Consider the following 144,179-nt stretch of genomic DNA (forward strand, 5'->3'; position numbering starts at 1 on the left):
CATAGAGTAGATTACACATTTATCATGTATCATCTCAATAAATTGTAAGATTTTTGTCCTTTAAGTAACTGAAAAGACTAAACCAAGCACTGCTGCCAGGCTGAGGGAGAAGGAGTGGATCTGTGACCTGCTGCCAGCAGTGACTGTGCAGGAGCTTGGTCAAGCCCAAGCTCGAAGGAGGACAGATCGCAGGCTGGCTGAGTTGTGCAGGTAGGTCAGATGAAATATTACAGATAAACACCCAGGGCAAATCTGGCCATTGTAATAATTCCTGCTGAGCATATTCTCAAAGCAGAAAGCAACTTGTAGAGCTGGTTTTAATTTCACTGTTCTTGGGAGGCAGCAGTTCTATCCTGCTTAGCTCCACAATATATCTTTAGGACCACAGACTGGGGAGATTGGTAATATCTGCTATTTACTCAGCAAGGACCCAGGCCTGCTAATTTTTAACCTTATGACTAGCTCTCATTTGTGTTGCTTATCAGTCATTTTCTCACCACTAAAAGTATTTATGTGAATATTCAGTGTTGTGTAAAGATTTCTGAGCAAAATCCTGGCCTGTGATGGGAGAAAAGGGTAAAATGCCAAGCATTGCCTACCGCAGATCCCACCTGCAATGTTTAAAGGTAAAACCTCTCTAAGAACTATGGTGTAGAACTCCAGAGGGAATGGCTTTAATATTTGACTATTTTGGCTTTTTTTTTTTATTCTGAAATATAAGCAACCTAAAAGACACCATTTTATCAAGCAGAGCTGGAAAGAGCTTTCTACTGTTCACCTAGTGAAGCTGTTCACAGTATAACTGATCAAAAGTGGCCATCAAATAACTGTCCATGATCTAACATTGTGTACAGAAGAAAGCATTGTCAACGTCTTTCATTTGAAATATAAAAGAAATGACTTTGCCTTCAAAATCTGATTTTAAAGTAGCATTGAGTAACTTAATGACAGTGAAATCATGTATGATGTGTTACAATATTCTGTCACTTCTAAATTTAAACCAAAAATTGTCTTAGAGCTGAGAACAATTTTGAATTCCAGAGTGATCATCTCTTCAGCACCACCCACATCCTGAGTGCCAACGTCACCTACTCCGTTTGGACTCCAGCTCTTCAAGTCAGTACTTTGGACGATAAAGCTGACCCCATTTAGTAAATACTTGAGAATATTTAGAAAACCTACTTACTAAGTTTCTACAATTTTAAATAATCAGAGACAGCTGTCCTGGTTCATAGTGAACGCATAAGCTTGCCAGACATGCTGATTCTCCTCCTACTCTTGCTGAATTGTTAGAATTTTTTTTGTCTTACTAACATTCATTTCTCATGCTGATAAGCCAAGGCTGTGAACAATGAGAAGAGGTTGAAACTTCTACCAAGTAACAAGCTGTGCAAAATCTGAGTTAATAAAATGTAGCAAAGTTTTAAAAGAGCTAAAAAAGTTCAGAACATAATCTCCCAATGGTTATCACTAGGCATAATGTTTCAAATTTAATGTGAAAGCTTCCTTGTATGGAAACAATTTGGGGCTTGGATTTTGGGGTGTTTTTTTTGTAACAATGTGAGATTTATATGCTAATTTGCTTAAATTTATTTTGAGGCATCAAAGGAAAACATCAAAACTCTTTTCATCCTACTAGAGAACAATTTGTATTGAAGACCCTCAAGAAGCAGCATGTATGAGCACAGTGCTCAGGCTGGGCCAAGCTAAATATACTCTTCCAGGATCTAGTGATGCATTTTGTATACCAGAATCTCTCAGCCTTTCAGTGGGGAGGCACCATTGCCACCCCTCGGTTCTTTTCCCTTCTCTATCCCCACCTTCCTCAAGTCTTATTTATTTATTTTTTGGGTGGTGCTGGGTTCTCCCCACTTCTATGGAGTCTGAATCAGGAAATTGTGCTCACTGCAACCTCTAAGAATTGTGGCAACATGCCTGAACTGTCATCCAGAAAAGCATCAGCTTGTGTCCACAATTTATCTGTACATCTGCAAAGAAGATGGAAGTTTCATCTAATGGCCAATTATAGGCAATTCAACTCCTTAGAGAAATTTCTTAGCTGTTAGTAGCTTTTCTTTATTTCTAGTGCCTAAACTAAATATGAAAGTTATCATTAATTTAAATATCTACTCCTATAAAAATTCATTAATTCTAATTTGTGCTAATGAATTCTACAGCTTTGGTTATGCATTTCTGAACTTTTGTATTACCTTTAAATTAATTTTTAATTGCTCATTGAATAGGTGTCATGTACTAAAAAATAAGCCATCTGTCTTGCATCCTGTTTTTCTTGGCCATGTTTATTCTTAATTGATATTCCATTAGAAAACTTAATTTGTAATATTAGATTTTTCTTGTGATGTCCACTGTTATCCCTTTGTCCTTTTGTTTACTTTGATTATTATTGCAAAATGAGTGGTGTTTTTACTGTTATCTCAGAGTGATACTGCAGATCCCTACCTACAAGTTTCATACTAATTAAATTAACAGCAGCAATGTCTAAGCCACTTGGATGACTTCTCAGACACAGATTTCATCTGTCAGCAGCTGCCCAGTCACAAACTCCCGAGTTTCTTCCAGCTTCTTTGTGGTTGCATTGCCCATGACCTATTTAAAGTTGATAAAGAAGTTTACAAGTGCAGCTGTAGCTGTCTGCAAGAGAGCCATGCTTGCATAGTGCCACCCTTTCATCCCACTGAGAGGTGACCCTTCCTTTCTGCATCTTGAGACTTACACTTCTCACTTGATGAAAATGCTGTTTCTAAAGATGTGCTGGCACACCTAGAGGCAAAGCACAGTCCATGTCAGGGGAAGGTGGGGACAGAGAAGGGAAAAGAAGGGATGGGTGGCAATGAGGCCTCCTCACTGTCAGACTGAGAGATTCTGGTGTACAAAATGCATCACTAGATCCTGGAAGAGTATATTTAGCCTGAGCACTGTTCTAATACATGCTACTTCTTGAGGGTCTTCAATACAAATTGTTCTCTAGTTGGATGAAAAGAGTTTTGATGTTTTCCTTTGATGCCTCAAAATAAATTTAAGCAAATTAACATCGTAGACTCTCCCCAGCTGTCTAGAAAAGTGGAAAATGAAAAATCTAAGGCTGGTCAAAAGGATACAGCCTTGATAGACAACTTTTCCAAATCTAAGATCATGCAAATTTTAGCTAAGTGTCTTAATGCAAGTATCTGAGTCCCAGTGTTGTCTGACCTGTCCAGTTCATAACTTGATATAGTATCCAAATGCTCCAATTTATTTTATGTATAAGAATTAAAGCTGCTGAATGTTTTCCATGGGATAACACAGAAGTCTCTATATATACACATAGACAGTAGAGTTTAATTCAAAGAGATGAAATTATATGAAATTTTAATTTAAGAGCTTAAATCTTGAATTCATCTTGGTAAATGCCAGCCTGTAGAGAAAATTGTATTTATCACTTTTATAATCTCTGGCATGTTTACTTTTCCTAAGTAGCTATTTCTTTTTGATTTTCAAGTGTGAACTGTAAAAATTTTTATATAATTGAGTGGAAAAAGTCAGAAACAAAAGGTGGAACAAATGTAGAGGTAGAGCATTGCATTTGGCTTGACTGACTTTTTTAACTGAGAGGACCAAGAGAAAATGAAACAAAAATCAATGTCTCTGTATGGTACCTTACACAGCAGCAGACAAATTGCCTCCTACATTTGCAAGATCATGCTCTTAATGGATTGTGTTTCAAGGCTCTGACAGAGTCATATTTGGCTTTATGCCTTTTGGGAATAATCTTAAAAAAACCAACAACTCCAGCAGTCTCATTCTTGGTACTCTGCTTTTGTGTATGAGCCAGACTGAAAGTGTTCTCTTAAAAAAAGCCTCAACAAATCTTCAACTAACCAACCAACTGCCTGGTCCCAAATTCAGAGGAAATGCCTCAGATTGGTGCTTTTGCAGCCTCTGAATTATACCATTATTTTCCTAGACTGAGAAAACAAGCCACTGGTTTACTATCTAAAGAAGATAAAAATGTGCCAAACCTTAGCATTCCTGTGTGTATAGCATGTCTTTCCTGGGTACATTCATGGAGTTGAAACCACCAGAGAAGATTCTTGTTGACTTTACTATTCGCTGTGTAAATGTCTCCTGAAAGCTTTTCTTGTGTAATTTTTTTTTTAAAACTCAAAATCCAAGTTTAAAAGAGTTTAACTGTAGTGAAGCTTCAGCAGGAACATCTCAGAAAACAGTTCAATTATCCTCTGCCCATGTTTGTCTTGGGTCATGGCAAAAGCAAGGTTAATGCAACTTAGCCTGCAAGGAAGAGGGCTCCAGTGACTCAGGTTATGCATGATTGCTAACTGAGCTGTGATAACCTGATTAGGAGTCCCAGTACCAAGCACTTGCCATGAAATTCACCTTTCCAGAGAGAAAGAGCTCACTTTCAAATAAAATCACTTGTAGAGAGAATTAAGTATGGACTCAAACCTGAATGTTTTAACTGCACTAATGTTTACCTTAACAAAACTGCTTCAGTTTGGGCCTATGTATTTTGGATTTTTAGATTTTATCTGAACTCTGTTGACTAGAGTTAGACTGAAAGGAAAAGTCCACAGGCATTTCCTAAGAAGCTTTACTTGGATTTGTTCTTCCTGCTGTGTGAGGTGATGTGAGCTCCAATAGTTTATATGGTGATGTCTGTAAGGAAAAGCACATAAAAATAGTCAAACGAAAGAAAGTAAATGTCAAAGAGTTGGTTTTGGAATGTTTTTGGATTTTTTTTACTTTTTTTTTTAACTTTTTAAAAATTTTATTCTGAAGATGAAAATTATTCCATATAGATTATTACTCACATATTCCCCCATTAGAAAGCAGATCCTTGTGGAGTGAAAATTGGCTTCAAAACCTGAAGTATGAAATTCAACTTTTTATACATATTTCAGATTTCAGTTTTTGCATATCTTGTAGCAGAAATAGTCAGTTGACTGAGTTTCTCATCAAAACTAGAGCTGTAGCAACTCAAACTCATCCATTGCAAATGACAACTTTCTGTAAAAAGCCTCACCAGTTTCAACAATTCTTATAAATAATTATTACTACCACTAGCCAGTTTTAATAATTTTCCTCACGCTGTTGTCTGCATTTTTATTTGTAAACTCCAGCATAAACATATGAAAGAATGAAGTGTGGAATCTGATTTGAGGATCAAAATATAAATAATGCTTCAAAAAGTATAGTTTCAGGGGCAATTTTCTTCCTGTAATTCTCAACCACCCACTGTGGAGTTCACAATGACTTGGGTCATCCAGACACAGGACTGAACAGTCTTGTACTGGGACCTACAAAACCCCAGGGAATTGAAACATGTGCATGTGGAGGTTCAGATTTACCCAGAACAAAATCCACATCATTTAAATTTTATTCCAAAGGTTTATTTTGCAATCACTGTGCATGGACATAGTTGATCACACAGACTTGTGGTACCCATACAAACCCCAGCTCACAGTACCTCACCCCAGTGTCAGACAGGAAGAGGGAATGTGGCACCACACAACACTTGCTGACAAACACACAGGCTACAGACAATTAGATACATTCAACAGGAAAAAAAAATAAACTATAAGTTGCTGATATTTTCTATGTTGTCCTCTCATTGCTGGAAAAATTATAGCAGCGTAACAATGGAAAAAACCTGTATGGAACAACTTCAAGAACAACACAAAACTCTCATTAGGGTCAGAGATGAGAAAAATAATGAAATACTGGCACATCTGAAACTTCCACAGCCCAAGGCAGAGGACACTTCCTTGGCCAGTGAACAAAGCACTATCTTGGCCTGGAATTGCTTTGAACATTGGATGGCAAGAAAAATCTGGTGAGATGTGGAACTCCCATCCCACACTGTACCACCTGTAGCAGCTCTTTGCAGTCACACAGAAAGTGTGTGCCCATCTCAGGCAGGACAAGACAGGGCAAGTGGGACTGCAGAAATGAAAACATGAGCCCTTATGTTAATGCTGTACAAGGCCCCCGAGCTGTGATAGGAAATTCCTTTAGACATCTCTACCTATGTATTCAGATCTGGGCTCCAAATGCAACTGTAGGCAAATGTAAGATGATTTTATTTTTGTTGCAGAAGTCCTGATTTCTGATACAACTGTTGTATCAGGTCAGCATGATATTTAATTGAAGTTATCCAATGGCAACATTTTCAACAGTGTCTATAATGTGCGTTGATAACAGCACTAAGTGTTAAATTCTGCTCATTCTAATAATATTGGTTTCCAATCTTGCCACCTTGGCTAAAAGCAGATCTCATCATACCATGTTAGCAGCCCTAATTACAAAGAAAAGTAATTCCCAGTCTGAAGGAGTTGGTCTGAATTTGCCAGTCTTGCCCTGCAGGCAAAAAAGGAGTAAATTTTTCATAAAATTTTCTGGAGGGCTGACATTCACACTCAGTGTTCAATAGCCATTCACTTAGCAAGCCTCATGTAACCCTTGGAATAGGGGGCTAAAGGCACTGAAAGGTAATATTTTCATTTATATATAATTTTACAAGTGGTTATTACAATAATATTTTTCTCTACATTATTTAATTACCTTCCATTTATGACTGTCAGTTGGAATAATCCTGCTTCACTCTCTTTCTTAATAGTAGCACCAAACACATGCATTTTTTATTTTTCTCATATATATTTCATTTTCTTGATGTACTTCTATTCCAGTGGAAAAAAACCCCATAAAGTCTGGCATAAAAGCACCCATCAATTTTTTGTTAATTATCTAGTAATGAAATTGCCCTATTAGGTCAGCTTACAATGTCTGTGGTAAATATGCCATATACAAATAAATCACAGCGTAAAAATATATACATAAATTAGTAGTAACAGCTGAACATTAAGATCTCTGATTTTAATTTATAGTGTAATTTACAGTGTAGAACAAGACAAAAAACAGCTTATCACTTGGAGAAATACAAACAACCTTCCCAGATACTGGAAAATAATTATCCATTGTGTGTGTGTATATATGAATATAAATCACAGAATCAGAGAAGAGCCTGGGTTGGAAGGCACCTTAAAGATCATCTTGTTCCAATCCCCCACCATGGGCAAGGACACCTTCCACTAGACCAAGCCCCATCCAAACTGAACTTGAACAATTCCGGGGATGGGGCAGCCACAGCTTCTCTGGGCAACCTCTTCCAGTGCCTCATCACCCTCACAGTAAAGAATTTCTTTCTAATATCCAATCTCTATCTACCCTCTTTCACATTAAAGCCACTAATACTAAGCCATTGAATATTAATATATAGTCTATATTTGGAATAGATGTATATTCATATATGCATAGATATATGAATATATATGCACATTTTCTCACAAAAATGCTCCAAATACATGAATTTCTAGATTAGTAAATATAAATTGGGGAAGCAGTTGACTCTACCTACATGCTGCACTTTCTTCTTGTGTCTTACTCCTAACTGAGAGCAGCTCAAAGGCTTACTGACTTTTCATATAAAACAGGTTTTTAATTCTAAAATTCTTGTTACCCATCAACATCCAGGTACCTTGAGGGATCAAGAAAAACTGTTATTGAAATTACAAACTGTAAAGATGATGTTCATTAAGAAGAAAAACCCTTTAATTGTTTGCTGAACCCCTGAGAACCTGCTCAATCTTTCTCTCATTAAATCAAGCAGTTTTACAAAGCTTTAGACAGCTTAGAAACTTGCATTAATATGAACTAGGCCTGGTTTCTTCAGAATCTAATGCCCAAATAAAAGTTAGTGTTTAAGAAAGTAATAGGCAACCAAATTCCTAAGCAGAGATCTGAGTGCTAAGAACTAAGTTATCAGGTCTCAGGGAAATTTGGGCTCCTAAGACTTGTTTTAAAAGGAATTTGAAAAGAAAAACAATAAATAAACAGAACAATTAAAAACCCCCAACCCTTGCAACACTTCATGTCTGAATTCTTGTTTCAATACTATGCCCTACACATACCATCAGAGTTCTATCACTTCCCCATGAAGTTTAGTTTTCCTTTCATATTAAACCTTTTAAGTTTAAAAATTAAAATTATGTAAATACATATATTCAGAGAAATGCAGTGCCAGCAAACCCAGAAACTAGAGACAACTCTATTAGTAGTGAATCAGGATTTGCAAGTGAGACAAGGAAACTCATCAGGACCCAGAGCTGCCCATTTGTGGGAAGGTGGGAGATGTTCAAACAATGCAACTGAAAGTCAAAATAGCTAGAAAAGGAATGGGAGCTCAGGGAAACGTCATTTCATTCTCATGGGCAGCTTGAATGACATCTTGGGAAGCATGGAGAAAAACATTCTGGTGCTATTTCAGGTTTGCTTCTCAGCAGACCCCCACTGGGATCTCTTCCCTCGTTCCTGCCTCCTCCTCCTCCTCTTGGAGGGAGCATGTACCCCTCCCTGTGAGCATACAGGGGTGCTCAGCCAGCTGCTGCTCAAAACCCTGGCTCCCCACTGCCACTTCACATCTCCAAGTCTATATTACCCATCCCACTCACTGCATCACTTGCTTCACAGGTGCCAAGGAAACTTCATCTCATTTATTTTATCAGTTGCCTCTCCTCCCACCCCTCATTGTCTCAACTGTTACCCCAGCTGCTAATGAGTTCACCCATACTCACTTAGAACATTTTCAAGGGAAAAGCAGTTCATGATGTTCATAAAATATACAGGTTGTGTGCTGCTATAAATGAAAAGAGCACGCTTTCCCCCATCGCCTGAAAGAACATCCTGGGCTTACACAATCCCTTTTATGGCTTCCCCATTGTCCACTGAAGATGTGAAGTTTGATTCTTGTTCTTCACTTGGTTTCCTCTCCCCTGGGTAGTGGTTCATCTCTTGCATTTCTAAAGTTGCTTTATTCCTTTTGGCAAATGCTTGGCTGATCTCATGAAATGTCTTATTTTTTGTTTCAGGCAGGACAAAAAACAGGTAGGCCGCTCCTGCAAAGCAGATGCCAGCAAACACTAGGAAGCAGTAGGTCTGTAAACCAGCCTGTGAAAACAGAGATGGTCATTACAAAAGAGAAAAAAATCAGACGAAAGGCAGGAATGGTTTGAAAGAAAAAATGGGGCGTATGGAGCAATTTTAACCAAGTACAGTACAAGCTGGCACCCAATGCTTGTTGCAGTGCTGAGAAGTTCATAAAAATGCATTAAATTTTGGTTCTTCCAACATTGCCTGTGGCCTGTCGACAGCAAAGCAGGTTCCTGGCACAGAAGCACAGAGCTGCAATTTGGGCAGTGCTGGGAGACACCAGCCTGAGCTGGGGAGAGCAGGGGAGAGCAGGGGAGAGCAGTGGCAGCAGGAATCCTGCACTGTGCTCATCCAAGCCTGGCGCTGCCCCGGGATTCTGGAAATGAGGCAGGTGTTCCACTGGGTGGTTCTGCATGCTCCTCCCAGGTCCTAGGTACTGCTTTAGCAGTGCTGTGCACCTCGACAAAACCCATGGAAAAACTGCCATAGCCAGGGGCATCTTCATCACAGCTTTGAGTTACAGGCTTTGAGATTTGCAAAATAAATGAGGAAAAACCACAAATAGCTCACATTTGTTATCACTCTTATGGTTCTGGGAGTTCACAGCAGGAAAGAAAAATCCATAAAATGCATTTCTTTTCATGCTAGAAAGTGTAAGAGTTAGTTAAGGGAATGCAAAGTACAGACTATATTTGAATGTTATGGATTTTCTTCACTGCAAAAACAGTCAATGTAAAGAAGTTAATTTATAAATTGATTATAAAGGCTCCAACCACCCAGTATGAGTTTTACTTCACTGAAACCTAACTATTTCTTGCCTGGTGATTATTAGATCATTTAGCAGCTACCAATTACCTTTCAGCAGTACAGTTGTGAAAATCATTTGATAAATAGCACGTTGCCATCTGAACTTTGTTGAACTTGAAACAGGTTTGCTATTATGGCTCCACAGAAGGAACATGCAACATTTGAGGAAACCTCCCTTCCTCCTCTATTGATTTACACTCTCAAAAACCCAATGTACCCATATTTTTCTAATTGCTTTTATTAATAAGGTTGAATTAAACCAGAAAGGGTATCTCCAACTCCAAAAATAAGGCAACATTTCTGCAGTGCCTCATTTGAGAACATGAACAGCAAACCCAAGGAGAGCCTCACACATCACCTCAGGTGCTGCAAGGCTGAGGTTACCCCAGGGAAAACCACTCAGGACAGAAGAAGCAGACCTGTCTTCCTCAACACACATATTTATAGATGTTGTTAAAGGTATGTAACTGAAACAAGTAAGATAGAGCCAGTAACCTTCCTTTTACACATTTTTTGTAATAGACTCTCATCACTGTTAGTCACACCAGTCCTACACTGCAGGCTGGTTTAACTCCCTGCTTTGGGTGCTCAAGGGGTGTGCAATCCTTAGCACTGTTTTTATGTTTCACTTGCTCATTATGCATCATGTGTGGTGTGCTAGAAGAACATTAATTCCTGCGTGGAACAAAAGAAGAAATGGATAAAACCCTTTCCTGCAGCTGCTTTTTAATACCATGGCTGATTTCCAGCCTGCCTAGTCACAGTGTTCTCTGTTTCTGTGGATAATTCATTACCTAGTTCAGTGCTTCAAATCCTGCCTGTAATAGGAAAAGCTAGCAAGTGCATTCTCTGATATTGCCTATGGACTCTAGAGATCATCAATGCTTTTTCATTAAATCCTAGAAGCATGAAGTCCTGAGCAAGCTGACAATCAGAAGCCAAACAGTGTGAGTAACACAGAGGAGAAATATTCCAGCAAATAACAAATAGAACTTAATAGAACAAATAGCTTATACATAGGCAGAGGAAAACGGATAGAGTAGACAGAAGAAAATAATTTTTCACTGCCTCATAAATCATCCTGACATGCTAAGAATTTAAATTTTACATCTGGATCTTCTGCATTTGTAATTGTTCTTCAGCTGAATGGCAGAATTTCAACCTAGAGTCATGTTTTTCACTTTTTAAAATTTCACTGAATTAAATATTTTCCATGATGAAAGTGAACTGTTAATATCTCATATAAATAAATATGGCAACTAAATAATAACAGGTAATAAGTAACTTGTATCTCTTGGTAGTGCAGCCACAACTTTGTCCCCCCTTTCTAATTCCTCTTTATTTCTTTGCTGTCCATGAGCTAAATAAATTAGTGCTTATTGTCTTTGATTCATATCTAAGTAAACCTCTTCTAATTGAACTAAACACTCATGACTGCATGTTTTATTTGCAATTATTTTATGTAATTTATTTATATTTATTTGTAATAATCATATTCTTCTTAATTTCTGCAATCCCTTAAGAAGTAGCCCTCAAGAACCTCCAACTGAATTTTCACAGAGAATAAGCTAAAAATTAAATTTTGTTATAAATCCTATAAGTGGGTTTTGTAGGGTTTATTGCATCTTGCAGGATTTGTCCAACAGGCCCATAATTCCCAGGCCGGAGGAACAATGCAGGTGACCACAAAAGGCCCTTTCATCACCAGCCATTCTTCAGTTATAATATTTTCTTAAAGCTGGTTATTATTTTACACTCACAGCAAAGAAAACCACTCATTCGTAAACCTTTTATGTCATCCAGAGTTCAATTTATTTCACCCAAACCTGCATTTGGCACAGAACATAACATACTAATTAAATTACTCATTATAAACATGAAACCTTCTATATGCACTGCATGCTGATAAAGGTTGTAAGACAGAAATACAGGGTAAAGGGGGAGGAAAATGTTAAATCACAAATCCCAACTCAGTAAAAACCTTTAGTGGGACATAGGTGGGATATAGCGCAGCCTAGATGTTGAATTAATTTTTATATGTTTCTGATGTATTTTGAATTACTTGGTGCTGGAGGAAAGATCTGAGGGGTGAAACAATAGGTGGCCTAAATATGTCTGATGTTCCCATCAGAGAACCTAGAAGGTGAGATAATGTGGTGAAAAAGCAGTAAATGCTGAGCTATTGAGCAATGGCTACTACAGGAAAGGATACTGAGAGAGAGATCTGCCAGGAAACAGGATCTTTGCTCCATGAGATTTGTGTAATTTATTGATTTCTTCACCCCACGTTGGGCCCCTCCCTGGGGGTTCCCTTGTTGCAGGGAAACCCTCCTGGAGTGGTTCTGTGTCAGGGAAAGGAGATGCACAGGACTTTTTTGGGCTTCAGCTTCTTGTTTATTGTTATCTTATCTAAAGTTTTGCACGCTGTCTATACCAGACTCTGCACTCTGCAAAAGCACTGCAGAAGACTGTTGGCCATTTTTGCAGTGCTTTTGCAGAGTGCAGAGTCTGGTATAAATGGCCAACAGTCTCTTGTTACAAGGTCTTTAAGACCAGACTATCCAATTAAGAAATGACACCTAGATTATTTTCTCTTTTAACCCAATAACTGATCCCTCAAATCCCACAATGTGGACTTTTCTGCCCAATTACAAGGTATCGCCCAAACCCATGAAGAAGGACGAAGGCCAAGAAGAACAACCTGCCTCTGCCCTAAAACCTCCATCTTGTTCCCATCTGCAACATACTAAAAATCTTAAAACCTAAATTTCTACCCAAGTGACATGCCATACTACTCTTTCACACTTTTGTGGACTCTTGTCTATCTAGAAATCTTGAAAACTTTCTTCATGAATGAGGGTCAAAGTCAGTGCTTCTCTGGGGGTCAGGTCCCCTCAGAGCAGACAGAGAAATATTCCCTGTGCCCTGGGTTCCCACAGACTTTCTTTTATTTATATTGGGTATTATTTATGTCCATGAAACCCACGTACATCACTGACTAATTGTAACCACCATAGTCTCCTAACTAACCCGTAGTTCCTCTCTTGTTTTACTCCTTCCAATGTGCTAGAGGTGAGCCTGCTGCTGCTACTGTAGAAGTTAAGCCACAGACTATTGCTTGTCCTGGGCTGGTGTGGGAGTAAAAATCTGAGGAAGAACTTCAGTTAAAGTCTTTTGTGACAAAGCATGGACTCTCTGCAGCTCTGGGTGTTTGAGCCTACAGACATAGATGGCCTCAAGATTCTCCACTGACATGTGCGTTTTCAATGATACAAGAAGAATGACAATATATAAGATGAAATTGAAAAGGCGAATCCTTTTTCTATGCTTTGTGACAGTATTTCATCTGCTATATGGAGTAGAAGCCCCAGTGTTCAAAAAATTGAGTAGTTGTATCCACCAGAAGAGTATCTTGACTCCTTAGCAAAACATACCACCTCTGAACAGCCAGAAGGGGCAGGTAAAAGAGGAAGGGAGCATCAGAGGAAGAAGTAAAAGCAAAATAATTCTGAATGGAAATTCTAAGCAAATAGAAAAAATTCAAGGAAAGAGTGTGGTTTCTGCAGCTCTGCATTTCCTCACGTAAGGACAGGTTACTGCCTCGCACTCTGCTCCAAGCAGCAGCAGCAGCAGCAGCAGCAGAACTGGGAACAACAGCAGCAGCAGCAGCAGCAGCAGCAGCAGCAGCAGCAGCAGCAGCAGCAGCAGCAGCCCTGGGCATGCAGGAAGCACCAAGGCAGCCCCGTCCATATCCCACACACCCACTCGTGCTGCTCTCTTGACACTGCCTGCACGTACTGCTCAGGTTCAGCACACGCTGCACCTTTTCAGAACAAAGCTGCTTCTCCTCCCCCACCAGCAGGCAGCCCTGCCAGAGCTAGGGGCATGTTTTCCCAGCAGTACCTGAAGCCAGGCTTCTACGCCCATGGTTAGAAACCCAAAGGTCAGAAGGAGATCAGAGCAAAGCTCTACAACAGCCTGTGCTTGGCAGCTGTTTTCCCTTAGCATTTCCCTAAGCCTAATCTGCAGGAACACCCAAGGTTCAAGGGTGAGCAGAGTTTCAGGTGTTTTCCCAAATAGCAGCAGTGCTGTCTCCTGCTAGATATCCATCCAGAGCCAAGGGCAGATGCACAGTGAGGATCCTTGAAGGGCCAGGCTTTCTGGGGTTACTCAGGGTCACCTGCCCTATCAGGTGTGCAGGGGAGAGCAAAGGAACAGCAGGCACACTTATTGATGCAATTTCCTGAGGGAAGCACCTACTAAGTCAGCAGACTAATAAAACCTCTTCAAAGCAGTATTTACATTGGATTTTTTGAGGCTGGCAAGGGCTATTGCTATACAGGATATTTAATAGTTAAACATAAACTTTTAAATGCATCACCTTCTATTTTAATACCAGCTTTCTAATGAAGTATTTTGAAAAACAGCATTTCTACAAATTCTGGATAGCTGAATCCCGAATTACTCATTTTTGTCTTTTCTTTTCTGCACATGATCAAGGCTTTGTATTTGTGAAAAAAAAAAAAAAAAAAAAAAAAAAAAAAAAAAAGGAAAGCCAAGAAATCATTTACCTAAGACACATGCAATTACTACAAAAAAGAATCAAAGTTGAGGTACTCAGGCAATTCCCCCAAATCAGATCCCAGGCATAACAAGCAATCAGGCCTGACTTTGAGGATGAGATACAGCTGCATAAGCAACATATATGAATAAGTAGGTGCAGCTTTGCCACGTTTTCTTAAGCAAAAAGGTGAACAAACCTTCCCCCAGCTTGTGATGGGCTGCTATACACATTAGAGAGAATGTATAGGCATTTCCCCCACCTCCCTTTAAATACAATACTAAAGAATACTTAATTTTTAGCATTATGAATTGACTTTAAGTGCCAAAAATGAATGAGCAAAAGAGCTAATTTTTTAAAAGCTAAAAAGGAAACTTAAACAAATAAAAACCCTAACATTGAAATGATCGGAATTCTGGTTTTAATTAAAAAACCTGCACAATATGCTACTTTTGAAGCAGTCTAGCTGAGAAAAGTCTTCCTGTTAATAGCTTGCATGCTGTGAACACCATACTCTGAAGGAATCTAAAAGCAGTTGAGAGGATCATTACGTGCTATTTAACAATGGTTGCTTACTGACTTAACACAGTCTGTAGCAAAAGTTAAATTCTAAGCAGGACTATGATACTGGAAACAGGAAAATATATATTCTAGGGCAGATACAGCAAAGTAAATAGCAAAAGAAAAAATTCTGAATTAATTTAACAAACGTAACACATTAATATTTTTAAAACAAAACTTTTGACTCTTCCCAGCAAATGCCAAATATGACTCTAAATTCTCAACTTCCAAAGTCACAGCCCCTGTCACTAGCAAAGGGTTCTTGCATTTGGAAGTTTCCATGAAGATTAGTGTCATGAGATGTGGGTCAAACTGGATTTTGAAGTGGGGAGGTCAAGTGATAATGGTTTGATGTCTTACAAAATTGATCAGCAGAAAAACTGTTATTCATTTAGACATTTGACTTCACTTTGCTTCAAATTGATATAATGCAGTGAAACAAATGGAAAAGGGCTAGTGTCCTTTACCCTTTGTCCTTCTTCTGTTCCAGACATAATTTAAGGTTCTGCTGAAAGTGCAGGACAATGAAGAAGGACAGAGCACTGAAGTATAATGCTCATGAAATGTAATTCCTAGGTAAAAAATAAAGACATTTTTAGACATGAACTACAGTTTCAACCATGACCTTCACACACTTCACTCTCTTCACAAAAATGTAACAGATCCTTATATTGTATCCCTGAAGTGGGTTGCTTCTAATTAAGATAAGCACATCTAACCCTCTGATAGCCCACATTTCATTTTCTCATCTTTGAGGGGAATTTTAACCATTTCCCTTAATACGGGACACTGTCACTACATGAAACATGCAATGTGTTTGAAGAAGTTTAAAACAGCTTAGCTGAGGGAAACTACCCATAACTCTCTGTGCATACCTGTTATTGAAATCCTTGTGCTGAGCAATAGAAAGAGTCAAGGGATACTATTACACAATAAGGAAATGATAACGACAAACAAAAGACAATCTTGCTGAGTAAATGAATCTTGAGGCATGAGAATGAAAATCTCTGGTGTAAAACTAAGGAAGAAATAAAGTAGGTGTAAAATAGAACCTCCAGAAACCAGTATATATGACTCAGAAGTACTTTTTCACAGGCACAAATAAATTAGTTTCTGAAAGGAGGAAAATAAACATACATACAGGTCTTGGCATTGTACTAACAGGCAATCTGAACTAAGGATTCAAGGCTTGAAGCACCTTTATCCCATGTGATACTGAGCTCCTTCTGGATCACAGATCCAAGCAGATTATTTTGGTCATACCCCAGATAAGAGTCAAATCCGTTTTCCATATAGCAGTTCCCTAATCATATATAGGATATTCCTCTGCATTCCTCAGCTATTGGAAACTTTTGTATTAGGAGGAAAGTCTGAAGATGAGCTGTTCTTGTAAATTAAAAATATAAAATATATAGAAATTTAAATATTTCTTGAATATGTCCTAAATATACAATGTGAGTTTGACGTCAAAAAAAGACTCTGCACAGTTTTCTAGAAAGAGAAACTATTATGACAGAAAACTTCTGGAGAAATCTGGTACATTTTCCTTCAGTATATTACTAATTTACTATGTAGTCTTTAAGTGCCTCATAACAATCTAATAGCACAACATGAAATGTGAAATAAAAATGCATCAGCATGTAATGGAAATAGCGTGTTGGGAAATTATTTGATAAATATTGATGTTTAGTAATCCTCTGTATTTATGCAATGCATTACAAAAAATGAACAGAAACTTTTTCTAGATAACATGTAATTTAAGGTCCTGCTACACCATTGGATTACTGAAGTCTATCCCTGCAAACTTATTGCTAATGAAGAGTATTTCTTTATCACAAGAAGCCTAATCTATGGCACCAGAAGTTTTTGGCCCTTTATAATTTTCTGCTGTTTTTTTTTGTTCCCTGTGCCTGCTTCAGCTTATTTCACTCATTTCCACATATATATACATTCTAATTTCTGATGTACTGGGTCCCTGTTCACATTGCAGCACCTCAAATAAGCAGTGATGAGACCTGGAAGAGAAGCCAACTTCAATTTTTTTTTTTTTATTTGTCAAAAAGTCATTTGTATAGTAGCTTTTAAATTCCATCCATATATTTTAATGTATTACTCAAGCCACTCTTTGATTATATTTATCTACAGATGGTTGAAGGGCAAAAATCGAGTCATTCAAATTAGTTAATTCGTGACATTTGGAAAACTATGGTTGATTTTTTTAGTAACCCTAAACTTAACAGATTTGTTTCCCAAATGTTTGGAATAATTTTGTAGAAGCACACCAAGGATCAAAAAAAGTAGCTGCTATTTCTCAAGCAATCAGGTTAGTATTTAAATACACAGACAGGATTATGCATTCATCCTGTGAAGATGCATTGAAGATTTTTTTTCCTGGTTAAGGTTTATAAAATGAGCTAGGAAGAAGATACTGCCTTTATGTGAAGAAAGTGGTGACTCATAAACTGAATTTTGAGAATAAGGTTGATTGAAATAGGAAAAAAGTTAAAGCCTGGGAAAGAGGAGATGTTCTAGTTTGATCTTGTGAAAAAGCTTTAAAAATCAAAGTCTGAGTAACACTGCTTTCATCTTTAGGTACAAACTCTAAGCTTTTTCCTCTTTTTATTGCTCTCTTCTTTAAAAGAAAAAAAATCCCCCAAAAAAACCTTCAAGCTGGAAATACAATTTATCTTCATTAAAACTAAACTGGATAATTTTCTAATCACACAACTGGATATTTTTATGACACATAATGATAAATTCCCCAAGGCTACAGCAAACTTCATATGGATGCATACTAAATCACTCAAAAAGCTTTAATATGCAGGTGGAAAATTATAGAACGCAGTTTGCCAGTTTGCCTTTAATTTGAATTTACTGAGGCTTTTTTGAACAGTTTTCACCAGGTGATATGTTAAGTAGCATTAGCAGAACAAGTAGGGATTGTTCTAAGTTGCATGAATGTAAATCTGACAGCTAAGCAGAGCTCAGGGTTATCCCCAGTTTTCTGCAGGAGGCAGAAATTACAATTTTGAGAAATGTGTCTGGATAATTTAAAGAAACAGAACAACAACAACAAAAAAAATAACCCCACCCAAAAAAAACCGAAACCAAAACCAAACCCTAACCCAAATAAAAGTATTCTGAGTAAATGCTCCTAGATTTGGGATCTTGCTCTGTGTCCCTGCCCAGCTGCCATGGATGCAGGTGGCAGAACCAGAAGTGTCTGACCAGCTGGGCTGGAAGGGAGGATTTAATGCTGACAAAAGCAGTCACTCCTCATTTTCTGAAAGTAAAACCTATTAAACCACACAGAAACATCCATTCACTGGATGAGTTGGGGCTGTCCTGTGGACTAGATCAGGTTTTCAAAACCTCAAGGGAATTGTCTACAGCAGTGATATCACAGCATATCGATTACCAAGGATGCTGAGTACCTGGATGAAAGGGAAGAGCAGTCCCACTGTGAAGTTGCAGAGCCAGTTGACTGTCCCAGCTATCATGAATGCAGCTGGCCTCTGTGACTGCTGGAAAAGCTCTCCAGTGAGGACAAAGGGAATGCCACCTGAAAGAAGGTCCAACAAGGAAGTGATTTTAGTGAAGTCCCCCACCCATCAGCACAGATGAACAAGCTTCGTGACGCACGCCTCCATGACCAGCACTGCTCTGCAGCTCTCTGCAGGGCCTTCTGAAACACATCTCTCAAAATCATATTTTAGAGAAGTGACACTCCTTTCTTTCATGCCATCACATCTCCTGCTTTACATTCTTTCCAGGAATGACAAGCAGGTAACAGAGCAGCAAATCCACACAACAGCTTCCAGAGCATTATGTGATGAACTGTTCATTCAAAATAAGAATGATTGTTTCTACTACAATGCTTGAAATTCTGAAAATTCAGAGATTTCCCAAAATACTTTTAGATCTTAACAGTTGGAAAGATGGCTCCAAAGAGACTAACTCCTATTTTTTTTATAATTATTACCCACTTTATTTTAGCAATAAAAAAGACAAAGCTTTTGCTTCACTATGAGTATACTTGTCACTGATGCTTATTTAATACATTCTCTTACCATATTCTGCTAGCACTTCTGGCGAGGTCTATTTCTCCCATCAGCCAAGGACTCTGACCTCCATAATAACAACTGAAGTTGAATACCACACTTGTGACATGTGTTTCCTTCCACTTAGGCAGTGGACTATTTTGTACAGCACTGGCATATTGCTGGCCTGACAGTAACCTCCAAGGAGTAGCTGTCTAGTAGCTGAAAGTCTCAATTTATGATCTTTGGCTTCCTTCATTACTATTGGCTATTTCCATAGAAATATTTCTATTTTTAGAGAATAAAACCTGGATTTTATTTGTTGATCAGCAACATAATTCAGTTATGTTACACATTAGACATATATCTACTTTCAGAATTATTTCATTACAGTTTGAAGACCTGTACAACTAGTACCATCAGTATTCTGCTCTTACCAGTTTCTGTCTCTAGGTCCTCAAGTGTGCTGGTATTACCTGTCTCACTATTCAGCTTTGTAGGCAAGACCCATATACACTGTGTAAGACAATGTAAGTTTTTCCTCAGTTTTAAGCCTTTTAATAAGATAGTGTAAACAACCAAAACTATATTTATAGACATATTTACTTTCAAAAATGTCTATAGCAATACTGACCTCCAAAAGATTTATAAATTAATAAGAAAACACCAATACAGACTTATTTATCCACTGGGTTTTCTCCTTGCACATATTTTCTTGGTCTATGTGTTAATCTTTTGCTCTACCTTTACCCTTAGACATTTGTGAATACATCTCTATGTGCATCATAGGGCTACATCCTTAGGTAGCCCTGTGTGCTCAATGGCCCTGAGCTTAAACATTTGCACCAGAAGCTCCTGTGAGCCGTGTGAGATGGGGGCTTGCAAACACATAACATGACAGGCAGATGACACGTGTTGTCAGACATTCTTCCAGATGCAGAAGCCATGAATATGTGCACAAAAGAAAGGCAATGTGATGCAGCAAAGAGCTACTCTCCATCATGAGTTAATGTGGCTTTTTGTGAGAGCATATCTGAAGTGGTACCAAAACCTTCAACTGAACTTTCTGTGCCAAAGAGTGCCAGTATAAATTACACCAAAAAAATAAAGAATAAATGCATTTATTTACTCCTACTTTATACGTAGGAAACTGAGATATGGAGAGTTTAAGTCATCCAAACTGCAGCTTTGTATCTTTCTACAAGACATATGTAGTACCGGAGTTCTGTGATTAAACAAAGTAACCTGTCCTAGCAGCAGTTTGAACATGTAGAATAACTATCTGAACACCCAAAACTTAACAAAATTCCAGCAACTTGGGGTCTACCAATGCTTGATGGCTTCCAGTGGCCATTCTATCATACCCTTAGGATTTGGGTTCAAATGGCAGCAATCACATCTGTTCTGTCAGCATCTGGTTTGGGTCTTAAATACCCTATGAGGCTGCAGTTTGCCAGGACACTTGCCCCTTGGAGAGAGGAAGATGTAAGATGAGTTATTTATGATCATTTATTCTGTCATGCCTTTGCTGTAGGACAATCTGCAGAGGTGTTGCTGTTCTTGTCAGTAAAATAAAAAAGGCCGTTGGAAGCAGCATTTGGAAAAATACATATTGTATAAGAGAAAAAAGCCAGAGGCAAAAAAAAAAAAAAAAGTACAAAAGGACAGAAACCTATCAGAAAACATAAGTGTAATGGAAATAAAAATGCATGGGCACTATCTTGGAAACAGGTTCCTTGAAATTCCAATTTAATTTCTAAGAACATATCAACTATCACCAACTTTCAAAAATTCTGTGGAGGAATGGGAAGGGTAGCACAGACAGACCTCTCATCTTTCTCATGGTCTAGAGAAGTATATTCACAGCATCACAAAACAGAAAGTCAGCTTCTGCAGAGGGATGACCTAAAAGAATTGTAAGGAGGAACCAGGGAGCCTGAAAAGGGAGCTGAACCAAGGAACCAAGGAGCTGAAGGAAAACTGTAAAATCTTAAAGACAGTCAGTGAAGGCACCTGAGATGAGCTGAACCTACAGCCCCAGGATCCCATCCTCAGTCATTTCAAGGGTATCAGAGCTGTGCTCTAGGGCTCCCTTTCTCCAGGAACTCAGTGTTCTTTGAGATACAAATCTGAGTGCCCGGGGCTGAAGGAAACTTTATTATGCTTTGGCTACATAAGCTGGGTCTGAGCAGAGATCACAATACTGTGGCACCTTACCAAGCACTTCTCAGAGTCAGCCTCTGCTAGGTACCCTACATAATCATTGGCCAGATGGGTCTGTGCTAGCCTGTGCTCAAACAGGGAAGCTTAGAAACTGCTGTCAAAAGCCATCCAACAAACCATGGAAATTTTGGAATAGTCTATAAACGCTTTGTCATGAGTTTTGCAATTTTAGCATGTATTTGAATGTGGGTGAAATAATTCACCAAAAAGCTACCTAATGATCTTTCTCATGGAGGATGAACCTGGCATTGTATTTTCCCCTGGAAGATTTTCCATACAGTTTTCAGTGAAGCAGCTTTATTTTAGCTCTGATCATAAAACAAAAAAATGTCTATTAGGATTTCCTGTAGGAGTTTTTCAGCAAGGTAGCTTCCAAACATGAATTTAAATAGATAATGCATTGACCACATAATTACAGTGATTAGTTTCTAATACTTTGTTCTTTTTAGCATTGCAGTGAACATAATAAAAAGATTCTTAACATACTGCAGTGCTTGTAAAGAAAGATTGTTATACTTGTTAGGATTCTACATCTATTGGAAACTACAACTGTCTTACTGCAGGACATGTATATCAATAAGCTGTTTAATAAAACAAGATTAAACCCACATGAAACAATTAGATATGCATAAATAATTCTGTTTCTGTGTTCTTTATTAATTTATCTTTGTAATTAGTCCAGGTACACATAGAATCAATGCCATGGTAAAAACCCAGACTCTCAATCCAGTACTCTTTTATGCATGAAATTGGAATGCTACAACAGAAAAAAAAAAAAGTCTTGGTATCCATGGTATAGATTTTCAAATATATATTTAAATTTACACAAGTATCAATGTGTTTTCTTATGAAAAATTAGGTGCAAATATTTACTGTTTTTTTCAGTGAGCAGTTATGAATATTGCTTAGCAGAAGTCACATGAGTCAGTGCAAAAACCTGAATACAGAAAATGTGAGAAAGGAAGGAAAATGCTGAACTTCTCATTCTGTTTTTATCCAGTACCTGACTGGGAATTTATGTTGTGGCTATCTATAGGATTTATGAAATGAGACTGTTACAAGAATAAATAGAATTATACAAATTGTAGAATACGGTACAACACAATTTGCCCAATACAAATCAGGGAGATTTATTACAGTGGTAAATCACCTCTAAAGCTGACAGAAATTTTGTGCCCTAAGAAACCCTAAAGAGAAAGGAACTCCCCCTGAGCTAGCAGCTCATCCTTCAATGCCCACCCAAGCCGAGCCCTGGTGTGTTCAGGCAGTGGCCCCAAGGCAACCCGAGGGTTTCCAGCCCCACCAGGACAACCCATGGCCACCCAGCCTGGTGACTTCCTGCAGGTCTCAGCTCTCCAAATTCTGCCCATACAAGGGGGAGTCTGGGAATCCCCAAAGGCTGGTTAGGGCAAGAGCCCCCAGACTTTCCAACTCCACGCTTTGAGACAAAGAGGTTTCGAAGTTTTGAGAAAACAGACAACTACCTCACAACAATATTGTGTTTTGGGGGGAAGAGATATCTGTGGAGCTCCAGACATGATCAAGCAAAATGACTTTTTCTGCAAGGCAAGGCATGTAGGGAAGACTGATCTATCATAATAGGGTTGGGAGACAAAGCAGTGTCCCAGTGAAAGGTTTTGCTATTTGCAAGTCGAGAACCCTCTAGAGAGCTCTGCAAGAGAAGCAGTGGAAGTGAGACAAAACTCCTGGAAGATAACTGCTGGAAAAACAACCCAGTGTTCTTCAGAGGGAGAGCAAAAGGCTGTTAGTTTCTACCCAGACTTTAGTTATTTAAAACCTACAAACAAACCTCAACTTAACCAATGAACAAAACCCCCCAAAATGTGCAACAAAACCCATGGGAAAATATCCTTCAGTAATACTGCTAGGGAGAGATGCAATGCAGGTACTGGGTTTCTTCCATTTGTGTAGGTCTACAGATAGAAAAGAATTTTGCAAAATAGATATCTCAATCTTTATAAAGGTGTTCTGTCACCTGTTAGATTATTTTAACTTGCACTTTGCATTTGATTGAATAATACCCCACCAAATATGACATTACAGATATGACAGCTGTACTCCCAGCTAATCCTGCTGAGAGAACTGGGAACAGAAGGTGTGACAAGGGTGTACTGAGTCACAGCTTCATGCTACAGACTTTTCTAGCTGTCTGCAGCTCTTCTCCATGGGATAATTAAGTAAAACAGGCACTTTGTTTGTAGAAAATGGTGTAGTTCATTAACCACATTAATTTGTACCATTTGAGTATTTTCTGCCTTAGATTAAAGGCCACTAGAGTAAAACACTCAAAAGATTTAAAGCAGTCAGTCTATGGCAAACAAAAAGTGCAAATGCTAAGACCAAACTAAAACACACAAATAATACAAAAGCTTGCAAACTCTGATATTATAATAAATAGTATTTATAATTATTAAGGACTAGATTTTAATGCAGTGTTGTGTGAAAGACTTTTTTGCATTGATTAACTGGTCTTTTGTTTAGCATCTGTATAAAACCTGCTATTCCAACAGCATTTAGAAAGCCATTTCTGGAGGTATTCTGAACTTTGTTGGTGCAAGGAAACCCATATAATTCAGGGCAAATAAAACAAACTAAGCAATGGTGCAGAACAAAAATATTGATTCACTCTGTTCTAACCTCAGTAGTAGAAATGCTATTTCTTGGTTCCAATCAGGTAATTTACATTAAAATGGTTGACATACAACAACAAAGCTATTACATAAAATATAATAAATCACAAAAAAATCTTTCAAGGTCCATTTAGGTAACTAGTTCTACAACAGATATTCTGTGCAAAAAACCACAATACCCTTATCTGAACCACCTGATAATTTCCTCTTCAGTGAATTCTCCCCCTCTTGAATATTAATTTGTGTATTTTCCTATAATTTTTACTTCCATAAGTCAGTGCACTCAAGCATAATTTTATGAGCAATGTTTTACTGACTGAATAATTCTTCTCTGAAAATTTTTTCAACAAAATAGTTATCATATGAATCAAAATATGCTCAGTACTTTAAAGATATTTTTCTTTAGATGAGTTCTAACAATTCCCTTTGAAATACAAATGTTGGCTGTAAATATGAGGAATATATTTAATCTTGAATTTATTTTAATTTATTAATTTAATGTAATATTTTTTTTTTGCCTCTTTTATTGTAGGAAAAACCAGCAGTATGTAGGCCATTCTGAAGAAAATTAATACATTGTTTTTTTTGTTTTTTTGGTAACAATTTCAATATATTGGGATATTTGGTAAGTTTTAATTTTTTTTTTTGTTATTAATGCTGTTTCATTTTTTTTTGGACTTGTCTTTTGTTTGTAGAAACTGATCATTGACATTAAATTTCTCCTCTGGTTCTTGGCAACATTTCTTTTTGTTTCACAATTATAATGCTGCATAGTTACTAAAGAATAAAATGCAATTAAAAAAATACACTCAACTTACATCTATATAAACAGTTAATAGTCTTAAACATTTCCGCCATATATTCAGATCCACCTTATAACATCACAAATCTAATTATAGCCCAACTTTCTGTTCTACTTGAATGTGAAGAACATCTTTTTACTGAGCTATGAGACTATATAATAGAATTAAATTCATAATTATTCTCAGTAACAATGATGATTAGGCACTTCTGTTCATATTAAATTGTTAAAATCAATTATCTCAATTATGAGAACAATGATGAAAGAGTTTTTACTATAATAAAAGCACAAAAGTGTCCCTTGTATATTCATCCACTATACAGATAGAGGTAGTGTGGGAATACCCAAATTAAAAACTCCTGTTCAGTCCTAGGTAAGAGAAATATTCATAGAGTCCCATCACTGTATGAGGACTGAAAAGAAGAAAAAAGCCAACCCCTATCTATTCTAGTCTTATTACTTCTATGATAATCTTCTGAAAGAAATATAAAACCATCAGACATGATTTCCTGTTAGGAATTCAAATTGAGAGACCATTAGCACAAAATGCTGCTGGTTGTGAACCTGCAAGCTAAAGAAATCTTGTGAAGTCAGTATATTTTAACAAACAAATTATTCATGCTAGCAGTGCACATTTATGTAATTGTATAGCTGCATTCATCCTGAAGGATGCCAACAGTAAAAATAGTGGGCTAAATTTTCAGAGAAGCTGGGACTGAATTGTTCTCCCTGTCCTTCTCATCTTTAAGATGGGTAATAGACAATGTCTGTTTATGATTTCAAGAAACTGTTGAAGTTTTTAGGATACATGGCCTCAAATGCCAGTAATTGAAGAAATTGGTTGCTGCTACAGAATGGTGGACAAGGTATGAGGAGCAGTAGTTGTAGAACTAATGAATGTAAGACAAATAACAAAAAAATATTTTCCTTACTGTGATCAATAACCAAAGCAAATATAGCAAATTGCAGCACTTCCTTGCTAACAAAGAGAAAGGAAAAGGAAGAGATTCAGAAGATGTACTTTGACTAGAAGTATCAGGTGAAGACAGTAACAATCCTGCTGTGATGAAGAGTACAAGCCTTCTTTCTGATGAAACTCAGAAAGAGGTCACATAAGCCATAATTCAGTACTTCCAAATTAGTGAATTTTCTGGAGGAGGGCAGATAACATCTGGAGATTTAAAGGAAACAACTGCTTTGACTGTTTGCTTGGTCAAACTGGCACTGACTACCCTTGTTCATGCAGTTCTCCTGACCTATTTTTTCCCTCTGAAAGTCTGATACTGGTGTTTATTAATCTTTCTGTGTAGTACGTTGGCTGCTAAGAAACACTGTCTGGACTCTAAAGCAGTGCTCATTGCAACATCAAACTAATAAACTTTTGCATTTAGATTTTAGCCATGGAGATTAGTCAGAAATAGATGAGATGAACACAAAACTTTGCTGTGCATTGTGCCTGGGAATATGGGAAATAAGAATATTTTAATTGCCTTACATTCATTAATTCAACATCTTCTGTTCTATGTATTTATTAGTTTGCACTTTTGCAAGTATAACTATTTTATACGAATTCACAGAAAAAAACAGTAATTTTTTTTTACTAGGCTTTCCATATCCAGTCCCTATTCATGTGGATAATGTACCTAGGTCACTTATGCAGCTTTTGAAGAAATGTTTTATTTCATAGTTACATGGACCTCTGAAACACATGGGTGCATTTTTGCACCAGTACATTTCTTCAGGGTTGGAGTTGTGAGCCATCAGCAACTAATTAATGATCATTCAGGAAAAGCTGCTAGTTCAGGTAGGAGGAGTGCTGTCAAGTGTCAAAGTATTCACATTTTGAAAGCTTCAATTAAGATAATTTTTAAAATCCATTGTTAGCGGGATAAAGTTCATAAGTTTTCCTGCTGCTGAGAACTCCAGGTGTCACCTTCAGAAATTCCTTTATTCAGCAGATACAATTACCTTTCAAATACTAGGGGTTCATTTTTCTTTAGAGCTGCCACTAATTATAAAGAATTTAAATCGCTTTTGCTGCAGAACCATTAAAAGCTACACATTTTCTCTATGCTGCTTTTTAAGAGAGAAGAATTCAAACAAAAACTAAAACAGGCATTAATGCCAAAATATATGTTGAATGACACTGTATTTAATATATTCAAGGGACATGTTATCCTCTCGCCCAATATAAATTTAATGAATACTGAAAGCAATTCTAGTTTTATTTCTTAACAGCCTAAAAATATCGGTTTGTTCACTCAAAGGCAATCACAAGATAAATTCTCAACTACTTGACTTGTTGGAAGTAGCTGACAGTACTCCTGCCCCCAGGGGTAGGCAGCACCTTTTCCAGGGAAGGCAAGGTAAGTGAGCCTCCTGCAGCTGTGCTGCACAGCCCACAGCTGGTACATGGCTTTGACCCAGCCTTTTCCTAAAATCCTGGGAAAACTAAAGGTATTTCTGCACAAATACCTTCCATATCCAATGCAGGAACTACTTGGTATTATCTGCTGGGAAGACTATAAATGCTTTTAGTTTATAGAATAATAATAAAAAAAATTGAAAAGTAACTGAACCTTTCAAATCTACAACTTTTTAACTAAATATAGAACAGTATGGGTTTATTTATCCTTTATCACAGCATACACTTTTTTGGTACAGAGAGTGGTATTCTTTTTGCACTCAAGCAAGCTCAAACTCTTTCTCAAAGTGGACTGGCATAATGCCTCTGTGGGAGGCCATGTGTGTTAGAAGTTCTTACATCCCACTGTAAGTGGAGAAGCTAAAATATCACACAATGCTTCTCTAAATGCCTATTTCAGGCAATAATACTGATGCTGCCTTTCATTGCAGTACTTTTATACCTACATGTGTGCTATCACACCTTTGGTTGTTTCAGATCCAAGAGCTGATTTCTGTCTTCTTCACTCATGACATTTCAGGCTGAACAAACCACATCACTTTCAAAGTGACCCTTTTATGACAACAGCTCTGCTTTCCATACAGCTGCACACTGGCATTCAGAGTGAGAGCATAGGCTGATTTAAACTTTAAATACCAAAGTATCTTTGCTATGCCTCAGGGCACAGTAATGATTGCCTCTGAGTTTTCTTTTGTTTACCTCGTAATGTCAATTTAAAATGGTATTCAATTGTATTCATTTTATTCAGCTGTGATAGGGAAGACTTCACTCACCTTCTATAAACCATGACAAATATCATAAAACTCTCAAAAAGAGACAAGCATAGGTGGAATATTTTTCTGGAACGGCCTGGTTTGTTGATATTTCTCAGCTGTGTTTAAAAATGCAATTACCATAAAAAGTAACAACTGAAAAATTAAGATCTTGCTACCATAAAATTACTATTTTTTTCAAATGCATCTGAGTTTCAATTTTACTGATTTCTCTTTCCTGTAATCACAGTGTGACTGGAAACACACCACTGATCTGGTTTTTTCATCCTTATGCATACTAAATGCATAAATGCATTTTAAAAGTAGGAATTTAAGTAAAATCATATAGACTCAAGTTTGAGCATAATAAATTCAGCCTTATCTGTTCTACACTGAACTCAGCAGGACTTCCATGGGGGAGTACTACTCATCCACAGAAATACTCACAGGATTCAAGACCAGAATAACAACTTCTAAGACATTGCATAAGACTATAAAGCCAAAATGCCTGAAGCCACTGTGTATGACTTAGCCAGAGACTCCTGCTTTCCTCTCTCTGGTGCCACTGATTTAAAAATAGCAGCTAATGACAGAAATAAAGTCAGGGGCTGCATTTTGTTGCAGTGACCAGCTAGAAAATCCCTCTGGCTACATGTACATCTTTGCAGATACCAAGGGCTTTAGACAGGTAGAAACAAGGTATGACTTTATACAGACGATGGAGCATTTCACTTAGAGATAAATAAAAAACCCAGGATTTGAAGATAGAGTCCAGGATCATATTAAATCATCTGGTTCAAATACAATCCTTTCAGGTACTATTTAATTCTCAACCTTTTCTGTGAGACACTATGAAGTTATTCTGCATCTTTTCATATATAAGTCTATTTTCTTCACCTTCATGGTTTCTTCAGCTTTGCAGCCCTTCTTTGCTAACTGATGCCTGAGCAGTTTTGTGCTCCAACATTCAGCTCTAAGTCATCTCAAAAACAATGGCATGATGCCTGACAGCACAATGAGCATTTTTCACATTACAATATAGTGAGACAAGGCATGACAATATGATGTATTAGGCCTTTAAGAAAGCATGTAAAAGAATGTGCATACAGAGTGTTCATATAAAACCATTTTGAAATTACTTAGATAAAATATAATCTTAGATAAAATATAATCTGCTATGTGGAAGTCTTCCATGTATACTTAGAGATATTATTCTTATATTTTTCCTTAGCTAACTGGCATTTTTTAGACATCCTTAAATCCCCACCCGAGGAGTCTGAGTGTCCAAGCCTTTTTCTCTCCAGGTCATACAGGCATAATTGTCCCATTCTTATAAATCAGCAAAATGCAAAAGATTTCAAGAAAATCACTAATTTCAAACTTGAAGTATCACCAAAATAACACAGATTTCTGGCACAAAGATTGCTTGAGTTATCATGATGAGGCAATTGATATAAAATCAACTTCTCCAATTTTTGGAACTTCCATGAGTGTTACTGTTTGTTGCAATAAAAGGTAATTTTTCTTTTCTTTCCAAAGTACTCCTAGGAGCTCTTTGGAAGAAGGAGCATTACCATGTGCCTTTCTGTGCACATATATGTCTGATCTTCCTCCCAGACAGAGTGGTCAAAGGTTGGGTAACACACTTGTGCTATATGAACAGCTTTTACAGATCTTGCTGCCACAATTAAGGTCTGGGGTTATTTCTACGTTATTTCCAGTGGCAAAATAAGTCCAGTGCTTCAGTGCACCATGTTTCCAGAGCCAGAAAATTTGCAGAGATTTGAAAGCAACAATACTTGCTCAGTTTCTGAAGGAAGGTGTTAAAATAAGGTGTTTTAAAGCTGGGTATTTTATCAAAACAATGTACCTCCTCCCACCTCCTCCCATCCTTGCATTTAGTTAAAGACAGGCATCATGCCTAACCCCAGGCAGCATGGTTTCCTCTCCCTTCTCTGCAGCAGAGCCTTCCCCACTTATCAAAATTGGATGGAAAGGTGTTACACTTAAACAGAATACACTTCTCAGGAAGAAATACCAATAAATCACTTCCTACAAAGATAATGCATGGAAATGCTTTAGGCCAGGTTTCCAAGTTCTCAAGGTCTTGACTGTCTTTTTGTTACACTTATTTTCACTAGGAAGGTTATCTGGAAGTTCATGCCAATGTTTCTGCAATCCCCAGTTAATCAGTTGATCAGGTTTTTTCTTGACATGTTCCACTATCTGACACATCTTGACAGGTGGCAGAAATGCTATTCTCTGGTTCAGAGGATGAACACATAATTATTTTATGTGAGTGGGAAAAACTTCAACAACAAAACCTGCAAGTCCCTCATCAAAAATGCATGACAGACTCACTGACAAATGGGGTCAACATCCCTGCAGACAAATCAGGAAACTGAATGGAATATATTCTGTGTCAGTTTTTGGGTGTTCAGTTCTTTTTAAAAATATTTGGCTGGTGGGAAAAGGGAACAATCTGCAGCAGGTTTTCTAAAACTACAATGCACATTTTTCAATTTTCCCAGAAAAAGCAGAAATCACTTGCTGGCACAGCAACTGTTGTAAAGGTACAATGGGTGAATGAGGAGTTAAAGAAAATAGCTAAAAAAAAGCAGAACCTTCTCTTTTTTCTGTTTAAGTCAGATTTTAGACCATCTTTCCTTAAATAGATTCTGCAGGCACAGTAGAACATGAGGTTTCAGTCCATGAAAAGGTTTCCACACAGGTTTAACTGAAAAAGTGGGAATAAATCTTAGTTTTCCTTTTCCTTAAATATTAACTAAAGCAAAGTTAAAGAAGGAAGACATTTCACATGCACTTAAATCTGTCTATCCAAATTTCCAAAAATCTGCACATTATTTACCCATTCTGTAAAGGAATTACAAATCAATACACTTGCTCATGATGCATAACCTGAGCAGCACAAATGCTCTCTGCAGATCCTGAAAATGTTCTTTTACTTTTTTTCTTTGATTTGTTTTTCTCAGCTTCAATTCCCTCAGTTTTTTCCATTTACTTTTTGCTTGATGACAATTCTTTGTGTGTATCCTATTCTTTGAAACAATTCTTTGAAATGTATCCTATACTTATTTCAGGTCCAGCAAATAACTTGTGTAAACTTAACCAAATAGGCACAATGAAGCAACTGTCTGGGGCAGCATGGCTCCCTAATCTATAGAAAAATAAACTATTTTCTTTCAGATCACACATAGATTGTATTGAGCATAAGGGCCCCTTTAATTTTTAGAAAGTATAAGCTTTTTGCTATTTGTCTTTTGACAGAAATGAAGTTCCAAACCACACACATGCCTGAACATACCTGTTGCTAGCATTACAGTCCTCAAAAATATCTGCAAACTGAAAAGCCGAGTTCAGAAAAATGAAACAAATGAACACCCTCCACAGTTTACAGTAACAGCTGATCCTCACTGTAAAGGAGCAGATGGGACTCATGCATATGCTATCAGAAAATGGTTTACACAACATCTAAGCTATCAAGAAGGTATTAGATGTTCTAATAAGAGAGAAAATATTGTACATGTAAAGGCAATTTTATTCTCTAGAAAGATAATGCAGTATTTTTTATAAAATCAATTCCCTATGTTATTTGTTGTCTTTAGATGGGATAATTTTTCCAAGTACCAATAGCTCAATGAACATAAGCTTAATTGATCCTAGCTTAAGATTTGTGCCTATGGAATCTTTACAAATTGTTTTTGTAGTGTAATTACAGGAGGAATTAAGATACTGAGGATTAATTTATAATTGTCCCTGTTTAACCAATAAATGAATGGCAAAAGCTCTACAGAAGGCTAGAAGTATGAAAAATATGTAGCTTTATAATAAAGAATAGATATTAATTTTCTTGGGGGAAACCCTTTTTACTACCAGAAAGGTGGGAAAGTTATTCTTGAACTTCAGTCTTGTCTCATTAAACCATCAGAGAGCTACAAAAGAATACCAAAGTGTGACATTTTCCTGCTAAGGGAGTGTCATAAAATATCACAGAGAAGGTGACAATGAGAAATAGTTGTTTATTCCAGAAAAGTTTGTATTGATTAGGTAAAAGTTTACAAGATCACAATAAAGTTGAAAAGGAGGAAGAGGATCACTTGCTCTGTTTCTGCAAGAGCTAGAGGGTAGCACACAAAGACTAACAAAGGATATAGGCATGAAAGGTGGTACACATGTAGTTTTCTTTGCCAAAGAATGCTAAAATTCTGCTCTTTCAGACAGAGATTTAACAAGTCCATGGGAGACTATGAAAGTGTTAGAAGCTATGCCTCAGAAAGACCCTAAGCTGGAAAAAAAAGTGTACTGGTTCTCTAAAAATGTCTCACCTGCATGCCCTGTTTGTATTTTGCTCTGGACACTTCCCTACAACCACTGCAATGGAGAAAAAGAGAAGTACAAGCTATTCAGTTTTGATCTTTGTGTAGTAATTAAGGACTCAGTATCCTTGGTAACCTGCTCAACTGCCTAGAATCAAAAAGCTTTTCCTTACAGTCTCTCTGCATCTTTCTTGTTTTCACACTTGCATTCTGCCTCTCAAGCACCTCACCAACAGGAGACTGGCTCTGCCATTGCAACACCATTCTCATAGGCAGTGGCACTGCTTTTAGGTCCCCAAAGCTGTCTCTTCTCAGGCTGGACAAATCCAGTTCACCCAGTCCCTTCTCACAGGTCTCCTGACACTGACATGGTGACTCTCCAGTGGATTTGTCACAGGCTATTGATGTCTTTCTTGTACAAGGAAAGGAGGACAAAACTTGACACAGTAATTGCACTCTATTTTTGAGTTGTGCTTTGTGATACAAAAAGCAAAGGATGTAATGTGGACTTCCTGGTAATAATTTCTTTGTTCAGAAAAAATACATATCCTCACTTCTTATTCAATCATCTTAAAACATTGCTAATAATGGAAGTTGCCCAGCTAAAAGGCAGTAAAGTAGTTCAGATTTCATAAGCTCCTTTCAAGAGAACAGAGAAGCTTCATTGAAGATGAATTGGTTTCCATCAAAGTCAGCTAAAATATTGCTATTGATTTGCCGAGATATCAGAATATAATTGTTCATAGCTTCTTCTCAACAGCTGAAGAGTCAATTACAGAGATGTTCATTAAAAGCAATTCAGTGTTAAGTACTACCCAGATATTCCCGCTATTATCAGATATGACAAATATTTGAACACACAGAGGAAAGGTGGAGAGCCCAGCTAAGCATATTCTTTGGCTTTAACAGCACTGAGCACAGTGAAAAACACAACAGAAGTTTTAATTCTAATGAATTTCCGTAGAAGCAAGCAAGAAATCCTGTAAAAAAGCAAGAAATAGAAAACAAAGTAAGGAAGCAATTTATAAGAATAGTTGTTTGTCCTGGATGTATCTGCACACACTTAGTTGCAAAGAAATTGTGAATTGCACACAAATCATGAGTAACATCAGTAAACAGAATGAATCTAAATGAAGAATTCTAGAACCCATTTTGAAGAATGGTGAGGTGAAGAAGAAAAGCTGAGGATTTATCTTCATATGCTGGAAATATAACACATAAGAACACATTGATTTGCAACTTCTAAAAATTTGTTGAACATATCTTTAATATAGAAAAAACTTCAGTTTGTTTCAACTGAGATTTTAAAAATCCCAATGGTAGATACTGCAAGTAGATGCACTTAAACCCTCTGAGCTACATAAAACACCAGAAGGGACATTTTAAAGAGGTTTCAAGTCAACATTTGATATTCCCAAGGTATTTAAAATTCAAGAAAAGTTCTAATCCACAGAATTCATTAACACCCATCCCCCAGATCTAAGTCTAAGAAACATATGTCAGCAGTACAGTGGACTTAGCTGAACCTGAGATTTGTCCTTACAGAAGGACAAAGAGATTGCTAATTTTTTTCAGTATTTTCACAGTATTTTGCACAGAAATTAGTGACAAACCTTTTTCCCAGAAACAAGGGTAAAATAAATATCTTGGTCTTCTCATTTTTCTCTAAAGCAGTATATTTTTTCTCATCTTTTCAAAAGAAGATCGATGGAATTACAGCAGTATTTCATTAGAGTCACATCAAACATCAGCAACTCTTCCCCAAATAAACCACAATCAATCAATTAGACCACTTCAGTGGTGAAGATGTATAAACAGCTGATTAATGTTTAATGTCAAACTCCTTACAAAGAAAAAGAGGTAATAAATAGTGCATAAAAAACCTCCAAAAGCTCAAGGGAACAAAAGCTTTACTTTCTGGTTTACTGCCAAAGTGAAGTTTTGTACAACTGATTTGCTAGCATTATGCCAGTGCAAAAATACCTGTTCTCAGATGTACAAAGAAACATGAAAAGATAGATATAGACTTACCTGGTCCAATGCAGAACGATGCAATGATTGCAAGGATACAAAATATACTGAGGTAAGGAAGCCAATGCACAGAGTTCTGGGTAGATAAAAGATATTAATTTTTAATATATTGAACATACCACAAATATTTTTAAAAACTTGCAGATAATAGATACTGTTTTCCATGATTCTTGATCTATTTCAGAATTTAGTCTGGGGTTACTTTAGAAAATCACAGCATTTCTGTAGCACACAGCATTTCACCTTATTAGATAATTTGTATTTAAAGGCCTTGGTCTCTGTGAAATCCCTGTAGAGAAACACTAGATAAGCTATGTACCATAGAGTCAGAACTCTAAAAAATCACAGTTTCTTGTGGTAAAGCTCAAGTCAACCTGGAACACTGAACACATTCAGCACCTCCATCCACCTCAGGTACTTCAGTCATGTTTAAAAAGAGCATCTAGGATGGCCCATAGAGCTTCAGAGTTCACCAGTCCAAGGCTTGGCTGAAGACTGTACACAACAGGCTGACATGTGGTAGGACAAGCAGGGATCTGAACCTTGGCAAAGCCACAGTCCAGGGCTTTTCAGCTGTAATCTGATTTTGCAGACAAGGAAGGCCATATATGCTATCTTTCCTCTACTTCTAAGTATATTTTTCTCTACTAAGAACTCTATATATATCAGGAACTTGAAATACGAAGAGCAATTCGTGTGCAGCTTGCAGGACGCTGTTTCTTAATCATATATGTGAATGATTGATTCTAATACTAATAGATGAGAAAAACCCATGGATGCCCATTTCTTTCTCTCCAACAGGTGGAGTTTTACTGCAGCAAAGTGTGAATGATATTTTTATTAGAACTTTGCTATTTTTGAGAAGTTTGTTAACATACATGTAAGTGTACTGTCACCACTTTGAGTGGCACTGTAAAAATACCCTTGCTAAAGGAAGTAATTATTTTCTCAGTCTTAATGGAAGGCTCCCATTTTCTGATGTTTTCTTCTCTTTTAGTCTGGGTTATTTCCTTTGTTATGTGGAAACCATGTGGAAACCATGGTCTCCTGGATATTAACCAAAAGGGTTGTAGATATATCAAAATTGTACAACCTAAGGTTCTAGTCTGGAAGCAAACCAAAGGTTTCTGAGAAAGAGAAGGTGCAAATACGGAGTAGATATAAATTTCTCTGAGATTAAGCCTATTTGTAATGTGTTCCTTTGTTCAAAGCAAATCAATAATACTTTAAGAGCCTTTTGAAAGGAGGTAAAACTGAAAGGCATTCAGACTTCAGGGATTTTAAATAGCTGAAAGTCCTCACACATCCAACTTGGCTTTAAAAGATCTGGAAGGGAATTTTCACTCAGCATACCAAATATGCAATAGCATCTCTCTTCAGGAGGAGAGCTGTCTTACAGCTGTTTTGGCAGGTGTGTGAAGTAAAGCTTTATTGAGATGTACATACAGGTAAATCAAATAAAACTGCAGTGGTGTGGCACAAACCTGCCAGTCTACCTGACATACTGACTCCCTTCAAACAAAAAATGAGATTTGGAAGTCAGAATAATGGCACCACAGAGGAATCAAAACCAGCAGAAAAACACCTTGATGAAACACCACCCAAACCCATGCCATTGCAAATGTCAGTTTTACTTCTCTAAGGACCTTAGGAACATAAACAAACCACATTATTACATAGATGGAAGCCAAACAAGAAAAACCATACAGGGCCAGAGTTTAAACTGATTTAATAAATAAACTATGATAATTTGAAACACCTGGGGAACTGAGTGCTAATAACATCTGATAAGTTAGAACCATATAATCATAGAAATGTATTGATTGAAAGAGACCCTTAAAGCTCATCTAGTTCCAATCTCCCTGCAATGAGCAAAGACATCTTCAATCAAATCAGTTTGTTCAGGGTCCTGTCCAACCTAGCCATGAATGTTTCCAGAGATGGGCCATCAAACATTTCTCTGGACAACCTGTTCCAACATTTTACCACACTCATTGCAAAACACTTCTTCCTTTCCTTATACCTAGTCTAAACTGACCCTGGTTTACTTTAAAATTATTACACCTTGTCCTATCACAAAAAGCCCTGCTAAAAAGTCTATTCCCATCTTTCTTCTAAGGCCAAAGGTTCTCCAAAGAATAGGTCTTTATATTGACTATACAAATACCAGAGAAGTAACTTAAAAGAAACATCAAACATGGAAATTTTTCACAAAAAAAATTTCCAAACCTAAAATAGGAATGACATATACAGCATGAAAGAAATCTCAGAGAGAGTGAATTACAAAGGTACACCCACAGAATATAGGTAAACAGTTTATTCAGCTATAGGTAAAACTGTCTTCATAATAGGTCATCATATGCATGAACCTTTGAATTAAAGAATGTGAGAATGTGAGAAAGTCCCTATAGCTTTTTTAATGCAAAACTTTGGAGCAAACAGACTCATAAATTAGTGTAAGAGACCTTTCACTCCTTATGCCAAACTGATTAAAATGATTGGTTTATGCAGGAATGTTGAGACAAACCAGTATCAAGCATGTTTAAAATAGGTAAAAGAGACAGTAAAAATCTGCAGTGATGCCAGTGTTACCTGTAAAGTCAGGGAGACAGTGAGTACTCCAAAGAAGATGATCATCAACCCAAAACCTCCAATGAGGAGAGGTCTGCGCCCAAGCCGTTCAATAACTAAGCCCTGGAAAACAAAAAATGGCATTTGACCCTCTTGAGAAAACACTGAAGGACTTGGATCATGAAATATGTTCTCCAAGTAAACATGAAGATCAAAACAATTTCCACCCATCCATGAGGGTGGATTTTACACTATTCATAAGCTATGACATTCATAATTTTCCTCACAATTATATTTACAAAACTTAACATGCTTGAAAAAACAATTCAGCATGGTATCCTTATCTGAGAACACTGAAAAAAATGTTCATTGTTTGAACAGCTTGTAAATATGCACTAAATTTCTATGACAATGTTCTTACAAAACATAATTTTTAAATGTCAGTATGGTGAAGTGAACTATAGTCTCTTGCTCTTGCATTTTGAATTTCTTAATTACAACATCTCCCTGAATTTAAGCTTAAAACTTTTACAATTTGATATTTAAATCTTTTTAGCATAAATTAAATCTTAATTAAAACAAAATTTATTTTAAATGTATTTTCTTCTCAAATATAGAATAAGCATTTAGTTGTTATTTTGGATAATTGATGTAATTAGAATATCCAAACAAAAGAAATCCACGTAGCAGAAAACTTTGCTCAGCCACGTGATTTTAACACTGATACTAGTGCAGTTGCACCCCTTTTGAATTTATATTTAACATTTGAGTATAAATCACAAAATATGAATATTTATCTGCTAGAGAAAAACACAATGAAGAATTTCTTAAAAAGCTGTAACTTGAAACTCTGCTAGTCTGACTCATTAAAATAGGCTAATATGTATTTTTTCATAACAGCTGATGTACTTTTCATGTTGGTAACTACTAAAATTACCAATTACACTTGGCTTACTTATAAGAAAAATAAGAGGATTTTCTGAAGATTAAAATGTACCACTTCAAATAAGTTTAAGTCAGAATCACTAAACTGTTTGCCATATCATTATTTACAGGCGACTGAATGCCATCTTCCACACATCTTTTGAGGAAAAAATAAGATAGGCAATTAAAATGAAATCTGGAGTAAAACCCTTAATTCTGGGAAACAACACACATCACTCCACTGCGAGCATCTAGAAGAGATGTGTTAAAGCAAAGTACAGAGACACCCACGGATGAAATGCCTTGAGAGACAAGTGCTTCTCCCTCAGTCTGGAGTTCAGCAGTGGATTTTGGGGCAGGTTTGTCTGTCCTAAACACACGTTGATGTTTCACCCTGAGCTGAACTTCCCAACCAGAGATATGCTCTGTGGTGCTACAGATCACTGAAAGCAGCTCTGTGGCAAGATTTTTAGTTCTTTATTGCTTCAAATGGTGAAATATAATAATTTGGACAATTCCCACAGCTTCCATAATAGAATTATGGAATATTAAAAAGACCTACACTGATATTAATAAGATCATATGAAGTCCAAATATTTCAAAACTGCAATTGCTTCACTGTCAAAACCTCTACAAGGTGGCAGCTATTTCCCATTATGATTAATAAATCCATCTTGCAAGCACACATGACCATAGACACTGAACCAAAAGACAACTTTAATGGCTTTGAGGGCTAAAAAATTATTTGATAGGTCTGTAAGACCCATCTTCTGCAATTTTTGCAAGAGACTTCTGTTTTATATGTAATTTGGAGTGGATTATATGTTCAGCAATAAATGTTGCACATGTAATTTGACATACTATGCAATTTCTCTTCTTTTTTTTTCAATGCTGGATTGATGGTAATGATCAATAAATGTTGGTGTTACAGAGTTGGGGGATTTTGTATTAAAACTGGATCAGGGATGACGCTTCTCTTAGAGGAAAAAGTTCATAGATGCCTCTCATACAAAACATGGGAAAAATGTGATATATTTTTCACTTTTAAAACTCAAAGCAAAACAAATTCCAGTAAGGAAGGACAGTCTGGACTTGGACTTCCATAACAGCAAATTTTCCTGGTGAAAGCAATGCTGGTTTTGAGGTTGTAAACAGACAACAACTTAATTTTTTAGCTATGATTTAGTTATGATTATACAAATCCAAAACTTGTTCACTTGCAAAACCCACTAAGATGCCTATGACTCACAAGAAGTGGAAGATGATTCACCAGTTTCCAAGTATTTATAGTTCTGAATGCTCCACTACTATGTACTGGTAACTGTTACCTATTGAAGATCTATAGCAAGTCAAAATACACTGTACAGTAGAATAAATGAAATAACAAGACATCCAGTGCATGCTCAAGTACAGACAACAGAAAAACATTAGAACAGTTTTCTGTGATAACACCTGAGTTATGTGCCAGGCTGTGTAGGCTGATACTTGTTTCTGTGTGATCATAAACATGTGTTTGTAGAAACCTGTACCCAGTCATGATGGTTAACACAGCTGAAATTACTGAAAATGTGTAAAAAATATTGCAACCAAAATTCTCACAACACAAATGTTTTGTGATAAAAAGACAACTGATATACAAACTACATTAACAGTTCACACAGCTTACTTCTGTCTGTCAGGAAACACTTGTGAATAAAGTTAAAGAAGCAAATGTCAACCTTTTCACTTGAGTCAGCTGCAGATACTAGGGCTGACATAATGAAAGCAAAGTGCATTAAAATAGATCAGACAAGCTTCCTTGGATAAAATGAATGTGCAAGCAAGTCCTGCAGTCCAAACAGGAGGTTGCTGCTTACTATTCCCTACTTATATCCTGGCCCTAAATTGTACTAAGCAAACCCTGTCAGGTTTTCTTGATGTCTCAGCTCTGTAAAGAAGTTTGCTCTATAAGTTAATGTCAAGAATAGCCACACTTTCTTTTTCATGTATTTTGGATAAAGGTCTGAGTAAGACTCTATGACTAGACTCAGACTTAACACAGCAAATTAACACTTGTGTTATTTCCATTTTAAATATTAGGGTTAAAATAGATAACCTCATTTATATTACTCTATGACACAATGTGTAATATCTTGTACCCAGGAAAAGGAGAGGAACAGCAGACTGAGAATTATAAATTGGGGTTTTTGATTCATACTTGGATGCATATCCATTAGTCTAAAATTAATTATTAATTTTGAAACAAAAAAAAGGACTATTTTATTTAAGTACCTAAGCTGGAATTTAGAGTCTGGCATCAACTTTGACCACATAAGCACAGGCCTTGAATAAATGTCTGTCTGCAAGGTTCTCACATCAATTTTCCAGTATTTGTATAAAAACCATGGCAGGACCTTATACAACTTCTGCAGGTACCTGTCCAAAGATTACTCTCAGTAAAACATGGAATTGATCCCTACATTTCTAAGCTCAGTCTGAAGTATTTTGCAGTGAGGCATCCTTAACCAGCTTCACTTGGCTGTGAAATTTCTGTTTACTAAAGATGCTCTCCATACTCGACACCTGCCAAGACCAGCAAAGCCAAGACATTGCCCATGCAAGGACTTATCTTAGCCAGCCACTTTTGCCCCAGCAGTGCTTGGCAATAGCACCTAGGGCAGCACAAAAACACTCATTTCCTTATTCCTATTCTATCCCTTCAGTAAACTGTAGATATTTCTGAAGAAAAGATCCTTCTAGTGATGATTCAGTTGTTAAAAGTGTTAAGCTATCAAATTTATGCTATAAAAGCCAGACTAGATCTCAACCTTGATCTGGGACAACTTATTGTGGCTGATACTTTATTTTCTAATGATGGTATTTGAATGCCCTGATGCAGATCATCCTAAACAGACTGATAAAAGGATTACTCAAACCCAATGCTTTTAATCCTCAGCAGCAGGAGATACACCTTGAAAACTTTCAGTTTCTGAATATATCCTACAAAAGAATTTGTATTACTCAAATACAGCCTTTAACCATGTGCATCTTGGGTCTTAGGAGTGGTGATGTAAGGCAGACCTTCATGATGAGGCTTTTTCTTCTGGAAGCCACTACACGTTTACTTCAACACATGTAGACCTAATCTATTCAAAAGTCCATGTGTATTAAAGCAATTAAAAAAGAATAATGTCTTTACCTAAAAGCAATCAATAATGTCTTCACCTAAAAGCAATCCTGCTGATCACTGGTGGGCTAAGGCAGTGTGCGTTAACACAGTCTCTCTCTGCAGCCCACCCTGCAGAGAAAATAAGCCCAAATGCCTCTGGCCTTTGACAAACACCATTATCTGAGGTGCTGCTTGCCCAGTTTCTCTTCTACTGCTGTCTCTATCTAGTCTACTACAGTCCAAGATATCACCTTCAAATTCTGGTAATCTTTGAGCAACAGCTTGTCAGGGTGAGGGGAGAAATAGGGGGAGATGTCATGTTTGCCCCATTCTTGCCCTCTCTACTTAGATCCTACTGGGAATTATTGGTATGTGAAGGCTGATTCTGACTTAGTGTAAGCAAAGTCACATTACAAGACTTACAAAAATTCAGGTTCTAAGAGAACTTCCTAGGAACCTTCGAGATTATAGTATTTTTCACCTCATTTTTTTCACTTGCTAAGACTGGCTGTTACTTGAACATATCTCTTTCTCTTCTGACCACAGTGGACCCAGAGTTTTAGTGGAGATATCTTGCATCATCCTGTGGAAATCATGATGGAAATGTACTGGAGATGAGAACACCTATGAAAGTGTCTGGAATACCCTTTAGTTGAGATGTGCCATGCCCTGAGTAGGGAATACTTCCTTCTATATTGAGATCTAGTAACAGTAAAAGAAACAAAGAACAAGTCAAAGAGCCCTTTCTCATGACATTCTAAAGCAGATTAAAATCATCTTGCTAAAGAAAGCTGCTGTCTCTGACTTCTGTGTGATACTGCAAATGATTTCCTACATTCTTTTATGGTCTAGTACTGCAATGTATTTTAACTCATTCCAGGCTTCACAGAGTTTGTCTCTGTCACAGGCTTTTAGTAACACCTTCATGCATCATCCTGTGGGAAATACTTAGGCCACAGTCTTCTCAATATAGTCACATCTAGACTCTTTCTGTGAACATTATAAGAAAACCAAATTTGGTGCCACAGATGGCAAAACTGGATGTGGGATGCTTCATTTGAATAACATTCTCTTTTATTCTATGCTGGCTTCATGGAGGAGGGAAGGAATTTTTTCAGACATTTCCTTCTGTCTCCCTTTCCATTCACCCTGTTGCTGTGCTAAAAAAAGGCACTAGAAAATTGCTCTCTTTACCCATGAAGAGTAAAGACAACAACTAAAATTAACCTGAATTACTAAAAATTAGAAAAGAGCAACAGTAATCAATCTTACTGAAGAATAACAAAGTTCATGGTATGCCACTTTATAAGTTATAGAAGACACTTCTGTTCTATAAACACAGGGAATTATTTAGGTGTATTCCATCCTGCTTCAAAGAATTACATCAGGTTAGGTAATTTACTTCTGTAACAAGTGGTAAATCTATTCAGTATTTCATTCCAGAGGATACAAAACTTCAGAAACAAACTGAAAATAGTAATTGTCTAACCAGTCCTCTAAATCAAATCTGTGTTAAGTACAATGGGTGGGATTCTCTATCATTAACCAAAAAATATACAGAAAATTTATATTTTCTCCCTAGAGAGAAGCCAGGGCATCAGGTATGCAATGCTATACATATTTCATGAAGTAAATTAGGAAGTGTCTGTGTAAGCAGAAGTTGCAGCCAAAATATGTGAATGAAAAGAAAATTATGATTAATGTCTTATCTTTCAACGTCTTTCAATGTTTATATGGCTTTTGCTAGTAAGGAAGAGGGATTAAACTGTAGGAAAATCATGCTACAAGTGGGCATATCAAGGGATCTGAGGCAATACAGAGTTATGAAAAGGATGGAATATTAATTGTCTTTCCTCATGGACCACATCAACATTATTACTGTTGTGCTGTGGCTCCCAAGAGATGCATTAAAGAGAGACTTTCAAAGTTTTTCACAGTTTCAGCATTTTATCTCCTAAATATTGCTTTGCTTCTCCATGAAGTACATCTCTCTTTCACTGTTTTCCTTTGGTATTCATAAGGGTATCATCAATACCCAAGTATTCTTACTGAGGTTCAATCTCATGACCACCTAATTTATGCATAATGATCAGAGATGATATGTGATTTCTAGTGGACATTTCCAATTACTATTTCATTCAAGAGGACAGAAAGGATGCCTCTATAACTGATTACCTTTACTGATTTATTGTGAGTAAAATCTAGTTTCTGCTAGCAAATGCAACAGATTAAAAAATACCAGGAAAATTGAGTTCTCTTCTTGTTTTCTTCTGTTTCTTCCCTGAGTAGTATAAAAGGCATGCACCTGATTTAACATTTAAGGATGTGAAGGGGATTTTTTAAAAAATGTCAAAAGGAGATATTGGGAGAAGTTGAGAGTGGGAGGAATCCCCTGTCCTCAGCGCTAGGCATGGGAACTTACTCGAATAAAGAAGCTGCAAAATCTTCAATGGAAAAACTAAATTCATGCTATTGTTCTTTTAAACAACAGAAATGAAACATTTATGAAGATTAAGGAAATTAAATTCAGGCTAAAAATCAGTGTGTCTTGAACTGAGAAACTGGAAGGGATCAGGTATATTGGTACATCAGCATTTCCTGAGGGACAGCAGGTAGTATTGACAGAAAAAATATTAAAAAAAACCTCCTCTTGAGTGCAGAAAGTTAAAACACATACCAGGAGCACACCCATCCACCTCATTATGTATGAAGAGTGTGCTCTGAAGAAGCCCCACAATCTGACAGCACAGAAGGAACTGAAAAATAACACTCTATTTATAAAATAGCTTTAATATCATGGAATCATCTCCATGTAATTATCATCTGTTTTCACATAAAAGAGGTGTATTCTTCACTTAAATCAGTGGTAGATGTATCATTATTATTTTTCCATATATCTTAAACAAAGAACAATGTATGCACTATCACACAAAGAAACTGTAAGAAGTAGGCACTTTCATATGTCTCTATTTCTACCTATTAAAATGAATCCTAAAATAAAAGTCTCTTTAATAAAAAAATTAGCGAAAAACAGATTTGTGGAAATTCATAAACATCAGAAGGCTATTTGTGACCCTGTAGAGTCCTTATGTCCTAGACTATAAGAAAACATACCTGATAGCTGGATTTAGTTTAATATTTTGTAGGTCACAAACAGTTACTCTGCCACTGAAAAGGATTCTTTTTCCAAAACCATTCTTCTGACATTTAAAAATGCTTTCTGCCGTGTTCAGTATTGCTCAAGTGGAGTTGGTATAGAATATATGAAGAAAAAATTCTAACAAAGAAAGGACTACTGGCTTGTTTGCAGCTTTCCATTCCAAAGACTTGTCCCATTGCTTCTTATTATTGCAGTGTAAACATAAATGTATTTCCTTTAGCAATTAATTGTGTAATCACCTACTAAAACTTGAAGTTTTAGGTTGCTCTTTTAATGTATTTTTTCCCTAGTCCTAGTCCTGTGCATGGATGAGTTTTTCTATTAACATCTCCCTCTACATTCAGAGCAGAGCAAAGGACCTGCTCTGGAGCTCATGAATTAGGAAAGGATGCCTGTTTGTCCTGAGTAAGGCAGCAGAATTGAACACCACGTGGGATTCCCTTGTTCTAGCAGGCTGGTGTGGTATTCACATGCCCTCTGAACAGACTTAGCTTTCTCAGGATTTCTCCTGAGAGAAGCTGTGAGAGAAGCAGAGAAAAGAGAATCAAAACAATTCTTGTTTCATTCGCTGCTCCTGTTTGTGCTCATGTGGAATGTGGTATGGAGATTGCTTACCCAAGGTGATTACTTGATTGGATTCTGGTGATGGTTGTTTAGATTCATTGATTATTATTAATAACATAATTAGTTAATAATAATTATTATTAGTATAATATAATACAGCTATAATATAATATAGTATAAGAAAATAATTAATTAGCCTTCTAAAAGCATTAGAATTCAAACACCATTCTTCCCACATCAAACATCCCAACACCGACAGTCTGGCCTTACTGTTCCACCTCCCTGGGTGCTCTTTCTGCCAGCCCCACTGAACACCTGTAGCTGGGCTGTGCCTGAGCCTTCTCCAGACAGCATCACAGCTGCCCAGCAGGCACACGAGAAAACTGAGATCTGAATAAACTGCTACCAGGTAAGGTTGTTCTACCAGGTGAACTAATTTATGAGTCATCAGTTAATATAATTTGTCCCTTGCTGTTTCTGCCTTCTTCCTCTTCATACATACAAAGCACTGCAGGATATACCAACCTTTTCTGTTCCTTTTATGGATCTAAAATTAAAGAGCATCTTAAAAAAATATTCCAAGGAAAAAAAACTTGGTTTAGAATTAAAATTAGAAATAATATTTTGAATTGCATTATCAACCATCACACTTAATTAACCTTCTATTCTTTTTATATTTTAAGCTGTATAAGAAAATAAAATCTAATAATATTGAAATATCAAGCATGCTAATGGATTTTTATAACCATACTTACAGAAAAAACAGCAGCCAGAGTCTCAACACCACCAGTACTTAGTGTAACATAAGGGATTGTTTCATGCTTGATCCCAGATTCACTAAAGATGTTGTTTGTATAGTACCAGATCTGTATCAGAGAAAATAAAATGAGTTATTTTTCATTATAGGTTGAACTACAATATATTGGTAATCAGTTCAGCCATCTAATCTGCTTGAGGCTAGACTTGTTAAAACTCTGAGCAGTCCCAGGTCACCGAGAGCCAAACAGGACAACAGATGTAGGGCAAGTGCAAATTCCAGGTGGATTGGGCACTCCACTGCTGTAGTTCCACTTGCAGACCCAGGCTTACAAACAGCTTCAACTCAATTTAGCTTAATTCACTTTAGGAGTAAATCGAAGAAACTCAATTTATGCTTGAACAACAGGATACAAATAGGTTTTGTGTGGCTCACAAAGCAAGCTCCTGTAGCTTTATGGAATACTTCAATAGCATGTAACAACAGAGGAGAGAGCAGGAGAGAGATGTTGTGAGGCACTGAAGATGTTGCTCATTTTTGGACAGAAGGAGTGAGGTGTTATTTCTGCTTTAACCTTACTGGAGTCAAGCCATCCCCCCAGTCTCTCTTTATTATCCATGAAAGGAAAGATACTTTTACAATTAGAGTTGCTTGGGGAAAAGTACTATGCTGTTTTAATCATAGGCTTGAAGTAGCTGTCACTAATGGACAGAAATACAGGTTGTATGACTTAGAGGAAGTCAATCACATTTAGTCAGAAAAACCATATCCAGCAGTGACAATATCCAGACAGAGAATACATAGTGGGAACATTCTAAAATAGCAAGTCTGGTAAGCATCAGAGTCCCATTCACATCAACTTCCCACTTTGGGAAAGACTCCCTTAGAGCAGTATGTCATACAATGTATTCCTTGGTATGAAAAAGTACAACCTTCACCAGTGAAACTTCACCATAGTTTTGTGACTTCTTTAGAACTGAGATAAAATGGTAGAGGATAAATAAATTTATTATGATAAATGTTAACAGAGTAGAAGAGACTAATAGGAAATAATTTATGTCAGTTTAGGTCAGGCTGTCTGGTATTTTGTTATAATTGAAAGCATTAACATGATCGGAACTTCACCATGATTTCTGTTCCATGTGGAAATAAACAAATGTACTGTTTTAAGCAAAACAAATTTTTGTTTGAAGTAAAATCCTTAAAAAGAAGCAAGTGTTCTCAGGTGCCAGCAGGATGATTACAGAAATCTGCCAGTTGGCAGTTTCCCTGGAGAATGACCTGGGATTCTTGCCTGAAGGAATCCCAACTTTCCCATATGCCCTGTCCAGATGGTAGCTGTGGAAAAGACCAGACTGGCTAACAGGGCACTACAGACAAACAGATGAGTTAGAAGGAGCCTTCCCTGCCAGCAAAGCCTGGTTGGTGCTGGCTCACACCCAGCAGGTTGGTTAGATGCACTCAGGCAAACCAAGACCCAGGTTCACCAATATCTGTCACACCTGGACCTGTCCTCTCTTCTTGGAGCTTCAGATGACTGGAACAGCATCAGCCAGGAAAGCCAAGCAAAAGAGACAAGCTTTTGAGGCCTGGTCCCTTAATCAAGTGGTCCAGCTATTTCTCTTGACCTGTCTCTTAATTTTCCTGGTTTTCCTATTAACTGTTACTAATAACTGTTTAAATAATCCATTTCAGAACACAGTTTTTGTATGAATAATTTTCTTTTCATGTTTGGTGACATTGCGTGAGAGGAGAAACAGAGTAATAATAAAAAGGAAAGACCTGAAATAGCCAACTCAACACACAGGTTCCCTGACAAAGACAGTTTTTCTGAGGCATATTTTCAGAAAGTAGCCATACAATGACACTTTTAAGTAACTCTGGCATTCATTTTGGACTGGACATGTCTGACTATCCACCCACATCCTCACTTAAGCCATGAGAGTGTGGCTTTGTTCTGCCACAGAATACTGGACAATTTCCATCAACTATTAAGTATCCTCAAAGTCACAAAACTCTTCCATTTCCCCTGAAAATTTAGCTGTGTCCTTTTCTTATAGACAATGTTCTTCATTATTTGAGCAGTCTGTTTGCTACTATAAGTGTCATTTTTTTCTCTTGTGTGTTGATAAATCTTAAAAAGACTGGATGACAAGATAATTCCGGGGTTTTTTTTCTCAAAAATGTATCCACAATGAGGAATAAAATAACCTGCCATTAGCACTGAAATACTACCATTAGAAGAAAACACCACCTATACAAACATTATTGTAGTTTACTCTACAGGATGAAAAAATGCTTTTAATTCCCTCCTAGTATTTTCAAAAAGAGCTCCAATTGCATTAATCTTTCAAATGGTCTTGGACAAATTACTTTTATTTGGAGTCTTAAAGCTATAGAGATACCTGAGATAAGCCTGAGCTAGTGTTCACAGATACTAAAGCACACAGACTTATTAGCCCTGGGGGGAAAATCTAGCTGGAGTGTGCTTCAGAGCACAGTGGGAATTCCTTGCAGCAGTGAGAATAGTGCTTTTCATATATTTAAACAAGTATGCCTCTGAATTATGACAAAAAACCCTTTCCCTTTGAGGTGCTTCATGAGAATATTTGTTTTGTGTAGCATCTAAGCCAGATGCCACAAGCTGCAGCAAGGATAGTTCTGGCTGGATATAAAGAAAACAGTTTTCACAGTGTAAGTAGTATAAACACCTGGCAGAGGTTGCCCAGGAGGATTATGGGCTCTTCACCCTTGAATATGCTTAAAACTCAACTGCACAAGGCCCTCAGTAGCCTGAGACAACCCTGAACTCATTCCTGCTCTAACCAAGGGCTTGGACCAGGTGGAGGGATCTTCTGACCTAAACTGTCCTGTGACCTCCTCATATAGGCTCAGATAGGTGGTGATAGAGACTTCTGATATCCATTAACCTCAGACAGATTAATGGTCAATAGGATTCACTATTTGATGTCTTTTCCCTCTTTTGCTTCACTTTCCCAGACCCCAAACAAATAAACAAACAAACAAACAAACAAACCACCAAAAAAACCAAAACAAAACCCACAAAAAACCAGTGTGACCTTTTAAAATCACTTATAGGAAGTTTTGATGTAAGCAGAAGTTTTTTTCTGTAAGTACTGAACTGAATGAAGCCAAGCTGAAATGTCTACTGAAAAACTCTGAATGAGCATGGGGCATACTCAGAAAAAGAAAATTTGAGTGTCAGAAGTGAAAGTTGCATGCTCTTTGCTGATCTTTTCTACTTTTTCATGTATTCCTTCAAGGTTAACACAACATGGTTTTCCTCAAACTTTTTTGTTTGAAAAGCCCCCAAGCAGTAGAGATCTCTGTGGATCTTCCCACACACTGCTCTCACAGAGTCATTACTAATAAGAAACGGCAAAAAAGGGAATTCATAGAGGTTGGTAAATAGTGTAATCCAAACCTTGCTATAAAGGAAAGGAGCTCCCCAGGAGGTGCCATGGCCTGAGGAAGGACACTTACAGCATTTAGCCCACAGAGCTGGTAGCAGCCCATGGTGACGACCACGGTCAGGATCTGCCATCGCACCGCGCGGGTTCTCAGGAGCTGAACAACCGACACCAGCTTGGTGTTCCTTTGGGCTCGAGACTCTGCCAAAACTTCTTCTATTTCCTGAGACACATCATCTTTCCCGAGAAATCTCTGAAATGCTGCAAAGAGAGGACATGTACTTTAGGCCAGACATTTGGCACTGTGTGCATTTATAACTGTCTTGCTTCTTTAAAATGGAAATGCTTGGCACAAACAGGAGGCATACATAGTCTACAACTTAATTATTCTGCCAACAATATCATTCTGCTCTGGATGTGATCTGGTTTATCCTTGCTATTGGGCTCAAAAACTGAAACAAAGTCATAAATTGTCTCCCTACAAGATCTCTCTTGTGTTATTTCATATATAATACAGCCTAAGGTCCAGGGAAGAGTGTAAACCTTGTATGACTTGAAATTTTTTAAACCAAAGCATCTCTGAGCATTATTTAATTTGGCTACTTCTGCAGCCTAACAGTGTAGCTGGCTTTGTTGCAGGAGATAGATTGGATAGAGAAGTAGTTAAATGTAAAAATTGGATAGAGAAGTAGTTAAATGTAAAAATGCTTATAAGTCTGGTAAACCAGGAAAAGGCAGACATTGAAAAGGAATAGCTACTACTCTTCATATTACCTCTTGTTTTTACTAGCCTATAGACAAGAATTCACTTTGTCAAGGTGATTCATATTAGAAATACTTACCCAGAGCAATTTAAAACTTTATATTTTTCAATGCTGGAGACATGGGAACAAATTTACATGGCCAGTGTAAGCAAGCAACCAACCTCATCTCCCCAGAAACACACCATTTATTATTGAACACTGATGCCTAACTGAAATATCCTTCCACTGTGAATAATGCAGGTTTTCCACGTCACACCTCCTCCAGGACAGAGACACCTCTGACTGGATGTGATGTGTCTCCACCTTGTTTGACAGATACTGTCTGTGCAGGTAGCACTTTTGTCTCAATCTAATGAACCTACCCAGGGGTTGGCATTTTAAGAGATGTTTAAAATGCTCATCACCTCAGAGTGACGGGAGAGAAACAATGACATTACAAACAGCCCTGCAACAAGGCTTCACCACCCAGTAGGATGCTAACACTCAAAACAATCCTTTACACAGCAGGTCACTTAAAATTGCTATTTTTATTAAATGAATAAGTTAATTTAGTTCACCTAAGAGCCAAATCATTTTTTCATAACCACAGCTTTGCGTAACACTGCCTATAAACAAATGACCATATATGTGAGTATGTTTACACACCTTTGGATCATTAAAAGCACTTTGATGGTCAAGAAAACTAGATATACTGAACTTTATTTAGATTTTGAAGGTACAAAATTTTATCTTCACCCAGGTGAAAAGGCCAATTAGTGGCATTTCATTGTTATGAGGGAGAGGTCACACAAATGAACTGGTGGCCTCCCAAATTATCCCTCTCTGACACTTTGGTGAATGCACAAGGCTGCACATTCTGCCTGCTCATGGTCTGGCAGTGGAGGGAACTACAGCTCTGGGCCAAGTTTTTCTGAGGCACTTAGCACTTGCATTTTAATGGGTCCCACCTGATTCTGCTAACAAGAAGGATGATTTTTTTAAGGGATGAACCAGCTCTGGGTGTTGAGTAAATTCATAACATCCATATATTCTGATAACCAGTTTCTCTCTTGTGAGATTAGAGGTCAGAATTTTTAAATCTCTCAGTATGAGACTTATCTTTTCACACAGGCTGTACAATCAGAAATTAATTAAAAAATTGAGATCTCAGAACTAAAACTTTAAGCTGCTCAGTTTTGTCCTTCGTTATTGCCCATTTTTTAATAAATAACATGCTAAACACTCATTTTAATGAGTGTAATGTTTTAAAGACAGTGATAAGAAATGTAAAATTAGATCAATGTGTGCCTACAGTATGTTTAAGTGAATGTCTCATGCTGAAATTACATTTTCCTCACTACTATTACAATGTTGATCAAAAAATTTCTGGTAAAGATAAGAACAACCAGACATACTATCAAACAACAACATCACCATAGTCTTCCATGAAAGGATTCTCTCAGATTTTTAAGCATCTGGTTTATCAGTGTAAATTAGGTCAGTGCACAATTTTGTTTATTTTTCCTGTCCTTAGAATCCTCAGCATTACTTTAGGTCACACAAGTCAAAAATGTAGGTACAGTCAAGTAAAAATATAGCAATCTGTCTTTTTTGCACAAGGGAGTTTGATGTATTTCTAGAGGGACGAGGAACGAAAAAACTGCAATTACCAAAATTGTCAAGTACAAGGCAGGAAAAAACATAGACACCCAATTTCTTTCCTTCATGGCATTAAGAAAACAGATATAAATGCCACTAGGCAACTGTGATGGATATTTAAAATTACCAACAAGTCAAGAAATACTAAGAAATTACTATGGTATACATGTATAGTTTTGAATAGACATCACAAATGTTTTTCTTGGAAAAACATTTTCCTGCTACTCAATGTCTTTAATTTTCTTCCATTACCAGCTTTTCAGTACCATAAGAATCACAATTTTATATATAAATAATATGGAAATAAATTCTGCATTAGCAGGGAGATAAGGGAAATCAAAAGGCTTTCAATGTGTGATGCTCAATTTATTAGTTTTACATTCTAAACCCTGGCATTACTGGCACTGAGAAGCACAGAAGTCGTTCCTCTCCTCCCTGCAATGACTCATTTCCCTCCATGATGGGCTGCTTCTCGCTGTAGGGAAGCTTTATTTTCATGAAACATTTAACACATCCAAGGAGTTGCAGTTCTAGAACCTTTTAAAACTTTCCAGATTCTTATTTCATTCTCTTGGATCAGGTTTTACAAGCTCAGCCTCCAAAAGTTGGAATACTGCCTTTATAAATAGGAAAAGAACTGGATGGTTCCAGTCAAGGGGAAAGAAGCCAGGAAGCCCTTCCATTTACTCCAGTTTTTATTTATCTCACTTAATGAAGGTGAAACAACTGAAAGAGGTTCAAAGATCTGAAAAAAGTCAGTTGGTACCATCTCTAAAAACAATCAGGCCTTTAAATTAACTCAAGATGGGCACTCAACATCTCAGCTACATAGGGAATTACTAATTCTTTTCCTACTATGGTACTTCCAGGACTGTGCAAAGAAAGTTGTTATCAACAGAATTAGCATGTGAACTTTGAGAAGAAATATTAAAATATCAAAATGCCATTGAATGGTTTACAGTATAAGGCCAGCACCAGGCAAAGGGGGGCAGAAAAAGAGAGAAGTGGTCAAAGTTTGGGCTTATCCTTTGAAAAGAAACAGACAAAAATTAAAATAAGCTGCAGGAGTATTATTGTCATCTGTTTCCCACAGACACATTCACTTCCCTGATGATTAATTATATTAAATCCAGTGTCACACTGTCTCACACATCTTTGTCTAAATTCTGCTTAAACAGCATCTTATTTGGCCATTGTTGAAGGTAGTAGAAATTTCCCTGTAATAACTCCATGTTACCACAGAAATAGTTCATGAAATGAACTAAGAGTTATTTCATATAAACTAATTTTATTTGAGTACTGAAGATCCAGAAGCATAACTCATTTGTATCTTCCTAGAAGAGATATAATAATGCTATTTAAATCTAGAAAAATATAGATTATCTACTAGCATGCAGCATAGCAAAATTTAAGAAAAAAATCTCAGGCAATATAACTGCAGGCAACTGACCTTAGGCTTTTCTTATATGTCACCTCCCTCTTCTTCTAAGTAAAGAACACATAGATCTTTTTTGAGTTATTATCCAGTGAAGGATTATATCTTTGCCTGTTTGTATGTGTGGTTTTACATGCATCAATAGGCCTGTTTCAGGTTCCCCTGAAACTAGCCAAAACAAAACATATACACACCACCCTAAAATAACACAGGAATTGGTAAACAGGGTTGTATTAAAGGTTTAATGACCTAATATCCTTTCTAAAAGATAGGAGGCTTAAGAAAAGTTTAAAAACAAATCAGACACACCACAATCACTCCAGCTTTTGGCAGGGAAACATCTGAGATTAAGCCAGCAAGCAAGTGTGGTAGTCATGGCTATCTCTTCCTTTCTTATTCCAGTAAGAATAGTTTATAATCCTTTCAGATATACAAAACACACAGAGAAAGAAAAATAAATCATATATGTGCTTGTTGTCAGTCATAACAACTTATTTTAATCACTGGATTTGTAGTAACTTGTTCCTGTTGTTAAAGTTTGGGTTTAACATTTCTCCAGTCCATGTGGGTCCCCTGAAGGACTTTGAAAAAAATTGACTGCCTGCTTTTTTAAATCAGGATTGGCCTTGCTCTTTTGTAACATGAAAAGTTATCAACCCTAATCCATCTTTCTACAAATTTAAATCTATGCTTCTCATTATACCTATTGTAATGCTTCTTTCATAACCATGGGACTTGTAACATATGACTGAACATACTAGATGAACAGATTTTCTATGTCACCAACAGATGTTGCTGTGATATTTTATGCAAGTTGTTTGACCCTTAAGACATAACAATATTCTTTTCTCTGGCAAGCTGGGATACCAGCTGAATTCCATTACTGATTTACATGACCTGCTCTTGTCACTGCACAGAAAATGGAAAATGCAAGATTCCTCCCTGTAACAGTGGACTTCAAAAAAGACACCTCAACTATCCAATTGCAAGTGTTAATAACCTATGTTGTTAGTCATAAAAAATGTTCCATTTTATCACTACTACTGATTTTATTTACATTACATCATTGTGATACTCACAGATCAGGGGTGCACTTGGCATGTAACTAATAGGCAGCTAATGTGAAATCCCTGTCTTACTGTCCTAGAACTTGGATGGTAAACTGATGTAATTATAGCAACAGGTTTTTCTTTTTCTTTCTGTTTCTATCCCTATAGTTCTTCATCTTCACAATCTCCTTCCAAAGTCCTTCTCTTCAACCACTTGGGTAGCCATTTCTCCTCTGCTGTCTGGCCTTGATTAAGAAGAAGGATCACACCAGCCAAATGTTAGGCAATTTCTTCTCTTCTATTCTTATCAAATGAGCAGAAGATTAGTTATGGGACCTGGGAGAGGAGCTGGGATGGTTCTGCCCTTGCTCCATTACCAGACTTAGTTTCTTGGGCAAAGCAGGTTTACAGATTACGTTGCTGTTCCAGTGGACTGTTCTCTCCCCAGAACACATGGATCAGCTCTCCCACGTTCAGCAGTGAGACAGGAATACGAGAGATAATTCAGTTCCTTTGGGTCTCAGGGAGTAGGATACAGGTTGGTGACATCCAGGAAGATAAGCCAAGCCCATCAGTCAGGGCTGCTTTTGGCAGCAGACAGCAGCAAGTCAGACACGGTGTCCGTGTGTCCGACGTCCGCCTGCGCTGCTGCGAAGGGGAAAGCTAAAACCCTGCTAGTGGGGCTCAGAGCTCACTCATCAGAGGCACTGCTGCCCCTGTGCCCCAAAAAATAGCTTCTTTCATGGTGGAGTGGTTGAGGCTTGCACATAATGCCTTTCTACTCTAACCCTCTACCCTCATTCCTTCATTTTTCATTGTTCACACAACGTGTTTTAGTCCTTCACCTTCTCTCAGTCTCTTCTTTGCCCCTTAAAGACATCTGCCAGAAAAGAGGTTGACACCACTAGTATTTTGGTAATTATAGACTGGTTGTCTCCTGAGACAGAGAAGAAAAGGAGGGGATGAAAGCAGGGGCAAAACTGTGGAAACTCAATGACCTAATTTATCTCATTGGATATTATTGCTCTTAAATAATTAGGAAGATTAATGTTGTCGGTTCAATTTTAGGAGCTTTGACATACATGCATACTTTAGAGTACTTCATAAAGACTAACATAGTAATCTGCTTTAAATACAGCAGACCTTTTGCAAATAATAGTTTTTTATCTTTCTGACAAGGTATAATCCACAGTGAAATATATATGTGCATGAAAAGCCTTGATCCATTAAGGAAAAGAAAAGGGATTTAGTCAGTAGAATGAGTTGCAAATTTCCAATATTAATATGCAGATTTAAGCTAAGAGGCAAATAATTTAAAAGCATTACTGTAGTCATCATTAAAATGAAGAATTCTGCTTTGTCATTATATGACTTGCAAGCAGAAGGGTATTTTAATAAGTCACAGATCCTCCAGTCTCCTTAATACTTAGACTTTTCCTCCCCGATTTCTGCTGATAATGCAAATGTCCAGATGATTTGTCTCAATTGTTGATTCCTATTTTTTTAATTCCACTGTAGACTACACTCAAAATGAGTTACATTGTGGACTACAACATATCTACAACATAAGAATTGAGTATTTTCTTTTATAATTAATAAAATCCAAAAGCATATATTCATGTGCAGTTTCTTTGAAAAAAAAATTATATGTTTTCCCTTTTTTTCCCAGAATATCTAAATTTATAATCCTTAGGGTGGCTCATGAAAGCCATCTTCTTGTAATCAGCAAACCATCAACTAAAGCTCATTTCCCCAGGCAACTGCTCTCCTGATACCTTCTACTCCAAACCCTACCTCCAATGCCTCTGGATTAGATTTAAAATTATTTTCAGAACATGTATGCTGAAAGCATCCCAGAGTGCAGTTGGTACATTACTAGCAACAGTAAATGGTGCGAATTTCAAGGCAGGTGGCATTATTTAACTGCCATGTTTTATAATTTTTAAACTTTACCTATGAGAAGTCCAGTTTCATTGTCAGTGCTGAGGTCTCCAGGTACTGTAGCAGGATTTTCAATAGTTCCTCATAGCAAGTTAACACTATGCAATAGCCTTGCAGATGCAGAATCTTTGCCAGCCACAGCACAGCTGGCAGGGCAGCCCTTTCCTTCATGGACCTTGGAAAAGCTGCTCTGCCTCCTCAAAACTCTGCTGACTCTGAGAAGCTTAAGAACACTTTCCAAAACCTTGTTGCTTTAGTGCTCCTTTTTTTTTTTAACTGTATCTCTGAGTGTCTGAGGCTCCAACCTTTACAGAATTCTTCACTCAACACCAAATTGAGACAACATGGGAGTCTCTTCATTAGTGTGCTATTTCTTTTTCAGAGGACTCTTCAGAACAAAAGAGGCCAATTTTTAGTTTCAAAATAGAAGAAACTGGACAGAGTTGCATGAATTTCATGTTAAAAGATAATTAAATTTATATTTCAGATATTTATACACACTTTACAAGTAATTTTGCAAGCAACTAATTCATGACTGAAAATGTTAAGGGTCATATTCAAACAAAGTTTTTAAGAGTAGTTTGTGAAGCACTTATGTTTGGTATTTTGGTATTATAAACAGACTCCTTTTTTATAGACTCCTGTTTTTCATATGTTCCTATAATAAGTTAACTAAATTTTTTAACATTCTCTCACCTATATTGGGATCATAGTAAATTTACTGGGGTGGAGAATGCAGCAACTGTGATCATGCAAGCAAATAGTTTTATACCTGGAACCTGAAGTAAGGACAAAATATTCTGTGTCTGTGAAGCAAAAAGAATATGGAAGTGCTGGAATTTTTCAGTTAAACAGATGTATGGGGTTTTTTTATTAGATCAACAAAAGTTATTGAATTACAGAACACGGGTCAAACACAGCAACTACTGGGGGGAGAAAAAGCAGCAACAGAATCTGTATTTTTATTAGACAAAGTACAAAGACTTTTTAAGGGAGAATCACAATGAAACCACCTTTTACTTTCAAATGAACCCTGCACAGAGTGGCTGGCACACAACAGCAGGATGATTTGGTTAGATCTGTGTCACCATGTGTAATGTTATACAAGTTACCTTGCTGGAGAATTTAACTTAAAAAAACTTTAAAGCTACAGCTGTATTTACATATGTATTTACAGAGACAAACAAAAAACGTGAGAAAAATTATTGCAGAGATTGTCTCCTATGAGAATATTCTGCTTCTAGTGTGGTATCAGAGTCAGGTATCTCACCTGAATCCCTACAATAAACACACTTTTTTGCAAAAAGTAACATTATCATACCTTTTTCTGCCTTGCTCCTGTTATGCTTTTCGAGTAGGAGGTACCGAGGACTTTCAGGAAGAAAAGGCAGAATCATGACTTGTATCAATGATGGAACAATGATTACTCCAAATAAGAAAGGCCACCGAGATTCCTGCAAATGAATACAAAGTCAGTAATACAAGTCAGTAATACTCTCCCAATGTGACACTTGGAAGAAAAATAGCTTTGATAGGAAACACTGTGATTTTTCATCACTCAAAGTATTGTGTTCACCACCAGAGTGACGTGTTCCTCCTAAGCTTAGTAAGTGGTTTAAACACTTCCCTTTCAGATCACCTTGCTCAAATGGGCCAAGCTCCCAAGCTATTTTCCATTGTCAGTTTTTATTTTACATTCTTTCACTTCAGCAAGGCCTGAAGCACCACGTTCTGCATGGTATGAGATGTAATCCACACCTCAAACCTAAAACAGGGCCCAAGATAACCAAATAACTCCCAGAAATAATGGGTAGGGTATCTCCTAATCAAACTTTTCACTTGCCCTTTTAGGTAAGAGAAATGGTTTTTAAAAATTCTCCTGAGATGGGAAAACAACTTGAGTAAGTGTTTTTTCAAACAGTTTAACTCTTGAGGTAATCACTTACCCTAAGAGCCTGCATTACCATGAAGGCTTCAAGATCCTATTTCTTCATTGCTGTTTTCTTTTTTTTCCACTTGAGTGGAAAACTTCATGTAAAGTAGGTAAACCAAAAGTGGTTAATACTGTTTATGGACAAACAAGTCTGGATCTTATTTTAAAAACTAGAAAGCTAAGGTTACGTCTTTAAAACAAGTCAATAATCACATAACCAAAATGGGTACTGGTTTGTAAAAAGTAACTTAGGAAAACAAGTAGTATAACTTGTCACCTTCATTCCATGTCTGCCTGGAATAATTTCCTGTACCATAAAGCTGTTTGCTATGTACCATATAAAAATTATAGGGTGTTAGAAGTTTTGACAATGCCTCCAGATAAAAATCTTACTCTTGATCAGCACATCATATTTTCTGTAGGTTTTTTCCCTCCATGTCAAGGACAATTCTTAAAGGGAAAAAAAAGTATTCTTTGTATACTGTTATTATCAGCACTCTGCCTACCTATGGAGACTTCCATGGAATAAACTTACACTCCTTTTAAAGTCTCCTATAATGTATGGTTTATAAGTCGATCACATTTATCGCAAATATCTCTTCTTGAAAGCACTATTTTGAAAAAGTTATGAACAAACTCTGAACTTACCCTTCACAATAAATAGCAAAGCCTGCTACTATAATGAAAAGCCTTTTATTTTTACCACATAAGACACTGAGTTTCCTTTATTTCCTCTATTAAAGATTTCTGTTGTACTCTTTATCATGCTAACTTTTAAAACCTTAAGGTAAACTCATAAATATTCATAAATGCTCATAAATATGCTCCCACTTGCCATTTTGGCATTAATTGATCAGAAAGTCACTGAAGCCAGTGGAAACTTTTCCATCCATTTAAAAAGATTTCATGTCTATTCAACATTATGGACTGTATGTTCTACTTGTTTTTCTCTTAATTTACATTATACAACCTTAACTCTTTCCTTCTACTACAGAAAATAAATAGTAGGATTAATATAAGTTTAAAGGATTCATTAAAATTGCTGGAAATCAGGTTGAACTAGACCCTATAAAGAAAATTAAGAGAAGAAGGCAAAAGGAGGGTTTCATAACCTCTTTAAGAAGGAATAGAATAGGACATATACTGGGACAGTGCTCAGAAGCAGTAATAGGCTAAAGGCAAAAGACATTGTAGGTGACTTAGAAGACATTTAAAACACTTTACCTCAATTGTTAGCAGTAAGGAGAAGCACACAGGCACTGCTGGGAGAAATGAAAACAACTACATCCCACTTTATTTCAGGGAAAACTTAAAAGAGCATGAAATGTTTTAATTACAGGGGACCTGATTTCATCACCCGCTCAGAATTGGTACAAATAACCTGTCGAGATGGTAAAATTTTCATTTTAAACTGTCACATTATGGATATTTGCTTAGGCTGAAGCATGAAAAACCTGGCTTTGATGTATTAAAAAAAGACAGTTAAACAGTAGAGCAAGTTTGACAACCACAGACTCATTCAAAGTTTGATGGAATAAAGTGCAAAACTGCAGAGATAGAAGATTGGGTGGAAGGGAGGGAGATAAAGTATGGCATGGATTTATCAGCTGCAAATGAAACAAGATTATGATGCACTGAAATACAGTAAAGAAAATGTTGCCATGTCAGAAAATCATCAGCTAAAATACAGAAAATGGAACTTATTCTAATCAAAAGGTGGAAAAGTGGCATGGGAAGATGTCAACAGGCACTGCTGACAGCTGAACTATCCCTATCAAACTCAATAACCTATTTAAGCACCAGTGATATTCAGTATTCTCAGCAATTAGGACGATTTTGATAAAATGTGAAGACACTCTCAACACAGACCAGGTAAACAATATACTAAATACATTTTAAAGGGAGAATTGTTAACAGAATAGAACATTGTTAACACAATATAATTGTTAACAAGGTCATGCAACAGAGGTGAGAAGAAGTGCTGTGGTGCCCTGGACATGGGCATCCATTTTTTTGTGGCAAATTAAATAACCCAGTATGAGATGGGTAGCAGGATCAAAAAGATTGAGTAAGGAAATATGCAACTGTGACAGGCTTCACTCTCTCTGTTTCTCTCTAAATAATTTCACAGAAACGGAGAAACATAGAATGGTTTGGAAGGGATCTCTAAGATCATCTTGTTCCAGTACCCTGCCATGGGCAGAGACACCTTCTACTATCCCAGGTTCCTCAGAGCCCCATCCAGCCTGGCCTTGAACACTTCCAGGGCTGGGACATCCAGAGTTTCTCTGGGCAGTCTGGTCCAGTGCCTCACCACTCTCATAGTGAAGGATTTCTTCCTAACTTCTAAGCTAAACCTCTCCTCTTTTAGTTTAATGAATAGATTTAAATTACTTATTTATCCATTAATTTTAAAAGCATAATCTGGACATAGATTATGCTCACAACTCAACCACTACTGCACAGTCAGGGTCCTCGTTTGCTCTCTGCCCAGAGTTTGGGTTTCTGTGCTGTGGAGATCCCCATGTCCCATTGAGCATCCTGACCCCAGCTGCTCCCAGGCAAGCTTCCCACATCCTGCCTCCTGTCCTTTCTAGAGCCACAGGGAAATGCCCCTACCCCAAACACCTTCTCCTAGGCTCAGGCTGGGCATGGGGTAGCACAGGGCACTCCCCAGCCCTGCTCTGCATCCCTGTGCAGCCACCATGCTGCCTCACAGAACTGTCAAGGGCTCAGCTACCTCTACTGCTTGAAACGTGCAGGAGATGGTATCAAAATAAATACTCTTTCCCCTTTGTTAGCATTCAGTGCACAGGATGAACTGTGATCTCTCAGTGAGCAAATCCATTTACCAGACACTATTAACTAGTCACCATTTATTTATTCTGGAATTAATTCCTTGGGGATGGGGTTGTAATGGATTTACTACAGTTCTTAACAACTTATAAACAGAAATGACCTTTTTATGTAATTTTCCTGTGTAAAATGACATTTTATCCATTTTGTATGTGGGGAACAAAGAGACAAAAACCTCTGGCATCCAATGCAAGATACTGAAAATGTCCAGGAAATAGTGATTTGGTAGTCTCTTCTTTTTAATTTTCTATGAAAAGCAGGAACACTTTTAAAATTTTAGTTTTGCAAAATGTAATCACACACACAGACAGAAAGAATTACATCTATTTTAATTTTTAGATGCCCTGAAGCATCTTGCCTCAGCCTCCTGCTGCAGATACAGAAGGATGCAGCTCTCTGTGATATTCTGTGTCACATCTGCCTGTCTCACAGGGACACCTAAAGTACCATAGGGCATCAAGATGATACTACCTGATTCAAGCAATTAAATTTTGTCCTTTCTTGTACAGACTTGGCACAAGAAATGCATATAAAAATATTCAATTTTCCCAGCAAAAATAAAAAAAAATTGTATCCCTGCTCAGAACAGACTGGGTAAACCTAGGTATGCAAAGCCCAGAATACTGCACAAGTTCAGCCTTTCTCTGTTAATCTGCTACCACACCACATAAAACACTCCTAAAAGTAAAGGACATCCACGCTGGCCTGGGGCCAAGGACTGAAAAAGCACTGAGGTGGAACTAATTTCTTAGCATTAGAACTATCTTTTCTTCCTTTAGTCAAGGGTATGGCACAGTGGTGATGATCATGTGGCAGCTGAGAAAAGAGAACTTCTACATTTCAAGCTTCAGAGCAGCTACTCAAGTAAGGTGCAAAACAACTGCCTTCCTCTTACCTTCTTTGTACCACTCCAATCACAGCTCTACCATCTCCTCTGGCTGCAGAGGGTGCTAATCTCAGTGACATCCCTGCTGGACACAATCTTCTCTTTGCATGACCATTTCTGTGACCCAATTAGTCAAAACTTATTTCAATAAGAGAGTTACAAATTGCTTACCTCCCTGTTTAAAACAGAGGCAACTCAGATATGTGTATTTCATATCTGTTCTGCACCCAGATGTGTATTTTTACAGGTCACTACTACAGCTATAGCTCTGACAAGAAGATTACTCAAGTATCAGTATCTTCCCAGGTAATAATCAGTACAGAAAGTCACAGACTTAAGGCTGTACCAGTCTGATGTAAAATTCACAGAAATCAGCAGGAGATTTTTGTTACTGAGTAAGTGGCCTCTGGATGAGAACTTAAAACAGCTTTGAAAGTGTCCAGTGTCTGCTTCTCTGTTCACTAAATGGTATGTTAGATCATGGACTATTGAGAGGGAGAACTAAAGTATCTTTACAAGCTCCCCAGATGTTTTTTTTTTGGTCCAGCTTTTTATTGGAGTAATAACTAACCTTTTACTGCACACTTATATGCCAAAATTTGTCTTCATTTCTTACTCATCTCCAAGAGAGGCAAAAATTTCAGAGAAAAGCAATGGGAAATGGGAAGCTTTCACATGGGATTATTATCAGCAGCCAGCATATATATTTGAGCTTCTTTAGGAAGAAATATTAGAGGTATGCTGGAGCTAAGCAAAATTTCTGACATAACTTCCTTTCAGCGATGCATTTAGACTCAGGTTAGCATCCATAAATAACAAAATATAAAAATAGTAAATTAAAATAATTGAGGAGGATAAGACTCAGTTTTTCAAACATGAGAACATACTATCATTCTCATGCCCTGGGGTACCTCAGATATCCCTGTGGGACTGGAAGATGTGGCACATAGAACTCCAGAGACCTGCATCCTTTTGGGACTGTAGTGGGAGATGAAGAGAAGTGCTCCAGGGCATCTATAAATTGCATTAGACGCAAATATTTTCTTATGTGATTATATTTTGCCAAACTGAAGTTGTGAAAGTTCAGTATATCAAGGTATATCAAGGTTAAGAGAAGAACAAACATTAAAATACCCAAAGCACATTTGCTGTTTTAAAAACAGCAAGTGGTTGAATATATAATTTTAACAATTTTTAAATGAAAAAAAATCTGGTTTGGATTTTAAAGAAAACAAAACCCAATTCATTTTAACTTGACATTTACTTCAAATTTTTAAAAATCCCTTAAAATATTAATCAAGAATAGACCTCCAATTTTTTCCCTTTTGCCAGAAGTTTCAAAAGCAAACACACTCAAGAGTAGAAAACACACCATCCTACTCAATATGATGACTGCATGCTATCTTACAGTACTTGAGCAATTTACCATGGCATTAATACCTAATCTGTAAAGGATAAATTTACATATTAGGACAAGAATTTGCAATAATAGGTAGTTTTACAATGTATAATAGAAAGTAAAACTGAAATGTTAATCTTAAAAATTAAGTGGTGATTATCTCCCCAGTGTGTGAAACACACTTGGAAGGAAGCCACAGGTAAAATTGATTTACATTTATTGCTTAATGACAGATTTGTAAATATTATTAAATACTCAAGCACTAAGGAAAGAGGAAAATCTGAAATGTTCACTTGCTCCTCTGCATTTGAAGCAGAGTCCAACTTACACAGGATGAGTTTTATAGACAGACAGGTCAGCTACAGTAAGTGAAAAAACTCACCTTTTTAAGTCTGATAAAGTAGCAGGAAGTCATAATTTAAACAATAGTAGAAACAAATGCTCTAAGTTTAGTTACATGTGTTAACTATGTTTCAGTGGATAAGGAGAAAATTATAACCAACTGCTATCAGCCTCCATGGTGTTTTGATGTCTTTCTTTCCTTCACATCTTTTGAAGAATATCTTTCCAGGAAAGCTTGTCTACTGCTTTTCCAACTGACCTAATTAAGCAGAGAACAGCTACACAGAAATCTTCTCAAGAGTCAGGTGAGCACTGTTTCACTCTCTGTGAGCAGCAGCCCTCACTGATGATAAACTTTCATCCCAGCATTGGATGCTCTGCAGTTAAGTATATTCATTTTTGAGTCTAAATTATGTGTCTATCTCCATAGTGCTCTTGTTTCCATAACCACACTTCCACTTTCAGACAACTCCTCTCCTGTAAGATGTTCTCCTTCCCAAATGCAAAACTGCAACATTGCAGTATTACAAATGGCCAATCAGCCATATGTTGCTAAAACTTTGGGAATTGAAACCTCACAGCACAACTTTAATGGACTGAAACTCATTTTCAAACATGAAGACACACAGCTGTTTTCCCATGCATTACTTAATGAGTTCTGTACAGAAAAGGGATGAATAAATACCGTTGTGTCTGTCTTGGGAAACCAATAAAAAGTTGATTTATAATCTCCAGTAAATATATAATCTCAGCTGATCCACAATAAATACAAACAAAGTACCTCACTTAATGTCTCTATTAGCAATATATCAACACGTACAACATCCCCCAGCAGGGCTGGTAAAACAGCCTCTTTCCATGGCTCTTACTGAACTATGAATATGCAACAACCCAGAGGGTCCTGGCAGCATTTCTTTACTTTTATCAGACCCATAAAGATTGTGACTGGTGCCTGCACAGCATCTTCCCTTGGCTGGATCAGCCAACCCTTGGGTGAGGTGGTATTTATGTCCCTGATCAGCAACTCACAGCTTGTATTGAAGTGCTTGTGTCTTGATAAAAGACTTGGAAATTGCTTCAGCAGTAACAAACTTAGTGCCTTATGTGTTACTGTGAAAAGAGGATGGAAATGTCATACTGCTAGAAAAAGAAAGGAACTGAGAATATTTGAAAAAGTATTGCAACCTTCAAAATCACCGCCTCAAGTAATTCTTAATTGGCATATCTGGTAGTAGTTTGCAGGAAGTGCAGACAGACATCAAACACCTGTTGAAATTAGTGACTAGCTGAACAAGCACTGAAGCATTTTTGGCCTCTTCCTCTTCCTCTTCCTCTTCCTCTTCCTCTTCCTCTTCCTCTTCCTCTTCCTCTTCCTCTTCCTCTTCCTCTTCCTCTTCCTCTTCCTCTTCCTCCCTTTCTTCCTCCTTCCCTTTCTTTCTAAGGGTCTTTCTCTGAGTCATTCTTAGTGACATCATCCCCTTAAAGGATTTGAACAGCCACTTATAAGCACAAATGTGTCTCCTGTATCCTTAGCAGAAGTTTTAAAGCACTCTTCAGGGAAGGCTTTAGCTTTTCATTCAGAGTTTTGCATTTTACTACATGAATATAAAGCAGTTTTGCTTCTGTGTTTTTAAGAAAAACTGTACAAGCTCAGCAGTCCAGTGAATTGGCAGGGACCAGGTTAACTTGGAGTCACCTTTTGCAAGCCTGGCTCAACAGAAGGATGGTTTCCAGGTACTGTGAAACCTCAAACTCTTACTCTAAACTTAGACAAATCCTGACCAAAAACCCCCACAACTGGGAACCAGACCTGATGAAAAAAATTCCTGTGTTATTTTCCCCAAGTTTTACACTAATCTTTGCTCTTAAGAACTCACTAAGAATTAGCAATTCATATACTAAAACAGACTCCACAAAGCAGCATTATCCACAGACACAAACAGCTCCACCATCATCCAGGTCATTAATGAAGATACTGAACAGGAGTGGAACTCTGGGCCACACCACTAATTACTGACTTCCAATCTAGACTTTCCTTCAGTTCACTATATTTTCAGAATATAACTAGGCAGAGTGAAGATGTTATAGGATTTTTTTATTCTATGTAGCCAGATGTTTGAAATTATTTCAAAGAGGACATTTTAGGATTTCAAGTGATGCTGGAAAATGCTAAAGTGGTGGAAGCATTTGTCCTACTCTAATGGAAAGTACAAACACCTTTTTGTATTCTGTAGACAGCATAAGGCATAAGCTGCTTTAATTTCCAACACTCTGCATGAAGCTGCAAGAGTTCACCTGTCACAAGAGCTATTTGTTCTATACTCTCACATTTCCACTTGTATTTTAAAGAATAATATCTTTATCATGGCTCAAAAAGAAGATAAACATACAGAACAAAAGAGTTCATAGAAAAAATACTCAGAAACTGCTCGATTCATATCTTGTGTTATCACACTAATGTGTCAGATTCATTTCAAGAGCATCTCCAACATACCATTTTGCCATTGGTATCCACCTGCAGGCTTCAGGTCCTTAGAGTGATTTGGAACTGCTTTCTCTACTCATCTATAATTTACTGACAGTTTTTAAGGAATCCTTGAATCTGAGTCAAGAGTCATAGGAAGAAGGATCAGTTTAAAAAAGAAAAAGAAGAAAAACAAAGCAAAATCATACTGAAAATGAAGCTTTGACAAGTAAAATCAAAGCTTATTTTCAACTGCACAGGCTGTACAACCTGTTCCATCACTGCCTATTTTTGTGAAAGTGAAGGAGTGCTTTTAAAAGATCTTGGTAGAGCAAAATGAAACATTCCTAGATAAACTTTCCTAAATACACAATTATCTATTGCATCAAATTCATAATTTAAAAACAGTCTGGTAAAGAAAATTAGAGTGTAACACAGCATCTACAGAAGTTTTTAGTTTAATCACAACTATTCCTCAGCAAGGTTTCCTTGTGTAAAAAACTAACTTGAAAGGAACTCATCACAGAGATGTTCCCTTACTAGACATATAGTACAGCGTATATGGAGTTCATTGGTCCTTTTGATCTAGCTCAATTTGCTGCAGAAATTGATACTGGTATTTATATCAGTAGCAGAATTTCTTTGCTAAAATTATGAGTTGTGGGGAGGACAGTTTGGCCAGTGTCATCATATATCACAAACCTATTTCCAGCTAAATACCTTTTTAAAAACAGGTATTCTCTAGCCAAATATGCATTAAAGCTGCTAAAAATCATCAAAAAATGTAATTAGACTAATTAACATGTCTTCTATGACAAAGACAACATCCAGTTAATAAAGTTTGTAACTCTAACCATGTACACAAGATTTTTGCAATAAATTCCAAGTGCTTTTAAAGAAAGATCAAGAAGAGTCTAGAAAATACAGAATGTAAATTCAAAATAAATTCTAAACCTTCTCTGTTATGCTTTGTTTCTGATGCACTCATGCTTTGAGTGTTCCCCCAGCATGGAGTTACCCATAAGAGCTGTTTAACCCAAATTTTTCTCCTCAAAAAGCCACTTCCCAAATCTGATCACTGTTGCTCACTCCTGCACCTTGTGCTTCTTGATTACATTCTTTTTAAAACAGAATGACCAAACCTACTCTACTTGCAACATTCAAGAGATGGACACATCAGGAACTTTTTTTTTTTCCTCTTGAAACACTAACACAGCAATAGGATTCATTCAGAAAGTGTTCCCCTGATGCGGCTTAAGAGGAAAGCAAAGCGAAATTTTTAGAGTAACATACTATCCACTAGGAAACAATGCAAACAATGCAAACATGTAGTTAGGCAAGCTCCTGCATGCATGACCTAGAAACTATCGAAGCTTTTAAAGTTGGGTTGCTGAAATAAACAGGCAAAAAATAAATTCTATTTGTCCTTTGGTGTAGCAATGGAAAGAAGCTGTTCACTTAGAGAAGCAGCCAGAGCTGGCCAGCCACCAGAGCAACTCCAGGGAAAACAGCAGCAGCCTGGCAAAGCCTGACAAACACCACACAGGAAAAGGGGCTCAAAGGCGAGGTCTGAGGAAAGAGTGGCAAAGGCAACTGTTTCAGCTTTACCTGTCCTGAATAAATATACACACTGTGAAACTTTTTCTTCTCTCTGATATTGATACACAGATGAAAGAGATACCCAAACTCAATGTATATTGAAAATGAGAACACTGTGACTACTGCAAATGTGTTCAGAAACTAAATCCTATATAATTTAGGGAAAGCTTAAAGCCCACCTTCATTAAATAACATGGAGCCGTAGAATAGACAGTCTGACAGTTTACAATGTTTAGAAGATATTACCATGCTAAGGAAAATTGTGGAGCAGGACATTATCTACAAGAGGAACTAGATGAGTTAGCTACAGAGATACCTAAAGTTACATGGAATATGTCAGAATCAGGTCAGACAATATTTCCCCAAGACAGTAAGTGTAAATTTGAACTTTCAAAACTGAAGCTGACAGTGTGCTGGCCTTTGCTTTGCAGGAGCAATCTGTCAGGAGAAATAGGCTGGGTGATTCAATTGCAGAATCACAGAAACAGAGAGAACAGAAATACCTGAAGGGCAGTGTTTGAAGAAGTGACAGGTCTGAGGTAGTTTGTCCTTATCTTATTATCTGTTTTTTTTCCTTCAGTCAGATACATGGAAAACTGCACATGCTGTACAACAAAAAATGGCCTGAATTAAATAATTGTGTAGCCAGTAGCAATAATTCAGTGCCCACATTACAGCTGATAACATCATTGCACACCCGTGGGCCTGCACCAAGCTGTCATCTACAGATGCCATGGCTTCCTGAAGAATTAGGGACTCTGGCTTACAGAACACAAGATGCCAGCACGTGAAAATAAGCACACAGCTCTCAGCAGCTGGGGTGCTGTGGAGGAGCAGGTCACCAGCACACGGAGCCACTGTGCTCTGTACTCTGACCACCAGCCCACTTTACCATGGTGGAATTTCTCAAACCTCAGGAATTTCCCAGACCTGTAAGAATCAGAATATTGAATAAAAAGCATAGCTGTGATTTGTTGGATGGGAGGCAATTAGAACTGTGGAAAGCAAGTAAGATTATCAAGTCACTGCAGTTGAGGACTCTTGTCACAACTGCAGCTTTTCTCCTTCAAACAATCACTCTTGGTAAGAACCATGTACTGAAGAAACACATTCTAAAATTAGTGACTTTGGAGACAAATATGATAAAGTTTTATATATATCCAGAATAATAAAAAATAGCCTGTGTTTAGGTGTTTCAGTCTTTATAAGATTTTAAATTTTTTGTTCCATTTGCTCTTTTATACTATAATTGGACATAGTAATATTTGTCTAGTTGATATCAATATGGCACAGAAAAGAATTAAAAGCATTTGTGCAATACTCCAGACAAAACATTTCCAGGAAACCCAGGAAATATTAGATGTATTTCTGTTTTTTTAAAGTATTATTTCATCTGGGTTAGCTATAGAATCTTGTTCTCCTAGGTTGGAGTTTAAACCAGGAACTATTTAAGATAATGACTTACAGGGTGAGAAAGAGATTAAAGGGCTTGTGTTACTAGAGGAGGTGAAGTTTAACCTGAAACACAAAGATTATAAGTGATAGGAGGAGGAGAGAAGAAGCACACTGTAGAAGGTGGTAAAGAAAAAAATGAAACAGAAAGTACTAAGGAATAAATAAGAGTTGATCAAAAGAATAATGAGAATAAGTGGACAGAACTGACATGAAAAGGTATTAGAAGGAAATGAGAAGATTGTCAATCCTCAGCACTTCCAGTAGAAAGCTTGGGAAGATGGAAGTAATAGCCAGTAACCCAGCCAGAAACAGCCAGTAACCCAGCCAGAGCTGACCACTGCCCCTCTGCTCTGCACCTGGGGCTGCCCACATGCCTCCTGCTGCACCCTGACCAATCTTGACAAAAGAAAGAATCCTTAAAAATCAATTTAGGGCTCCCTAACATACTTGATACAAAAAGCAGTAAGAACTTTTGAATTGCCTCAAGTAATACTCATTGCTTTAGAGCTATTTTTATCACAATTTCACATTTAAAGGAACACTTTTGCATTTGATAACAGAGGAAATCATCACTTAGGTTGTTAATAAATGCTTGTCAACACTGTGCCCCACAGCCAACATAAATGCTTTCCTTTTCTGCTAAGAGACTTCTACAGAACCACTGAAGGCAACAACCTTATATAATCCACATAAATGCATCAAACTCCAATTTAAAATTTTAATTTTCTGCTCAAGTTACTTCAGCCAGGAGTCTGTTCCAAACATCACTCTGATGAATTTCAGCATGCAATTATTCACACAATATTTATAAAAAGTCATTCTTGTAGCCATATTGTCTTTGAGATTAAACCACTCTATTCCTTCTTTCTTGTGTTACCAAGGTGCAGTCAACTCCTCTCCCTTTCCTCTGTTTGCCTGACCACACAAGCAATGTTGCTGTTACCTCCTCTTGCAGGAACCTCAGACATGCTGACAGTCATTCTTATGTCCATCCCTTTTTCAAAGAGTCTCTTCTAGCAGGCCAATCATCTCTGGTTTTGTCCCTCCTTTCTTCAAAACCATCAATGCTCAATAACCTCTTAGATATTTGCTCAATTTACAAGCAATAGACACGTAACAGATCTCAGCAGAAAACTTATGAAATGGGGACAGAAGACAAGTATTTGTAACTAGTATTATTTACAACAAATTCTCATAAGAAACAAACAACTACAGAGCAGCAAAATAAAAACTACCTCCCACTGAAGGAGTTTCAATGGGGACTCCATAAACCTAGGGAAAAAAAAATCCTGGCTTGACTGAAAACAAGAGAAACTAAAAGAAAAAAACCTACCCACATACCCAACTAGAATACTCAAGCTGCCTCAAATAAAGTGGTTGGAAATATTGTGATTCACATCAGGTAAAACTTTGTTTTTTTATATGCTGATGTTATCCATCTTGAGCAAAATAATTTTATAGATAAAGCATATTTCTTTTTACATATTGTCTGTCTTTAATGGTGCAATATTAATTAACTTCATACTAAAGCAGGTTGTAGAAACAGAAACACTACCTCTGTAATTTGGTAGTGGCAACAACAGTGATGAAAGGAAGGCAAGAAGAGAAATAAAACCAGCAAAAATGAGCTGAAATCAAGGAATAAGCATTTGCATGACACCTTATCTTAAAATTGTATGCATGTTTCAAAAGCCCATATTAAAAAACCTGCTACATAAAGGCTGCCATCCTCTAAGAAATCAAATTGGCCTCTTGAAATTTCATACACTTGTTTGTAATAGACTTGCTTCCAAGGTAAGAGAACAGGCACCTGTTGAAACCACACAATAAAAGCCATTTAAATTTTTTTCCAAAAATCTGTTGCTTTGGATGGGCAGGGGAGAAATCTATCCTTCAATAAAGGGTAAATTGAATTAAATAATTTTCCATCAGGAGAGCTGAACAGAATAAAGGGACAGAATAAGAAAGCTGGTCAGGCAAAAATAAAAGTGTCAGTGCATGTATCGACAAAGGAGTTGCCTTTGTGTGGACAGAAAAGGACAAGCTCCCCTCACTTTCCAACTCCTGACTACTTTTTCTGGCTGTCAGAAGGGAGTCAGTGTTCAAGTTTCACTGTGAGAGGATTGCTGCAGACCTTTCCTCCACACTGCCTTCAAGAATCATCTCTGAATGGAAAGCACCTGGTCAGATCAGATGACCACAGTAGCTCCTTCCAACCTTACCCGTTGTGTGATTCTGTATTTCCAATTGCCAGCCTGAACAAAGCTCAAGTTCATTTATTCAGAGTAATGATGACATCCAGTGGCCACCAAGTTAATCTCAGCCTATGACAGCAAGACAACCTCTTATCTGAATAGATAATTTTCCCATAAAGGTGTATGTTAACTCTGCTCTTACATCACTTCATCTAAAAGCTGGGCAAGTAAGGTTTGCATTAAAAGGAACACTATAATCACTAGGCAAGAGTCTTTCTATTCAGGTTCTCATAATAACTCTAACCAAGCCTTTTTCAACTCTATCTCATATTGAAAAATTAGAGATCAAAAATGTAAAAACCCTTAAGCATTTCCATGGTGTCCAAAGAAACTAAAAACTAAAAAAAATAGATGTACATCAGAAAGGGGGAGAAGGAGATCTGCATATGGGCACACACAAGCCACTCAAGCTGTTGAAACTGCTGTCCACATCTACAAACTTAGCCATGATTTTAGTACCTGATTTTAGAAGACGTGGAGGAAACTACTTTTCAAAGTGCCTCAAAATGAAAAAGAAATATTTCTGTTTTCCACTTTTGTGAAGAAGCCAGTCAAAATATGAAAATATGACACTTAGAGCATGCTTGTATTCTTTGGTATAAAAGGTCTGTTAAATACTTACTTGCCCAAATATTTCTGGCACCCCCAAAGCTTGACCAGTGAAAACACCAATGCAAATGAAAATCGCTGTGACCTGACCCAGTGAACCACGGATTTCCTTAGGAGATATTTCACTCAAATACATGGGGAGGGCACTTAATGAAATGCCTACAAAAGAAGAACAAAACCCATACATTAAGTCAAAATATATTTATTATGTCAGGTATGCAACAAATTTGTATTGAAAGGAGCCTGAGTGATAATCCGCTCACAAGGGTGGCATAAAAATATGCAAGGAACAGAAGTCTATCCATACATAACATGAATTATTTTCCCTGCATCTCTAATTACTCTCACACCATTTAATAACTATGGAATTGATTATCTGTTACAGATCTACACCGGCGTGCTTAGGCTGCTTGTTGATATGGAGCACCAAAGGTTACTCAGAGATGAGAATCTCCAGGAGAACAGATTTTATGTTTTAAATTTGCTCATCCCAAAGCGAGCAAAATAATGTTAACACTGATGTGGGTAAGGGAAAAAAACCCAATGCATCGGTCAGACAGAGCAGATATTTTCACATGAAGTATTTTCACTGTAAACAGTATTAGCAGATGTTCCTCTCAATATAGGCTTATAGCTGCAATGAACTCTTCACAATAGGCATAAAATAAGATTTGGAATGCTATTTAAACCAAAAAACAGCACATGACCCTGGTCAGTACAATGGCAATGTTTGCACAGATCCAGAAAATTTGGTTGCTTGATGGTAATCTGGGATAAAAATTAGCAGAAACCCTTCCTTCTAGCTGCAAGATTATTCTGGTGCTGCAGTGCTTCCATGGTTTACTTTCAAACTGGGAAGACCATATTACTAGGAACAACTGGTGAAGTACCAAACCTTCCCTAGTCCTGCAGGTATTAACACGGGATCCAACAACTGCAAAACACAGCAAAAAGCAGTGTTAATAACAGAACACTCTCTCCAAGGCAAGGGGTTTTCATGGCATGGAAACAAATGCACTCCACCATGGCTGGAAGAGGAAAGGTGGGGAAACAACAGTGTTGTTAGCAGTGGTGAGCATCCATTTCAATGTCTCCTCCAAACAACAGATCCTCCAGCCCTTGGTGTGCCATTTTGTCCCAGTGAAATCAGTGTGGCTACAGCTAGTCCCTGGAACACATCTTTGATGTAAAGCAGATTCTGACCAGGGAAGAGAAGAAGGAGTGTGCACAAGCATCTCAGACGTGTAGAGTGTGGCCAAAGCTTACCTCCATCCACACCCATGATAACACGGCCCAGGATGAGCATTTCAAAGGAGCCCGCCAGCAAGGACAGGGACATCAACAGTGCAGCTGCCACTGCAAACACGTTTTTGAGCACCAGTGTGCATTTCCTAAAAGGCAAAGGCGGTTTAGGTAGAAACCAGCATCATGGCAGCTAAATCTAGTTCTATTAGAAACTAGTTTCTATTAGAAAATTTAACTAAGATTTATTCTTAAATATCTGTAAATAAAAAGTGCCTAACAAACACTGCCTCTTACATGTGTAGAGTTCTGACTAATGTGGATACAGTTTCAAACCTACAGCACAGTTTAAAAAAAAAACATAACATAGATAGCTAAAGAGCTGTACTTCAAAAGCACAGCAAGGAGCCAGCTTATGCATCCAAAAACCCAAGTGCCAGGCCTGAGGCCCTGCACATGAATATAAATAAGCGTACTCTGGATAGATCTGTATGGAGAACCCAAAGAATATTCTTCAAATAGCAAGAAGCTGATATAACTACAGGCACTTTAAAGTTACATAAAGTTCTTGACACTTCAAGAACTTCCCAACTGTGACATCATTTGTGTCATTATAATTCATCCTTGAATTCTTGATATTAAAACCATACATTGAGGAAAATTACTTCCTATTGTAGAGTTAGAAAAAACATTTAGGCTCATTCAAGTAATAAAAATCAACCCCTTTCTAAAAATTGTTTGAATTATACAAAATACAGGTTTACATATTTCTTCCCCTCTTCATTGTATAGCAGTTAAATCAAAAATTAATTTTTTTTCAAATAAAAGAAATACTCTTTATGGCAAATTATTATTTTGTTAAAAAACATGAACCAAATCACAAAAATGTATTTTAAAATTTTCAAAACATCTAACCTTTTCATTTACCAACAATCTATTTCCTTTTAGTTTTCATCTCTCAGAACTTTTTGCTTAAGTTTGAGGGATTAATTAAAAAGGAGTGACCAGGAAAAGTGTCTATCCCTTTCCTTTCTAGAGCAGGTGACAAACTGTACCACCAGTTCTAATTTTTTCAATATGTAAGTATCAAGAGGAAATTTCACACCCATTGAAAAAGTCACCCAACTTCTCACAACAGATGCATATGTTTTTTAAAGGAAATATTTTTAACACTTATATTTTTAATCATGCTTCCTGCCTTCTAGTGAGTTTTGAACGCTGAATGGATAACATGGCTTGAAGATAGAAAAATAAGGTACAATTCATTTAAAGTCTATACAACACAACCAACTGTTGTATAGAATCTGTTCTAAACTGTAACTGTTTAGAACAGATTTTTCAGATGGATATACACTCTGAGGTGGCTGAAGTGATACAAATAATGACAGATATGGAAAGAAAATGTTCATTCAGGTAAAAAAGTCTCATACATTCATCAGAAGATACTGCTTTTTCATCCTTTAATTTAAATAAAAACTACAAAATACATATTTTTTGTGAAAAAGTTGGCCAGCAAACCCTTATCCTATGCAGCTGAGAAAAGAAAAGCACAGCCTAACTAAACATGATAAAAACAAAGACTTTGGCAGAATGAAAAGGAAATGAAAACAAGAAAACAATTTATTTAGGGTGTTAGTATGGAAGGTAGTGTCTGTGGCAGGGTTTTGGAAGAGCTGGGGCTGCAGGGGTGGCTTTGTGGGGAGGTGGAGCGAGGGTGTAACAAGGTCAGTGGAGGAGAGGCTGAGCCAGGCCTGAGCAGGGACATCCCCAGAGGGACCATGGGTCCATGGGGACCCACACTGGGGCACAGGAGGAGTGAGGAGCAAGGAGTGGCACAGAGGAGCTGCTGCACACTCACCCCAGCCCCTTGCACGAGGCACTGAGTGTCACCACTGGCTGTGGTACCAAGAACAAGGAGAGGAGCCCAGTGTGATGCTCAGCCTCTCCCTTCTAGGGAGACCCTAGAAGTGACCTAAACAATCCCTTGAGCATATTGGTCTGAGTGCTCAGCTTAAACAACAGCAGACCTCTTCATTAGAAGAGGAGAATTTAAGAGTCAAAGCCATATCTGATCTTGGGAATAATGTTTATGTGGATGAAGGTTCCCTTTCAAAAAATTACATGTCTGTTGAAGTAAATAGAGCCTAGGAATCTAGGCTCAGTGATTTGGAATTTATGTTTCTAACCTTACAACAATATGATTCAAAAGTGTTCTGTTAAAGTCATACATTATTTCTGACTAGTGCTTTTAATCCCCCTTAGCTCATTATTCTGTGTCAGTGTAAATGGAGCTCAGCTTTATCATAGATACAACTCTCCAACCTACACTTGAGCAATTTAACAGCAAAGTATTTTATTGTTCTGTCAACACTTCACTGTGTGCTCCTCAATTACCATAATGACATGTCAGTCTGGGTTCCTAGACCAGACAAACACACTGCAGCAAACTCAAGAACCACTCTTAGGTGAGCAGCCTTTATTCCCACAGCCCCTTCCAATCTCTGCCCCAGCACTCATCCACTGTATCTGTAACAGAGGTGTTTTCATGGCTTACTGGAGATAAACATAATAAACAGGCAGAGTCTGCAAGTGAAAAGGTCTGCCCTGGAAACCTGACCAGCTCCAGTGGCAGTGGTGTATCTACGACAGAGATCAGCCAGCATTTTAACAAACCTGCACACAATGCTGTTCCACTCTTCACTGAAATTTCTAGCCTTCTCTGAAACCATTTTACTTCACTTTATTTTAATAAAGACTTAACAATATTTTGAGAATTAATCAGTCTGAGTCAGGCACAGTTTCATATTTCTAACAAGTAAAGCCAAATGTATGATTTGGCAGAAGAAATTGAAAACCTAAAAAACTAAATAATGTAACTATGGAAAATATTTAAAAATTGAAAACCAAGTGCTGAAGTGACAAAATAAATTCATGAAGAATACTGATTTGCTGTACGCATGAAATGGAAGAACCTGAAAATACATGGTTGAGATGAAAAATGACATATGGATAAGTTGGGAGAATGAAAAATAGACCTAGGAAAGTACAATCTAATGGAAATAGTCAAAATGTAAAACAGGAAAGTAAGAACAATGGAAGTTTACACTTATTTTTAAACCTCCATGATGATGTTCTCCTGTGATTTAACTGACTAAAAGATATTGAATAATATTGAATTTACAATTAAGAAAAATCCAAATAAGCAGTTATGATGAATGCCACAATTATGTTTTTTTTCATGCCCTTCTAAATATAGTTACATTATAAATTACATTTCAAATTCTATTTGAAAGACTGTATGACACAAAAATTTGACATAAATACCTAGATAATACCTGCAGCAAAAATGCAGACACACACCAATAAAAACATTCTGAAAATACTCATATTCTCTATGGTCAAGACTTAGTCAAATATTGCATTGTACAGTATGGATGGCATACCCCCTTCTTGGGGAAGGCCATACAGGAACTTCATCCTAGTCCAGTTCTTCAAACTGTTTTTTAAGTTGACACAAGGATTGAAAAAAGAGTACATTTTTATTACCATATGACAGCTAATGCTGTTAAAAAGCAAATTAAATATGTTGATAGCTTTGTTTGTTTACAGTAAGATACTCAGTAAACTCATGAAACAAGACTCTGCCAGTCCTTTGTGAAATCAGTTCTATTTTATGGTATTTTCCTTTGGCATACTTGCAAGTCACATTTCTTGACATCTCAACCCACTGCCCATTCAGAGCAAATGGCTTCTGTGACTCAAATGATGCACAGTAAGTTTTCAGAATTTAAAGATTTGTTTTGGTTTGGTTTGGTTTTTAATAGAAGTAAAAGCTTCTAGAGAGACTAAGTGAGAAACTACTTTACAAAATGCAAGCTTTATGAAACACTTACCTTCCAAAGAATTTCACAATTGGGGTAACAATAATGGCACCCACAAGGCCACCAATGGCAAAAATGGAAACTGTTATGGACCAGAGGAGTGTCAGCGTGCCTTCATCCATTGAGAAGCCATATCTCCTTTCCCAAGTTTCATTGTAAAACTTCTTGATATACTGAAAGAAAATACATCATAACAACATGTGAGGAAAAAAATCACACTTTAAGAATACAACTGAGAGAAACAGAATTAAAAACATAGAAAATCCCCAGCAGATTTCTTACAGGAATACTTCTTGCTCTTCTGTCTCCCTCCTCCAAAAACTGGGGCCTCATTTATAGATAAAACTACAATAAAACTAACTGAATCCGTCCAAGCATAAATACATATAACTACAAGGGGGTACCGAACCAGGTGGGGAAAAAACTCCACAGGTAGACAAGAATGCCCAGGACAAGGTCACTCTTCATCCTTTAACATGCCAAAGTTTACACTCTTCCTCTGCTTTCCTCTCATGAGCATAACCACAGGTTTTTGAAGGATGCTTTCTAACAACTTCCCTAATGTTCAATTAGACAAAGTTCTTAATCTTTTTAAAATTTAAGTTCTCATATCTCCAGGACAGCATTTTAACACAGTCTCTGTATTGCCTGCAGAGACATTTTCTGTTTACTTTCTCTTCATCCAAGCTTTCTTGCTTTTATGCTGCTCAAAACCAAGGAAATGCCACCATGGTTCCTGATACTCTGGTGAGGATACAGTACCAGGAAGCTGCAGTCACTACAGCAGAAGGGCAAAACACACTTGGGAAAAGCTCTCAAGATCTACAGTATCAAAAGTTTAATCTTGTATCTTTAATTACTTATTCCCAGTTTCTTCTCTGATTTTCTTCAGAATATAACAGCTCCTAAACTATCATGGGACAGGACCCAGCATAATAAGCCATTATATTTTTCCTGTTCAAACTAGAAACTTCAAATTTTACTCAAAATCTGGCCTTGGACTCATGAAATATTCTATTTGAGGGCTTTTAGTTTGAATCATCACCTCTCCATCTATAAAATACCTAAGAAGGGTGAAGGTAGAATATAAATTTTGTGTCTCCCATCTATCAAATTTCTAAACTTCTTGTGTCCTGAATTAAAAGGAGAACAGGATTATTTCTCCCATCCTATCTTAAACAGACAGGAAAAAATATTTAAAAATAATTTTTAAAATAAAAATAAAGAAGACAAGTAATTTTGGTGCTTGAATAATTTAGAAGTCTCACAGTAAGATTCTAAATGAATCTGCCATTAAATCAAGTATTAACATCTTAGTTCTTTAACACCAATACTCGGATTATATTTAGATTCAGACATCTTGTTGTCTATTTGAAATTAATTTCTGCTAGTAATGAATACTAAGAGAAAACGCTTTTAGAACACTATTAGCATTTCATGTTAATGATAATGGCTAAAAATAGTCTGTAAATTATTCTCCCCTTGTGTTATGACTAATTTTCTCAGCATAGCTTAGTTATTTACAAGGAGACATCAAATAACTGCAAATCTTCAAGAAAAGGAAGCACAAACTAAAACACTCACTAGCAACAGATAGATGGATGCTCTGACATGTACTAGCACCTCTCTCTGGACTCCCATTGCCAATAAATAGGAAGCTAATAAAACCCAGTGGTTTTCAGGAGAGATACATTAAACAAAACAAACCTGGTAGAAAGAAAATCCATTGGATTTGAATCCATTGAATTCTATGTAAAAGCTCCTTGGGTATTTTGATCAGGTGTCTCAATAACAAAAACGATACAAAAATTTTAGCCCCTAAACAAAGCCTAAAACAAATGGTGCCTGACTGATATCAGTATCTTATTTTCTCAACTGCCTCAGTTCATTATGATAGTAGTGCTGGGATGATAAAGAAAAGAGGAATACAAGGAATATATAAATATTTATATATATATGAACCTAATGGATATATTTTTAAAACAAGAGAAACATTTTCCTTGTCTTACCCATAGTTACAGGGGTCATTCACACACTTCTGAGCCAGCTGTCACAGCAGGCTGTGTTTGTGCCATAGGAACTCAGAGCTGCAGCCTCCTGCAGGAGAAGGGCAAGGGCTGCAGAGCAGAAAGTAGCAGGGACTTTGCTTCCCTCACAGAGCACAAAGCACATCATTGTTTCACAGGCATTGCCCACAATCAGTCCATGAAATGAACTGTAGAAATTCAGCTCAAAAGCAGACAGCTTCATCTTGTATTCAATTAAATCTTTTGTCTCCCTATTGTCAAATGCTCCCATATGTTTTTAATAAATTCTGGTAACTCTTTGAACAAGCCGATGCAAACTTGTAATTCTGGGTTTCTCAGTGGATCATACCTGTGATGGGCCATGCTCTTTCCCACAGAACTACAGGGCACTGAGTGGGAAGCAATCTCAGCTCTGAAAAGAGCTTATTTCCCCCTTGCAACAATCAGGAAGTTAGACTAACTCTGCCTCACGAGATGACCTGAAGTAAAGCCCACCAGTGGGAACTGAACTAGAATTCCCCTGTGGTTTGATGAGCTGACACAATTTGTGGCACTGAAAGGAAATGGACACAAGAATTTACATATAGTTCTTCAACACTTCAGTCTTAAATTAACTTCCTTCATCCCATCAGCTCCTGCTGACATCCTGCTGGCATGCTCAGTTCAAGGACCCATGGAAACATTCTGTGTTTTAGTCATAATCAAGCCTTTTTTTACTACTTCTCAAAAGATTGTACAGTCTTCCTCTGAGGCTAGAGGGCTTCAGCATCAAGAGGAATTGTACTGAAGTAAACAAGGGCAGAAGATGCCCAGCATCCTATGGAAAGAAGGACAATCTGACAATATCAGCTGTAAGCTGTATGTCACCACAAGAAATTACTCTTCCTAAGTTTATAAAAGGAACACAGCTTACAACTTGTAGGAATAATTGCACTCCCAGTATAACCTCTTACAAAGCTGCTTTTATGTACAGCTACAAGATGCTCAGCTTTGCTGTTTCTCAGTCATCTCACATCAGTATTCCCAAAGGGCCACATTGCAGCAGACTGATTTAGATGCAGAATAAAACAGATGGGGCAAAGGTTCCTTTTCTTGTGCTGCAAGAAGCACAGCTTTGATATGGCTCACTGTTGCCCACCATGGCTGTGACCTCAGCCTATGCTCCTCCCTTCATCCCTGCAGCTCCAGGGACAGGAAAGTGGTCTGTCATAGGCAAATGGATGCACACTAATCCTGGAGCTAGAGAGAGGGCCAAAGGACAGAGTGGTATTTTCTTCCTGAACTACACAGCTTCCTTGTCAGTAGTACTAGTCCTTAACTGTAGCCAATGCATGGCTTAACATGAATAAGAAAGTTATGAAGTTCTCAATCAAACACTGAATACCAAGGGAGACTTCATGCACACCTGTAATGGTATGACCAAAGCCATCAGCACAGTGCCCAGTTTCAGCAAAAAAGCCACACTAAAAATTTCAAACAAAATGAGACAATCCTGGAAGCATTATTAAGTACAAAACCTGGAATTTAGCATTTGTCACAGGGTTGCATCTTTAACCTCCCCACCCACACCACTGCAATCTATTGCATGATTCAAAGAGAACTTTCTGAGTGCTGCCAAGGAGCACATCCCATTATCCTTTCTTTCCCTTACTCCTGCAGAAAGTGACAGAAAGCTCTGACTACCAGGGCAGTCCATTTTTAAAATGGTACTTAAAAGTTTAAAAATTGGCCCATTCTCACTGCTCGATTGACAGCCCCAAGGCAGTGCAGGAAAGATTTTTCCATCAGGACAATCAATACCATTGCTCACAGAATTACAGCTTCCTGCTGATTTTTTCTAAGTTGGGTTTATCCTCTGATGACTGCAAGGTGAAGTGATGCCTGGACATGTCATGGTAACATCCAATTTATCCAGCCTTGAATAACCAATATATAAAATACAGGAACTTGAAGAAAACTCCCAGAAGTTATGAAGTGAGAAATTAAAAATTTCTCTAGGCTGAGTCTCTTCTTAGTCCTTTGGGTCAAGAGTTTCCCAAATAAAATCCACATATAGACCATAAAAATTAAAAAATGCTTTTTTTTGTTATTTGCATAAATTTTGCATCCATCTTTGATATGAAAAACCTGTTTAGGTGGAAATCTAGCCACATATTTTAATGGCAGATTTTCATACAGGAAGGAACTTCACTTTGGAAAGCAAGTATTTTGAGATGGATTGTCCACAATATTTTTCCCAATATCTACTAGATACTTTTCAAAATAATGTTGCTTAGAACTCCACTGAATTGCTTCCTTCTGTGCTTGACTGAATAGAGGGTCTCTAGACAGCCAGTGTAAAAACAAAATATTCAGATTTCCATTTGTAATAACTGATATTTTAATGAAATTGCCACAAATTTTGTATATTGATTTTGCAGTGCTCTATTCCTTAAATCTATCCCACATGTTGCAGCCAATATATGAAGAAGTTTAGAATTCAGAACCAAACAAGACATCATGACAAAACACAGAAGAGGAGGCCCATTAAGAGGAAACGAGAGGCAATTAAGAGGAAATCAGAGGCATTATTTATAATATCAGTACTGTGGGAATGAAATGTTGTGCAACCCTCTAGAACTGAATGACGTGAACAGAATTTGCTGAACACATGCATGCAGCTACTGAATACTCACCAGTCTGATATTAAAAATATCACATAAAATTGTGCAAGAAGATTCATGATTAGCCTGGACCCGGGAGAACGAGAAGCAAAGCATGTGCACCCGTTCACCTCAATAACAGCATTCAGCTCTCTGAGAGTTACTGAATTCATGTGAAAACCTCATGGGAAGCAGAAAGAAAGTTTTGGGCAAAGGAACGTTACTATATGAGGCTTAATCCCCTTCTAGTATGTAATCAGGAGTATAAAGGCAGGATGCTGAGGAGACAATAGCTGGACAAGGCTGCCCTCTACTGATGTGAATTTTCACTTTAGTCAGTCACTTACCCCTGAGGGAGCGTTCACCACCGACAGATTGTAACCGTAAAGAAAAGACGACCCAAAAGCACCAGTTAAGGAGGCTACAATAAGACTCCCAGACCAATTCTGAAAAACAAAGAAAAGATGAGGCCATTGTTAATACACTCAAAATTAATGTACCTTAGGTTGTAAACACTCCTTAGCTATCTTGCATAGCTCCTACAGGCAAATGTCCTTGCTGCAGAATAATAGCCTGAAACACTTCCCCTTGCTCAATCACATTATATTGGAAGTGACAGCATGTCACTTAACATCTATGGAGGCACAAGTGAACATTTGAACTCCTTTCAACCTCACAGAGTTCTGGTGCAAGCCTTCTAGCATCTCCCACACCAAAAAGTAATAAAATGCTGGGGAAGCATAATCTCAGCAAAGGAAACTGTTGACAGTATATTGCTAACACAGTGAAGTAAGGTATAACATATATGTGACACAACAGGTCTGTGGGTAGATCAGACTTGGCTGAAAACTCATGAGATGGTGTGCACACGCCCCCCTCCCCCCAAGGGATTAAAGAAATTGTGACCAGAAACATTAAAATTATGCCTACAAACTAGGTTTTCTAATCTGAATGCAAGTTTCCAACAGTAACTTTTTGCCACACACACTCTCCTGTGCCCTTTTTCCCAGTGGCACATCTGTACTTCTTCCTCCTCAGCTCTTCTCTCATCCTCCTCATACTTTTATTAGCCCAAATCCGCAATTTCTGCTTCCACATCAGCTGTTGAATAAAAGTTAGAACTGCTTTGATTTGAGAGATTTTGCATTTGCATTCCTTTTCCCCAGTGTTACTTTCTGCCATTCACTTCTCCTTCTGGGTCACAGAATGTGGCAGAAGAGATCATTCTCAGCCAAGAGACATTGAGGTTACTGTTTAGGTGGCTGGTCAATTGCAAATGTCATTGTGTAGATAATGAAAGACAACTCTGAATTTGTTAAAATTGATGTATTTTAAACACCTTTTCAATTTTAAAACCAGTTGTGATAAGAATATAGAATTTTAGGCAGAGTTCATTGCTATTTATGCCCAGCATCTTCATTCACTGAAGCCTCAATCCTTTCAAAAGGAGGAAGAGCTGCTTAAGCTCTTAAAAAACTCAGCTTCAGTTATATCACTCGCCACGCCACAACAGGTTAATGAGTGACTATATTCTGCACAGAGCTGCGTGTTCACTTTGGAAAACGCAGGTCCTGAGCATGAGGGAGGTTTGTGTAGCTGGCACACAGCATAGCTGCAGTGACAGTGGCCTGGAACGAGCTCCACCAGCCTTGTGGGCACAGCAGTGCAGGTGAGCACACCGTGGCCATGGGCATGTGCCAGAGCTCCTGTGCCACGCTGGTGTGACACACTCCTGTGTCACCCTGTGAGCTGTGGAGAAGGGATGAGACACCCAGGTGCCAGGGTGGGGAGCACAGTGTACAACCCAGCACGTGTGGGGTCTGCCACGCTTGTAGCTGCCAACTCTGAGCGTTCAAAATAAACCCTGCGGGACAGCTGAGTGTTTTTAACTTCTTCCACATGATGTGGGAACCTTTTAAGAGATTACACAGTTCATTAACCAGCCTGCTTTTGGTCAGGTCAGGAGGAAGTGCGCAGGGGGTGAAAAGCCTTGTGTAGGAAATATATCCCATTGAGATCATTACATAAGCCAAACACAATTTATTATTACAAGCCAGCTTCTTAAAATGAGCCTGCCACATGCACAGTTTGCACCATTATTTGTTAACAAAATGTAGAAACTTGACATAAGGCTTTATTTAACTTCTGATGATAACACTTCATATTGTGTGCTTATTATTTCTCTGCTATGCACAAGCATTCCTGCACTTAGAAGAAATTGTTACTACTCTGAATGAATGATGCTGGGGAAAATATTTCTTGTGGTCTACCAAAGGGTTCACAAGCAATAAGTGTGAGTTCCCAAGTGTTATGCAGTAATCTTGATGCAATATTTCTAAAGGACTCTAAAAACATTAGATACATCAGAAAAATACTACAAGAAAATTATTTGGAACATATAGCCTAATGGTTATTAAAAATCAATGAATGAACAAAAATTTCAGTACAAGCAAATTATATGCATGTGAGGCTAAGTGGAAGATACTGCAGGGCAAATCACAGAAGTGCATAGAAAATCTCACACTGTGATAACTGGGTTTAGAAACTTATTCAATGCAATGGATTTTTAAGTATACAGGCTGCTGTAGAAAACCTCAGACTCACTCAATTCAGAGGTTTTGGAATTTGGAACATGAACTTCAACTTCTCCACGGCCTGTCTCTTCATTCACAATTTTAAATATTTGCTGAGGTTTCAGCAACACCAGATAAAGACGAAAGCACAATGAAGCAAGAATGCAAAAAAAAAAAAAAAAACCAAAAAAAACCACCACCACCCAACTGTTGCTCGAAACAAAAATTTACCTTCTGGCAACACTAGTAAAAGGACAGGAAAGATAAACACAACCCCCAGTGTCTTTTAAAATGGCCAGGAAACAAGAAGGCAACCACGCCTCCTTCACAGGTGTTCCTTGGTTTCACGGTCGTGCGTCGCTGCTGTCAGCCCAGGGGCAGGAGCGTGTCCCCAGCACCACAGCAAGAAGAGCTCAGTCAGGAAAGCTGCATGTCAGTTCGCAGCAAAGACCTGCAGATACCCGAGGAGTGCTTACACGTGAAATCCCACATTTTTGGTCTAATCACAGATCCTAGTGCACTGTGGTCTGCAAATGCTTTTCTTAACTCCACTCCTTGTTCAGTATAGAGTGAAATATTTGTGCTGGCTACCATGAGTCTCAAGTTTTCTTTTCGGTTTTTTTTTTTTTTTTCATTTACTGCATGACAGTTTGCACTTCAGTTTTCAAAACACAGTTTAGCTATAGCCCCCTCCTCAGACTAAAATTAATCAATTGTTAATGGTGAACATTGCATTCCTGCATAAAGAAGTTTAATATTTTTAAACAGATCATGCTAATGGGCACAGGAAAGCTGGACTCTGGAGCACCACACTGGGGAGCCCCCGGTCCGGCGCGGGCCAGGCGCTCCCGGCAGGTGCCGCGGACCCGGCGCCCTCCGGCTGCTCTGCCCGGGGGCTGCGGGCGATGAACGGAAGCCTCCGTCCCTCTCCCCGTGGCTCTGCCCGTGCCCTGAGAGCTCGCCGCAGGATGGTCCTGGGGAGCAGCGAGGAAGCAGCAGCAGCGCCCTCGCCTCGCTCAGCCCTCGCCGTCCGGCGCTTCCCCGGCCTGGCACCCACCGGCCCCGCGCTGCCCCCCGCCCATCCTCCGGGGCCCGGCTCGGCGGCTGCCGTGTTTTTAGCTCTGCCCTGCGCCGGCACCAACAGCTTCCCGAGCGGAGAAGCGCTGCGCAGCCCGAGCTCCGCCGGCTCTCGGGAAGCCCGGGGCTGTTACTCCGGCTCCCGCAGCCTCCGTGCGCCACGCTCCCCACCACGCCAGAGAGGATCGAATCACCCCCTCTCCCGTTATTCTCCTCGAGGCGCGGGCATCACAGGCCGAGCTTCCTCGCCGCACCGGCGGGCTCGCTCCCGCTCCGCGCTAAGGGCTGCGGGCATTCCCGCAGCACGGAAAGCTGCCCCGCGCTACTTACGCCCCGGCGGGCGCGGCCGCCGCCCCCCGCTCCCCGCTCGACCAGCGCGTCCGCCTCGGGCTCCGCCGCTCCGTCCATGCCGCCGCCGCACGCGCGCAGCGGCCGCGCATCGCCGGGGCAGCGCGGGGCAGCGCGGGGCGCGGCCGCGGGGCGGCGGCGGCCGGGGGGCCGCGCCGGGCCTCGGGGGCGCCCTGGGCCCCGGCAGCCCTGCCCCTGTCCCTGCCCCTAACCCTGTCCTTCTCCCTGCCCCGCCCCTGCCCCTGTCCCTGCTCCTGCCCCTGCCCCTGCCCCTGTCCCTGCTCCTGTCCCTGTCCCTGTCCTTGTCCCTGTCCCTGCCCCTGCTCCTGTCCCTGCCCCTGTCCCTGTCCTTCTCCCTGCCCCGCCCCTGCCCCTGTCCCTGCCCCTGCCCCTGTCCCTGTCCCTGCTCCTGTCCCTGTCCTTGTCCCTGTCCCTGTCCCTGTCCCTGCTCCTGTCCCTGCCCCTGTCCCTGTCCTTCTCCCTGCCCCTGCCCCTGTCCTTGTCCCTGTCCCTGCTCCTGCCCCTGCCCCTGCCCGTCCCTTTTCCTGTCCCTGCCCCTGCTCTTGCCCCTGCCCTTGTCCCTGCCCCTAACCCTGTCCTTCTCCCTGCCCCTGCCCCTTCCCCTGCTCCTGCCCCTGTCCCTGCCCCTGTCCCTGTCCCTGTCCCTGTCCCTGTCCCTGTCCCTGCCCCTGTCCCTGTCCCTGCCCCTAACCCTGTCCTTGTCCCTGTCCCTGTCCCTGCCCCTGTCCCTGTCCCTGTCCCTTCCCCTGCCCTGGCCGCGCAGTGCGGCCGCGGGAGGACGCGGCTCTCGGAGGGGACAGAGCCGCTGCCCGGGGCTGCGGGCAGGACTCGAGCGATGGGGAACACGAGCTCGCTTCTGTGCGTGCTCGCACATCACTTAGGAGAAAGTGCCCGCCCGCCGCCGTGCCTGGGGCTGCCCGACAGGCCCCGTCCCCCCGCGGGGATTTACCCAGCGGAGCAGGTAGGGCAGGGGAATGTCACCCCTCGGTGCCCATCGCGGCCCCGCTGCTGAGTGGCAGCGGGGCTGGGGAACCACGGCTTGCAGGAGTCCCTGCCGCGGTCCCGACTGGAGATCTGGGCAGCCTTTCTGTGAGCAAGACAGACTAAGGCGGGGAAGTCTTCCCGTGTTACCTTGTAAAGGTACCACAAGACTTGTCGCCAACTAAGATGTCAAGGATGTTTCCACAGCCTTAGGACGTTTGTATCTTACATGCCACACTACTGCTGTGTTAAGGATGGGGATTAGACATGCCACCTGGGGAAGATAAAAGCTTTCAGCTATTATATTTGAAGGTACCTACTTGTACGCACAGAATTTTGAACTGCTAAGAGTTAAATGTCACGTTCTAGTTGGCAATGATGAGTATTAAGTTCATCTGGGAATTGTCCCCAAGTGACTGTTACTGATATTGGTGTAAATCTGAGCTGTTTTCACTTCTGGTATGTTACACACCCCAAAACTATCTTAGAGCTCTCAAAGACACAGTAAGTAATGCCATTGAGCTATGCAGGCTGGGAAACGGTTTATGATGCAGCAACTTCGAGGTGTCATTGGCTCAGATCAAGATGCCTGGTGTTTGAACAGAAAGCCAGATGCTACTCATGAATGTGTACAATTTGTACATGTTGATGGAAAATCTGGGCAACATTTCTCATCTCTTTGAATTGGTGTAAGAGTCAAAAAAAAAAAAAAAAAAAAAGAAAAGATGAGTCAAGTTAGGAGAATCAAGCCCCTGGAATATACAGAGTGTATTTGAGATGAATTGGACCCCTGTGTTTTGTTTTGTTTAATGCTAAATAGCAGTGCAAGTAGTTCAGTTCATACTCAAATACAAATACCATGGCTACATGTGATTAATATGTACATAATTTCTCACATTAACACACTTACAATTTTGTACCCTTTCCAACCACTGTTGGATAGTTACTAAATATATGCTACTCAAAAAAAGAGAGTAAGTATTCATATAGATTCCAAATAATTATTTTATAATTATTTTCTGCCTCCAGTCTCCAATTAGCAAACAAATGCCTTGACAGAAGATTTGATGAATTCACTCACCACTTTTTTCTTTACTGCATTATTTTCTTTCGTCACGCTGTTGCTTTGCTGTTTGTTCTCCATTCTGTTACCTTGTGAAATAATAGCTGAGGAAGAAAAGAGGGAAAGTTGTGCTACTGTTCAGAAGGGAAAACACATACAGTCTCTTCAGTAGCCCTGCCGTCACTATTAATAGAGGGACATCAGACTTACTGCAACTACAAAAGAAGTTTAGTCAGTCAGGTTGAACTACATTACTATGGCTGGGTTGCAGCCAGGACACTTGGTTTAATTGTTGGTGTGATTCTAATGATTATTAGACCTATACTAGCTATGTCATTGTGCATTTGCAAAGGAGGAGCCCATTTATTTACTGTTCTGTCAAGAAAATTCTTGCCTGTATGTCACCATATGTACTTAAATAATGTTAAAGTGCATTTTAATCTTAATTTATGATGAAACTAAACTTGTTTCAGAGAGAATCTGATATTTACATGGTGCTTCATTGTATGATCTTGAGCAGTCTGCCAGTTTGTTCAGTTAATTTGGAACATGGATTATTCTGTTATTCTGCTTCAACATCTTGAGATGATAATACATTTCAAGATTTTGGCTTTCATGGCTATTATAGTAATGATAGATCCAGTCCTGAATACAAGTTGTCTTCCAGACAGGAGTCTACAAGACCACGAGACATAGGGAGTAACAGGCAGTTTGGTGAAGCAGCACACTGTATTTTTGAGGCCATCACACTTACAAGAGGCTTTCAGAATGAAACCACTCCTATGAGATATTGGCAGTACTGGGGTCATATATCAGATGGTTCCAAGCAATTAGTCTGAGCTTTTAAGTAAGAGAAACCACAGAGGTAACAACATCCTAGAAGCACTAAAGCCAGAAAAGTTACCTTCTTCCCTCTCTAGTTACCAGTGCAGTTAATACCAGCAACCTGCAAACAACCTCCTTTTCCTCTGCTTCAAGGGGCCTTAGGCAATTTCTGCTAAATTGTTCCTCAAAAAGAGCTTTCATGGAAATGTATTTCACTTTATAGGAGAGAGCCTTAGTCTCATCAAACAGTTCTCCCTCCCATGCCACATTTAACAAGTACATGAAAAATAATGTAATGACCTATTCACTGAAGCTCCCACATCCCATAGAGGTTTCATATATGGACACGGTAGATAATTAAATTAATGAAGGTTCTGACAGAGCACAAACAAAGCATCATCAAACTGGAATTTAAGAGCTGACAAGATAAAGAGTATATGGGTCATAGCACTGAAACAGAAACAACAAAGTCAGAAACAATCTTCTAATCATCTAAGGAGACATAACCTCACAGCTAAGCCAGTAGCAGGATAACTTGTGTCCACTTTCCCTCATTGAACTTATTTTTATGTGACTGAATATTTTTCAGAACATCTTTAAAACATTTTAAGCTTTATTTGTTGTATCTGGAAAGTTTAATTGCTAGCAATGCACCATCAGTGTAAGTGTTAAGATTGAGCTATCCTTCCTATATTTCAGGTAAACATCTTTTCCTTTATTAAGATATCAACGTGACTGTAGCAAAAGGAATGTTACCATATCCAGAACATTCTAGTTGATGCAAAAAATAAGAAATCTGGACTGGGGATGGAAGGGCTAGAGGGATAGATAGAAGTCACTGAAATCCTGCATGGATTTATCTATGTTAGTTTTGCATCTTACTGACCTGTGTGCAGGGAAAAGAAGCATGATTACAGCAAGCAAAAATCTGATCTTCAGATTGCAGAGTCTGACAAAATCTAAGGAAGTGATGATCCACTTAGGGGAATGAAATGCTCATATTTGGTCTGATGCTGCTGTCAGTCACTCACTGAAAAATTTTAGTCCATAATGTGAAAAAATATTCCTTCCCTCTGAAGTTCATATTGTTAGTACCAGGTAAAATTGCTGAAGTCGTTGATCCAAAGATATTAATTCAATATTTTTTGTTTGTCACAACAGATTAGATTTTTCTGCTCCATAGCTTGTACAGTTAGTCAGGAGGTGGCTCACAAATCAGGAAAGGCTCATTTATGTCAGGCCCAGGACATCTTCCATTTCAGCTACAGTTTGCTTATCTATTTATCCAACAATTTATTTGGTGATGTATGTGTTGAGTTCACTAATAGGACATGGAATCCAACTGAGTCCTATGAATTGTTAGCTTTGGCAAGGAAGGCTCAGCAGTCCACAAAAAAGGAACATTATGACTGGCACAGCAAACTGACTTGGGAGAGGTATGAATAAACCTACTGTAATCCAGGTTTAATTTTGAACTTCTATTGAACATTCAACTTTCACTTGCTGACTGCTAGTCAGGAAGAAGAAAAGCTGTTGGAAAGCTGTTCAGAAAAAGCAAATATGCAAAGGGAGCAGTTCAGGTGAACTAATATTCTAAACAGCCATATTTGCTAAGTTAGATAATGAAATCACCAAGGAGATGACCACCTCAGAAGAGCTGAGTTAAAGGACACAGATGGTAAAAAAAACCAAGGAGACCAAGCCAGACTAAGAAGTGCATAAAACCTGGACTGGATCGATTATTGTTGTCCAGTGTGAGCACAAGGCTCAGTGGCCTTTGAGGGCCCATGTCCCATCTTCATCCGATGAGCGTGGACTAACACCAAGGTCCCGGTCACTCCACCCAAAGCAGAACACAAACCAGCTTCAGGCAGTTTATGTGTGATATAAAATATTCTCCTGTCACAAATTCCTCATGATGGGCCTGCGAAGCTTCCCTGTCTGTGTCCCAGGTACAAAATTATACTATCTCCATAGAACCATAATGTCTGTGTCAACACTGCCCTATTATGGACAGGAGAAATGTGGAAGAGCAGCCTCCAGCTGACAAAATTCACCTATAATTATAAACTAGTATGACCTCTCAGGGATGTAAAGGGCTTTTTACCCCTCAGGACACATCTCTCTCAACTGTAGCACAGAATAATTTGCTTTCTTTTAAAAGCAGGAAAAAGAAGCACCAAGAGAGACAACACCACAGAAAGGTGTGAATGACAAAGCTTTGGAAAACACTGGTGTAAAAATAACCCCAACAGACTCAGTAAGTGTTATTGTCCATGATATACTGATGTTTAATAATTTTTGCCTTTGAGAGGCAAAATTGCCCAACTTAATTACTTTGGTTTGCTATGCTTTGTACTGGAAATAAGTCCATGTTTCAAAAACACCTTTATTTTTTTTTTTGGATTCAGCTATAAAACTCTTGCAAAAGTGCATGGAGGAGAAAAGTTTTGCATCTCACTCTTATTCCACAACTTGTGTGCTGCTATCTTTTTTCTACTCGGCTATAGCAGAAGTTTTCTATGGCTGAGTGCTTTTGCCTTTCAAAAATGGATCTGTTCTTACAGTGTAGGACATGCAGGCTGAGGACTTGCCTGTGCTTCAGGACAGATGCCTCTGCCCCTAGTTTATGGTGTGGACTGCAATTAATGTGCTCCTCTCCCTGCACACATACACACTCACATAGAAGAAATACACCATCAATTGATTAAAAGACTGATTAATTAGAGCATCCAATGTGAAGAGCGCATTCTGAGTGTCTGTGTCCCCACAGCAGTAACAGTTTGTGTAATAGATTCTGATAAGTGACATAACTATCTGGTTAAATGGAAATCCATTAAAAACTGAAGGGACTATTTTCTTCTCAAGTGGTTTTGTTAATCTAGGTCTATTCTGACTCTAGTGAGAATGTACAAGCCAATGTTTCCTATACTGTTTACGAAAAATATCTCATAGTCCCAATATTAAAATACCATTGATGGAATCAGATGGGGTATGACTTTAATTAGACACAGAGCATTCCTATGGTCCTGAACTACTTAGAAAAAGTTATTCTCAAATACTGTAGACACTTCAGCTCCCAGAAATACCTGTCTTTTAAGTAATTAGTTAATAGAGTGACAAAAACCACATCTATCTTTTCTTCCTGTACCTGTAGTATCCATCCTAAAGTACCTTTGCAAAATGAATTATTTTGTTTGCATTTCAATACTTCATAAAAGTCACAATCTGATCTCTTATATTGAGAAGTGGAAAGATTGAGTTTCTATCTCAAAGTGAAATATTCTGTTGTGGGGTTTTTTGGGATTTTGGAGGATTTTCTTCTAAAAAATCCTGGTGAAAATTAAAACTATTTTCCATAGAAATGTGTTGTACTAGGATAGAAAGACAGATTTCAGAGTTAATGACTAGTTACATAGAAGCTGAGTATTTGGCTAGCACAGGAAATTATTTGTTTATAAAGTTCAAAACTTTGGTTTATACCAAGATAAGTCGATTCTTCCCTCCCCAAGTCAACCCCTTGAGAACATTGTCAAATTTGCTGCAAAGTGTCAAGTCCAACTTCAAGGTGCTACTCACCACTTAACTGAAGTATTCTTCTCTTCCAGTGAAGTTCAGTGCAGTTCAGAAGCAGCCCCCTTCAGAATTGCTGCTGCTGACTTCTCTAGAATAGGGACAGCTAAGTCACTGAGTTAAATGTAAAGCCAGATTTAACTCTTTTATACCATTTCAGAAGTAATAAATAATTAACAGCAAAAACAAAGAATCGTATGACGCTTCAGCTGGAATTCATGCAATGTTTCTTTTTTGCCCAATAGAAAACAAACTGCCTTGTATAGCTGTGACACCCTACAAGAATTCTTTGTTTCAGATACCACAAACCGTGAAAAAGCTTTGCTTCCGGAATTTGAACCAGACATTAGACATTTGAAATGCAAGTGCCTAAGGCTAAGACTTGCATTCTTATACTTTTACATGATTACAAGTGACTACACTTACATGCTATAAATAGCTTTAAACAGTGGCCAGTAGCTGAGCATGTGTGTGGTACTTGTGAGGATTCACCTTTTGCAAGACTATGGAAGGCTGGGACAGTAGAGTACAGAACATACTGTACAGTAATTAACCTTTCAGTAGTTAGCAAAAAAGATTTACCTTGTCTGCTGTTCTGGCTTTGCACCATAGATAGGTGCTCCATATCAGCAGTAGTTTAAAAATTGAACAAAATATGGATCGGGATAAGGGTGTAGCAGTTTTGACTTTGTTATAAATTCCTTACATCCCAAAGCTAAGAGAGATAAGAACACTCCATTGTAAAAAGGTGCTATCTGCTTTGGCTTTTCCCTGCTCCTACAGGTATTGCTCTCTTGGAAAATTCAAGGTATGTTAAATTAGTCTCATCAGCATTTTTCTAAGGACCTGATAGGTAATTTAGTTGGATTATTCCTAAATTTGCAGATGTTAAGGTATCCAATATATGTTAGGTAGAGAAGCAGCTGTACAGAGGTGAGTTGGCTGAAACTGTAAACTCTGGCTGGGATTTGAAGTAACCTTGTTCTTTTGGAGAAAGTGGGATTATTGAGCATGTGGTACTTGGTTTGCATTTCAGGTTGTGATTGTTCTGGCAGCTCCTACGGATCACCTCTGACCCTGTTACATAAACCTTGCTGAGGTTCTCAAAAGATATTAGCATCAGATTTTCATCTTAACATAGGCATCCTTCTTGAGTTGCAGGATGTTAATCAATGAAAAAACCACTTTTGAGCAAAAGGAAAGAAATTCTCTTTAAGATCCCCTAGCATTTTTTATGTAAAAATATCTTTAGACTTGGAATCCAATATCTTACAATTATCAGGAAATACAGTCTTGTAATTTAGCTCTATGTAACATGGTGGCTAAAAGAAAATAAGAGATGCATTCTCTGGAGTAAGAATGAGGGAGCAAACAGGTGAATTTCAAACAAATCTTATATCTCAGCTACAAGGGAGAGATTATGCCTTCCAGACTTGTATACATTTAATTTTCATTTCAAATAATCTACATTTTAACTCAAATTTTTACAACTTTAATCCAAAGTTATCAGGTTATGAAAACTAAAACCAAGATGCTCTACTGCCTAGTAGTATCTGCCACTACTGGAAAGGACTTGTTGCTCAGCATGTCCCATGATTAGCATAAGGACAGGAAAATAAGCAAGAAGGGCTATAAAGCTGGGACTGCTACATTATAAGACAAGTTTTACGTAGTTACGTATGCTTTGTTCAAAGAACATTAATTCAATGATCATTGAAGCTTGTTCTATGATAAAACTAATCCTTTCAAACTACACAAACTACCTCTTTGATCCAAGTTTTCCTCAACTATAGATTCAGATTTATTAGTTTGCCTTGTTTCATCTTGAGCAAGAATACAAAGAAACCATCTCAAGGGCAACTTGCACAGACATGGCCAAGAAATAGCATAACCAAAGCATGAACTTCTATGTTAAATACCACACAAAAGAGAAAACATAAACAAAACAGAAAAATTAGAGTATTACAAGCAAGCCTATGTTAAAAGCTTACAAAGTGACAATTCAAACTGTGAAAATGTTAATGTTTGTGATGCTTTTTTTCATTGTTAGGAAATTGGAAACATGAATGCTAGAGAAAATTGTGATAACTAGAAGATGTACAGTGTCTGCAACTATGTGTGTGAGTGCTCATTCACACATAAAGATGGATAGGTCTCTTTGGAAATGCAGGCTCAAACTGATGCTATGATTTTTGGGTCTACAAAAATGTTCTGATCGAGCAAAGGAGTAGCATACAGTTTAGTTTTAAGCTAATTCCATATAAAAATTAACCATATCCATAAATACTTTGCTAGTGAAAGAGAATATCTAGCTTCTAACTTTGTCAAACCAAAAACTGAAATTTGGTGTCTTCTTATGGCAGCATGTTGTTGATGAAATGCACTGCTTCCTGCACTGCTAAAACCACAGTTTTGAGAGAAGAGCCAGGACACTAACAATTTTTATTTAGTTGTCCTTTCATCTTAAAAAGCTCAAAATTCCAAATCCTTATGCTTCTGTACAAGGAGATCTGGGGAGAACAAAACAAGAATATTGAATATTTTAAAATAGCTTTTTGTTGATTTCATAGGATAAGCTACAGCAGCGTATTTTCCAGCTGTTTTGCAAGAAAAACTGGTTAATAATTACTCTTTGCTGTGTTGACCATTAGCATTGTTTTACCCATTTTTTCTTATGTACACATGCAAGTCTGGTGTGTCATCATTTAGGAAAAATCTTATGAGCCATGAGTTTAATGTTTTTTTATTATGTTAGGGTTATTTCCAACATTATCCTCCATGTAGAGTAAAGCTAGTTAAATCTTTGCAAAGTTATTACCAGTGAAATCAGCCTAACATCTATGTACCATCTAGTAAATGTCAAATTAAATATTGACAAGTGAAGGCTTTTATGTTGTGAGGTCATGCCCTAAGTTAAGACCAGAGCTGCTGCTCTGTACAGGTTCACACGAGCTGGAAAGGAAACACTTTGAAAGTAATTTGTGTTATAAAAAGGATAATGCCACAAAATTAAGCCCTCCCAGGATGGGAAATTTGGACTCAATTCTGAAGGCAGAGTACCCAGTATCTCAGTTCCTTTTGGTTGAACATCAAAGAATATTTCAAAATTTCTGAGACCAGTACATTTGAACAGTGCTATTACACTCAGGAATTGTTTACTACTTCTCAAAATCTTCAAAGAACTGGTGATCTTTTTGAAAGATCACTTGAATTGCTGACCCTACAGACCAAGCTCTCTGCTCTGACTCAAGGATGATCCCCATTGATATAATGACTTCTTCTAGCCTTAGACACTACTCTTGATCTCTGTGGAGAGGGAAGAATCAAAATGCCTTTGCATGAATTGCAACCTCAGCCAGTCACGATCTTGCTCAGATCTTGAGTTGCAAGGCTCCAGTCCCCTGAGAGCAGCAAGCACTGCTGGATCCTGGAGTACACACATTCCTCTCAAGGCTGAACGTGCCTAAAAAGGATGCAGAACAAGCCTAGGGTAGAAATATACACTCATGTTACTTTCTTATGAAAGTCAGTCCTGGAAATCAAGCTAGGAAAATAAACTTTGCCAAACTTTGCCCTACCCAACCTGTCCAGCTATTTTAAATAACCCCAATCACAGCTTTGCTTTGAGCTAAGTCAAAACCTTTTAGTTTGTCTAGCTGTAGTTTTAGGTTTGAAGTTTCATTTTTCTTCATCTAGGGACTAAAAATAATCAGAAATATTTGTGTAACAAAATATTCTCCCATTCTCAGATTCATGAAGCCTGGCAAGCAGTGGTTCACCATTTATTCTCTTGAAGGTTAAGAGATATTATCAAAGTATTCTCCTCTAAAAGTGGGGGTAGGTAATGTAATGCAAAAAAAGGCTTCAATATATCACTACCTTGATTTGTATCATTAAATCTTGATATGTAAATATGGCAAAATTTTGCATGTTTTGGACATATGTGTTTTTCTCCCACTTTGAGGAACTGGGGAATGAAAGAAAAAGCTAGTAAGGTAGGTCCTCCCTCCTCGCTCAAGCTTACCTGTGATTTCCAGAGGCATTTAAATGTCTTTTGTTATAGTTTAAAAAATGGTACAAAACATGCTTTGTCACACTCAGTAAGTTTCAACTACATGAACGTCAAGATGCGAAACTCCCTTACAGTGCCAAGGCTTATGAAACACTGGAAGGGCCGGTGGCCGAGTGCCTGCTTTGCATTTCAAAAGCCCTTGGGATCAAAGTCTGTTAGTTATTACCACCTTCAGCGGCTCCTGGCAGCCAGCGGTGAGGGGACTGCCTCACCTGCCTCGGGAGAGCACCAAGGGACAGCCCTGTCCTCAGGCCAGGTGAAGCTGAGCTTTGCCCTGACAGTGGGCACCGACAGTGGGCACGGCTGTCTCACACCTGCCTTGGCACTCTGGACTTGCCTGTTGGTGCCAGGGCTGTGTCTGCCCTGGCTCGGTGGCTTCAGTTCACACCTGAGCCCCAGACCTGCTGCAGCACCAGGGCAGCCTGGGCTTCTGGCCGAGCCTGATCACTGCTACCAGGTGACTGCCAGTCAGACAGAGGAATCGTTAAAGAAATCGTATCAGACACGCATAAAAGACACAATTATATAATAAATTCAGAAGCTGTGGAGTTGCAGGCAAAAGAAAAAAAAACCAAAGGACTTGGAGGTGCAGGTGAATTGTCGTAACCCACCCCCCACCAGGGTGAAACCATCAGTCTTGGGAGGAGCAGGGCATGGATGAGGGTAATGCCAGGGACAGGAGCAGGATCTGAGCATGTGGGGTAACACTGCTGAGTCACTGTTCTCCTTTCTCTGTAATAAGTAGATCTGGACTAATAGAGACTCTTAAAATCTCAATTATAGAAACAGGCCCACAGTTAACAATAAATTCATAATAGATCTAAGGTGTGTTTCCCCTTTGACAATAAAAAAAATGCTTTGGGCAGTGTTTCTGTTCCATGTTTTTCTGCTCTGAAAGCCTGTCATTTGAACTTTGAAGTCCAGTATCTTTATTTGACTAAAGCAGGAGTCTCTCAGCTGTTGAGCACTAGTGATAGTAAAAGGAATTCTCCATAAAAGATCATATTTGCTTCAGTTGCAGTTGAATTGCAAAATAATTTTTCTGCAGTATACTCCATTGCCAATCTTTGTTTTGGATTGTAACTAATACTTTTTAACCAACTAATTCTTTTGGTAGTCTAATCATTCGTAGAAGTAATTATGTAAGCAGAACAGCATATCCTAGGAAGGTGTTAGAAATTAAATTAATGCCACTATAATTTTGAATGAATAAGATATCATTTTTCTCATTTTATAAAATAAAAGGATATTGACAGAAGGCCATTGTTATGGGTCCAGACTTTCCTATGAAGAAAAAGATTAGGTCTAGAGCAGGGATCACGCCCCTCAGTTCAGGAAGGATATTGAGGTGCTGGAGCAAGTTCAGAGAAAGGTAAAGGAGCTGATGAAGGGGCAGGGGCTCCTCTTATGAGGAGCAGCTGAGGGAACAGGGGTTGTTTAGCCTGGAGAAAAGGAGGCTCAGGAGGGACCTTATCTCTCTTAGGTCTTTTCCAAACAAAATGATTCTATAATTTTGTGATAGCCTACTCTGGAACTGCACAGGTATCCAGATAGAAGTATGCTATGCACAGCTTCTTAAGCAACACAAAATTCTCAAGTCATAAATTCATATGACATCCAATGGCTCAATATCCTCTGTTTGTGTTGCTACTGACAGCTTCTGTATTCCAGCTTTTCAGTTTCCCTTGTACTCAAATATTTTCCACTGTAGCAACCTTTTGGTCTCTTCAGTCTTAAGTACTGCATTAAAGTTCAGTCACAGTTGACCTCTGCCCACTCTTGCTATTAAAGGTTTGAAAATTGAACAAGCTACTGTAATTTCATGGTGTAAACTAGGGTGTGAAAGCAAGAACACTGACATAAGGGGAGTCACTAACACTGAGATTGTTCCTAGTTTTATTGTCAATTATATGAACAGGCTGTGATAGTGTCTGAATTATGTCCAAGTGCATGACTAATACCCTGTATGGCAAAAAAATCCTGTAACAACACTATGTTATTACATTCCAGTTTGCTGTTGGTTCAAGGAGCACCACTTTCATGTTAAGACTTATGTTGTCAATTAATGAAACATTTACCTGAGACCAGAAATAGGAATCTATAGGTAGCACACACTAAGCCAAAAGGAATACTCAGAGTAGTCATCTTATTCCACAAGCCATTATTGAAATTACTAGTGGCTGCACAGCAGAGTTTTGTTTATAGGTCCCTTTATCTCCCATTTATGGTTGTAATGAAAATCAGGATTTTAAATACTTCCTGTGACTTTGATACTTGAAAGGTCATTCTCTGTTCCAGACTAGTATAGGATGCGAGTAAATGCTATCTAAGCACACAAGTTATGCAAGTGCTAAAGCACCTTGCTAAACTGGATCTTGGTCATACTACTGAATTGAGCTGGTTCTGTATCAAATTAATTCCATTAAATGAAAGAACAACACACAATAATACGGCTGAGAATCGTATTGCTCAACCTATCATTTATTTCAATAAGGAGGGCAAATGTAAGGAGAAAGTTCGTATAAAAGTGTACTAGAGACCATCAAATCTAAGGTTGATTGCAAAGAACTGTAGAAAGTCACTTTATGGACTAACTGGCAGATAAAATTGATTGCTTTACATACATATTAATGTAGAAAAAGCCTTAATAAATACGCAGAAATGGACTCACGTGTAGCTATTTTGGGGAAGATCCTGAAACCATCATGAATAGTCTCAGAAAGCTGACAGTTGAGCTCTCTGAGACAGAAAAAAACAAGAAAAACAATAAAATGAATCTTAATAAAGGAGTCCTTAGGCTGATAGTGTTACAGACTGTAGCCAGGAGTAGATCCTGTAACGGGCCTTTACTCTCACAGAAGATACAGAGGACAGAAATTATGGATGTTGGACTAAGTATGCTAACTTAGAAGGGAGATGGGTCCTTTTCCTCAAGTTGTCCCTTCCTTGCAGAGCCTTTGCAAGGTATAGACAATTACACAAAGAATCTCACTTCTGCAAAATTTGCCAGTGCTGTCTTTGGTCCAGCCCTGGCTGGGACTGACTATTCAAGCAATGAGAAACAAAGAAAGTTTATGTATGCAGATTCTGGTAATAGTTTTCTTAACAACTTCCTAAATTAGAGTATGTATTTGGATCCACTTTCCAATCCTCTGTGTCACTTGCCCAATTTACTTATATTGTTTGTGCAAGCTTCCTGTGACAATGAGTTTGACAGGGTTCATACATCAAGTTGTCAATTTTAACTTCTATTCTGATTACTTATCTGGAATTTCCCTAATTATTGTGTTGTGAGATTTATCAGCCATACCCTAAGTGAAGTTGTGCAGGTTTACCTGCACCTACTTGCATTATCAGTTCCCTGGACACACTCCTATTGTGCTACATTAAGCAATTATATCTCACAGGCTGTATTTATATTAGTCACTAAAATAGTTCTCATTTTCCTAAACTTTACAAGACATCCAGTTCACATGCTTCAAGACTACTTTGCCTCACAAACCAGAACATATCTTGGTTTACTAGAATTCAAACAAAAACACTACTGTGGTCACACCATAATCTCCCCAGTGTGCCCAAAGAATATCCCTTCATATAATGCTGTAACAGACAACCTCAACCTTAATTTTCTCCTCTGCCAGGAGTGTTGTGGTGTGTTTATTTTCAAAAGGAATTGCTATGGACAGGAAATATCTGTTTTGGCAAAATTCTTCACTTCTTTTTCTGAGCTACTGCAGTAGTGCCAGGAACTGGTGCAAGAGAACACTCAGAGCACAGGCAAACCTGAGCTGGAGCCTGATGCTCCAGGACAGGGAAAAGCAGGGCATCAGAAGCAAAGAAGAATTATCAACAAAATGGATCACTGCAGCCTACAGAGGCAGTCTAGAGTCCTCAATGTGAATGGTCTCTTAGAGCAAGAGGCTGAGAAAAAGAAGTAAAGGGCAGAGGTAGTCAATCGCACAGAAGACTGGACTTCTATCAGACTACTTTGAGTTATTAGTTTGCCTTTGGGACAATATTTTTTTTCTCCATATTTTTCATCCTCTCAAGATTCCTGGAAAAAAATTCCTTGCTCAGTTGTTTATTTCCTTTTCAGAAAAGGTTTAATTAAAGTTCTCGCCCCTTCACTCCCATCTTATTAGACGACTCCTTATGCTCTTTCTTCTTCACATGTGATACAACAGGTTTGTAGTGCCTTTAGAAGAGAGGGGCACAGGTTTCTGACCATCTATTCCTAAAGTCCTGGAAAAAGAAATATTGTAGTTAAGCAAAAATATAGAGATTCTTGTACTTGCATGGTTTTGTTGCTGAGGAATACAACCCATCAGGGTGCTATATACCACCAGTGTCTGACATGCCTGCTCCCTCTTTCCCCCTGCCCAGCCCCTCTCCAAGAGGACAGTGTGCATGTCAGGCTTTCAGAGTGGTTTTTGTTCAGTGACATTGCACAGCAAAGGTTTGTGCATGTTGTGAGAGTTGAGTGTGCCCTGGAGCCCCTCAAATTGCTGCAATACCATGACTCACAAATCTCACTATGGAGGGGCACAAGGCAACTCATTAACCTTTTTGCTTTCATTTATTTTATAAAATAGAGTGGGTTCTCAATTAGTGAGACTAAGTCTGGTCAAAAACAAGAGATCAGCCAGGCAGAAACCTGTAGTAGCAGAAACAGACGTGTCTTATAGGAACTATTGAGAGCTTTTAGCGATAGATATAGGAAAATCCTTTTCTTATGCATATTTGCTCTTCTTCTTCTCCTCACCCTCCTGACAGCTGAACTGTGGACATAAAACTGTCTGAAATGCAACTGTGAGATCTGCTCCATAGATGGTTCATTCTAAAACAGTTTGTTGATGTTCCATAATACGTCATGTATCAATTAGTGAGATGCAGACAACATGATTAATCCTGTCCCTGAAAGAATCTTCTGAGTGGCATTCAAGTGCTAGATGAAACAATTTAATAAGCATAATATGGTGTTCTGCAGAAGTAGTGAGAGCAAATATCCACCCTGTATTTTAATAACTGATTATCAGCAAAGAGTATGACATTTAAATAGAACCATTACTGTTTTATCAGCTGCATGAGAGCAAGCTAATAATCTGCAAGCAAACATGATAATAATGCGACAGCATTCAGTTTTTCCAACTTTGTACTCAAGATTTTAACAGACATTGGAGAGAAAAATCACCATGGAAGAGGGAAACACCATGCATTTGTATAAATTGAAAGTCATGATGGTGTTTCCATAGTTATTACAGACTCTGTTTGATATTTCCCCTTCTTCAAAAAAACAATTCACATGCAGTTAACTAAGAGCTGTAAACTTGCCTATTGTTTCATTAGACTGCAAAAAACATAACCCAGGGAAGCAGGAGCACTAAAAAACTGACTTGTGTAATTGCTGTTGCAAAAGAGCTTGCAGCTTCTATCCAGCCTGTGAGAAACAGCTGGTGTGCTGATGTGCTACATTTAATGTAGTCTCTCTTACTCCTGTTTGAATTACTATCTCAAAGGAAGGAAATGATGATGTACCATAGTAACTTTTCTCTCTGCAGGACCTGCCACCAAAGCTGCATTGGGTGGACACATAAGCTCATACCCTACAAACATATATGCTCTTTTCATGGAACACCCTGCATATATCTCACTGTTTGAAATGGTTAAATCCTGGTGTCAGTTGTAGTTTGATATGTTCTCAACAGTCCTCAAGGCATCAAGGTCTGATAAATGCTATATTTTTCAGGTATAAGAGATTTTGCATTTCTCTTGGAACAGAAGTTTGGAAAATTTTAATTATTTTCTCCATTCATTCTCCTGTTCTTCTGTTACTATAATTTCCTGTCTACCCCTCAAATGATTTAGTTAAAGCATGAAATTCATTCATGAAGCACCCTAAGCTGCTGTCCCCATCTTGCCTTTCCTCCTATCTCTGTAAGATCATAATATGGTGTTATCTGAGGCTCAGTATTGCTGCATGGCTCCCCCCAGCCTTGATAATTTTGATGAATATTTTTTTCCCTCCAGGTGCAAAGCACTGCCCCAATATCCTGCTGTCTGCAATTATCACAGCTTCGATTCTGTTTGAAACCGTAGCTTTAACTCTTCAACTCCTTTCTCTGTGTGTAAGTAATTTAATTCCTGCTGGAATTAATCAATATTATGCTGTTCCTGGTCTCTTTATGGGGACATAACCATATGCTGATTCTTTACCTCAAAATCCACAACAGATATAACAGCCAAAGTCTGTGTGCCATACCAGGCCCTATGGCATTCATTAGTGATCTCTGTTCTGACCTACATCAGCTGATTAAGGTCTAGTATCCTTTGTGGGTAGGATATATCAAGGACAAGTTAATCTCCCAGATCAGAGGTTGGATTGCACCACACTGCCATGCACATCTTTGCTCTGATTCATGCCTGAACACATAGTTACATGGAAGCCACAGCCCTCTCTGGCCTAATCAGGACTTGTTTGTGTCTTGTTCGTCGGTCTCTGACTAACCACAGATTTTAGAGACAGCAGATTACATGTGATGTTACTTCTCAGGTCTTACTCTCAGATCTTACTCACATCTTACTACTTCTGTTGTGATAAGCTTTAGGTGAAAGCAAACATGGAGAAGATTCCAACTGCATTTGGACACTAACCATCTAAACCCATCCTTATATACTATTGCCTCTAAGCTGAAATGATCTGAACTACTGATACAAATTCTTCTACCCAAATTCCCAAATGATATGAACTACTGATACAAATTCTTCTACCCAAATTCCCAAGGAAATTCTTGGAGTTCAAAGTAAGGGATCTCAACGATATGAACACAGTGACAGGGATAATGTGACAACTGCAAGCAGCTGTGGAGACTGAGAAGATCTCACAGCTTTAGATCACATGTGACTTAACTTTTGTTTTCGAAAGTCCAAGGAGGGAGGAATCTGGCTGTGACTGTCTTTCAAGTTGCCCTTTTCTCTACATGTTCTTTCATGTTTTCAGGTTTTGCCTTGAAATACTGACAGCTTGGCAGACAAAACATTATATTAACTACAATTTCTCCTCTTCAAGGTTACTTCCAAGTGTTTTAGCATGAAATTAAATGATTTGGTTTCTGTAGCAGTGTAGACTCAAGCTCTTTCTCCAAGTCTAAGAGTTGATATAATTCCCTTAAAATTTTCCTGGCTCTGTGTTATGATCTCATTCTATCTGCTTCACTTGCTCAAGAGCTCAAATAGGGTTTTCTTTTTTAATCCTTTTAAAAACAGTTTGCAATCATAAAGATTTGTACTGAAATAGCTTCCTATTGCAGAATCTGAAGGTTTGTTTGGTTTTTTTTTTTGGCTAGAAATCCTGGTAGCTTCCAGTATTACCTATGTGTTCTTCCTTTTAAACTTAAATTACAATGTATCATTGTTGTATGACCACAAAAGACTCTTGACAACTTGTAAACTAAGAAGCAGGAATAAAGTAATGGAACAGTAATAAACATCTTCTCCAAACTTTGTGCCATACCTCAAAATCCTTCTGCAATTAGAGAAAGTTGATTTGACAGCTCTGTAAACAAATCTCTACTATTTTTCCTTCTACCTATTGTCTATGATGTTTGTTCATAAAATTTCTTCCTAGTAAAATTCTAGTAAGGGCCAAAAGCTTCATTGCCTCTCATTGTTGCACACAGTTTAGGAATGAGGAACAACTTCTGTCTGCTAAAACAAAGCCAAGAGAAAGCCATATCCTTTGGTAGGATTCCTCTGTTTCAGTGCAGTGGAGAAAAGAAGGAAAACCCTTTGCTCCATTACTTGTCCATTTTCTTCCTTCTCATTCATGGACTAGTTTTATTTGACTGGAAATCCAGAAATAGAGATTAACTGTGTTTAAGCAGTTTGGGTTATAGACTGGTGGGCAGAAATAAGTAGTTAATTTATATTTCTTATCAGCCTAATTTTTTATTATGAAGAAGGACTGAAGATTATTCTTCAATGATTTGCTGTACCCATATATATGTAAAAATGATAGAACCTATAATTTGACTTTTTGTTTCTATAATATGAGACTCACTGAGAAACACACATCCCTGGAGTACAGAGAGATAACCAGGATTTTAGGATGTGGCAATGGATAGGGAAGGCTTCTCCATATTTCAGCATAGTGCTATTTAGAAAACTTTGTTTTGGAAACCAAAACAGAACAAAACAAACCAATTACCACCACCACCACCACACATACCCCAGGTTATGAGAACTGAGAAGCAGATTTTTTTCCCTTTTTTTCTCCATAGAGCCATTAGCTTCCTCCTTTTCTACCCCTGCCCTCTCAGCACTGTGAAACACTGAGAAACAGAGCAAATCTCACCTACAGGCAGAGGAACAAAACCCTTCCTCACATGAGGAGCAGAGGAAGGGACGAATGAGAAATATGAGGTTAGTGAGACTGGAACAGGGGCTTATAGGGAGAGAATCAATCCTGTCTGGACTAGGAGCCTGGGAGATATCAAGTTGCTTCAGGAGCAAACAGGGCAGCATGCAGACCCTGGTATCAGCTGGGACTGACAGTGGGACTGAGTGAGTCTGACCAACCATCACAGGTATTTGAGATGAAAGGATTTGGATTTTATACACATTTTGTATTCATTTTGATTGATCCTCTTATGATTAGCATGAAATACACTCACTAGGAGAGTCTACCAGTAGGAGGGGGAGGTAGCCAGTGTCAAACCAGGTTCTTGACCTGCCTAACTGACAGTTTTTCAGCCTTAGAGTTTTGAACTGTGTGACTTAGTGGAAGTGGAATTTCCAAGTAAAGAATTTTGGTGATTTAGCCATAATGTTGCACTCAGAAAGACTGTGGACAGCCCATTAGACCATAGAGCATTAGAACCATTAGAACAGAAACACAGAACCAAAATTCAAAGCAATCAGGTAAGAAAGTCTGTGACATTGCCAGTTTTTGTCTCCTACCTCTGAGGATAGATGATCCAAAAAGTGCTTGCAGGAGGAAAGTATTTTACAGGTGTTGGGTATTGTTCTTAAAAATCTTGAAGATTTACTCCAAATCAGTTAATACTGAAGATTATTAAAAAGAGATGGGTTTGTTCTTTTGATGTTCTTGACAGACTTGAGGCAGTCTGTGATTTTTGCTTGCCTTTCACACTCTGTGCCTAAGCAAAGGGTGCTTTTTCTGATTGACTTTCTTCTACCTTTGGACTCAAAACGATAATGGATAAAAAAAGATACCAGATCACAACCTCAGCTTAAGTGTACAGTACTTTTCAATGTCTTCAGGAGATCAGTGTAAATCTTTGCCCCCTAAATTGCCTCACCATAAGTAATATATGTAAAACAGAATTAGGACCGTTGGCTGAGTAAGGAATGTCTTATTTTGTTTTTTTGTAAAGAAGAATGCAAGGAAAATATCCTTCACAATTCTCAAAATGTATTTAGACTCAGAGTAGATCCCATAAGATTGAGTGAAAAAATTCCCATCAACATAAATATTTGATCAGCCCTCTTAAATACAAACAAAAAAGGATACAGGAGTCCCTATTTATCTGTTATGAGTTTCCACATAAATTACTACACACTCTAAGAAACCATCATACCTTCTCTTTGGATCTTATTGCTGCAAGATTGTTTCCCTGTATATTGGTTAGAAGGCTTATGTCAGACCCCAAGTTTAGAGCTAAGAATTTGTGCCATGGAGCTGAAACTCCCCATGAATTTTTGTTTTCTTTTTATAATGAGCTTTTTACTATTTCTTTTATAATGAGCTCTACTGCTGGAAGACAGAAATGATTTTTAATAAAGCCACTTGCCAAGTTAGCATATGATTAATCTATATTTACATCAATTAAAGAAAGCACTAAAGAATACTTTTGCCTCCAAGGAATGCCATAGTTACAGAACAGTTCCTCCAGAAGATAAAAGCTGGGACATTACATGCACAGACTCCTCTCAGTCAGAAGATTCCCCATAAAAACAAACCTTTTGTGAATCAGTAAAGAGATGGGGGGTTGCTGGGCATCCTCTGCCGTGCTGGTACTCAAGAGAAAGGATGGCAAAAAGAAGAAGCTCTTCTTTCCCTCCCAGTGAGCAGAAAGGACAGCCAACCTCTCTGCCTGCAAGTTGAATTTCAATCCCTGCAAGGCTGATGGGAGCAGGGGAGGCGTGACTGCTCTCCCTGCTCAGGCTCACTCTGTCCCTCTTGTGTACAGTGACCAAGTGCATCACAAGACACACCTCTCTGCTCCCCAAAACGCTCTTACTGTGTCCTGCACATTCCCCCTGCACTGGGCTGATAAGTACCTAGCCTTAAGTCCCTCAGGAGGGGAGAAACTAAATAGTATGTAAGGAACAAAGTCAGCTGGTGGGGGAAGAAATACACAGCAGATAAAATAATCTGTTGCCTTAATATTAAGTCATTAATTGTTGTAGAATAAAGTGAAAGAAAAAAAATCAGTGAGTTGATTCCTCAGAGAAAACAAGCATGTTTTTCCTTCATTTCATTGGTTTTCATGTCAGTCTATTTCACTGCAACAAAAGCCTTAGAAAGACAGTAACACTTAGGAAGCTTTTGAGCTAAGAAAAAAAAAAAAAAAAGGAACAGGCATTTTAAATTAGGCATTAATAAAATAATACAGAATTGTTATTCATTGAAATACCCAATTTTGTACTTGCTGTTTTTCATTCAATCTTCCCTTACAGAGCATTCTGAAGAAGACACAAGCTGAATAGTTAAAGAGTTTGTACATCTAAGAAATTTTGCATTTTTCAGCTTTAGTCAAATGGATGCTAATAAATTTAGTACATTTGAAGCTGACTCCAGAATATAGTTGTTTTTCTCAGAACTCTTTTCAAACCAATATCTTTCTCTGCCTGAACTTTACTGGAATTCAACCTTGGGCCCACAATTATAACAGCAACTTCCTCAGACTCAGCACCAACCTGTCAAAGGGACCACACAGCGCTTGAATAGGGACTGACAGAGGACAGACTGTTGTGTTTACATTAGTGCCTCAATTAAGGGTCTAAGTGTGTTTCCTCTAGCACCTGCCAGATCTCCTGGCTTGGATCCAGGAGTCTGTAATAGCAATGCCAGTAACAATTATGGGTGATATACCCTTTATTCCCAAAGAACCATTATCGTTGGTATTAAATATTTACACAGTAGTGGCTACAAACGCCAGGTTTGGCATTCTGCTTCACTATCCAGCAGATAAAGAGCTTCTTCATAGGGAGTTCACTGCACTTGGGGTGAAGAAAATAATATGAGAAAAGCAAACAAAAGAAGACAGGGCAAGTCCCAGTAAGTCAGTCATCTTATTCTGCTGGAACTTTCTGACCAGCATAGTACAGGATTATTCTAAAACATCAGTGAGGTATTTCAGAAAGTATGGAAGAGTTGGTAGTTTTCAAGACTGTGGCTGAGCCACGAGGAGTTTTCTGAGGAGTTTTCATCTCAGGACTATGCAAATGTTGTAAAGACAAGCATATACCATGGACAATGAGTCACAGAGTGTGCTGCTGGGTTTGTCTCTCATAACCACGACATATGTATAGTTTCAGAGATTTACAGCTCAGAAACCTGCTGGGACGACAATACCAGCAGCCATTCTTTGTGGCAACAGACTAACACCAACTGCCTGTTTGTTTTTCCCCTAAAAAATTAGGGCGTTAACATTTCTAGCAATGCCACTATAATCCCCTGTAACAGCATCAGGAAGTGGGGAACTTTGCTTCAGTCTCTTCTTACTCAGCATAAGGAGACTGAGTCCCATTCCTCCAGTTCCTATAGATCAGGCTCAGACTACTGGAGACCTGGAAGAGCACTGCCATGACCTGTCTGGAAAAAATGGTACCGAGTGTGCAGCAATGAAGAGGAGGTTCACTAGGGAAAAAGCACAGCCAAAGGAAAGCTTGAGGCTGCAGCATAGCTGTCCATGGCACTCCAGTACAGAGCCAGGTTCAGAGCCTTGGAGTCACTCTCACCACACAGAGTTAAAGAAATACTACTTTTGTGTGACTTTTGTAGAGTGGTGCAGTCCTAATCCCTTCAGCCAGTCCAGAGCAGCCAACAGCCTGTGTCTTGGGGTAAGCAAGCCTTTGAAAGTCACTGGAGTGAAGAGGTCACTGAAGCTGCTCCTCCTGCTCATATCCACTGGCTGCCTCTTTATGTCAGGTCTGCTCCTAGCTGCTGCATTGAGATATGCAGTGGATGCACCTGGTTAGAGAGCTTTTCAGTGTGCTCAGAGCAGATTTCTGCCTGATAATATTTCTATCACCTCACCCCAAACTGAGCACTATGGCTACTGCAGAAACATCAGAAAACTACAGAGTTTTTTACTATGTTTATGGCTATCCAGTTCACACAACTGAGTTTAAAATAAAATTTGGCTTGACTTTATAAAGTCAGTTTTGAATCTTCCAATTCCACCCAAGTCCTGTGTTGAATTTAACCTAATATGCCAAATAAACCCCCATATAATCTTTCTAATCTGCAGCCACCAAGTGATCCTCATTCCACCCTGGAGCCGGATTTACAGGAGATTAGGGTGGAGAGTCTCCAAGCTGGCTCAGAGACAAAAGGCAGTCAGTGTTAGGCAGCCCACAGGAGCCCTGTGTCCACCGAGCTGCACGTGGGGCAGGGCACAGGACAGAACCTGACCTGAGACCCCACCAGAACCACACGGGGCTGGGGGCTGTACCAGCTCACTGTGTGGGTGCAGAAGCCCCACCACTGTGCTCCTACAGGCACTGCAGAAGTAGCTGCAGGTTGGAAAAAATAGGCTGTGGACAGATTGCACTGAAATAAACCTTAAGGGGTTTTCCTATTGACAAGACAATATGGTGAAAATGTTGAGCTAGTAGGGTAAGGATCAAGGGTTGCTAAACCCACATGGGTCAAGTTAAGCTGTGCTTAGACATATCCTGGAAGGACACAAGACACAGCTAAAAAATATCAGGTATTTAACCCAGTGATTAATCTCTGATCTTGAGAGACAGCGTGCTCATGTACATGATGACTCCTGTACCAGAATTACTTCTCTGGGGAAATGCAGAAGAACTTAATCCAGGGAAAAAATTTTGATGAAATTAAGAAATTTCATGGACTTCAATATGCACTCAAATATGTTTACAGTCCAGCCACATGTTCTTATTTTCCACAGGGAATCTTTTTATGCATATATCTGAAACTTAGGCTGAACCAGAACAAGCCATACTTAATCCTGGAGCACAGACCAAGGAGATGAAGATAACTAGAAACCCTGGAAGATAAGTAAAAACCCACACTTGTTTTCAGTGTATATTTATACTTTGAACTATTGAAGACTTGGCCTTTAAAAGTAACTTGGTTTCTATTTCAATAATCATATTAACTATGCACAAATGCTTACTTGAAAATACTAAAAGGACAAGCTACAGACATTATTTCATAACGCTATATCAGTTTAACAGATATTTCTGCTCCAATTAGTATTTGTATTGTTTGGGTTTTTTTTCTTCTTCTTAGGAAGCACATCCACCCCTAAAGTTTAGTCTTGCATGAGAAATTCCTTTCTAACAGTCCTCTCTGATCCTACTAAATACATGCTAATGTGAGAGGTACAGCACTAGACTAGTCTATGTTAATAAATATGCTCCGCTGTGCACCATGTAATGAACTAATATTTTGTGAAATACAAATATGCCCCTGGGATTTTAAGGCAATTGTTAAGTTTTATTAAAGAATAAATTGTAGTTAATTATCTGTCTCAAAGGATAGCAGTTCTGGGGTTCTTATGGCTAATTCAAACAACTGTAATATCAGTTATTCAGCAGCTATAGTAATTAGAAAGATATTCAAAGGAAAAAAATCCTTCCTGGAAGTTGTTCTGTAGGCAGGTCAAGGAACATAAACTTTCCACAGTTTTAAGGTATTTTATAAATAAAATAAAATAAAATAAAATAAAAAATAAAATAAAATAAATTTACAAACACTTAACATTATTTTTTTTTACCTGGAAGCTATATCCTGAGTTATTTGAACAGAATGATGGATTAATGGATGTGAATATGGAAATGGGAGAAATACCTGGAATTTGATGTGTGCCAAGATATTTGTAGTTGATAGGTTATAAAAATATGCAAATCCAATAAATTAACCCAATAAAATTAAAGACAAAAATATATATATGGAGAAATCCAAGTGATTATAAGAAGACAGTATTAGTCAGCTCATAAGGAGTCTGGTCACACAAGCTTTAAACAGATCACGATCTATGCAACATACATATATATATATATGTGTATATTTGTATATATATATATATGTATATAGACATATATATATTATTTATATATATATATATATATACTGCATTTATACACAAGTGAAAAGGGCACAAAATAAAGATGCCACAAACCACCCACCTTCCCCTGGCACACATACACTCTTCTTTTAACTAGTTCAGAATGCCCCAGTTCAACATCCCAGCTTGTATATGGGTATGGGTAAAAACTAAGGAGTTTTTAGATATATTATTCTACTTACTAAGGTCTTATTTCAGGATGAAATGTATTCTCTTACTCATTCTTTCAATATATCTTCAGTTTTTCCTCTTCATCATTGCCAATGCTCTTTTATACTGTTTGTTCTAAGAGTGTTAGTCCATCCTTAATTCAGATAAACTGACTAATTAAGCAAAGCTGTTCAGCTGCATTCCTCTGCTCCTGTTGTTCCTGTAAGGGGAAGAGCTCAACCCCATTCTGCGAGAAATGCTCACACTTTTGTGGGTCTTGGGAAAAATGGAACAATTTCCTTGAGCATTTTCCTATGAATATTTCTCTTAAAAAAACCCATATTAATTATTTTCAATTTAAAGGACAAAAACCAGCATAAGATTCTGCCTTTTATTTGGTATTTTCAAAAGTTCTCTGATTCCAAACAGAGAAAATTAGGCAAAAAGCCCTACAAGAAATGGTTTGTGATTTCTTTAGAAACATGATAAATTAATCCTGGTTTCATTCATAATACCTCTTATATTTCAGCATTACTCTAGGGTAGAGATTTAGCTACTCTGAGATATACATACAGATCTTTAAACTCACACAATCTAAAGAAATTCCCAAATTAGATTTTCAAAGAAAAATTATATCTCTGAAATCCTTTCAGTTATTTGTTATATTAATTCTTTAGTATTCAAAGAGATTTCTATATGAGCGAGAGTTGGTTTTAAAAAGTGATTACAGGACTAATGGCAGCCCCAGCAGTAAGTCAAAGGGACATGGTAATGGATGATTTGGCATTTGCAGAGCTGCCTCTGCAATACCTGGCCAAGCTCTGGGTCCCTGGGGATGAGAGAGAGATGTGCAGATGGACGAGAGCTCAGGAGCTGCTCAGGGCACTGGAACATCCAACACCAAGGCAGAGTCTGAAGGAGTTCAGTCTGGAGAAGTGGAGGCTCAGGAGTGAATTTAATTACTGTCTTCCACTTCATGAGGTAGGGGGAGGTGATAAAGGACAAGAGCAAACTCTTCTTTGAAGCAGAAAGGGAAATTCTGGTTGTATGTACAAAATGTTCACAATGGATCATTAAAGAAACACCCAGAGAAATTTCTGAGAAAACTGTTTTAGCATTGAAGTTACTTGCGCACTGCTACTCCAGAAATCTGTCCTAGGTGAAGCCCAGAGGTCCCTTCCAATCTAAATTATTTCATGATTGTATGACAAAATAATTTTAATAGACATAGTCTTTGACAGCATAAGTTATACAAATTCCCTTAAGGAAATAAATTATACTACCAAAAATGCTCTCTAATTGGTGCATATCACTTTATTTTTAGATCTTTTCCTGTGCATAAAGACCAAAAAAGCAGTCAAACTAGTAAAACAAATGACAATTGCCTCCTGTAGTTTCAGTCCAAATCCCTAGTCAGCATGAGGATGGCACGTGTGCAAATCTTAACTATTTATTATTAACTTAGAAATCAAATCCAGTATTAAGGAAAACACATTAACAGCCACAGATTATTTCAGGCTATTTGTCATTCCCCACTGGACTTTGAGCTGTTGGATTTCTGGCTAATACATACGTAAAGCTCACTGTCATAGGAACTTCATGGATTTTCCAGAAATGGTTAATTTGTCATCAATTCCAAGATTTCATTCTTCAAACATATTCTACCAATAGTACTTTGTTGTGGGTTTTTTGGTGTCATACATGATATGCCTAAAACAAATAGTCTCCTGGTGATATTTTCTTCCAATCTTGAACTTTGCCAAAGCAAAGTGAAAATTGTAGAACAATTTTTTTTGGCCACCATAGCCTTCATCAAGTCTGTAGTTTGAGGAGTTAGTTCTAGGCAACTCACAAAATTATTCTAGAAGTAATTGATTCAATCATATACAAAAATTACAAAGCTCTTTAAAATGTAGGAGATAAAGGATCAGGATGCATATTCCAAGTTGATACTTAAATTACTTTCCATATCATTTAGTAATTTAAAATATTGAACTATCTGTTCATCTATTCATTAGACAGACCACAAAAATATAATTCTCTGTCAACAAATTTCAGCTCAATTAAATTTGAGCAAAAAGGGACTGAAGATTACAGTTACAAGTTCCTATACTTTTGACTGTGTTTGACATGTCTGATAAATTTTAAACACAACATGGATTCCATGACCTTAAGTAATGTTTGGTTTCTGCTCCATTTTGTAGCTTCACTGCACTGCAGATAAAGCCAGTTATTGGTACAGTTTGTAAATGTAGCCTGTTATAAAGGTTTAGAAATAGTCTGAATGTTGGAGTTATATAACAATTACTAACACTTTTCATATCAAAAGGTATTTTGACTATATAGATGACGAGCTGGAGCAGCTCACAGAAAGAAAGATCTTTTCCACCCTAATACTAGCCCATTTATGGTTCACTCTCTTGTGATTATTTAGCCTACTCAACTGGAGAGTTATTTATCATTATCTTTTCTTTCCTGCTATTTGTGTTTTTAATCTTCTCTGTCTGGTCCATCTAGATTTAATACTGCTTTCACGTGTTCACCTCCATCCTTCCTTGGAGCTGGGCACCAATATATACACATGCTTAGGAAAAGCCCTATCCACCCAGCCCCTGGCCTTTCTAACACAGTATGAGCCAGCTGTCCTTGCCCCCAGTGGTCTTAAGGGTCTTTTCCAACCTACCTGACTCTGTGATGAGCAAGAAGCTGGGATGATGGCCCTCTTGGCTGTCCAATGCCCTCTGCTCATGAGGACTTTCATGGCTCTTTAATCTTTCTCACTTGATTCTTAATTAACCATCTCCCCCTTCCTTCCCTCTTTACCCACCGGCAGATTTCTTGCCTTCAAAAGTTTAGTTCCTTCTGTTGCCATTTCCAAATTGCTCTGGAATTTGCAAATGCTCATTTCTACTCTGTACTGCACAGCAGCCGAGGTCCCTGTTGTCCCAGCTACCATCCAACACTGTGCTGTTCAGCCAGCAGCTTGCCAGCAGCAATATTTTGATTTTGTGTATAACGATGTAGAATTAAGGGGAGACTTCTCCCTCTGATAGAAAGGAACCTATAGAAGACCCTCAAGTACCTTTTAAATTCAGAAAGTCTTCAGGCTGAGTGATTTAATATATATTAGATGCTTGATTTACATACAATTTAAGTACATGGATAATTTTACCCTTATCAACAAACCTTGTTTAGAGATGAGAAAACTGAGGCATAGCAATTGTAAAGTCCACAATTCTGATATTCACTATCATGACATACTGCACAAAGACTAAGTGGACAGAGGTTTAAAGGCTATGAGCACTTACTGGACTCTCCTGCCTTTCTAGTGTCAAAGTGTCTCTTTTGGGCACATAAAAAAAGAAATTTAAGTTCAAACTCAAAATCAGAGTTTCTCTCCCAAGAAGAAAAAACAGTATGATCGAGTACATGAAGAAAAAAACAAAGTGAAGTCCAAAGGTGGAATATGACCCTCAGATTAAGAAATAGGTTTCTGTTCAAATTTGAAGTATAAGCCAGAATAAATGCCTACTATTCATTAAAGACCATCCCAACACCTCTCTCTCGAGAAGTGTCATGTGGAATTATAACAGCATGCCATGAATTCGTAAAATATGAAAAAAATAAACAACCGATTCTGAGCCCACATTTGGGCTCCTTTCAAATCCTGCTTCTCTGGTTTGTGTATGTTGGATTTCTTCTGGTTTGTCAGAAAATAGCTTGGGAGGGTCACTTGAAGGCTCAGAGTCTTGGTGTCTCCACAAACCAGGGCTTCTAGAGAAATCCTTGGCATCCTTCCTCAGCCTCTTGTGAACACACATTAATTTTCTTTGGTGCTGTCAGTGCTTATGTGCTATTTTTTTATCCTTTGTCTTTCTCTCACAAAAGGGTGTCTCTATTTCATGAAGATCTGATTTCTGCTCCAGGGAGAGATCTCCCAGGGTACTGTCCCTTCTCACACAGTATACAGAGTAACACATCTGATTTTTCCCTTAAGGGTAGAGGCATATCAGGAAAGCTGTGGAAGATTATGCCAGGAAACAATCTCTAGACTTCACACACCTCTGTTTTCAATCTGTGCAGGTTCCTTCCATCTATGAGTAAATCACGGTCATCCTTCAACTTACTTCACTGTCTTGCTTACATATGGAGCTTCTTCAATCTTCAAATTCTCTTGTCATCCATACAGGCCAAGTGGCCTATTTTTTGTGTTTAACAACCATGATTGAGAAGTGATAATTTCCCATTATTATCTGCAGATGTGACTCACTGGATATTAGGGCACTTTGTAAGCGCATCCGTCATGGTATTGACTTCCTTCTAGAACTCAGACTGGTTAGTCAGACTCAGAATTTGTAAAGACATAAGAAAACATGTTTACTAGAAATTGAACAGTTCTTATGCTGTTCTTAAGTCTTAGACAAGCCTAATAAAATATAGGCACAAGTAAACACACTTATCAGACCACAGTTCCCTGAAGGCCAGGTGCTGTGGCTGTGGGCTGGCTGGGCTTGCCTGGTGAGCTCAGGCCTGACAGTGTTGGTGGTGCATTCACCCACTTTCATGTCCAAAATTCACAGGAGGACAAGGGCCCAAGGAAACCACTCTCTCCCTTTTCCCTTCACTAGAAGATAAAGGTACGGATTTGGAAGAAATTGCCCATACAGAAGAAGCGTTGATGTAGAAGAATAAGGACTGTCCATGCTCTCCCTCACCTCACCTGTACCTTATAATTGCGTGGTAAAATACTCAATTACTCAGACTCAGAAGTTAATTTGAATGTATCACTTACATTCCTGGGTGATCTTTTTCTATATGTATTATACTTTAGTCTTTAACTGTAAAATCATCTACTGCTTCAATTCTACAGTACAGATACTCATCTCCCACCAGTCTTGACCTTGTATTAGTGGTCTTAATATGTCTTTATTTGGTGGGACTTTTGGCTTTATGAATCCCTGATCTTTAACCTGTTACATTTTTGTGAACAACAATTTTGGAAATAAAAATACCTGTAGATATGTATCATTTATCCATATTGCCCAGGAACTTTCAAACACATCCAAAATTAAATCCTTGAACACCAGGAGGGGATTTTTTACAAATTGTTTTGGAGACTCACAGGACAGTCCAGGTTGGAAGGGACATCAGAAAATTGCCTGATTCAGCCTTTCATGAGAAAGGGAGCCCAGGTGAGATTGTCTAGCATCCTGTTCATTTGCACCTTGAAAACTTCCAATGATGGCAGCTCTACCACGTGGGGAAACTGCTCCCCTAATTGATTGTACTCACTATGAAAGATTTCTTTCTTATATGGAAACCTCCCCTGGGACAACTGGTATCTCTTGCCCCTTCTTTGTGTGGCTCCTTGAGAAGGAAGAGCCTCTGCCTCCTCTGTAGCCATGTTTCAAAACTTGAAATTCTGTGGTAAAGCTCTTTCCTGAATCTTCTCTTTTCCAGGAAGAAAAGACATAACTCCTTCAGTCATTCCTCAAAGGGCACATTTTCCAGCCTTTTGATCATCAAATGTATCACTTCAGAATTACAGTCACCCTGCAAGCAAAACACAACCCATTTTGAGTCAAGGCTTGCTTGCTGTTGCTGCATAACAAGTATAACATACACCTGTTTTGTATAAAGTTGGACTTCTATATTATCTGTTGTTCTTCTGGTAACAGTTTTCCAAACACAGCTATTAGTGGATGAAATATTCTAGATTACAGATTAAGATACAAGGCATATGACTGATTGTTGCTTGTTGTGAGATCAACAGATATTGCCAGAACATAAAATAAAATTAATATTATAAATTGCCCAATAGAACAGTCATGTAATAGACCTCAAGGAGAGAAAAGGAGGAAATAACAACATTTATACATTTAAATACATACAAAAAGAGTTACTGCTTTGTTTTTATACAAATATTTTGGCTCTATTTTATAGATAATAAAACCATAAACTTTTCTTGCAGTGTCATGACTTTCTTTTATATGCAATTCATCTTTTTGACATCAGCAACCATACACTCAAATTACACATGAGCTTCTGTTTCATAAAAAGTGATTCTTCATTTGTACTTTTCCATGAGATAACAAATGCAGATTGCAACCAAACTGCATCTCCTGTTTCCAGATTAAAACTAAGCACAGTCCTTCAGCTTTGGTGGAGGATAACAGGACTTTGTCTGAGAGTGTTTTGGGACTGGAACTTCATGGAGGCCACAGTTATCATCAAGGTCATACTAAATAATGAATAATAGGCTTTCCCTCTAGATTTTGCAAATTACTAATTAATGAAGTATGTAATTCATACTCACTGAGTTTTTATCAATTAAGGTCTGAAAAGATCACTTGTGGAAGAGCCTGCAAGTTGTGAAAGTTAGGTACAGCATTTTAGCATGTCAGATTCTATAGACTTAAAATTTTCTATGGCTTAATACATTGTTATATTTTGTGTATGACAATGAATGACATATTTTAATATATAATTATAATCATGTGTTGCAAGGCCAATCAATATTAAAATATATAATTCAGTTATCTATTACATTGTATAATGCATTTTTTTATTGCATTATATGTTACAATTTATTCTGGGAAATATAACTTCAGTTTTCATCTGCAGAATTTAAATTATTGGCTGAGTCCTACAGTTTCCTGCCAATTACCTTAACTTAATTTGACTCTAATAATATCAAGTTAGAAATGAAAGGGATTTAGGAACAGCGTTGACTATTCTTTTCAGCCTTATGGGATGGTGAAATATTTCTCCAAGTCATGGAAAATAATGCAAGGAGATTACTGTTATGTCAGCTCTCCGGGTAAAAATTTCAGTATTCTGGATGAACTTCCCACCTGAATATACCTTAAGAAGATACTACCACCAACTCCTCAGAAAGTTTCAGGCCCCCCAGGGTGCAAGCACTTGTTTTACCGAACAATAATCCTGTCTCCAGTTTTCACCTGAGACACAAGAGTCCTTGAGCCAATTACCCATTCCAAGATCTAGTAATAACCCCTCAAACCAACAGTCCTCTTTAAAATCGGAATCTTGTCATATACTGATGATCTTGGGTTCAGAGATGACTGATGTAAACAAGCAGATGAACAGTCTTTGGATGGCGCTCTTAATAATATTTTTTTTTATTCTAGGATAGGAACAAGAAAGTAAAGATAATTTAGAAATGGTCCCCTTTCCAAAATGCAATGATCTTTCTGTTCACCCTTCACATCTGATTCCTTTTTAGAAGCCCAGAAAAGCCAGGCCCTGCTCCTTTATCAGGTTGCTTAATTCTCCACTGAACTTTTGTCTGGCTGAGCACCAAGCCCTCTTTATTGTTTTTATTCTCTCTCAGCAAATTCTTCCTCTGGAAGATACACTCCTTTCTTTGTTAACACCTACTTTCTTTGTCCATATCTTGTTCTATTGCACTAAGGCCTCTTCCAAAGGGAAAAATATTTTTTTTCTGATTTATGCCAACTCCTGACAATTCAAGTACTTTGTCATTATGCAATTGCTAATATTTTTTTTTCTGTAGTAGGAGCACTATTTCACTATGACTGAGGCATGGGGCTTGGGACTGAAAGAGAACTCAGGGAAGAGGGGGAAATACAAATGTAAACAGATATTACTGCAAATCAGGTGCTCTAGGGACCAAGGCAGCAGTAATCTGTGAGATGCTTTGCCTGGCTCTATATTCAAGCTCAGGATAGAAATACCCATCCTAAGAGCTGCTCTTCTTTTTCCCCAAATCAAACCTCTAGGCAAGGGAATGCAAAAAATTTTTCCTAGCAGAGTCAGTTCCTAGCTAATGGAACAGGCCAGAGCACAAGAACTACCACTGGAGAATGGAGTTGCCATTTCTATCACTTTTCACTGCATGCAGATCCACGTGGTGAGGAGCTGTCATCAACTCAGATCACAATCTTTTAAAAGCAGGTTCAGAAATGTGCTCATTTAACACTTTGTGAAGAAAATCATGTGGTGTGAATTTTCACAGGCTACCTTAAAAGAACATATGTAAAATGAAGAGCTTCTTAGTTGTGGAGTAACTCCTTATGGAGTTTCTAGGGCAGAAACTACACTGTAAACAGGAGGGAAGCCACTGACATTGCTACTTGTTCAGTTTTTAATAGGCTTCAATGTTCAAGTGTACTCCTGAAGATTTGTAGCAATAAACTACCAAATAAATTGTTTAAGAAAAAAAAAGGAACACTGCCCTTTACTATCTGCATTACAAATACACTTTAAGAGATGCTGCAGTCAGCAAAGGGCTCATAGGTGCATGCCTGACACTGAACAAATAGGATCAAGTATTATGATTATCTGCATTAATAACAAAATTCTTCATCCTCTGTTTCAGCTGCTGAGTCTATTGGTCAGAATGATAATGTCAAGAATGCTTTACTGCAATGTTTTTGGAAGAAAGCCCAGGTTAAGAGATTAGAGCTTTGTACAAGCCTTGGCCACACAATTTCTGCCTGAAATGAAATTCTCTCCATTAATATATCTTCTTATCTCCTGACCTTCTTATACTAACAAGAAACCACTTCAGTGGTTTCTGATATCTTGAAGAGCATACCAGTGACTGTTTTGTGGTCTGTCCTCTGCAAGCAAGGCAGAGAGAGTTACCTTCCTAATTTTCTCCTGGTTCTCAATGAAAGTTTAGTCCAAATGAACATATTTTTCAGAAATTTTCAATTTAAAGTAAATCTATCAGTGTTCCTGCCAAATACTACCAAACAAAGTAAGTAATCTGGAAAATTAAAATAAACCATATTTTTGGGGGTCAAGAGAGGGGTAACAGATACCTGTGGTGAGCAGGTAGAATGAGTCTCTGAACATTGGAAAATGAGGAAGAGCTTCTTTACTGTGAGGGCAGCTGAGCATGGGAACAGGCTGCCCAGAGTGATTGTGGAGTCTCCTTCCCTGGAGATGTTAAAAAGTTGTCTGGACACAATTCAGAGCAAAATTCCCCCTTCTTGAGCAGGGAGGTTGGACTAGTGGTCCCTTCCAATCTTACCTATTCTGTGACTCAGGTTTACATCCATGTCTACTACTTTTCCTTGGAGCATTTCCATCACATTACATGTCTTGAATTTCCTTCTTCTTACACAAAGTAAATGACACAATTAGGAAATACAAACATTAAGGAAGCAGAAAGTACCCACTCATTTTTCCAAGGAGTAATACAAAGACTACATATTAGTTTCAGGAAACAGCTGCCTGGGGAAGACCTTTTTTTTACCTTATACAACTGTGAACCTCTTGTGGCTGTATAGCATGAGGTCAAAATCCTCTGAGTGGCTTTGATCTATGAATTCTAATCCTACCAGCAAACAGATCTCATTTCATTCTCTTTTCTATTAGAAAAAATCTGCTGATGCCAAAATGGCTGTGACAGCCAAGGATTAGAGGCAGCGAGTCCCTGTCTAAATTATTACCCTTTTTTTACCATTAGAACATTTCAAAAATGCCAGAAAACACTGGAAACAAATAAAGTTAGTGACATTGTCCTAATCTAGTTTGAGACAGTAATTTCTTACCAGGTATTTGGTATATAGTTAATTTCTACTTCAAGCTGTCTTATAAGGATAAACATTTTGAATGAAAGTGAAGAACACAGAATTACAATAAAGAGACCAGGCAAAATATAAAACTAGATGTTTTTTATTTATGAGCAGGAAATACAAATCTTCTGAATTTCTCAAATGCTGCTGTTCAGCAAGAAGAAATTTCCATGAGTTCACATTTAGTTGATATTTGCATGCTTCACTAAGTCTAATTTGTGTAAATGAAAATTGCTGTTGAAATAGCAACAGTAAGGTTAAAAGAGGACAAATTTCAACATAAAAACAAGTCGGTGTGTGGCTGCCATATACTCTGTCAAGATGAGGACTATTGTCTCTCTAAGTACACCAAGTGGCTGTTGTGACAGACACTGCATCAAAGAGGCTGAGCAGCAACAGGAGTAGGAAATTTCCACAGAATTGGCAGGTCAGATTTAATTGCAAGACCTCAAAGAGTGAGTGTTGCTGGACAGAAAGCATGGATAGTGAAGCTGGGAATAAAATAATTCCACATACAGTCATCTAGCAAAACCCCTGTCGATTCATTAGTAAGGATTAAATCAAATACTCTCTGATGGGTTTTCCTGACTGTTCTCCAAGTGCCCTAAGACTCAGCTCTGCAAGGAAATACCCCTGGTCACAGCATTTGGCAGCTCAAAGGCTGAGTTTGGTTTTATGTCTCTTGTTAATTAATTTGAACAATTTTCTAGAAAATGAGGGCTTTTGATATGTTTTACATGTCCAATTTACCCTTTAGAACAGGCTTTCTGTGGAGCATCACAGAATCATAGAATATCCTGATTTGGAAGTGACCCACAAATATCAACAAGTCCAGCTCCTGGCCCTGCACAGGACAACCCTGAAGCTTGATGCAACTTTCCTTTTTACAAGAGAGAATATGGACAGAATGGTTGCATGTGCCGTGTGGCACTGATGTCTCCTGGTTACTCCTGTCACACAAAGCTTACAAGTGACTTTGAGCCTGCTTCTCCACCTTAGGGCAGCACTGAGCCAGCGTGGGCTTTCTCCTTTTGGCACCCGAGGCAGCTCAGCTGTCCAAGTTTGGCACTGCAATGCTCTGGGCAGACCTGCATCAAGGCACAAGAAGTGCAGCATTTTGTTTGTTACACACAGGCTCCAAAACAACTGGAGGTGCAGCCCTTTTTTTACCTGGAATGCATTTGTGAAAGTTGTTAAATAAATTTCCTAACAAAGAATGCACCTGGCTGTAAACATGGCCCCATCTGTCTCTTACAACTGAGTCACACGACATCGAGTTCTCTTTTAAGTAGATTTGTATCTTACATATAATTATGAAGGGCAGCTCTGGAGAGAGACAAAAGTGCACAGATCTTTTGCATTTTTACAGCATTGAAAACAGCAGGGCCTTGGGTTTGTGAATCTGTGATTTATGATGAATAATGAAATGCCTATGAATGAAAATCAGACTACATATGAGTCCTGGGCCTATTGAAACCAATGCATTTTTTTGTACTGGTGTCAGTTACATAATGACTTCTGCATCTTTTCTCACATCTCAAACAAAATGCAATCTTTCAGTTCAGTTTAACAAGAAGTGGGAAAAGAACTGAATAAATTGCCAATTTGGTGCTTTCTTTATCTGTTTTTTTTTTTTTTTTTTTTTTTTTTTTGTTAAAGCCAGTTAAGTGGAACCTATTAAATTCACGATGATATAAACAATGATGAAAACATTACCAGTGAGGTTTCCTATTTAGGATTAGGAGCAAAACTTCAAAATTCTTGGTGTTTGCCTTCCTGTTTCAAAAGATTTAGCATTTGTGATGATTTGTGCTGATTTTTGTTTAAAAAGGAAAACAGAAAATGGAGTAGGTATCCTTTAGTCATACCTAGGATATGGCCTCAGCAGTATCTAGCAGCAGCTGAACTGTTGAAGCAAAAACTCTGCAGTGGGGGTGATTCATTTCCACAGTGAAGTGGCCTGTTCCAAACCTTTGCATTCTGTCATGTAGCTTACTAGGGACAATCTTGGGTGGAACTCGGCACCAAGGAAAAATATTTTAACATATTCATTTACTAAAAGGTGTACAAGAGTCCTAATTCTTGCTTACTGATAGAAAGTCCAATTTTTTTGTATTTGTACCTCTTACTCTCACATTTTCAGTTTAAGAGTTCATTACTGTTATGAGGAAAGCCATAATACTGAATCAGGATGGGTTAAGGCTAACATGTGACCTACATGCAAAGAGTACTTTTGTTGCAAAATCAATGACCTTTTTTAACCTATAACCTGGCTTGGCATTGCCAACACATATTTCACCTCAATGCTTGTCCTAACCTTGCTCTGTCATGGTTGCACCAACATGCTGCAGCTTTCCCTCACATCAGAGTTCTGTTGCTGCTTGTTCACAGGTAAGACCTCAAAGTTGTGCTCTGCTGTTATGTTTTTGAAGCAGCTGAAAAACAAAGTGCACACTTGGACAAGGAACCTGATTTTCTCTAGAGATATATTTTATGTATTATTTATTGTTATTGTTTTTATTAAGCTGTGTTCATAACAGTGACAGCAGGACTCCAAGTAGCTTTTTAAAACAGTTTTAAACTACTTGGACTTGTAAGGAAGACAGGCTGATCCCTTGTGCAGTGAGTGGAGCATCAGGACCCAGCGAGCTGTCCTGACCAGACTGCAGAAGGAAGATCATGCTCTGATTCTGTTGAGAAAGGATTCTAATAAGTCCTTTCTCAAGTTCAATAATCAAGGTGAATTGTGAGAAACATTTGAGAATCTAAGACATGGCAAACTGGATTGAAATCTGCAGCAGAGCCCTAGAGTATGGTGAAGGCGGGGAAACCTGTTGTATGCAGCAGCAATGCTTTGAGACGAAAAAAATCTTCCCTTTTTAATGAATGTTTTCTTCCCTTTTTAATTTACTGTTCTCAGGCAGTACCCCAGTCACTTAAAGATTATTTCGATTGAGTTGCTGCTTGTGCATGGTTTTGATTTGGTTGCAGATGTTTTATGTTTTTGAGTGCTGTCATGAATTGAATTGGAACTAAGTAAAAATTGGGGAATTTTGGACTCATTGGAAAAGTAGTAATCTTTTAAAATTATCTTAGAAAATAAAGAACAAACATATGGTAGGCTGTACTGCTAAGAATCCCCAAAGGCAGTTCACAGTCAGTGAATAGCTCTTTAAAGAAATTGGTAGATTCAGGAAAACCAATCTAGACCATGAGAGTCTCCGTCCATATTTCCAAAATTGTTTTCCCAAACAAAGGAATTGAAAATATTTTAATGAACATAACTTTAAAAAGCAAATAATAGTCCTCAAATGGATAAATAATCTCTTTGGGATCTCTAACATGCAATCTTGGAGTACACAGACTCCCAGGGTCAGTGCTGCTGAAATTATTAGACTTCCTCATAGACACTCAAAGAGTTTGTCTGGAGATGATAAAAAGCACAATTTTGCTTTTCAAAGAGCCAATGATGAAATTATAATAAAAATTCACACATGAGCATCAGAAGGAAATATCTGTGTTGCTGTAATTATGTCTAGACATCATCTATTCACAGTCCTGGGCAATTGGTTGTAAGCCATGTTTGAGTCTGGGGTGTAGACAAGACGATCTCCAGAGGTCCCTTCCAACATCCACCACCATTTTAATTCTCTAAAATTATTATACATTAAAAGAGAATTATAAATTTTAAAATTCAACTAGTCTTAATGGCTGTGATGAAGTTACTGTGAAAAGAGAAGTAATCAAAACAAGTAAAATATTGCATTTTTGTTTTTGCTTGATCAATGACTGTGTTGTTTCAGTATTTATGTCAGCATAACCCTACTGAAATCAGCTTTTTCTGACACCCTGGGGAATTCTACATCCAGCCTTGTCTGGCAGTTTGCTACAAAATTGAGGAATCTCCTGTGATATAAAAGTAGGTTCGTCCTTCATTCAGTGTTGATGTTTTCAAGAGGAAAGGAAAATGATTATACTATCATCAACCATTTTTCTTTATGTATGTTCAAAGAAAAGCCATATTTAGTCAACAAAAAACATGCATATGTATCTGCCAGGAAGGCATGTGACTTCTACATGGGTTCTTGAGTTCAGGATGAAAAAACATGCCAGACCTTCTACCTGTCGGGAACTCTAGGTCCCATTTCTGTACAGGTATGTATTCTAAGCTGGAACCACCTTCTCCCTACATCAGTCAGAAAGCTTGCATGACACAGTTACAAGATATGGGAATTCTGCTAACCTGCAGAATTCTGCAAGGTTACCTGCAGTAACATTCAGGTCTTAGGTAAACCAACCCTGAGGTGAAACAACACTATAGCAGCTGTCAGTATGTGACATGTTGCTGACCTGTCCCAGTTAGCCCACGATGAGATGGCAACAGCCCAGTCTGGAACACAGCAGACTGCAAGGGCAATTTGCAATAGGCATTATGGACAAACCTGTGTCAGGTTTGGCTCCTCCACCCCACACAATCCTCCAATGTTATCCCAGCAGACTTTGTACCCTCAGGCAGTTTCTTAAGGCATGCAACACACCCAGGTCATGTTATCAAACTATGCCCCCAATGGGTTGCAACACAGCACTTGTATAATTTCAGATTTGTTGAACTCATCAGAAAGTGTTATGCTCAGGAGAGGTACAAATCCAAGCACTCTGTGCTGTGGACATGAGCAAACTGTTCACGTTAACCCTGTTTATCTTGCAGTATGTAGCTGGCTCTGCTCAATTTTGCAGTCTGTATTCATCCATTGGTTCATCTTCTTGGTCCTGGTGGGAACAAGAAATATTTCTGCTGGGGTAGAGGGAGGGTTCAATTTTGTTAAACCATGGAATTATAGATTGTTCTGAATTGGAAGGGTCCTGAAAGGATCATCAAGTCTAACTCCTGGCACCGCACAGAATCACCCCAAAAGTCACACCATGTGTCTGAGAGCATTGTTCTCTGTTGGGCTTGGTGCTATGACTCCTTCCCTGGGGAGCCTGTTCCAACCCAACCACCCTCTGGGTGCTCTTCCCCTCACAAGGAAGTTGTAACTGCGATGAAGTTTCCCTCAGTCCCCTCTTCTGCAGGCTGAACAAACTAAGTGACCTCAGCTGCTCCTAAGCACTAGACAATGGTGTAGTTTATCACCTGAAAACTTAATATGTAACAAGCAAGACATTCCTGGGTGAAACTTAAATGCCTTTGATATGTATCAGGCCAAATTTGATGATCTAATAGTTCCTTGTGACCTTGACTTGGGTGAGAAATGCTGCATAGGGAGGTGTCTCACCAGGGGGCACAGGCTAGCCAATTACAGCCCACAGAAGAGTGGCCTGAATTGTTTCCTTTATTGTTTCCTTTAACAATTTTTTTGGCATGATACATTACCATCTTCTTAGGTAATAATTGACACGGAAAGCCTTTTCTTGCCTAAGAAAAGAAATGACACAATTTACGAGAGAAAAAAAAAGTACTATACGAGCACTGTGTTAAATAAGGTAACAGGAACATTAGATCATGTCAAATATTCCTGTAAAAACTACTGGCATGCAGCAATGGTTGTAATGTAGGTGTTACCTTGTGTATTATATTGGTATGTGTTGCAAAAGAAACAGGGAAACTGTGATCGTAGCAAACAGGAGATTGTTCCACTTACAGCATGCGAATGAAAAAGTCTCTTCTCAAATCAAATAAACCTGACTCAATCATCAGGATGTCATCAGTTGCCTTGATGAATGGCCACTTACACCACACTGGACACAATTTTGGCACAGTATCCCACTGGCAGAGTACCAATCCTGCCGTGCTCGCGAGGCAGGCGCGTGTGACTCAGCAGAGCCAGCCGCCGGTGCTGAGTGACCGTAGGCTCCTCTTCTCCCAAATCCATTTGAAGTGAGACCTTTTGTGCTGTGAATGGGAGGTGGGCGCACTATCTGCACATCTCTAAAGGGCAATCTTCCCAAAATACTCATGATGTGGTTGCTGGTGGTCATTTGAGCTCTCTTTCTCTTTCGAAAGGGCAAATACTAATAATAAACAAGACTAATAATTGAGCAAAAGGAGGAGTTAAACGGACAAATAAATAGTGCAAACCAGTTATACACACCTTCAATAACACAATGCACTGCACTAGCGTACTGCTGGTCATGAAAAGCCATCATGAAAGTATTTGATAGATCATGCATTGGCCAATAATGGACAAACCCATCAAAAATTCCAGGAGGAAGATTTTAAGGTATCGAATTCCAGTTTTAAAAAAATTTATTTCCAATCTACATACCAGTAAGTGCAGTGTGGTTATTACAGGGCTTGCTTAGGTGGTAAAGAAGAACAATTTTATGTTTGAAGAATTTTAAGTGAATTGACTTGGACCTAAAAGAGCAGCCAAAATATAAATTAGTTGATCTCTTTAACATCCTATCTCTTTAAGATCGTAGGTTCCATGGAGAAATCAAATCACTGTGAATTGAATCAGGACCATTATGGTTTATATATTAATCCCTCTTCCAAGTATAGCATTATTATGGTGCCATCATTATTTAATAATGTAAAACTTAATGATTTAAAGTGAACTTCACAACACAATGCCAAAACAGACAGATATATTAATATTCAAAAATATTATTTATTACATTTATCAGAACCTAGTGCCATTTAGAAAACCCCTCCTAGAAGATGTTATCTTTGATATTCAAGTTTACAATATCCAAACTGCTTTCCCCTTTCTTAAAAATATTCAGAAAGTTAAAAATACTTGGCTGAACTTGAATCAATTTTAGTAAGTTATTGGCACTCTTCCTTCCTAAAACCCAGTGTTGCACCATTGCATCTTCAATTGTAACAAAGGTGCTCCATAGGTTAATACTTACAATAGCTTAATGCCAAGGTGATAAAGAGGCTTGAAAGCAACAACACCTGGGAAAGCAACTCACCTTCCTGTAAATAATCACTCAAAGCCAGTCTTACATTTCTACATATCACCAGGTACAAGGTAGAAACATCAAAAAAAGGATTAGCCCGTAAATGGGATGTCTGGCTCACAGTGCTGGGTGGATGCTGCATTCCAGTAAACTCTGCATGGATCTGGGAAAAAACACCGGCAAGAGCACAAGATGTATTTTATCTCAAACTTTCCTTTCATAAGCTGGGCAAATTCAGAGCAGAAATGGGGAGGTCTCTGATGACCATCTGTTACCTTACGGAAGAGTGCATTGATCAGGGTATTCAGAACCTGCTCCAAGAGAACAGGAAGAGATGGAATGACCTAAAGCATTTAAATTAAGTAGCTTCTGTCTCACACCAGCATTACCAAAGGTCTAGCAGGACTTGGTGATGACACTGTAAGACCCTCTGGGAACCAGTACCATCACATTGGAGCTAGTGAGTGGTGATGGGTGAGATCCTCTCTCAGTGCTCCCCTGCTCAGAGGTCCACTGCTCTCTCAGTGGACCACATGGGATGGGAGAGCAGACACATGGACACCCAGCCAGACACCTGATCCAAGCAAGGGATAAAATATGGGTGTAGCTGCAATGCTTTAGAAACAGGCTTGATTCTCTTGTGGTCTGGAGGGCTGATCTTAGGGAGGTTCTCTTCAAAGATACAAAAAAAAAGACCTTCAAAAGCCATGACACAGCTAGAGCCTAGTAAAAAGTAGCAGATTGTTATGCTTTTAAGCATTGGAGGCCTTATCAAATGAAATTCAGCAACTGCTCAGACAGGACAGAGCTATCTGGATGGCTGAACTAGATGTTCTCTTCTGCCTTGCGGATTGAGGACTCATCACCTTGTCTTTGATTCAAGTTAGAACAGATACCACTTTCTCTGCTCTTGTAAGGAAATACTCTCAGAAAATTGCCATTAAACATAGGCATATAAATATAGTAAACATTTATTAATGCACATTTGACACTGCTTATCATTTCATCTATTTATTTCAATGTAGTCTAACAGGTGTCCCTGTCCATAGCGAGGAGGGATTGGTGATTTTTGAAGTCCCTTCCAACCCGCGTCGTTCTAGGATTTTATGATTCTTTTTGCCTGCTTAAGTGGCCCTCAGTGGCCCTTTTCTAGAGAGTAAAGGATAACGGTGTCCATCATTACGGTGCTACGCTGATGTGAGACGATGCAGCGGCTGTACAAGTCCTGTTCCCTTGAGACACGGCTCTCTGCTGGCACCTCCCTGCCCGGCAGCTGCGGGTCAGGGGCAGCAGCGGGGGCGCAGAGCCGCTGCCATGCGGGGACCACACCGACACACGGGGTGCTGCCCGGGCGGGCTGCCTGCTGCCGTCCCACAGGGGCAGGGACAGCGAAACCATTCCCCGAACAGCAGCAGCTTGGAAGAGTCGGCCTGGGCAGGACAGCAGCGGGAAGCGGAGTGGGAGATGCCGTCAGCGGGGCTGTTCTGCCCCCTGGTGCCGCAGCCGCCCGGCCCGCCCCAGCGCCGGCAGCCCGCGACACGCGCCCACCGCCGGCTGTGACATCCTTCTTTAACCCGGATGATTTTTACTACTAAGAAATATCATTCCCCTTCGCACAGGATAGTGCTGGTGACTAAACTGTGTCCTAGAATGTGATAACTATTGGTTGCAAAGATGTAACTGCTGCTTACCCGTAATTTATAGGCACGTAGGCACGTGGTGTGATACTTGGGGTTGTCCTGTGCAGGGTTGGGAGTTGGACTTTGATGATCCTTGTGGGTCGCTTTGAACTCAGAAATTCCAACTATATTCCCTGATTCTCTTCCAATTTTTAAAGTCTAAGTCTAAAAAGTACCAAATATGTAAATTTGTGATCTGATCAGATGTGTTCTTAACTCCTTCTTTACCTACAATTTTCCTTTTACATTTTAATATGGTACAGGTGTTTCTGTAGTTGTAAACTGAAGCATGGCTTAGTCTGCAACATGCATTAAAGATTTGGGTTTTAATTGCTTGGAAATCAATTGTCCATAAAGATGATCAAAAATACTCAGCAGAAGGGACTTTTTTCCACCTCCAAATAAGTGCTGTTGGGAAATCTGTAGAAAGACTGTGTCTAAATACCTTATGCTTTAACTTACTTGGCTGCAGCTTCTTGTCCACAGTTTCCTAATCCCAGAGCCACTGCCCCTGCCCTGGGGTTGTACCTGAGTCTGCACTAAGATGATACTGGGAACCTTGAGGAGATCAGCAGCAAGCCAGTGCTGCTTCCCTGCAGGTCAGTGGGCATATGAAGGACCTTCAAAGGCAACACACAGAACAAGCCCCTGTGCTCTGTACAAGTCATGCACATGCTGCAGCTGCACACAGGCAACAGGGTCCAGGAAACAAAGGTTAAATATACCAACCCAGGAATGAACATTTCAGAAATAAAGTTCAGAATGATTTTAAAGTGAGGCTTATTCCTCAGACATGATGTGCTTTCTGCAGGTCTCAAGCAACAAAACATAACATTTCTTCTACTGTCTGTTTTAACACAAAAACAGAGCGGAGCTGTAGATATTTAGAACATATACAGTACAGCTTTTTTGCTTGAATTTTTCAAGGAAAAATGGAGGTCTGTTCTTAAATGAGGGAAATAAACTGGTACAAGGTCATAGAAAAAGCTCACATACTCAACACTTTCTGACTGGTTTTCACAGACAGTCCTGCTCCCACACCTCTGCATATGCCAGTGTGCTCTGGAGAGGCAGAACCATCAGGAGGAAACAACGTGCCTAAAATTGGATGTATTCAAGTCCATAGGGTGGTGACAGGACTCACACAGAGCTGTAGAAGTGATTGGCCCACATGATTATGAGGTAGTTAAAATATCATACATGAAACAAACCCTGTTTATCATGAGAGGGCTCTGATCACTATAAAAAGACCTCAACTCTGAATAAAAAGAAGACCCAAGGACCAGGGGCTTGTTTGCTTCCACTGCAGTCTCCAGAGCAATGAAGGTATACTCACTCTCCTTGGAATTTAATCCTAAATACTTGCAGGACATAGAAATAACCAACATGGACTCATCACAGGCAAATGAGACTTGACCACTGGATAATTCTGCATCTTCCTGCTGACAGCAATGCTGAGGATGTGATGCAGCACATCTGGGCCTCAGCAATGCCTCCCAAAACAGCTTTCCTTACGAGCTGAGTTGGCTGGAAGAAGTCAACAATTTAACATCCAGCTAGAGGCCAGCAGGTAACAGAGAAAATATTCCAGGGGAAAAATACCAAGAGTGTAGTGTTCAACCTTCTCCTGCTTGTAACAGATAATATAAATGTGTGGTCACACAATATAGCTTGGAGTCTCAGGTTGGATATTAGGAGAAACTTAAATGGAACAGATTACTCAAAGAGGCTGCATGATCTCCATCCTTTTCAGTTTCTTAAGACTTGATTAGAAAACAGAAAAAAGCTGACCTGGTGTAGTATTGCCCATAACCTTACATCATACTTGAGACGAAGCCTTTAGGATCCTTCCAACAACACGTCTATGAATTGGTGGAACAGACTTCATTCTTGTCAGTAAAAATATTAGTATTTCAAACAGCCTTTACTACACAAAACACACACATTTATTCATTGCAGTCTAATGATTGTTATGGGTTCCTTCCAAACTGAAATATTCTATGATTCTTTCCCTGCTTAGCTTCATTCCCAAGTCTCTCTGGGAAGCTTTGCACTTCCAGAACAAACATCTGCTGTATATATGTGAACTTGTGACTTGCTCTCAGCCCAGCCAATTAACTGTATAATTCTGCTCCCAAGCCCACTGAAGGCATCTTTTTCTCCTCTGTATACTTTTATCACAGAAATAGGCATGTCTAAATTTACTGTACGGAACAGTTTTTATCAGCAAATCCTTGTTTGTACCACAGCTATGAAACAGTATCTGCAGTGACATACTGGGTACTCTGCTTAGCCATGTACCTCTAATAAAAAAAAAGTATCAGTTCCAGGATAGGATTCTACATCTTTGATATTTTGCTTCAGAAAAATACTCAGGTAATTAAGATTTTAAGGCTGCTACCCTTGGTCTGAGGAATTCTAATTGCTAAGAGCAAAAGCATTTGGCAGAGGAGCAGAGGTGTCAGAACACCTATCCATAATTCTATTGTGTCCAACACAACAACTTCCATCTCCAAATAGATCAGTGATGCCCTTTATTTTTGCCCTCTACCAATTGCCAATTAAAGAATTGCATTTAGGATTTGCTGATACTCCACACAACAGCTGCTGGTAAATTTGTGGCTGACTGTACAGAGCAGCTTCTTGGAAGGCCAATGTGCTGTACAAGCGTGGCAGAAATGGAACGAGCAGCCAGGATTAAATCACAGTTAAAGGGGGAGGGGAGAGGAATGCCTGCATTACAGCCTTGTGAGGAATTACTGGTCACGTTAGTTCTCCAAATGTACCCCTGGCCTAATTAAGCTGCATTTTCACTGTAAAGCAGGCAAACTGCCAGTGATGGTGAAGTGAAACCAGCTTTCCAGTAACTGCCAGGAGGAGCTCAAAAGCATGTTCATATGTTTAAAACAGAAGCCTTAAGGAATAAGGGGGCTTGAGGAGCTATATTTGAACAGGGCTTGAACTAATATTAAAATACAGCTCTTAAGATAGCAACAGATAAGGTGCTTTTAGGTTTTGGTAAGGTGTGGGGTTGTTTGTGGGGTTTTTTTGGTTTTATTTTTAAATTTGCATCCTCTGAATCTGATTTCATATTCATGACAAGTATCACCATTTCCTTTTGAAGTCACTACAATCTGTACAGACGATCCTGTCTTATTTTTCTGCTTCTCTGTTCAAGGGCAGACCAAGAGGTTTGAGTTTAGCACAAGACATTTGCAGTCTGGGGCAAACACAAGTAATATAGGGGCAATATTCAGAGCAGTACAGCCAGACTCCTTAAATCAGTTTGTGGTATGTGTACACTGGATCAACAATGAACCTGTGTTAAGACATTTGGTTCAATAGCAGAATATATTTTCAGTTTTCTAGTCAGGATTTGCTAGCCAACTACAAAGACCATATTAGCTCTTAAGGAATTAGAAGCTCGAGCCATATGCCAATAAACAAATCCAGTGGAAGCTGAAGCACGAGCAACCACTGTCACTGCCATGCAAAAACACAACAATGCAGGGCTTCCAGCTAAGAGGCATTCTGCAGGAGCAGTACTACAAGGTCTTCAAGGAATTAAAGAATAGCTCATCCTACACATCACCTTTCAGGCATAGTGCACAAGCTCTGATAACTGCTTAACTCCTCCTCCCTTCCCCCTTATAACTACTTAAATGACAGGGATTCAACGAGCACAGAAACCCACAGAGCAGATTCAATAGCAACTCTTCCAGATCAGACTCAGGAAAAATGGATAAACTGCTTGCTGTGCCAGTCCCTATGCCACAGCAGAACAAGTTTTAGGGGCTAAACACTGAGAAAACATTGCTCATTTGGATCTTAAACCAAATATCAAACACACCCTTTTCCAAAACTTGTCCTTGCATTGTTAGGAAGAACAACATGCAAAACTGCTAGTAGAGGGACACAGTAAACACAAAGAAACCATGGTGCAAAATATCCTACTTCTTAGAAGAAAAAAAAAAAAAAAAAAAGTCAGCTGTTCCATTATAGATGTTGGTTTGCAGGCCAGGAGACATTTGGATCACCACTCCTAAAAAGAAATATATGTTTTCCTTTTCAAAAGATGTTTCACCAGCATTTCATATTTGTACAGCATTTGTTTCAGCAATTGAGCAATAGGCCACAGTATGAGAAGCAGCAAAAGCATTTTATTTGCTGTATAATTAGTGTCATTAGAAATATGATTGGTAAAAAAACCACGCGAGTCCACACAGAAAGGAAAGCTTAATAAAATCCAAAGACAACTGGAAAGGTGGTGGTGGTGGTGATAGGGACTTAGCAGAGAAAATTTTTTAAGTCTTCCAAGGTTCTAGACAGCAACAGCTCTTTTTGGCCACCCGAGATGGTAACAAATCTTCCTACTACTTTGCATCAGTGTCCTCCTCCACCCTTGTTGGACTGCTAGCTTCAAATCACTAAAACCTATTGTGGAGTGTGAGAAGGGAACTAAACACAACATCAGGATCTCTTCGCATGAGGTAACGCTTTCATGCAACTGTTCTGCACATGCAAAGGCATAAAACTGACTGAGCAAACACCATCTTCTCAAAAATCACTTTAAGTCATAACAACACTTCACTTTGTTTAATTCCTGTATTTTCCAAAAGGTGGTAGAAGTACTGCATTTTTAAAACAATAACATGCTTCTCCTTCAAACAGAAAATAATCTTTAAAACAGAATGATTTCTTTTCTCTGACACTGAAATGATAAGACAGTCTTAATTCACGGAAGCAACAATTGTGTTTCTGAAGCAACAAGTTGCCACAATGATTATTTGTAAACATTATACCCACAACAGTAAGTACATTAAAATCCCACACTTCCACCTTAAAATAAACCACAAAGATTTGACATGAAATACATAAAAAGTTTATTATGTATGTACCCCATCTTCTTATCTGGAGGAGAAAATCTGAGGCAACAGTTTGGTGCAGTATAGAGAAGCAAAGCAATATACAGTAGCTGCACACAGCTCGATTGGTTTCAGACCACAACTAAATACTCTTACTATGACTGTTAGTACAGAAATGTTCTGTAATTAGAAAAAATGAGAAGTATTACTCTCATGCTGTACAGTCTTATGTTTCTTGGTAAGAAAAGAACAACTGATTTGAGTTTGAATCTTTCGCGCCTGAACCTTGCACACCAACTTGTTTGGCTGTTGCCTCTGGAATGTTCAGCACAAAGGTTAAGCTCCAGACATAATTTAAGTGCTTTTCATGTGCAAACTGTTATTCGCTAAAGCTTTCAAAGTACATTTAATTACAGATATGAACACCCTGTAAAGATATGAGGATATGACAGCAGACCCAGAGGCCAATACAGATTTTTTAAAAGAAATGCTATGTTCCACTGCAGTAGTTCTAGTCCCTGATTAGGTCCTTCCAAAGAGGGGGCTTATTTCAATTGTAGGAGATAGACCACTCTTTAACAGAAGCATCGTGGGATGTTGTTACCAGAGTTTGTTCATCCAGCCACGCCAAGCCGCTTACGTGATGTAGTCTGTGAGCATCTGTATCACAGTGCAGAGTAACAAAAGAGTTAGGAAGGCTGGGTTGACAAGGTAACTTCAGCACATTCCAAATATGATTTTTGGCTGCATTAAATACTAGTACTGGATTTTAAAAGTAACTACAAAAATAACAGAAGAACTGCAGCTAGTGTGGCTAGACAGAGATTAACGTAAAGGCTAAATTACTTTGGGAACATTCAAAGCCTGCTTACCATTAGTCTACAAAACAGTGTTTGATTTCAAGAACTACTAACAACTTTCAAAAGTAGCATGTTGAAGAAAACATACCTGGTATCTTGACTCTGGTCTCTGGATCACTCACAGTCCAAACATACACCATCATGTCCATGCCTCCAGATGCAAAGTGTTCATTGTCTGGTGACCATGCAATGCAAACAACTTTTGCATGGTGTCCGTAAAAGACATTATGCTCCTATTTGAAAATCAGAGAGACGAGGGTTATTCTATTAAAGCTGCCATTAAATATACTGATATTATTCCAATGCTAAATCTGCTTCAGGAAATCATTAGCTTTCAAAGTGTAGTATCAGAACAAGCTACTGCAAAACTCCAGACAAGCTACTGAAAAACTCAGATGCAGATTGGATCCACTAAGTAAACCAAGTGGTGGCTTCATTTTGTGTGATTTATTTAAATACTTAGCAGGCCAATAAAATACAAACCCCCTTTGCAAAAAAACACACAAAAAAAACCCACTAAGACATTTTTCTATGAAAGATTGATACGTTAAGGGTATATGCAATTTAGAGATTTCTAAAATAATCCCACAGATGTTTCACAAGGCGAAATTATTTCAATTTTTACTCAGAAAAATGAAATTTTTTTTGTGGAATGCCATCCTGTTTTTACTTCAGTGTTGTTTTAGTCAAAGTTCAAGGAGTTTAGAGGCTGATACGCATTGACTGCTTGGGCTGAAAAGTGGAAATTGCCCATTTTTTGGTTTTTAGTTTAAAGACTAACTTGTAGATTGGCAGATAAAGCAAGATTCTCTGTTCTAGCATATCCCTTGCACAGCTTAGTACTTACCATGGAACTGTGTGCCAGAGCCAGCAGAATTTTATTGGCAAGTCTGCTTTATTTACATACTTGAATTTTATTGCATTCTTATCAAGCTGAGCCTACATTCTTGTCCATTTTATAAAAATGCACACAAGTTCTCTAACAGACATGGCATGTATTTTGTTACTTCCTTTAAAAATTCCAAACTAACAAACCAGTAGTTCGGCAGACCCAAAGGAACTTTTTGTATTTAACTACGGCTAGTCTGTAGAAATCCAGTTCCTTCCCTGCTTTAACTATGCATTTGTTATTAGATGGGTTTCAGTGTTTTCCCAGCAGCCAACCCATGCTGCACATTTCCTCAACTATTTCCTCAACAGTCTGGAGGGTTCACACAGGTTTCTGTAAACACCAGTACTAGCCCAAAATAGCAGGTAAACAGACAGTCACAGAAACATTAAATTTACATCAATGATTTACAATTAAACCACAGCAGCTACATCCTCCTTCACTACAACAGATTTAGACATGAGCTGTCAGTCTGTTTTTAAACAAAGAAAACTCTCATTACAACAGTTCTTACCGCATAGCCATCAGCAACACTAAAGACAGTGACAACTTTGTTTGCATCGCAGACTGCAAGAAAGGCACCATCGTGAGAATAAGCCAGGTCAGTAACAGGACCTTTAGCTTCCAAAGTCTTATCATCACTTTTCAAAGAGGTTCCTTGGATTGAGTACAAATGGACATTCCCGTCCTGCAATTAATAGCAACAAAAGAGAAATGTAGAAAAGACATTTTACAATAGAAAGAGGAGTTCCTGAATTTTTTTGCATTAATTCTGTCTGGTAGTGCTTATGCTAAGAAAAGGTTTAGATAACCAGTCATTTATGCTGGCTACAATCCACCAAGTGTGGAAAAAAACTCCATTTTCTATAATTTGCCAACTTCAAGAACACACTGGATAAAATCAATTTGGCAATTTCAAAACAGCAAATACACAAAAAAAAGATTAAATTCAAAAAGAAGTGAAATAGACTTTAGGTCACAATTGTGACAGAACCTAGGGAATGAAAGCCCAGGAACACCAAATACACACACTTAATACAGACGTCGTTACAAATTATCACCTAGCATTTCTCAACACAACACACCTACTATTATTAAAAACTTCTGTTACTTGCTCCAGTGTTCAAAGTAGAACAGTTTTAGGAAGTGCAACCTTACCGCTCCTCCCACTGCTGCTGTACTTCCGGTGGGGTGAATGGCTACAGCTTCTGGCTCATAGCCAAGGTCATCAATTGCAAAACATTTTTTCTTATCTTTCATCAAGACAACCTGTAAGTAGAAAACCAGAAACTAAGACCCCTCTTCAAAGTACCTAATATAAAACTATTACTTTACTCATAAATACAAATTCCCTCTAGTTGCTCAGTTTATTGTATTCTCATCTTAATGGAACAGTTTCATTAAAAAAAAAAAAATGAAGAAATGCCTACATACGTGGTGACTAATTTACTGCACTGAAGTACTTGTTTGTTCTAAATTACACAGTGCAGAGCATTCTCTATTGCCTTCAGCTTTGCTTCACTTGGTTCAAACATGAAATAAACATGAACAAACCAGTATTTTTAGCAATGTTTACTCCCTTCCTGGTTCATTGTGAAAGGGAGGGAGGCAGGACCAAATTAGTAGAAAGTTAATGCTGCAGTCTTAAACCTTAAAGGCTATTTCCTATCCAGTTCTATGCTATGCTTAACTGAAATTAACTCACATGAAAATAGGTTTGGACAACACTATCAAATGTCCCAAACACAAAACCAGCAGCCAAGCAGAAAGCATAAAGCACTAGAAGTTAATAATGTTTTGATACAAGAGAGCCTCAGTGCAATGTCTCTAGTTTTCTGTGATCTGCACTAGTGGCAAGTGACCTAGAGCTGCTAATGCTGTACAACAGCACTAGTTAATTGGTTAGTTGGATTAATTGCAAAAAAATAAAATGCAGGAGGAAAGTATCCTTTTGCCAAAACTGTGTCACTGAACAGATCTGGCAAGAGTGTGACTGAGGTTTAACCTTCCAGCACAAATCTGTATTGATAACAAGTACAGATACATCCACACAAGGGACTTTCTGAAATTTAAATCTATACATAAATGTGAAATTGGTACAGGATGCAAAAAGACAAGGGTTATCAAGTATCCTGCTGAATTATCTTCCTTATAGGTCTTATAAGGAAATTCTGTAGATGTGCAAGGTAATCCCAGACTAAATAGTTAAGTGTTACCATACACGGCATTATTAACACAGCAATAGTTGATAATCTACATGCTAATACTTACTTGTCCAATGCATAAAACTACAGTATAACCACCAGGACCCACAGCTAAACATTTTGGCTGAACATCCATTTTCACAGCATCCTGGCCACTGGACGAGGGGGTGCCAAGGTGGAGAAGCAGGAAGGACAAAGCAGGAATTATTCCATGTCTACTATTATTTTAAATTGCCCATTCAAATAATCACCCACGAATCATCAAGAACATGCATAACTTAGTTTTCTTATCTACTAATTGGCAAAGTTTCCTATTGTTTTGTGTTTAAAGCTTTACTATCTTGATCAGGTAGCATACCTCTGAAATGAAAGTCAAGGTTACTATACTATACTACAGTTTAATTTTTAAACTAACTAGATTATCTTAACAGGATTCTTTAAATTCTGGCTTCCATGAAGAAACAGCTGTGTCCCATTCCTCCTAAACACATTTATCCACTATCCCTGAGTATTTATGAATGGCAAAGCAGATACCCTTCCAAAACCTCTAAGTCATCCAATACAACAAAGCCTCCATCTTACCCATGGAAGGGATAAAACAAATTGAAAAGCCTGGGATGCATTTCTCATTGTCAGAAAAAAGCACAAGGTTGGTACAGTAATCATTTCTACATTTTCCATGGAAACATAAAACCTAAATAAACTCCAGCATTTATAGTTAGCATACAAAATCAACAACACTCTTGCTGTAAAGCAATTATACTGCAATAAAAGGCAACATTTCAACTAACCTGTAATCTCTCTTGCTAAGGTTGGTGTAGCGCACAGTGTCATCCATACTGCAGGTGACCAGCTGGTCCATTTCATCCACTGCCATTCTAGAAACCTGGTTTGTGTGGCCTTTCCCAGAAAAGCCATCATTCTCTCCAGTTTCAGAATCCCAATAATGTGCATAATAGAATTAAGGAACATTTGAAGATACTGATACAGTCAGGTTCCACACCATAAAAAGTTAAATAATCGAGAGAACAGCTAAGGTTAGATGGGACCTCTTGAGATTTAGTCCAACCTGCTGCTCAAATTGGTGTCAGCTACAACAGGCTGCAGGGTTCTGTAAGGTTTTGAGTATCTCTAGGGATGGAGACTCTACAAGCTCCATGGGCAACCTTGTAATATTTATTAAGTGAAACTCTGATGTTCTGTAGTGAGATAAATGACCTACCCCAAATGGTAGCAAATGCTGGAATAATTAGCATTAGGTCTGAGACTAGAAAATACTTTGTAAAGAATTTTAGATAGAAGCCCTTGTAACACTGGCTTTCCCTCATTTTATATATTAACATAATGTGAACTACTCAGGCTATTACAGGTTTGAAAAGAAACAGGACCTATATTTATAAGAGTTTATGCCAACATGTCACCATTTTAAAGGCTAGAAAAAGGATTCTAGTTGTAACTATAAGCTTCAGAATGCTGGAAATAGAACTTCCTGTATATTTTGTCATGAGTGGAAAACAGGTATTGCTGTTTCTTGATGTTATAAGAGGTTAATTTATATATTTACTTGCTTCTCCATACTATCAAGCTTCCTATCATGAAGAAGCAACAACCAAAAATTAAGAGTTGGCTTATATTTAGCAGGAAACTGTGAATGCAGCTATAAAAACAGGTATTAGGGGAAAGCAAAATAAACTTTAGACAAAATATTCACTTGTGTCCATTAAACTTTTCTTTGGCAAAGCTGTTTTTTTTACCTCTCCCAATGAGCTCTCATATCAGACTAAGACTAGAACAAGTACCACTATCATTCAAAGGATATTAATATGACCATCATTACTTCCAGAGTAAATATAGGACTTTCCACCATTTTTGTGCACTGTAAGACACTGTATCGATTTACTATGACCCTGTGAATGGGACATAAATAATTACTGATGAGCATTTTTTAACACATACAATCACCTATTTGAGAAGAATGATAAGTTATTCAAAAAATAACATGCCATTCACAAGCATTAAAAGTCACCCAGTGTAAAAACCATTATTTTACAGTCATTTAACTGTTACACCACTGCTATTGCTATGTCCTTGATGAGAAACAATAAGCACCATGGATGTCCTTATTAGCTTGATGAACCAAAATACTTTCTTAGCCTTTTCATGACTGCTTTTCAGGCACTTTATGACTCAGGGAAGATGACTAAATATGGTCATGTACCCACATCAACTTCCAGAATTATAGCAGTGATAGCAAAAATCTGGGACATTGTTTCTAGTTCATGTAAAAATGTAAATTCCCATGAGATAAAGTCTAGTGTCAGTGAACTTTTTAAATCCTAAAATTAAAGTTTGATTGCATGGTAACCCTAATCACCTTGTCCACAATACACTAGTTCTGAGAGAATGAGACATCTCTGATAGTTTTCTATTTATGCCATATTTCTTTTCTCATCTTAAGAATGCTTAAAAGCTGCAACAAAAGATAAGCCAATAACATTAACTAAAATGAAATAGTCAGTCTGGGTATTTGCACAAAGCACAGTCTCACCCGTGTAAAGATTAACTTCTAAATTCAAGAAAGTCACACATAGCTCATTTGGCAATGCTAATTTAACAAAGCTATTTTTCAACAGCTACTCTTCCATTTTTACAACTTCAATCACTGAGTCATTTATTGCAGAAACTCACACAGCAAAAGAACTTTAACCTACCTTTATGACACGTAAAGGCTTATTTGGATTGTTCTTGTCCAAATAATTGATATAGCCAGACAGGGAGATAGTCAGTAAATGGTCTTTCTGCCACAAGCAACCCAGCTGCTGATCCAACACATTTGATCCCATGTTAAAAGTATTTACAATAGAATTAGCACCGACATCCCAGATTTTAGCAGTTTTATCTCCAGAAGCAGAAAGCAACTGACTACTGTCAGGGCTCCAACTAATCTGCAAAAACAAATGTCACCACAAGACAGTAAATGCATTTATTAATCCAAGACTTTGCAGTTCATTAACTGGGTAATGAAACACTACAAATCATCTGCACGAATCAAGTGATACTTACAGCATAAATACCTCCATCATGTGCTTTGCCTCCACCAAGAGCACACACTTTCTCTCCAGTCTTCCCATCATAGACAAAAATCTTAAAAGAGCACAAAGACATAGGATTTACAGGAAAAAGCAGTAATAGAAAAAAACCCCAAGACAGTGTCTGATACTTTGAAACACTATAGCCCTTTTTAAGGAGAGGCATAAGCTATGCTGCATTGAATAATTTAGACTAAATGATTAAGATGAAAATTGTAAATAATCACAGCAAGTCCCCTGTTCTTTGAATCCAGACATTTGAAATTCTGGAAAATGTTACAGTTTTGTCTCCTGCTGCGATAGCAGCTGCTCAGCACTGCTGTCATGGGAGTCTACCCTCTGAGAAGGACAAGCTACCTATGGTAAAAGAGTAATTGTCAACCTGCCCTTATCAGAAGGGAGTACACATGGAGCTAGGTTGCTATCTATGAATTCATTATTTCAGCTAGATCTCTCAGGATCATTACATACATTTCCCAAAAGTCCAACATGTTCCTGCCAAAACAACCTGTAAGAGGATGGTAGGGAGATGGAACGAGGAATAATTCTGAGTAAGAATAGTATGGTTATTACTACTTATCAGTTATTACAGATTTACAGGAGCATAGTTAAAAGTTTAAATTTGAGGCATAAAAAAGAAGCAACATGGATTTTACAATACTAATCCTATTCCTAAAATGCACAAGAAAATCTTCTCAGGCTGAAATCAATATTAAAAGAGTTCTTTGTGTTTTACCTGCCCATCTGCACTAGCTGTAGCAAATCTGTTCCCATCAGGAGAAAACCTCACACAGTTCACAAACCGTGTATGGTCCTGTAGAAAAAAAGTAAGAATCAGGAAACAAAAAAAATAATAGACTGCTTTACATAGAAGACAATCTAGTTACAATGAAGTTCTCTTACACGTGAACCATAAACTAGCTGTGTAGGAGATGCTTGCTGTAGAGAATTGCTACGAGGCAAGTTTAGCCTCTATCTGAAGAGAATCATGGGGCCAGGAACAGTCTGGGAAGACACTGTGACATCATGGCCAATGTAGTTAAAACAACTCAGTGCATACCAGAAGAATGAGTACCCAGTTTCAGGGATAAGTAGTAAAAAAAGTCAGATGCAGCCTACACACAAACATGAGATTCCTCCCCAGTGGTGAATGACTTCTGCAGCATTCTCCAGATTTCAACTCTTGCTTCATTGTGCAGTGAGTTTTATACACACAAGAGTATTTTATCCTTCTTATTGCAAGAGGAAAAAAAAGCACAGGCATGAGGAATAAGTTAATATTTTATTAAAATTCCATTCCTGGGAGACTGCATTAGTGGTAGTTCTGTGAAGTAATGAGGCAAGACTGATGTATGCTCCCCAAATAGACAAGTTACAAGTAGGAGACTATTCAAACCATGCAAACTAGAAAACACACGTTAAATAGGGAAGCACTACAATGAGGCCAAAGCTCCCATGCAGAGAGATTTGGAAGATTATTTTTAGTAGTATGGAAGGCAGGTTCTAACCTACTTTCACCAACTAGACTTTTTTTCCCCGATGATACTGCAGGCTCCAATCTCAACCATATAACAGAATCCCATATATAAACCTAAATATCACTTTAAAAGGAAGACTACATCACATACCAGTCTAAGCAGCACTGGTAAGCTATTTGGTCTTTAGAGTTCCAGAAGAACCAGCTTTGCAAAATGCAAGTATCAGCTTAAGTTCAGAAATATATTAGGCAACTACATCATTTCATTGGATCGTAGAGCTCAAAACAATTCCTTTTCTAGAACTGGAATGGAATCCTTACTAAAGTCAGCATATGAGGACTATTCAAGGCTCATGTGTAAAAAAATAAAAGGCCTACAACACTGTTTTTAAAACTAAAATACAAATTGAACACTTTGAATCTATTACTGCAGTAACATCCAGTATCTTTGCAATAGTTTTTTTGAGGCAAGAGATCTCCTGCCATGAAAACAGCTACAGAAGCTTGTGGCTTTTTATTTTCTTTAGCCTTAAGCAACAATGAATACCTTCCCTGTGGTAGTTCCAGATTTTGTTTCATGTAAGTGATGGTAACAAGTAGAATAAGAAACAAAAAGAACATAGAAACAGAAAACTGAACACACAAGTTGTATACCCATTCATGAAGTAAAAAATCAAGTTATGGTTTCAAACATCTACACTCACCCTTCCTAAGTGGCCCTGGGATTTCAGATTTGAGCAGATTTATCAGATTGGAAAATTATATTAAAAATCACCACACTTCTTCAATCATGCACCTTCTACACACATCTGCACTGGGAAACAGAGCTCTGAAAGCATCAATAGAGCCAATACAACAGCCTACTTCATCCCTTCCATAGATTAGTGACAATGAAAAAAGAATATTGGAAAAAGTGTTTCAGGTTCTCTTTTTAACCAACCGTTTTTTTTTGTTTTCTTGACCTGAGACAAACATTTAGTTACACATGGTTTTAAGAAAGTCACTTGACACCAGCTATGCTTCAAAGGGGGGAACTGAGAGCTTCTGTTATAACAGCTAGTTGTGGTAATAACTGCAAGCTTGTTGGAAACAGCACAGTTTAACAGAGCCACATCTAAACTTCAACTCACGCTTAGTGTAAACTTGAACTTGAATGGCGGTCCCTCGAAGAAAGCAGCACAGTTGTCATCACTGCCAGTTGCCAGCCGATATGGTCTCGTTTGTTTGATGTCCACGCTGTTGATCACTTTATTGTGCCCAGTAATCTCACCAACAGAAGAGCCACTATCCCACAGGAACACTGCTCCAAATCTAGTTAGAAAAGCACACAATAACTACAATTCATAACAGTTACATGTAGATTAACTCCTTGAACATCTGCAAACTGCAGATTTGAGTGCACTCAAAGAAAAGAAATTAGGTCATCTCATTAATCTCATGCAAGCGCATCATAGTTCCCTGAAGGCTATTTAAGATTTTGCTGGTGAGTTTCTAATCTTCAATAGCAGATTTGCTAAAGGGGACAAACGATCAGGTTTTGCATATAAAGGTTCTAAAATTCAGACATCTAATGTATATTCCTCACTAAGATTGTTGGTTTATAAGATAAAGCAGTAAATTATTCTGTCTGCCTAGCCACAACAGACTGCAGAAAGCTAGGATAATAATGACATTGGATCAGAGTTATCTGACTATTTAGACTAGATTGGGTACCATCACTTTTACAAATATTATTACTTAGAGGTTTAAGGAAGAAGAGTTTTAAAAGCATTTTTGACAGTTCTTACTCTAAATCACCTTAAAAAAAAACTCCAGTATAATCAATACTAAGGCACTAAACTGCCAGAGCATTGCTATTTGAAAGGCCTTCTTTAGAATCCCTTCAACATTATTCTAGACTGAAACTATATCCACCTAATAGGAAGCTGGCCACATTTTTGAAGGACAGCAAACACACATTGCATCTACCGAGGAGGAGATGGGGCAGAAGGACTAATGGAGGACAAAGAGTCTTTTTCAAGGACACAGTACATAACAGGGATTGAAAAACAGTGCAGGGGACTAGGGAACAGCACAACACAGTGCTTTTCAGCCTTTTAGGTATGAGACTACCTGGTCTGGACTCTGCTTTAAAAGTCTTTGAACATTAAATGGAGGACACAAACCTAAATCAGCATCTTATTTAGTCAGGTAAAGGACAACTGCTTGTTGTTCTTTCATTAAACTACCATAAGACCTAAAAATATAGACAAGTTAACAAAGGAGAAAATTCAGATACTTTTTTAAAATTCTTATTCAATCAATTGAATAAGACCATGAATCCAATAAGTGAAGGAAGAGAAAAAAAAAAAATCGTTTTCCTCTTCCCACCCTATCAGAATTTGACAAAAATAACACCAAACCGCTATCCTTAAATATAATACCCACCTACCTCTAAGGAACAAGTCCCAT

General features: G+C 38.3%; 2 protein-coding genes across 6 annotated transcripts in view; both read right to left on the reverse strand.

The window, feature by feature from the left end:
• Positions 1 to 5,392: 5,392 nt before the first annotated feature.
• On the reverse strand, positions 5,393 to 105,876 carry SLC2A9 (solute carrier family 2 member 9). 5 transcript variants are annotated; one of them, XM_085577695.1, is made up of 14 exons: positions 105,677 to 105,876; positions 91,633 to 91,717; positions 87,247 to 87,332; positions 81,513 to 81,611; positions 76,509 to 76,669; positions 72,640 to 72,764; positions 71,387 to 71,532; positions 56,897 to 57,029; positions 48,822 to 49,009; positions 45,316 to 45,426; positions 36,786 to 36,887; positions 34,194 to 34,269; positions 18,367 to 18,494; positions 5,393 to 9,021 (listed from the first exon to the last, which is right to left on the reverse strand). In XM_085577695.1, exons 3-14 carry the CDS (start codon positions 87,307 to 87,309, stop codon positions 8,764 to 8,766), a joined length of 1,590 nt encoding a protein of 529 aa, XP_085433821.1. In that variant the 5' UTR covers positions 87,310 to 87,332; positions 91,633 to 91,717; positions 105,677 to 105,876; the 3' UTR covers positions 5,393 to 8,763. The 5 variants fall into 5 exon arrangements, with proteins under 5 accessions (XP_085433821.1, XP_085433823.1, XP_085433822.1 ...); XM_085577697.1 differs by lacking the exon at positions 91,633 to 91,717; XM_085577696.1 differs by having other exon boundaries at positions 87,247 to 91,717.
• Positions 105,877 to 132,484: 26,608 nt separating this feature from the next.
• WDR1 (WD repeat domain 1) overlaps positions 132,485 to 144,179 on the reverse strand; it is a 19,356-nt gene continuing 7,661 nt past the window's right edge. Inside the window, exons 5-15 of the mRNA XM_085577694.1 lie at positions 142,859 to 143,039; positions 140,988 to 141,065; positions 140,226 to 140,306; positions 139,874 to 140,107; positions 138,982 to 139,069; positions 137,954 to 138,110; positions 137,230 to 137,317; positions 136,117 to 136,227; positions 135,473 to 135,646; positions 134,158 to 134,302; positions 132,485 to 133,869 (exon numbers count right to left, since the gene is read on the reverse strand). Of these exons, the coding sequence (XP_085433820.1) occupies positions 133,760 to 133,869; positions 134,158 to 134,302; positions 135,473 to 135,646; positions 136,117 to 136,227; positions 137,230 to 137,317; positions 137,954 to 138,110; positions 138,982 to 139,069; positions 139,874 to 140,107; positions 140,226 to 140,306; positions 140,988 to 141,065; positions 142,859 to 143,039 (1,447 nt within the window). The 3' untranslated portion in view covers positions 132,485 to 133,759. The remainder of the gene's footprint in view (positions 133,870 to 134,157; positions 134,303 to 135,472; positions 135,647 to 136,116; positions 136,228 to 137,229; positions 137,318 to 137,953; positions 138,111 to 138,981; positions 139,070 to 139,873; positions 140,108 to 140,225; positions 140,307 to 140,987; positions 141,066 to 142,858; positions 143,040 to 144,179) is intronic.

This window comes from Lonchura striata, chromosome 4 (assembly GCF_050655825.1).
Source record: "Lonchura striata isolate lonStrDom1 chromosome 4, ASM5065582v1, whole genome shotgun sequence".
NCBI lineage: Eukaryota > Metazoa > Chordata > Aves > Passeriformes > Estrildidae > Lonchura > Lonchura striata.

Bases quoted from the DNA above. Each gene is read 5' to 3' on its own strand.
- SLC2A9 (XM_021554339.4), bottom strand. From the start codon at position 85,223: ATGGACGGAGCGGCGGAGCCCGAGGCGGACGCGCTGGTCGAGCGGGGA. The intron at 76,670-81,512 runs GTAAGTGACTGA...ATTTTCTTTCAG, and splicing joins TGGTGAACGCTCCCTCAGGG to TATATCAAGAAGTTTTACAA. The intron at 34,270-36,785 runs GTAACACTGGCA...TTATCTACCCAG, and splicing joins CTGTCTCCCTGACTTTACAG to AACTCTGTGCATTGGCTTCC.